Genomic DNA, 144,179 nt, shown 5'->3' with positions numbered 1-144,179 from the left:
ACCTGATAAAATGAACAAATCCTCAAGCACACCACCTGTAATCATGCACCATACATCCCTATAATACAAACATGGAAGAAGAAAAGGCCAAGAACACCTCCAAAAACCATAAACAAACAACAAAAGCAGTGGGAAGAAGAACACAACCTCAAGAACATATCATCAAAAGCTCTCTCATACAAGCAAAGCCTCAGAAGAACAAACACAACTAAATAACAGATATAGTAAAAAATCAAATATAAGAAACATCAAGAACAGATAGTACAAACACAACATAGAAACAGCAGAAACAAAAACATGGAAGAACACCACAATCTCAAGACAATATCATATATGCCCGGTATAAAGACAGCCTAGGCAAAAACATGAAGAACAACACAAGCTTGAGAAAAAGCAAGGGCTAATTTGACAGCAAGGATTTTGAATCCTGTGGAATCAAATGAATTTTGCAAATCAGCTTTCCCAAAAGGCTCTTTGGTGGCATTTTGATTCCTTTAAATCGAAATCCCTCAAAATCCTCGCTACCAAACCAACACCCCCTCACCACGAATCCCTTTGAATCCATGTAGCCAAATTAGCCATAAAGAAGACACAAAAATGGAAAGAACAGCACAAGCTAAAGAACATATCATAAAATAACCAGACACATCAAAAATAAAAAGCACAGAAGAACAGCTCAAGCTCAAAGAGGACATCACACAAAACCCATATACATTCAGCAAAAACAAAGGCAATGAATTAAAATGGAAGCTTGGAATAATACAAGCCCGATAACAGATCATGCAAAACTCATTGACAGCACCACAAAGCTCAGAAACAGAGTATGAAAACCGTATACAAGTAGGAAAAGCCCAAAGGCATTGAAGAAGAAGAAGAATGCAGATGAGTATAAAAAGAGTTAGGAGAGCAAATGCAGGGGATGGGAAAACAAGAACTGAAAATGCATAAGTAAATCATAATCATATTATAAACGAACAAGAAAGAACAAAGTATGATAAAAGAGACAACAATAACAACAGCTTCAAACCCTCTTCTGCTTATCGTCCTCCATGAATCTCATGCTATACATTACATTTTCCTGCACCTATTCTCTCTCAACCATTTTATTCACAACTCAAATATCCATAATTCAAATAAATATGGAGAGACTTTCTCCTTCTTTCTCCCCTCTTTTCTCTCTCTTCTTCTCCACCTCTCCTTGGTCCACAGAGACGCTCCTCGACACAGACCACCATGACCCAATTCTCGTTCTTGCTTCCTTCCTTCTCCGGCCGATCACTCAAGGAGAGAGAAAGAGAGGAGGAAGTGCCAGAGAAGTAGGAGGAGAAGAAGACGACGCAATTGCAGCCAAATGAAACATTTCTGTGTTCTCTAGAGGGCAGGAGGAGGGAAATTCTCAAAAGAATCAATAGAAGGGAGGTGGTGGGGGCGACGCATATGAAACTCCAACAATTGGTGGGAGCGGGCCTTCATAGATAGGCGAAGGAGGAGGCGGGCTCTTGTAAATTGGCATTGGAGGAGGAGAAGGTGGAGGTGGGGAGTGATAATGAATTGGAGGTGATGGCGGGGGTGGAGCATTGTAGACAATTGGGGTTGGTGGTGGTGGTGGTGGTGATGGTGAAGGTGGTGGTAGATAATGAACCGGTGGAGGTGGGGGAGGTTCTTCACATGGTGGCGGCGGTGGCGGCGGTTCTATACATGGTGGTGGTGGGGGAGGTGAATTGGGTGGTGGGGGTGGGAAGTACATTGGTGGAGGTGGGGAATGTAGAGGAGGTGGCGGTGGTGGCGAGGAGTAGTAATAGATAGGCGGTGGAGGGGAATGTGGGGGTGGCGGAGGGGAATGTGGGGGTGGTGGAGGCGAATGAGGCGGTGGGGGTGATGGTGGAGGGGGTGAATTGTAGTAGTACGGGGTTGGAGATGGCGGGGGTGGAGAGTATAGTGGCGGTGGGGGTGAATGTGGTGGTGGGGGCGAATGTGGTGGTGGGGGCGGTGAATTTGGCGGTGGAGGAGGAGATCTGACACAGTAGATTGGTGGCGGTGGGGGAGATGGTTGAGGGTATTGTGGGGAGGGTTGCTGAGCCGGCGGAGGCGGGGATGGCGGTGGTGGCGATGGTGGTGGAGGAGAGGGAGATGGTGGGGGAGGAGATGGTGGTGGGGGAGATGGCGGTGGTGGAGATGGAGATGGTGGTGGGGGAGAAGGCGGTGGGGGAGATGGAGATGGTGGTGGGGGAGACGGCGGTGGGGGAGATGGAGATGGTGGTGGGGGAGATGGTGGAGGAGGAGATGGAGATGGTGGTGGAGATGGGGGTGGTGGAGACGGCGGTGGTGGGGGAGGGGAGAAAACAGGCGGAGGAGGTGAAGTTGGGTAGAAAACCGGAGGCGGGGGTGGGGGTGAGAAAACCGGAGGCGGGGGTGAGAAAACCGGAGGTGGAGGAGAAGGCGGTGGTGGTGTTGGCAGAGGAACGAAAGGACTACATCTGAAAGCAGAACAATCCACAGGGCGAGATAAGAAGGACTTACATTGCGCGGCCGATCGCTGAGCGGGCCGCGCAGGCAGGCAGTTCCTCCGATCGTCGAATGAAGCCACCGACAAGCAGACAGGAGGCTCGCCCGTGAAGAAATTGTAAGAGAAGGTGAAGTTTTGGAGTTTAGGAAGCTCGCAGATTGTCTTCGGGATCGTACCAGAGAACCTGTTGTGGGCGACATTGAGCTGCTCCAAGCTCACCATCCCTCCGATTGCGTCCGGCAGCGATCCCACCAGCTCGTTGAAGCTCACATCCAGGACCGTCAGATTCTTCAGCAGCCCGACCTCAACCGGTAGGCAAGATCGGAAGCCGTTGTTCATGAGGATGATCTCGTTGAGGGTGTCCGCCATGTTGCCGAGGCTGGCCGGTACGCAGCCGTGGAACTTGTTGTTGGCGAGGACGATCACTGAGACCGGCGAATTGCCGAGATTGTCGGGCAGATCGGAAACGAACCGGTTGTGATTGATGAAGATAGCGTCGAGATCTTTATCGAACAGTTCGCGGGGGATCTTGCCTTCAAACTCATTGAAGCGCAGATCCAAGAACTTGAGCATCGGGAGCTTGAGCACCACCGCCGGGAAACTGCCGGCGAAGCGGTTGTTGCTGAGATCAAGCTCGTACAGCAGCTTCAGATTCTCGAATTTCCGCGGAATGGTGCCGCAGAATCTGTTGGAATTTATGTGAAACAATGCAAGATCGGTGAGTAACCCTAACTCTTCAGGCAGATACCCGGCGATGTCGCCGTGGTTGAGATCGATCCCAGCGACGACGCGGATCGATTTATTGCTAAGCGAAAAGGCACAGAAGACGTTAGTGTAATTACAGACGTTGGATCCGACCCAGTCGCCGGTGAGATTCATGGGGTCGGAGATGATGGCCTGTTTCCATGCTTGCAAGGCAATGTAGGCATTTTTTATATTAGGGTTTTCGAAAGAAAGAGAAGGATCAACGGTGACGTTCTCTCCCCTGTCGCCAAACTCATCTCTGTAATACAAGAGCTGGCGATGGCGAATGTAGAGAGCTTCAGCGTCGGAGAGGCCGACGCCATGGAAGGAGAGAACGGAAGGAAGGGAAGAGAGCAAGAATAATAAAAAGGGGAAAAGAAGAACTAGGGTTTTGGTCTTTTTCTTCATTTCATGGTCTGATTTTCCTGGTTTAGAGAGAGATGGAAGGAGCATTGCATGCAAGAGCATTGAACATTTGAATGGGATTTTTGAGGGTTTTTTTTTTTCTGAGATTTGGGAAGAAGAAGAGGAGAGAAAGAAAGAGAGAAGAAGAGATGGAAAGAGAAGGGAGAGAGAGATGGGGTTTTTTCTAGGGTTATTGGAGAGTGGTAACTAACATCAAAGACAGCTATAACACAGCTCAATGGGGTGTGAGATTCTCCTCCTCTTTCTCTATCCTCATTATCTTTTCTTTTCCTATTTCTTTTTATTTATTTATTTATTTTTAAGTTAGGTAGTCCGCGGATTATTGAAATTTTATTGTAGTGACTCACCCAGTCACACATGTGGCGGGCGGAGCGGGCGGGAATGGGGACGTGGATTTCCTGCTAAAACCTTTCCGGGCACTGTGATGCTAGGTGGGACCCACCGTGATGTTTTTGGGAAATCCAACCCGTCCATCCGTTCTTAGAGCTCATTTTAAGACATTCAACCGAAAATATTGCAGATCCAAAACTCAACTGGGCCGCACCAGAGGAAACAAACATTTTTATGGTCACAAAAGTTTCGTATGTGGTAAGTTTATCGTTTTTTTTTTTTTTCTTTTCACTTCATCCCAGTGCGAATGTTCTTACAAACGGTTTGGATGGGGCATAAACATCAACGTGGAGCTCAAGAAGGTCTCAACGGTAGTAAAAATTTTCCTCGGTTTTCCCTCTCGTATGGGCCACTTGAGTTTTGGATCCACCACATTTTCAGTGGCATGTCCTCATATGGGCTCTTAAAATGGATAGACGGGGTGGATTTCTCACAAACATCACGGTGGGGCCCACGTAAGCATCCCAACGAAGTAACTTCCTGTAAAGGGCTTTAGCAGGAAATCCGCGTCCGGGGAGTGGATACTAGCTCATCCAAGACCTAGCTAGAGCCGGATGGTTCTGTCATGTGCTTTGTGAGAACACCGTGTTGTATGCCTTTTATCTACACCGTTCGTCCGTTTTCCAAAAAACATTTTAGATGATCTAATGCTCACCAGGTGATCTAATGCAATAAGTGGACCACACTGTTGTAAACAGTGGAATTGAAAGTCTATTGCGGCCACTGAAGTTTGTCATCAAGATGATATCTCCCCTAGCCTCAAGTTTTGGATCAAGCTGATATTTACGTTCTTATTGCATCCAAATTGATGTGACTTCAAGGTGAATAAACATCGTGATGGGCCCAAGGAGGTTTTTTATTTATTTGTTTTTAATTTTTTTTTTTACGGTAGGGTCATTGTCTCTGCTACTCCCTGTATCGTAAGGTTTCTACCGTGGGGTCATTGTCTCTACTGCTACCTATGACTTATTAGGCCTAGTGGGGGTAGTTCCCGGTTTACCAACTTCTTGTGCATGTAATGTAATATGGTGCATCTTGTTATTGTTCAATCGTACACGAGATCACATGTATTGATTAAGAATAGTGTTAGGCTTTATAAAGTAATACTTAATTCAAATCGATTGACCAGTTGTGATCCTAGGCATTGAACCAGTCGGATTGGGATCGGACTTACCAAGGTTGCAACAATAATGTTATAACGATAAAGCGATTTAGAAGGGGAGAGTTAATCCTTCAATGTGATCTTTTTATCCTGTGTTAAGAATTTTTCTTTCAACACTGATTGCAGTTTCATGTTTCTAAGTAATGTGATGAAGGATGAATAAAATAAAAAAATTAAGGCTTATTTGATTTTCCATGATATAGGTAAATCCTAATAAATAAGTATTTGTTACTTTTTACTGGTTTGAAAAGGTGAGAGTAGTTCCACCTCAAAAATCGATACAGAAGTGTTGACTTAAATACGTGGACTCTACCGTAATGTATATGATAGATCCGCATCGTCTATCTATTTTATTAAAATATTTTGGGGCATGAGCAGAAAAATGAGACAAATCCAACAATCTAACGGCCCACACGAAAGGAAACAATGGCCTCAATCCGACCACCATTGAAAATTATTTCCTTTACTGGGCCCACATTGAGGTTTTTTTCATCATCTAACCCGTTCATAGGGTCACACAAACATGGATAAGAGGAAAACACAAATATTAGCTTGATTCTAAACTTTTAAGGGCCTCGAGAAATTTTTAATGGTAGGTGTTCAATTTTCGTTGTTTCATGTGTTGTGGTCCACTTGAGTTTTGGATCTGCCTCATTTTTTTGCTTATGCCCTAAATTCAGCTAACATAACAAATGAGCGGTGTGGATAAGTCACATACATCACAATGGGCCCCACATTAATTTTATAAAATTTTCGATTTAAGTGTTAAAAAATCCGCATTGTGAAAGAAGCAATAATTATCTAGGTAAATAATTATTACCCATTTACATGGTAATTACAGTTGAACCGAAAAATCAAACAGACCATTAAGGCTAATATAATGTTCCATAACTCGGCACACGAGTATGGAGGCTCAGATCCCAAATTCTAGGGTGCTAACATTATGAGAGTCATATGCATTGGCACCGACACCCACAATGCTCTGATTTTCATTGCTTAAGCACAATGGTCTTGCCGTGTAAACCCAAATGTAGCATAGGAATGCCGTACATGGAGAAAATCTCCGATGTGTATGCATAGTCAAATGAACATTCATTCTATATGCAAAATAAATCAGAGTAGCATATATCGAAATCAATGGATATTAAAGGAAATACAAAGATAACTAAGATATAATGTATCTAGGCAATATATCAAAAGTAGATAAATCCAAAGGTGTGCCCATGAGGACCAACATAAACCGTAAAAATTCCAATGTACAAGGCATATACAAGTAAAAAAAATGAACTAAAAGACTATCGGCTCGAGCTCCTAAGGCTCGGTCGAGCTAGCACTGCCACATTCCATCTCCTAACTCTCCACCGAACTCTACTCGGATCTCCTTAGCTCCACGACTCTGCCTACCTACGTCAACTGTTATTTTTTTAAATTCGAGTCATGAGTGGTCAACTCAGTGAGAAATTCTTTCAACATTATACAATGAAATATTAATCAAGTATAGTTTCATAAATGAAAACATGCAACACAATAACCATTACAATGCGATCTTATTTAAATGTATGGATGCATGAATGCACATCACACTAGGAATGATTATCCAGCTAGCTTTGGGGGTAGTCATCAACGAAAGTAAACAAATTTATATGCATCAACAATGACTACCCACCCACATTAACGACAATGGCTAAGAACTAGCAAAAGTAAACTGAGTACATGCATCAATAATATCTAGCCACCTAAAGGGACGTTCAAACAGTGGACTGAGAACCGATGAAAGTAAACAAGCGTACTTGTATCAACAGTATCTAGCCACTCAATAACACCCACATGCTATAGATGCATGATCAATTCAACCCTTATTGATCCAATTCACGAATAGTCTATTCACACAAAACCCTTGCAACTAATAGTCAATCCTGATCCAGTAAGTAAACTTTGCTATCACCAAATAATATATAATTCCAAATAAAGAATTCTCCCAACAAAGTCAATTGGGCATAAAATGAAGCTAACAAGGCATTAGCAAAGCCTACGTAGAGACACAACTAAAGGGATTCCACCCACAAAGCCAACATAGGGCACACTAAATTCATAGATTGTAAGTATATAACCAATTCCATTTAACGCAATACATAGGATGGCCATTAGTTCAAGGTATAAAATAAGCCAACAAAGCACAAATAAAGCCAATAAGTCACAAATGTGTGTGATATATCTATATAAGTTGTGTATAACCTCACCAAGGCATGTCATAATTCATATCCACATGAATCCCTCCAGGCAAGAATTATATCCACATGATTATACATTTAAAGAGAGAGAGAGAGAGAGAGAGAGAGAGAGAGAGAGAGAGAGAGTGTGTGTGTGTGTGTGTGTGAATCAACCTAAGCAATAGGTTACGCATTTATGTGCTCCTATACATAAATAATTTCAAAATTAACATATATAACATACATTGTACGAATTATCACATGATCCACAAGTTAATTAACATGATTATCAAATAATGAGTCTACCGCATGATAAAAAAATGTCATCGAAAAGCTTGAAGGGTATATCTCACTTTAGAATTAGAGTCTATTAGTTTTGATGCAATATATGCATAGAAAAATTGAGAAAAAGGGAAGCTCCAAACCCTAATTCATTAAAAAATCTATTATTAATAACTTAGAGTCTAACCCAATTAACCTTCGAACAAAGATTTAAGAGTTTACCCATCTAATTTCGAATGATTTCTAATTTGATTCGGTGGAAGGGCCCCAAGCTCAGCGTAAACTCAAAGCTCCTATGAAGTCGCACTCAATATGACTCCCGGATGAGATAATGTTGTCGCTAATTGCTTGTGGGAACCTTGGAACATAACAAATAACAAACTCTAACATAAAAATATGAAGATTCAGATGAACAAGAAGGGCTTCTTGCCCTAATAGTTACAAGCTACAAGAAATTAAAAAAAAATGATATACATGCATGACTAGAGGAACTCTTACCCAACTAGACTACGGTTATCTGGCCAAGGAAGATGCGAAATAGCTTGTACGGTGTGAGCTTGAAGAGGAACAACTCGGAATAGCAAACTGCACTCGATCTTCCCTGCCTACCTCTCACTCTCACACTCTCATTCTCTAGCTTCTCCCTCTCTCTCAAACTCTCTTTATCAATTTCAAACCCTAGAAATGAAAGAAAATGAAAAAATTGGCTTTTATAGTTTCATATGAAAGTTTGGTAGTTTGCAAGTTAGTGAAATTTGGGGGCTGTCAGTCGAACTGACGAAACATATGCTTCTAAGGTTTCTTGGCTAATACAAGTCAGTCAGGCCAACGATATTATTGGTCTAATTGACGGAATATATTCACCACTTATAAATGGGCATTTTCACCATTTTAAGGTCCTAGGGTTCTAACCTATGTTCATTATTGGTTATTTTCTTAACATTGAGCATTCTGATGCGTGCATATATGTACATATTTCATCTATTTATGCAACGAGGTCTAAGGGATTAGAGATTCGATGACCTAATCCCACTGGAATTATAATTTATTTCGATCTATTAAGGTATCGAGTTCAATTAAGTTATGGGTTTTTAGATTTAGGTTTCAACTTACAACTCCTAAGTCTTCAAGATAGGGGCATATAAGCATGTATGATCACCTATTTAGGTTTCAGCTCACACTTGAAGACATGGGCTGGGGTGTTACAACCAATCACCAACATTATTGATTTATATTTAAGGATAGTACAATCAATGATTAAAATAGAACTAAATAAAGGAAATAAATAAAATTACCTGCGACTACTTGTGTAGACAAAATAACCGAGGTGTGTAGTTTGTAGGACATGACTGGTGTGATCTATCAAGTAAAGACCTAATGATCGATGACATCCGATAATAGAGCACATAAATGTTTAATATACTCCTAAGGTGTACTACATCAATGCCGCTGGACAGTAGCAAATTTAAGTTAATCTAAGGATTTTGAACTTATTACAACATGATTGCATAAAAGTGAAATATCTTAGTTATGAAGCTTCAACTAGAATAAGCAGTGTTGCACTGCAAAGATTGTTTGATTGTGTGTTATGAGGCCTTATATAGGCTTTAAACCGTTAGTGGCCGGTCCTCGAAGGTGACTCGATTGTGGTCCAGTCGAATTTGGATTCTTTTATGTCATTGTGATCTGATCTCCTTCTAATTTTGAAAAAATCTATCTTCTAACCTTTTATAGTCTCCATGAAAGCATCGATCATTTTTGAAAAGTTTCAGCACAATTGTGTGAGATGGCCTTACTGCGTGCATCTTGGATTATGGTATCCAGCATTGGAGTGTATTTATGTAGCTTGTCACGTACACTGCTTAGTTACACGTACCACTTGTGCGATGGTCATGTGTCCTCCACACAGTCTTTCTTTTCTTGACCATAGACATGCGTACTACTCTGAGCTATGCTACTTTTGATAAGCTACATACCATTGAGAATATGGGTTAAAGATTTCTCGAGGCACGGATTCGATCTTGCCTTCTGTCATTTGTATGATAGTATCAACATGTGGAGAAATCCTATTAGGCAATGTGGACTATACTGGGCTAGGTGCAAAGGATTTTCCCCACGGCTAATGAAGGGCATTGTTTGATTCTGGTAGTGACAAAGTCTTTCATGAAATAGGTCGAACCCTTTGCCGGAAGGCTGATGCCAAAAGCAATATTCCGTTAGCCATTGCCTCTTACAATACACCCTATGTCACTTTACATTCAGAGAATATGAATGAGCGTTCTTTTGATGTTTTGGTTTTGGAGGTCATTTGACACTTGATGTGTGGCAGGCATAAGGTTCACAGTCGTTCGTCATGCATAATAATTCTGTATTGAAAATCGTCTGTCATTAATGGTTGGGTGAGAGCTTTGAAGGTTATGACCTTTTATAAATAAGCCCCCTTAGTGCAATTGAGCTTGCATCAATCATCCTTATTTCTTCATTCTGACCTTTCTCCAGCCCTCTGTCATGATGTCTATTACCCCTCTCACTCAGTGGATGGCAAGACTCTAGAAATATGATAATCTCTACGGACAACAGTTGAAGTTCAAGGACTTAGCCGCTATTCTGTAAAAATAATAATAAAGATTTCCCCTCGCGCTAGACAGTTAGCCAAAAATCAATTTTCCTTTTCGTTTTTCTCATTCCCTCTCTTTTTTTATTAAAGAAATATTACAATCTTTGTTGTAAAGAGAGAATTTTATAATTATCTCAATCTAAGGGCTAATTATATGAGAATGATATTTTTTTGGCATATTGTCTTCTTCTTTCCCCTTTCTATATTCTTCATTGTTGTTGGTCTATTATTCGGCCAATTCATCTTGTTTTCGCATAGATTCCCAGAAAGTAGGATAATACTTCTTCAAATAACAATCATTTATAGGATTATTGTTGTAACACCTTGAAAATTGGCACCCAAGTAAATAGACTCCGATCCCGAGTTCCCGGGTGTTAACCAAATGAAAATGCACGTGTGACCTCATTCAGATTCACATTTATTTCATACACGAGCAATCAGAGTAGCGTAATTTAAGTTAGTGGATTCAAAGCGAGGTAAAGATAACAAATATAAAAAATATAGGGCTAACAGTAAAAAATACAATTTCAATAGTGGTGATCGCCCAAAATGAAAATTATACAAGCCATAATAAATATACATTAAAATCAACATACAGTGCATATTGAGTTAGAACTCCAACATATACAAGCATAAGATTAAATAAGTGCATGATATTCCAGTTTTGGTCGATGCTCCTAAGTCATCACGGCAAAAGTGCAAGGTAATCCAAGCCTACCCGCTTGATATCTAGACAGTACCTGCATCAATAATATCGTCTGGTTGGTATTTTACAATATAGTCACAGGTAGAAATGAGTAGCTAACTCAATGGTTCCATTAGTTTTAAGTTACATATATTATCAACCCAATCAGCGCATGTAATGATAAAATAAGAAATCAAATAATTCTTAAATACTCTTATTAAATACGCATATGGAGATATGACATGATGCATGCTTTTTTCAAATAACACTCCCTCTCAAGTGATTTTAATGCCTACTTCGCATATGCCAATACTTCCTCATAGGCGACCTAACGCCAAATCGCGAGTCCTATCTAATGTAATGCGGTGAATGCGCATGTTAGTTGAGTAGTTATTAGGTTCAATTCATCCAGCATATTGGGAAAGCTAGTATATCCTTATTTTATCATGGTCTCAATTGAATCACTAGGCTCGGGGCGGCCGAAGCGGCTCCTTACCCGTGTTTCTTGATTCGTATTTGGGTTTACCACCTAGATGACAAGTCCCCAATTAATGCAAGGTTGACACTGACCCGATCGATCACTGAGGACTTAGATGACACAGCTTGGACACATAGGGTTAGGCAGCCTATCGATGGGTGAAGGGCGCCTATAAATGATATAAGAGTCTTCACCCAAACATAAATGTGGAGTGATCGTGGCATCATTACAGTTTGATGTACTGGGCTCATAGCCTTTTGATTGCTTATTGGTTACTACGGGGAGACTCATCACCCCATCGTAGGCCGACAGCTCGAATACAGTGTCCCATACCACCATGCCTGGCTCATGGGTCTAGTGGATCGTATTGCTAATGGTTATAAGTAGACTCATCCAATGGAAACATGGGTATCCTATATTCAATTCAGTGTTATTATACATCACAATTCCAAGCGGTCGATCAACTTTTAGATTGGTTCGGTTGACTTGGGACACTCCGACTCAATCGCATTTGGTGCGAGTGTCCCATGTAGTTCAGCTACTTTCGGTCATCCATGTTCAACCCGAGTCGACCGAACAAGTCAAGAGTGGCCGACCTAACTCGGGCCTCTCCTTAATTTGGGCGGTTAGTTGACCGACCCAACATCGCGGGGAATTCTAATATCACTATGAACCTAACAACTCATCATGCGATCATTGCGAGGTTTTATAAGAATAATGATTCAACAATACAAACACGTAGGCCTTCCATCAAACATGTGAGCCTCAATATAATAATACATTCACTAGAGCATTTTATAAAACATGTGAACATCAACAAATCAATACATTTAATTGAGCATTTAATCAAACATATGAGCATCATTAGATTAACACTTTTAATCACCTAGGCATTTTATCTAATATGTAGCCATCCATAAACAACACACTTAATCACCTAGACATTTTTTCAAACACGTGACCATCCACATCCAACCAGTAACATATATTATAGAAAAACTAAAATGTTAATATATTAGCATGTACAAATTTATTTACAAGCATCTAATCATTAACTAAGACCCTCAAGGGTCGATAAACGATAACATAAAGATAACGGTCTACACATTTATAATGATTCGTCCGACTCAAAGCGCTCTTAGGATTAGGGATTCGGGAAAAATGATTCATATACCAATTTTGAAGTAATTAGGTAAGATTTATGCAATTTAATCTAAAAAAACCTACGTTGGGCAGTATGATTCATTTCTTGCATCTCGATCGCGAGTGAGATGGATTTGGCATAGGAGAATAGTCAAGGTTAAGGCTTGATTAAAGGGAACTCATCAAGAAAACTCAAAGATATCCCTCCTCTTTCTCTTTTTCTCTCTTTATCTCTAGGGTAAATTCGTATGAGGAGACGGAGTGTAAAATAAAATGGTATTTATAGTGCCAGATGTTGCACAAATGTCCCCAATGGCCCTTCCTTCATTATATTAACCCTAGAGGGGGTTGTTTCCAATTAATGGGACCTGGTGGGAGGTGTACAGGTCAATCTAAACCATGGGATAAGTGCCCCAATAGGCGATCTATATTTGGACACAACCATCTAATGATCGGACGCATCGATTAACCGGGACGACCCTAACTTAGATCGATGGTCACCAATGATCAATCGAGGTTGTAGCTATAAGATATGTATAGAGAAATATCTTTAGTCAGTACCCTGAATTTGGCCATGAATTGACAGTCCGAAAGTTATAACTTCGCGAAAAAGCAATGGCCTAGTTTCACTTAAATTTCAGGTTTTCACCTAAGACATTCACACATCCCATGCACTTGGCTTGCAGTCCAAGTTGAGCAATTCGAGATGCGACCTTGGCTTGATGTCTCGCGATAGACGTCAAGCCCATTAAAACGAATGTATTTCTTTGGCCTCGAGTTTAGTGGCCTACTAACAAGCGGTCTAGAACTCATTCAGATAATCAGGGTATTTTTGGAATGAATTGGGTAGTGAAATTTCTTGTGCGTAATGATTACGGTTTGGATTAGATAAGTTTATAATGTGACCTATTTATAATTAACGAAAACAGCGATTCAATCATAATCACCATAAACTGTTGATTCTTAGGCTAAAAGGATAATTGGGTCAGTTTCGTTCGTTAATTAAGTTTGACCTTTAATTATCTCGACTTTTTGGTATGTCTTTATTTAGTTATACTTGTCTTAATTATTCAGTGATGGGTCAGCTAGATTTGGACCTTAGATGAACAAATCACGTGATTAAACTCGATATTTAAGTGATCAGGTGGATTCATTGGCTTCCTACGGTTGATTAATTGGATTTGTACGGTGCTTTACCGGTACCCCTAGTGTATAGGCTCACTTTAAGTGTTAATGGTCAGCAAGTGACAACATAAGTTAATTATAATGAAAATTTTCAAGGGTTTTAGAAATCCAAAATATCAAAAATCCGGGATGTTACAATTTTTCACTTGGTCATCCATATCTTATAACATATATCCTCCTCCTTTGAGCACCCTTTTAACTATTATTGGTCCTTCCCACATTGGGGACCACTTACCAAATTTATAGCTTTTGGTGTCGGTGGAGAGTATGGTCTTCTAGACCAATTCTCCTTTTGTGAAGGACTTGTTGTTCTTCACCTTCTTGTTGTAGACCTTGATGACTTTGAACTTGTGCACTTTTAGCGAATCGAGGGCCTGTAACAGGATGCTTTGAGCTCTTATAACTTCATTAATATTACCTCAGTGAACTCTTGAGGAGTTCTGTGACACCCCGTCACTGTTGCACATGTGGGTGGGCACACGTGGGCGGACGCTGATGTGGGCGGGGCTAAAGGGCCTGGGCGAGCTACTAGTAGTTGGCAGGCTACTGTGCTGGTAGGCTACTATGTACACAGTGGGAGGTTAAACTTCTCCCACATCAAAAGAGTCGTAGGAAGTTGTGGTGGTTATATGTGGGGTTCGCACCTTAAGGATACAACGCATTTTGGGGGCAACCCCGGGAATAAAGCCGTGAGCCCTCTGGGCAAAGCGGACAATATTGTGTCCTTTGGTGGGTTGTTTCAAGTTCACTGGTTTTAGAATATGACTGTGAGTGAAGAAATGCTTACCTCCATATGTTGTACAACATCATGACTGTAAGTTAGGGCAAACAACATAACTCCTATGCTCGTTCCTTGGGATATCCGATATGGCGAAAGTACTTCGAACAACATCATATACCATGATTGACGATGGTCTTCCGTCATTCGTTTAATCATATTCTTTAATATATTGTTGGTTAACTGGGCCTGTCCATGATCTTAAGCATAATACAAAGTAGCATAAACCAGTTTGAATTTATAAAGATTTGTAAATGCATGAATTTGGACTCCTTAGAACGTAACACCTCTGTCTAGTATGATAGTCTTGGGAATACCAAATCTGTATAAGATGTATTCCTTAATAAAATCAATGACTTCCACCTAGCTAACTCCTACAATCGGCTGTGCTTACACCTAGTTAGTGGAGTAATCGATGACAATAATGATAAATTGTGTTGTTTCGAGGAAGGCGGATATGTTTTTTTATGAGATCTATTGCCCACCCCCAAAATGGCCATGTTCTGACAATCGGGTAAAGCTCTAATAAAGGCACGTGCTGTAATGGCCCATGTTTCTGATAAGCTTGGCACCCATTTGTATTTTTCATGTAATCTCTTGATATAATTGGTTAGAAATAGTCGTGTATTCAGATCAACCATCTCATCTTTTATCCTGCTTGGTAAGCTCCATATATGCCTTCGTGTACTTCTGCCATGATGATTATGGCTTCATCTGATCCTTAACACATATGTAGTAACTCATCGACTGCTTTTTGATACAGATTCTCGTCCAGGAGTAAAAATGGGGTGAGATCCTTCTCATATATCGATCGGTCATGATACTCAATCTCATTAAATAATGAATAATTGGAGTTCTTCAATCATCTTCAATAATTTTGAAGAAGTAATGTTGACCATCATTACTCTTTGTTGGGCATCTGGAGGTAGTTGTTTTTGGATGATTAAGAGCCTTTTAATCAATCCGTCCAGTAGTCTGGGCCCTTCCTCGATTTATGTCATTTCATTTGTATCAGCATTTCAACTCTCTTGGAATGTACTTGAGAATGATATCATCAAAATCAGTTATCAGCAGCACAATCATTTCGTAATATGGAATTAATGCCTAGCTTGAATATTTATAAAGGTCGGTTAACTAGTTGATCACTAGCTAAGAATCTCTAATAATTTTTACATTCCTGGTTACAAGTTCCATTATGATTTCAAGCTCAATAATCAGAGCTTTGTATTTGCCTTCATTGTTAGTGCATTTAAGCTCGAGGTGAAACATGTAATCTTCTCTTTTCTCGTTTAGAGATATAATAATAATAATCCCAATGCCTGATGACTGTTATATCCTTGATCCATTAAAGATCAACTGTGGATGACATATATTCTCAATATATCTAACGAAATTTGGTCGTCAACTCGACGGGTGATCGGTCAAGAAATTGACAAAAGCCTGTTATCTGACAGTCTTTTGAGAGATGTACTTGAAGCTGAACTGTGATAAGGCGAGCACCCATTCCCTTATTCTACCTCTTAAGCTTGGTTGTGTAAGCATGTATCCGATGAGATCGATCGTCGATATGACATGTATTGTCCATGTTAATAGATAATGTCAAAGCTTAGTGGAAAAGATATATAACGACAAGCATAACTTCTTAATGGCAGAATAGCGATGTTCAGCCCCGTGCAAAGTTTGAGAAAAGGAATATGTCGCCTGCTCCTTTTGATTGTTATTATTTTACACTAACAATGCTCTAACTTATTCATCAATTGTTATAATATAAAGGCAAAATATTTAGCCTTTCTTTGGAGGTACGAGCATTGGTGGATTCATTAAGTATTCCTTAAACTAATCGAAAGTAGCTTGATGCTCTACTTCCCATGCAAACTCCTCTCCGGCCTTCAGTTTGATCGGTGGGGAAAACGTACTAATTTCACTGGTTAAATTTCAGATAAATTGGTGCAAGAGATTAATTTGGCTAACGAACCTCTACAAGTCATTGTTTTTAGGTGGTTGGGCTCCTAAGATGGCATGTACCTTTTTTTTTTGTTAGTTTGTTAGTACACCCCACTGTCAGTTCACACTTCACTGTTAGCCACCTCCACTAGGGAATCGATACCATGACCTCAGTGTTGAAATGAGGTATCTTTCACTCAGTCTACCACTTGAGCTATGGATCAAGGTGTAAGATGGCATGTACCTTATTTCAGTTGACTTTTACACTCGTTAATGAACCAAAAATCCTAGAAAATTCCTTGTAGAGACTCCAACGATGTATTTAAGCGGATTCATTTCTGATTTCTCATGTATTCGAATGAACATCTCAAATATGTGAAGTGGTCACCCAAGTCGATCGATTTCATTACTACATCGTCGATATATACCTTCATAAACTTTCCGATCATATTATGGAAGATGACATTTATAGCTCTCTAGTATGTAGCCCTAGCATTCTTCAACCCTGAATGACATTACTATCTAATAGTCCGTTACGATCACCTCTAGGCATTTGAAAGATATTTTGTGCACGTCTTCCTCGGTGATGTAGATCTGATTGTAACTTGAGTGACTGTCCATGAACGACAAAACCTTATGTCTAGTGCCCCTATTTATAAGATGATCTTTAATTGGCATTAGAAATTCATTATTTGGGGTTATCAGGTTGAGATTTTTGAAATCTATGCAGACTCACATCTTCCCATTTTTCTTAATGACAGGAACTATGTTTGAGATCCAATCGGTATATCAGATTAGCTAAATGAATCCGACCTTTAATAGTTGTTTGATTTCTTCTTTGACTTTAAGGGTAACCTCTGGGGTTATCCTCATTACTAGTTGTTTGAATGATTTAAACCCTTCTTTGATCGAAAGATAATGTTTTACAAGATCCCTATCCAACCCTGGCATTTCATGACAGTCCTAGGCAAAACAAACGGAATATTATTTGGGAAGTGTAATCATCTCCATCTGCGCTTGAGGGTCGAGTGTCACACTGATGTAAGATGTGGTTCGTCATTCGTACCGAGATTCACTTCAATAAGAGGATCCTAAACAATGGTCTTTTCATCATCTATTTTTGTATGTGTGGTTTCTAATTCATAGAATGTCATGCCATCCTCCATTATTTTGTCTTTGTCATATAAGAATCCCATGCTCTCAAGGCACAAGTCAAGCATGTAAAAGGTAGTCATGGTTTTGACTTCTCTATATGTCTCTGTTTCGTAATCACTCTAGACTCTTTTACCAGAGAGATAATTGACACACTTTAGCATTCCTCAATTGGCGTGGCAAATAGCTCGTTCAGTAAACCCTATATTAGTGTCGTGTCCTCGGTGATGAAGGCATTGAGGCCCATTTCTGATTTGATTGAATCTACTTGACTAATTAACACATTAAGGTCCAATCTGGGATCTATAGCTATAGTGACCCATGTTGGACGATTGTACTTGTCTCAGTCGATGAACCACAAAGGTCCAATCTGGCCATCATAAAATTAGCTTTGACCACATTGATTTTGGCTAAAAACGGTAAGTTATTGACATGTATTATCTTAATTTTGTTTTCATTATGGAGAATAAAAAATTAATGGAGGGACGAGGGAATACAACTATTAGAATGAATCTAATCTCATCCTAAGAGCGCATTATAACTGGTTGTCAGTTCGATCACACAAAATGCAACGACGACTTTTTGACTCCCGACTAATGACTCGACCAATAATACCCCCTTCGTATTGGTGGTGTCGCTTGCGAAGCTGGAGATCGTGACCTCAATTGATATTAGGTCTTTTCAGTACCATTTTGAGTTTTCGACCCATTGACATGAGTAGTATATTGACAGCTGCTCTGTCAATGACCATTACCCATGTGACTAGACAACTGTCCATATGTGTAGTTATACATAGGTGCTTCAAATGCTTTATTATAAGATATGAAGGCTTTATGATGATGACCTTCTCAGCTTCACCTCCTTTGATAGATATTGGTGGCTTAATAGTATTTTCCTAGACACTGACCGATGCATATATCTCAGCATTAGGAGTGCACACGGGTTGGTTCGGTCTGGTTCTAGGGAGAAATCGAAATCGAACCATTCCTAACGGTTTAAGGAGAATCGTAACCGGAATCGGATTGTTAAAAATGGTTTAGTTCCGGATCGGTTCCACAGTTTTGAGAGAGAGAGAGAGAGAGAGAGAGAGAGAACCAGAGAGTGAGAGTGAGTGAGAGAGAGAGAGGCGGTGGCCGGTGGGCAGAGGGTGGGCGGAAGGTGGTTGTTCGATGGGTGAGAGAGAGAGAGAGAGGACTGGATGGGGATTGGGGGCAGCCACAACAGGGGCAACATGAAGAGTGAAGGGAAGGTAATGAACTTATGCTTTTTTTTTTGAAATATATGGTTTGGTTCCAGGTTTGGTTCCACGGTTCGAATCCATGGTTTGGTTCTACAGATCAGTTCACGGTTCGGTTCGATTTTACATACCCCCAAATCGAGAACTGAACTGAACTAATCAGTTCTTTAATTTTTAGAACCGGAATCGAAACCGGTGCACTCTAGAGCCGGACCAAATCGTACGGTTTGGTCGGTTCCGGTCCGGTTTACCGGTTCCATGTGCACCCCTACTCAGCATGCACTGAGTTTACATGCTCTTCTCCCACATCGCTGGCTATGTAGTCTAGATGGTTAAGTTTTTCTTAAAAAACCTTAAGGAGAATGAACATTATGTTGCGGCTGAGAGTCAGTGGCAATAATGTCTCAAATTTTATGGTCATTTGATTTTTCCATTTTTCACCCTTAACGGCTTGAAGTGTTCCTGTCTGAATCCGAGTATCTTTAAAAGAATCCTTGGCATGAGGAGATCCTTGAAAGGACTACTTGGATTATGATATTCCTCGAAAGTAAGGTGATCATTTCTGAGGTCTTCCTCCATTGTTACCTTCTCAAGCGGTAACTCCATCTCCCAAAACGTTCTTCGATATAAGGTCTCAGTCGTTCACTGATCTGTTGTGGCCTCTTCTAGATTATGTGTTTGGCAATTACGAATGCCTTGGCCACATCCCTCTATCTATGGAACATTCTTTTCTGGGTCCTAGTTAAACCCTTTGGGACTTACAAGAACTTTTGATGAACCAAGAGGGTCCATCGATTTGTCTTAGCCTCAATCAGTTAGATCATCTTACATCTTTTAGTCGGTCGTATACCCTAATGATCGTAATTTACTTCCATGATCCATCTTCTTGAGGTCTGTGGAGGCTTTTCTTGAATCATTAGGTCATGATTATTAAGGACTTAAACCTAGGTGAACTGAGGTTGCCTCTTCCTAATACACATCATCTCTCAATTTTGACTTTACTCACTTCATTCATACGGTCCATGCGAACTATAGGTTCTTCAAACAAGTGTATCGATGGTTGTTTAGGGGTAGCGGGGGCTTGAAATCATTTAGAACAAGTTACATTGGCCCGACTAAGAGAGTATTTGCATGATCGGTTGTTTGGGATGCGTACATACGTGTTTTAAACTGTAACGCCCTGAAATTCGGGAGTCGAGCATAACTCAACTCCCGAGTTCCAAAACATCACTTATGCAACATATGTAATGATGGATGTATGTTGTTTGTATAAGTGCATAAAACATGGAATAGATTAAGCCAAACTGCAAACATAATCCAGGGATAAGTGAAAAATGCAAGTGGAAGACTTAAAGAAATATATGTGTACATGTGCAAGTCCCTGTGATATGTATGCTCTGTCAGGTCATAATTACAAGTGTTTATCTTCATAATATAAGTATCAAAATGAAATTCATCTATCCCAAAAGAAAATCCAGAATCCCCGTCGATCAGGACACGGCTCACATGAACTCGCCTGAGAACTACATAATAAAAAATACGGCCTCATCATCCTCGAACTCCTGCTTTACCTCAGGAGTCGCGTCATCATCTGCATCTAAGACAGATTCTGGTTGGTGTTGAAACACTGTCCCAGAATGTGGGAGTGAGTGATCAACTCAGTGAAACTATATAGTAAAAGTTAACATGATATCAAATCAATCAAGCAGTAATGATAAGGCAATACAATTAAACATGTCTAAAGTACTCTTGTTAATGCAAGGATGTATGTATAATGATGCATGCCCTCGCCTGCACTCTCTCAATGTCTTCATCTTACGTTACACATGACAAACTCCCCAGTGCCAACAACTCCTACGCACATGCAATGCGATGCATAAACATGATTACCAAGTTGTTATTAGTCATTTTCATACAGTATGATTGGGAAGCTAAAGTACCTTACTCATATCAATTTCCACACAGTGATCCATTATAAGGTCGTCAGTCCTAGACAATCTCATACGATCATAAGGTTCTAGGTCGCTGCAAAGGGCTCGTCACCAATCAATGCACGCCTATCATACCTTGGTTGCTACTTTAAGGCTCATCGCCTTAATGTAGTATCAAGGTATGCTCGAGGTCACTACAAAGGGCTCGTCACCAATCAATGTAGGTCGACAGCGTGAATATAGTGTCTCATACCACCATAATCGGCTCACGAGTCTGATGTGCTCACTGGTCACTATGGGGAGACTCGTCACCCCAGCGTAGGCCGACAACTCGACCACGGTGTCCCATACCACCATGTCCGGCTCATGAGTCTTAGTTGGTCAAGGTACAACGGTTAACGGGATTTCATCGGTAGGTTTGGTACCCTAGATTCAAGCATTAGCGTCCATACATGGTGAACATACATCAGGATAATCGGGTTACTTGACGAACTCGACTAGCACGAGCGCACGTTGAGTTGCACGACATAGAGTGCGCAAACACTCCATGTGGCCAAACCACTGTCGACAACCCTAATACGACTCGGATTCGTCAAACACATCCTACGTGGCGAAAGTAATCTCGGCCACGAACTCAAGGTCTGTTACCGATTTCCTAGACTATTTCATAGTCCCAAAACACATTCAATTATAACAGATATGCATATTAACAATTTAGAACAGTAATCGAATAACAATTCAAATCATACAGTATGTGAGCATTTAAAGAATATCAACTTAACATGGATTTACACATAAGTAGTACTTGAAGTTAAACAACAAAGAATGTAAATTGCATGTAGGAAATCATACACACTAATAGGAGAGTTGAGAATCTCTTCTCAACGCCCGAATATAGGATAATATATTACACATTAAATCATTCAGACATTTCTACAAACACTTAGACTACATATTCCAACACACATGCCGTATGTTGGTGATAACACACATTTGGACAATTCCTTTTGCCAAGGAGTTAACACACATACAACTAGCACAAATACACGACAGTTAATCATGGCAAACACAAGTTCGTATTTTATACGTATATGATACTTTCTACATACACAAGGAATACACAAATCTCAATATAATGCATATATATCAGGAACGCAATATAAACATCGCATTTGGCATGTGAAATTACACCCACAACAATAATAAACCATTATCTGACATTGAAAGCCTTGAAAACCATAACCTATACAAATATAATCCGCACCTTAAACTAGAAAGAACACACAGAACTGATTCAGACGATAAGTCTTCGTTAACGGCGACTAGATAACCTAAGGCAAGAATAGAAATGAGCTACATCAACACAGACTATTCTAAGCTCTAAAACAGGTTAGGGTTTGATTAACTTACCCAAGGATGAACTTAGAATCGCCGGAATAACGATTCAGAAGTGACGGTTTAAGGATGTAAAGCAACAAGAAAGAATCTCAAATGATTCACCAACTTCTCTCTCACTTTCTCTCTCTTAGTTAGGGTTTAGAAAATTCGTATAGAATAGAGAGTGAGGGTTTTAAGGTCTTTATATAGGCCTAACGTTGATTAAAATAGCCCCAGGGCCAAGGTATACTTAGGTTATAACCGAATCAAGCCTCTCTCGAGCCAACGGAGCATTTTCGGTGGTCCTTTTTTCACGTGCGGTCGGACTTAAGCTCATTGACCATGGATCTAGGTTAGACTAAGTTTTCGTACCGATCGGATTTACAGATCAACCGTGGCGGACCAATCTCAATTCAATGGTCACTGAAACTCGATCAGGTCCACAAGCACTATGACATGCTTGGGCCATCTTCCCGGATCCGAGGGTGAAATTGGATTAGAATCCAACAGTCAGATTGCTTAAAATCGTTGCGCATGCGACACGACTCAGATTTCATAAAATCATATTTAATTTCTCACCGTTCTCACACTATTCACTCCGGACTCAAATAAATCGACCCAGGACATCATCTGGACTTGATTTTCGAGGTGATAGTCAAGCCCAACAAGGTGACCATAACTGTCTAAGATCATCGCTATCGGACTTTCGACGCACGATCCAGGTCCGATCCAAAGATTCCAACCACTCCTGAGAGCAACTGGATATAGCGTTGAATCCCAGATTTCAGAGTAACATAGCGCTAACGATTCTACAAGTTTTGAGTCCTACAGATCAAATTTAAAGTGATTGATGCTAATTTCACAAGCAATCGAGTTTAGCGCTAAATAAACACAATTAACTTCTAAGAAATTTGAGGTAGTACTCGGGTCTTTGCATGAAATTTTTCGGGTCATTACAATCTACCCCCTTTAAAGAAAAATTTTGTCCTCGAAATTCGTACCTGCTCATACTCCTCAAAGATCTGAGGGTAGCTCTTTCTAACCTCAGCTTCAGTTTCCCAAGTAGCCTCTTCTTCACTATGATGCGTCTATAGTACTTTCACAAGAGGGATGACCTTGCTACGCAATACCTGCTCCTTCCTATCTAGGATACGGGTCGGTCGCAGTACATATGTGGCATCCTCGTTCAACTGCACCTGCTCTCAACTGATAATATGCGAAGGATCAGGAACGTACTTCTTCAGCATAGAAACATGAAATACGTTATGCACGCCCGCAAGTGGTGTGGGCAAAGCAAGGCGGTACGCTACCGCTCCCACTCGATCCAGTATTTGAAATGGACTAATAAATCTCGGCGTAAGCTTGCCCTTCTTACCAAACTGCAGAACTTCCTTTATAGGGAAAGCCTTAAGAAATACATGGTCTCCAACCTCAAATTCAAGCGGTCGCCTCCTTGTATCAGCGTAACTCTTCTGCCTGCTCTGGGCTGTCAGAAGTCGACGTCGAATAATGTCAACTTTCTCTGAAGTCGCCTGCACCAACTCTGGGCCAATCAAACTACGCTCACCAACTTCTGCCCAGCAATGCGGTGCTCTGCACAGGCGACCATACAATGCCTCGTAGGGAGCCATACCGATACTCGCCTGGAAACTGTTGTTATAAGCGAACTCTGCATAAGGGAGACAATCATCCTAACTGTCCTTGAAATCCAAAACACAAGCTCGCAACATGTCTTCCAAAACCTAATTCACACATTCCGTCTGCCCATCTGTCTGCGGATGAAACGCGGTGCTGAACTTCAATTTCACACCCATCACTTCCTAGACACGAGTCCAGAAGATAGATGTGAATCGCGTGTCTCTGTCAAACACAATATTCAAGGGAACTCCGTGCAGACGTACAATCTCCTTGATGTACAACCTATCCAACTCGTCTGCATGGTTTGTGACTCTGATCGGTAAGAAATGAGCTGACTTCGTCAATCGGTCGATGATCACCCAAATAGAGTCATGTCCCTTCTTCGTTCTCGGCAGCCCTGAAATAAAATCTATAGAGATGAATTCCCACTTCCATTCTGCTATGGGCATGGGCTGAAGCAGTCCAGGAGGTCGGCGATGCTCTGCCTTGACTTGCTGACACGTGAGACAACGAGATACAAATTCAGCAATGTGAACCTTCATGTTGTCCCCCCAATAGGATCTTTTCATATCTTGATACATCTTCGTGCTACCTGGATGCATCGCAAGCTTAGAATCATGGGCTAACTCGAGAACCTCCAATCTCAAGTCAGGAATGTCTGGGACACATAGCCGGCCACGATATCGTAGGCCCCCATCTGAACCAACACTCCACTCAGAGTCCTCATCTGTACCAATCCGCTCTCTCATCTTCGCTAATAGCTCATCGTTTGCCTGAGCTGCAACGATCCTCTCGTCAATGAGGGGTTGTATTCGAATGTGTGCGATAACCTCATACGGCTCTTCCATTGTAAGTTTCTGCTCAAAGTCTCACACAAACTCCATCATGTCCCACTCTGCTATCATTAGCGGAGCCGCAAACTCTATAGCCTTCTTGTGACTCAACGCGTCTGTCATAAGGTTCGCCTTGCCCGGATGGTAAGAGACATCAAACTTAAAGTCTTTCAATGTTTCCATCCATCGGCGTTACCTCATGTTCAAGTCACACTGCGTGAAAATATACTTAAGGCTCTTGTGGTCGCAAAAGAGCTCGAACTCTTCTCCATAGAGGTAATGTCTCCAGAGCTTTAGTGCGAAAATGACAGCTGCTAACTCCAAGTCGTGTGTAGAGTAATTCTCTTCATGTTTTCTCAACTGTCTCGAGGCATATGCAATCACCCTGTCCTTCTGCATAAGGACACAACCCAGACCAACAAGAGAGGCGTCAGTATATATCGTATACTTAACCCCTTGCTCTGACAATACTAGCACAGGGGCGGACGTCAACTTGTCCTTCAGCTCCTGAAAAGCTATCTCTGCCTTTTCATTCCAAGAAAACTTCAAGTCTTTCCGTATAAACTGAGACAATGGTCTGGCTATCTTCGAAAAGTTGGGTATGAAACGTCGATAATAGCCTGCTAGACCTAGAAAGCTTCTCACCTCAGTAACCGAACCAGGCTGCTTCCAGTCCTGAACTACAGCTACCTTAACGAGATCGACAGCTATCCCTTCCTTGGACACCACATGTCCTAGGAACTTGACTTCCTCTTTTCAGAAATTACACTTCTTGAACTGTGCAAACAGCTGATTCTTCCTGAGAGTATCCAAAACTGCTCTTAAGTACTCCTCGTACTCTTCCCGACTCGCAGAGTATAACAAAATGTCATCGATAAGACAATAACGAATCGGAACAAAAATGGCCTAAACACCCTGTTCATTAGATCCATGAACATGGCCGATGCGTTCGTAAGACCGAACGACATCACAAGGAACTCATAATGGCCGAAACTAGTCCTGAAAGCGGTCTTCTGCACGTCCTCATTCTTTGACGCGCAACTGATGATACCCTGACTGCAGATCAACCTTCGAAAAGTACCGTGCCCCCTTTAACTGATTAAATAGATCATTGATCCTGGGTAAAGGATACTTATTCTTCACAGTCACCTGATTCAACCTGCGATAATCTATACATAATCACAAGGAACCATCCTTCTTCTTCACAAACAGAACAGGTGTTCCCCAAGGAGACACACTAGGTCGAATAAAACCCAAATTCAACAAGCCATCTATCTGCTTCCTTAATTCCTCCATTTCACTCGGAGGCATGTGATAGGTGGGCAAAGAAATGGGTGTCGCACCAGCATGAGATCGATAGTAAAATTAATCTCGCGCTGAGGGGATAATCTAGGAATCGACTCAAACACATCTTCAAAATTTCAAACTACTGGCATGCTTTCAAATGCCGAACCGGCAATACTCTCTAACAGAGAAGTATAATAACCAAGAAGAAAAGGGTAACTGACCTGAACAGGGAAAATAAATGTCTCTCCCTCAGGTCCATGGACTGTCACCAACCTAGCCTCACAATCAATCTTTGCTCGCACTTCGTGAGCCAATCCATACCCAAAATAACATCGTAATGGTATAGAGGTGCGACAAAAAGGTCAACTAGAATCGATCTACTCCCAAGATCAATCAAACAACACATACAACGCCTGGTCATATTAGAGGAGATCCCTGTAGCGGTAGTGAGTGTCACTCTCTTCATATAAAAATGCCCAAACTCAGGCGCTTAACTGCCGCATACGATATAAAAGAGGTAGTGGACGCTGTATCCACCAACAAAGAAACGGGAATACCTTAGATGTGAGCTGTAACCTCAAAAGATCTCGGTACCAAGTCAGCCATAGGCGCTTCAGCTGTAAGCGCATGAACTTGAGCTTACTGTGGATGTTTCGGCGGAGGAACCATGGGCGGCTGAGGTGGCCTGAAGCGAGGCATAAAAGGTCTGAAGGATGGGTGAGCTGGCGCTGACCGAAGGGGTGGGGGTGATATAACCTGAGGCATCGGACGGCTGATCCTCTACGGTGGAGTAAATCTACTATCCCACATTCATGAAAAGCAATTACGATCCGAATGCCCCATCTTCTCACAGTACGAACAGCGAAAGTCAGAACGCACCTGCTGAGCGGGCGGCGCTGGACGCCTCGGAGGAGAATCTGCCCGCGGCCTCTTGCCGAGAAATGGTGCAATCTAAAAGTCAGGTCGCGGTCTGGGAACCATAAGTGCTCGCATACGGGACGACCTGTCCCCGTCCTGCTCAGCTGCAGGGACATGCTCACTAACTCCACATAAGAAGATATGCTAGCACAGCACATCTTCGATCAGATCTCAGGCCTCAACCTCCCAGAAAAATGTCACATCCGCATCGGCTGATCACCCAGAAGCAAAGAAGCATACCGACTCAACTCAGTAAACCGGTTCTCATACTCAGTCACCGACATCCCTCCTTGACGGAGGTGAAGGAACTCACTCTCCTTCTCGTGTCGGTAAGTGACTGAAAAATACTTCTCGTAGAAGTGTGCCTCAAACACCTGCCACATCTATTCAAACCCCTTCACAACAGTGCAGAGAAAACTGTCCCACCATAAATTAGCCTCCTTCTCAAACATGAAGGAGGCAAGCTCTACTTGCTCAGCCTAAGAAAGTGAAGCGGCCTCAGCATCTTAGAGATATGGTCAATCCAGTACTCGGCCTCCTCGGGTCTATGAGAATCCACAAATGTGGGAGGTCGTAAGCGTTGGAATCGCTCGAATGTGCCACTAGCACTAGCGGTCCCAGATGGGTACATAGGTGAAGCAGGTGGAGTCTCCCCCATCGACTGAGCAAATATGCCAGCCATGGAAGACAGAAACTGTTGTTGCTGTTGCTGCTGCTGGTGCTGCTACTGCTGAATCTGCTGCTGCTGCATCAACAGCATCATCTGCTCAAACCTATCAGGAGGCGGAGCAGACGAAGATGCATATGGCGTCGACGCAAATGCACGGTTCAGCTCAGGAACCGAAGGCGTGACTGGAGGAGCCATAGGTGGAATCACATGGTCGGCCCAGCAGTGGGCCCAGTAGCTGGCTGAGAGTCTGGCCCAACACCAAAATGAGACGGACCCGACTGTGGATCCGTCTGGCTATCACCTAGGGGAGAAACCCCGGCAAGCGACTCGCCCAGAGAGAGATGGGCTGAAGTCTTCGAACCCTTAGGAGGCATACCCTACATTCAACAGAGGATGCAACCTGTGAGATTTAACATCCACATAATCCACCCACACAGCATTTACATCACTACTCAAAGATAAACAACATGCATTTCATTTAACAAAATTGTCGCAATACAAGAAGTACAGCATTACATGAATCGCGACAGAGAAAGCATGTGAGCTAAAATATCTAAAACTTCAAACAACAAACAACTTCCAAACTACTACGCCAACAACGGCTACACACAAAAGCAAACAACAAAACAGAGCAAAGGATAACTACAACTGCAACTACTCGTCAGAATCAGGAGATGGAAACGGGGTACCCTTATCCTACAGACAACACAGAATAGACTTCAGAGTTCGAGACATCTTCTTGAACTTATGCTTCACGAGGCCTCGAAGATCCATAATATCCTGGCGTAGGACAGCCTGACCCTCCTCAAGCCGAACTATACGAGCATCCCTAGCAGCCTGATCTTCGCCCTGCTCTGGTGCCACAGGAGGAGAACTCTCACTCGTGTCCTGGGCCTCCGCTTCTTCCTCGTCCTGCTCTTCTTCTTCTTCTATCTCTGCTCTACCCTCGCCATAACTCTCTTCCTCATCGCTCTCGGTCTCATCCTCACTTTCTGAGGCTTGTCGTCGACGAGGCCCAATGTCCATCTGATTAAGGGTCGTCTCATTAATGTAGCGAACAGGTACTAGCTTTTCCGCCCCAAGCCTGAAGCCAAACTCATGTGCAAGCTTACAAATGAGTCGGCCAAATGGGAGCGATTCGGTCCTCCTATTCGAACGAGCGATAAGGACAATCTGACGCAAGATGTACGTAGGCACACATAGCTTCTCTTCTTGCCCCACCTGATATAGAAAATCTACTATTAGGCACGTACACTCGCTGTGGTTGCTCCACCTTGGATAAACATTGAATGTGCACATGTGGTGAAGTAAGCGAAAGTCGTCCGTCATGTTGGTAGCTAAAAGGCTTCTGTTAGGCCGCCATTCGACCAGACAACCACACAGGAACCGCGTGCGGCAATCCCTCTCGCTCGCACTACTCAGATTCTTCTCGTTAGCATGAACCTCGCCAAGCGGCACATTCAGAAGTCAGGATATCAAGGCGACGTTGATCGTGGCCTCCTGATCTCTTCCGTAAGGAATCTTGAACTGCAAAGGCTCCAGTGAAGGATCTCGAATGAGGGCATAAAAAGCTCGAACAGTACTCACATTGGCGCCGTATTCGCTCTCAAACAAGGGACACCAACCGGCCCCTTTCAGGAACTCCAACAAGAGAAATTCACCAAATAGCCGCGGATCTACATGAGCTTCAAAAAGGACCCTACACCCTTCAAAAACTCCATGGGATAGCTCCGCCAACAAAGTTCTTCCAACGGGAGCTTGAGGATGAAGGTCCCGCTTGGTCTGAAACTCTCGCGTGGCGACCGTACTTGCAGCGGCATCTCTCGGCTTCCGTGCACGGGTTGGGCGGCTAGGCCCGGCTTCATCAACAGGCGTTCTCTTCTTCCCCATCAAAGAGAGAATGGAGGAGATGGAAAATATGACCATAACAAACTCAAATACGGCCATGAAAAATGAGAGAAAAGAGAGAAATGGGAAGAATGGTGAGGCTTCCACATACTTGAGACTCAAAGGAAGGATTTGAGTGCTCAAATGAAAAGAAAAAGGAGTGAAAACAGCAATGAAGATAGGGTTTTGAGATGGTAGGATGGAGATGCATGAAAATGGAAGAGGGAAAGGTTTGGGGAGGGATTTTTGTGGAGTTTTGAGAGAGATTCCAAGAAAAGAAAAGCTTGAAGGGTGAGTTTGAGAAGGAATGAAGGTTTAGGAAGGGTTAAAAATGAGCAACCCTGGATAAGTGGGCCACACAAGACCCCATGAGCGTCGGCCCGAGCTGACCCGCTGAGCCGCGAGGGCTCGCCGAACCGGCGAGGTCATCGCCGATATCTGGACAATCTAGCGATGACTCACCATTTGGGCGAGGTCCTCCTGGTCCCCAAGGTCCAAAATGATGTGGGCCCCCCTGGGTCCCCCTGAAATTGCCCCGATTGGGCCCTTAGTCCGATTCGAAGCATATCGGGTCACTGGGAGAAGAAACTGATATAGATTCAGGTTTACAGACATTTTAAGGGTTGGGATGGGATGATACACTATTTAAACTCGTCAATGGACGGTCTAGAAGAGATTTAAGGTCGCTGTGTGTGATCAGGAGTGTGCACAGACTAGATCTCGGCGATCGTTTTCAGTAAACTTTCGCCGATAGAAGCAACGGAAAAACTATACAAATTCTAGATAAATCTCACACCCTCCTACACTAAGGTGGCTACAGCGTGCGGTGTGTGACCATAACCCAGGTCCGATTTAATCCAAATCATGCTCTGATACCAACTTGTAACGCCCTGAAATTCGGGGGTCGAGCATAACTCAACTCCCGAGTTCCAAAACATCACTTATGCAACATATGTAATGATGGATGTATGTTGTTTGTATGAGTGCATAAAACATGAAATAGATTAAGCCAAACTGCAAACATAATCCAGGGATAAGTGAAAAACGCAAGCGGAAGACTTAAAGAAATATATGTGTACATGTGCAAGTCCCTATGATATGTAGGCTCTGTCAGGTCATAATTACAAGTGTTTATCTTTATAATACAAGTATCAAAATGAAATTCATCTATCCCAAAAGAAAACCCAGAATTCCCGTCGATCAGGATACGGCTCACATGAACCCGCCTGAGAACTGCATAATAGAAAATGCAGCCTCATCATCCTCGAACTCCTGCTCTACCTCAGGGGTCGCGTCATCATCTGCATCTAAGACAGAGTCTGGTTGGTGTTGGAACACCGTCCCAGAATGTGGGAGTGAGTGATTAACTCAGTGGAACTATACAGTAAAAGTTAACATAATATTAAATCAATCAAGTAGTAATGATAAGGCAATACAATTAAACACGTCTAAAGTACTCTTGTTAATGCAAGGATGTATGTATAATGATGCATGCCCTTGCCTGCACTCCCTCAGCGTCTTCATCTTACGTTACGCATAACAAACTCCCGCAGTGCCAACAACTCCTATGCACATGCAATGCGGTGCATAAACATGATTACTAAGTTGTTATTAGTCCTTTTCATACAGCAGGATTAGGAAGCTAAAGTACCTTACTCATATCAATTTCCACACAGTGATCCATTCTAGGGTCGTCAGTCCTAGACAATCTCATACGATCATATGGTTCTAGGTCGCTGCAAAGGGCTCATCACCAATCAATGTACGCCTATCATACCTTAGTTGCTACTTTAATGCTCGTCGCCTTAATGCAGTATCAAGGTATGCTCGAGGTCACTACAAAGGACTCGTCACCAATCAATATAGGCCGACAGCGCGAATATAGTGTCCCATACCACCATAATCGACTCACGAGTCTGATGTGCTCACTGGTCACTACGAGGAGGCTCGTCACCCCAGCGTAGGCTGACAGCTCGACCACGGTGTCCCATACCACCATGTTCGGCTCATGAGTCTTAGTGGATCAAGGTACAATGGTTAACGGGATTTCATCGGTAAGTTTGGTACCTTAGATTTAAGCATTAGTGTCCATACAAGGTGAAAATACATCGGGATAATCGGATTACTTGACGAACTCGACTAGCACGAGTGCACGTTGAGTTGCACGACATAGAGTGCGCAAACACTCCGTGTGGCCAAACCACTGCCGACAACCCTAATACGACTCGGGTTCGTCAAACACGTCCAACGTGGCGAAAGCAATCTTGGCCATGAACTCAAGATCTGTTACTGATTTCCTGGACTATTCCATAGTCCCAAAACACATTCAATTATAACAAATATGCATATTAACAATTTAGAACAGTAATGGAATAACAATTCAAATCATACAGTATGTGAGCATTTGAAGAATATCAACTTAACATGGATTTACACATAAGTAGTACTTGAAGTTAAACAACAAAGAATGTAAATTGCATGTAGGAAATCATACACACCAATAGGAGAGTTGAGAATCTCTTCTCAACGCCCGAATATAGGATAATATATTACACATTAAATCATTCAGACATTTCTACAAACACTTAGACTACATATTCCAACACACATGCCGTATGTTGGTGATAACACACATTTGGACAATTTCTTTTGTCAAGGAGTTGACACACATACAACTAGCACAAATACACGATAGTTAATCATGGCAAACACAAGTTCATATTTTATACATATATGATACTTTCTACATACACAAGGAATACAGAAATCTCAACATAATACATATATATCAAGAACGCAATATAAACATCGCATTTGGCATGTGAAATTACACCCACAACAATAATAAACCATTATCTGACATTGAAAGCCTTGAAAACCATAACCTATACGAATATAATCCACACCTTAAACCAGAAAGAACGCACAGAACTGATTCAGACGATAAGTCTTCGTCAACGGCGACTAGATAACCTAAGGTAAGAATAGAAATGAGCTAAATCAACATATAGACTATTCTAAGCTCTAAAACAGGTTAGAGTTTGATTAACTTACCCAAGGATGAACTTAGAATCGCCGGAATAACGATTCAGAAGTGACAGTTTAAGGATGCAAAGCAACAAGAAAGAATCTCAAATGATTCACCAACTTCTCTCTCACTTTCTCTCTCTTTTCTTCTTTCTCTCTTAGCTAGGGTTTAGGAAATTCGTATGGAATAGAGAGTGAGGGTTTTAAGGTCTTTATATAGGCCTAACATTGATGAAAATAGCCCCAGGGCTAAGGTATACTTAGGTTATAACCAAATCAAGCCTCTCTCGATCCAACGGAGCGCTTCTGGTGGTCCTTTTTTCACGTGCGGTCGGACTTAAGCTCATTGACAATGGATCTAGGTCAGACTGATTTTTCATACCGATCGAATTTACAGATCAGCTGTGGTGGACCAATCTCAATTCAACGGTCACCGAAACTCGATCAGGTCCACAAGCACTATGACATGCCTGGGCCATCTTCCCTGATCCGAGGGTGAAATTGGGTCAGAATCCAATGGTCAGATTACTTAAAATCGTCGCACAAGCGACACGACTCAGATTTCATAAAATCATATTTAATTTCTCACCGTTTTCACACTCTTCACTTCGGACTCAAATAAATCGACCCAGGACATCATTTGGACTTGATTTCCGAGGTGATGGTCAAGCCCAACAAGGTGACCATAACTGTCTAAGATCATCACTATCGGACTTTCGATGCCCGGTCCACGTCCGATCCAAAGATTCCAACCACTCCCGAGAGCAACTGGATATAGCATTGAATCCCACATTTTAGAGTAATATAGCACTAATGATTCTACAGGTTTTGAGTCATGCAGATCAAATTTAAAGTGATTGATGCTAATTTCACAAGCAATCGAGTTTAGCGCTAAATAACCACAATTAACTTCTAAGAAATTTGAGGTAGTACTCGGGTCTTTGCACGAAATTTTCCAGGTCATTACATAAACAATGCTCACATATCATCTATTGTTGTGGCAGCTTAACTACAAAAGTCTTCCCTTTGTCTTTTCGATAGGGCATGTTCTTCCTCTATGGTCTCTTGAGTTGGTGTTGGAGGAAGAACGACCATTCACTGTTTAGGTGGTGGTGTCAAGGTTCTGACTATTTGAGGTGTCACTACTGCCTGTTTTTCTATAGAATGACCGACCATCTTGATTTCAGCATGAATGGCTCTAACGCTGACCATTTTAAGAAAGGAGCCTTAGTCGATCCCCATCACCTCCTTATCGGGGAGCTTTAAAAGGCATTTTGTCAATGTTTTCCTGAATATGACACATATTTTTTCATGAAATGAGTTTTGGAATAGTGTCATTTACAATATTTCCTCATTTTCAACTCCTCAGCTGATGAGATCTTCTAATAGTTTAGAAGCTTAATAAATTAGACTTTTAAGAGGAGGTCAAAGATCTCATCAGCTTTGAAAATGTCAAAAGAATATTGCTTCAAAAACTTAAAAGTATTCTTTTGAGGGTTCATTTCGGCGGAGGTTTAAACATCTTGATACAGGATAATTAACCACTTGCTTTAAAAGCTTGAATTGATAGAGCATGGTGAATCAATCCCTTTATCCTATAACCTAAGCCCCACAACTCAAGGGTTAAGACCTCGGTTAAACCCCGTGCATCCCACAGGCTACCCTACTTGAGCCCATTGTAAAAATTATCTTGCATTAATCACCCCCGGTGAGAAGTCTCGAACATGAGACCTCCCGCTTTGATACCACTTTGATGTAGGATAATTAATCACTTGCTTTAAAAGCTCGAATTGATAGAGCAAGGCGAATCAATCTCTCTATCTCATAGCCTAGGCCCCACATCTCATGGTTTAGGACCTCAGCTGAACCCCCCTCGTGGGCGCCACTTTACATGGGTTCTGCTTCACACGAGCTACCACCTCACATGGGCCGCCCACCCCGATTGTGCACCTGTATCCCATAGGCCACTCCACTCAAGCTTGGTGTGAAAATGCCCCTGCATACCTTTATTCGTTTCAAGGCCAGACATTACTATGGCCATTTGGCTACCACTTCGACTATGACAAACTTATAGTTAGGGCTATAGTAATACGTGCCCTAAGACGAATTCATCCTCTGACTCTTCTCTCGTAAAGTCCACTCATTGTGAGTGGCCTTGGCCGATAACTCAAATAGGTCCTCGAAGTGCATGCCTTCGAACTTCCTATAAAGCTTAAAGTTAATGCCATCAAATTTGAGTTTGATGAATTCAACCTCGAGTAAAATCACATAGCATTGGTTATTCGCTCTTTTGAACTGGGTGATAAATGGCTCGGTCGATTCTCCAGGCAGCTAGTGGAGTTTAGACAAATCAGTCATGGAGACTTCATTCTCGGTTCGGTGAAATTGCATATGGAAATTTTCCTCCATCTTAAACTAAGTTTGGATCAAGTTCTAGGGAAAATATATATACCAAGTGAAGGTCACTTTTGTCAAGGAGTTATCGAACAACTTGAGCTTTAAAAAATCGTGGTTCGGTACTTGTAATGTCTTGGATTTTCGCTATTTTAGACTTTAAAAAAATCCTTAAAAATTTTCGATATGAATAGCGTACGTTATCACTTACTGACCTTTGACACTCGAAGTGAGCCTATATGCGGGTAGTATCGGTAAAGAACCATGCAAATTTGATTAATAAACCATAGTAAGCTAACGAATTCACCCGATCATATAAACCTCAAGTTTAGCCTCGCGATTTGTTCATCTAGGGCCCAAATCTAACTGACCTATTAGTGACTAATCGAGACAACCATAACTAAATAAGGACCTACTTAAAGCCGAGACAACTATAGGTCGGATCTTAATTAATAAACCAAGTCAATGTAGTTACTCATTTAGCCTAAGAACCAACAATTTAGAGTGATTGTAACTGAATCACTATTTTTGCTAATTTCGAATAGGCCACGCCATCAACATAGTTAATCCAGACCCTAATCATTACGCACAAGAAATCTCCCTACTCAACTCATTCTAGAAATGCTCTGATTATCCAAACAAGCTTTAGATAGCTTATTAGTGAGCTACTAAACCCGATGCTATAGAAAGATGTTCGTTTTAGTGGGCTTGACGTCCATCGTGGGTGGTGAACCAAGAAAGTTTTCAGAATTGGTTAACTTGGGTTAAGGGCTAAGCGTTTGAAACGCGCGAATCCCCTAGGCAGAAATTTGAAACTTAAGTGAAATAGGTTACCCGCTTTGTAACGACCCACCCCACCATTGTGATATTGTCCGCTTTGTTGAAGCTCACGGATTTAAAATGCGTCACACCGGTTAAGGGAGAGCCTCTACATATAACCACCATAACTCTAGACGACGCTTCCGATGTGGGACAAGGTTATATGTGGAGGCTCTCCCTTAATCGGTGTGACGCGTTTTAAATCCGTGAGTTTCGATAAAGCGGACAATATCACAATGGTGGGGCGGATTATTACAAATGATATCAGAGCCGAGAACGGCTTTGTCCTTGGTGGGAGATATTGTAACATAATACTATGGCACATGTGGGTGAACGCTGAGTGGGCGGGGTCTGAAAAAGGACCAGGGTGAGCTACCAGTGGTTGGCAGGCTACTGTCCTAGCAGTGAGGTGGAACCTTGTCCTACATCGGAAGCGCCATCTAGAGTTGTGGTGGTTATATATGGAGGCTCTCCCTTAACCAGTGTGATGCGTTTTAAATCCGTGAGCTTCGGCAAAGAGGCCAATATCACAATGGTGGGGCGAGTCGTTACACGCTCGAAGTTGTGACTTTCCGACCGTCGGATTATGACCAAACTCGAGGTACGAGTTAAGGATATTACCCTGCTCGCATCCATATAGCCGCGTCCCCAATCGATCACTGATGACCATCCATCGTGAATGGGGTCACCACCGTTGATCAAAACATCTGATCTTCGCCCAATTGTGATTAATTATAGATCCTATGGTGGGACACTTGCCCCTTGGTACAGATGGGCCAACAGGCCCACAAAAGGGCCTCGTAAGTCAAAGACAGCCCCCCTAGGGACAAGTTCAATAAAAAGGGGGACCTTAAGCCCATTTATGCACAAATCTGGGGCTATAAGAAGCCCAAAATTTCACTCTCTCACTCTCATATAAAAATTAAATTGCAATAGGGAGAGGGAGTGAGGAGAAGAGAAGAAAAGGGGTATTGGGGGAGCTAATTTGGGAGAATTCCCTGCCACCACTAGTCACAACCTAGCTCACGACCGCACTGCGCGATAAGAAAATAGACCGGCGACAAGAAGAGGTAACTATTGAACCCTTGTGATTTGGGCCTTAAGGGCTGATTGTATGCGCCCTTACAAGCTAACCTCGCTGGCGTAGGACACCGGCACGCTGATCTATAGGACCCTAACCCTAGGAGCGGGCCTGAAAATCAAAGAACCGCTTCAAGGTGCGGACTATTACCCTTAGGTTGTCAATTATCAAACCCATGTTGCAATTAATGATTTGTGTAGTGAAAATGCGATCACATGCTAACCAGTGTGTACCCTTTCAATTGATTGCCCTTTATGAATTGTAGTGTAGCTTGAACATCTGATTTAATGCTAGAATAGGTTGAATTTACTAAAATTTTTGCTCGTGCCCTACGTTATCTTCTGGCACATGCACTCTTATTTTAACGCTTACAAATTGCGATGATTTAAGTAGTGCACCCGCATGTTTAATAGAATGCTGAAATTAAGTGGAAACGTCCTGATTTACTATATGGATTCCTTCATGTTCTTGAAATAAGTAATGTATGAGGCATACTGTTTAATTGTAGGTAATTGGTTAATCGGGTTGGTCGGAGAACCGTAAGACTCACGAGGGCAGCCCTATTGGGTCGATTGCCCTGGGCCAGTTCAACTGATCCAGGCCAAATGCAGACAACTGACAGTAGTCGGACTACACGGGATGCTCCCACCCAATGCTAGTTGCATCATTGTTCGCCTGAGTCAGTCGAACTAGTCCACTAGCTGACCAACCATTTGTGTCTACCATGTATGATCATGCACGCTTAAATCTGGGGCACCCCGCACCCTAGGAAGGCTCACTTACAATTGTTAGTGAAACGATCCTCAAGTCTTGAGAGCCAGGCATGGTGGTATGGGACACTATGTTTGTGTTGTTGGCCTACGTTAGGTTGACGAGCCTCCCTGTAGTGACCGTGAGCAAGCTTTATTCACAAACCTTACCTATCGTATGAATTCAACTGGTAGTGACGAATCTAGACGGATCAATTATCACAAGTATGGGACCGCTACGTCCACCTTGGGCCTAGTGATCGGGTTAGGGTTATTGATTTAATGGAGGTGTTTCAGTTTCCCCAATCTTACTAGATGAATAGACTTAACTAAATACTCGGCTAACATGTAACGCCCCGAAAATCGGGGATCGAGCAGAAGCTCAACTCCCGAGTTCCAACGCATCACTTATACAACATAAATAATGATGATTAAATGTTGTCCATATTAGTGCATTAAACATAAATGAGAATACACTAAATCAGCATATCATACTCCAAAGATGATTAAATTAAGCAAGTGGAAGACTGTGATAGATATATAAAGTATATAAGTGGTTATAAACTCCCAGATTATGATCATATTACCAGGCTGAGTATATACATGTTTGTTCCAAAATATACAAAATAACAAAGTGTAATGTCTAACTAGGTCGTATCCCTGTAATCCCGTCAATCCATACATGGTCTACATAGACCCACCTGATTAGCTACATATAGGAGAACTCCTCCTCATCGTCGTAGAAGTCAAGCTCCGCTTCGTAAGCCTTACCATCATCTGCAGCTAAAACAGAGTCTGGTTAGTTTTTTAAAACACCGTCCCAGAGTGGGAGTGAGTGATCAACTCAGTGGAGCTATAAGACAAAGGTTAACATGTTATCAATTCAATCAAGCAGTAATGAGAAAGCAGTATAACAATCATATCCTAAGTACTCTTGTTAATGCAGGAATGATATGCTATAATGATGCATGCCCTCACCTGCACTCCCTCAGCGACATCATCTCACGATCGCACATGATAAACTCCCTAAACATGCGCTTCCTCGCCAAAGCACATGCAATGCGGTGCATGATCATGTTAGCCAAGTAATTATTTAGACTTATTCATACAGTGGATTCGGGAAGCTAAGGTACCTCCCTTTATATCATTTACCCAAACGATGATCCATTTAGGGTCGTCAATCCTAGTTAATCACATACGATAGGCAAGTTATAGGGCAACATCACCCCTGATTGAAAAGCAGTGAATAGGCAACTTCAGGTCGCTACGGGAGGCTCGTCACCTTAACGTAGGCCTAGTTTATACTCGAGGTCACTATGTAAAGGCTCGTCACCTCAACGTAGGCCGACAGCTTGACCACGACATCCCATACACCACCATGCTTGGCTCATGAGTCTTAGCGGATCGTGGTACCATGATTGAAATGAGTTTGCATTGGTAAGTGGTACCTTAGATTCAAGCAGTAGCGTCCATACATGGTAAACACACATTAGGCCAATCAGGTTATTTGACAAGTTTGATTGGTACGAGCGTACGCTGAATTAATCGATATGGAGCGCATAAGCACTTCTCGTGGCCTAACCACTGTCGACAATCATTGTACGGCACGGATTCACCGAACGTATCCCTTGTGGCGAGACTAGTTTGGTCACTCGATCGGAAACCGTTACCGATTGCCTGGACTACGTAATAGTCTCAATCACACTTAAATGCAACAGGTAATCACATGTGATAGTCGTAACAGCGTTTAACAATTCATATATGATTCTCATTTGAGCATTTTAACAAACATATTGAACATGTTATCATACATATGCCTTTTATATATAAATCACGTATTTGAAATTTAGGTTACTTGAAGGAATTTATACATATAGGTAAGGTAGTTGAGAATCCTATCTCAACACTCTTAATAACTACAATCCATCAAACATTTTCTCATTCATACATTTTATCAAACACTTAGCCTACACATTAATACATACATGACCTAACTTAGTTATAGCATATATTATAGCAAATCCTTTCGTAAAGGAGTTGTTCTATGTACAACAAACATATAACCAAGATTTATAGTCATGGTAAGCACAAATCATAATAGCACTTTTATTTAAACATTTCAACAAACACATGGAATGTATTATATATTCAACATATTTCATACATGTGTGATACATGAAAAACGTCGTATCTAAGTACATGTGGTAGCAATCAAGTCAGTCATAAATCATTAACTGACATTGAAAGCCTTGAAAACCATAACCTAAACGTTTATGGTCTGCACCTTTTGTCGGTATACTCGTTACGAACTCGGTTCATACACCACGTCTTTGTCTACGGCATAACGGTTACCTAAATCATGAAATAGGTTAGCTATTTCACTGATTCCTCTATTTGGATTTCTAAAACGAGATTAGGGTTAGGATTTCTTACCCAAATCGAAGTTAGAATTGATGGTGTAGCGACGATGGGTGGTGATTCAACACGAGGAGCAGTGGGAATGAATCCCAGTAACGATCTCCTGAACTCTCTCTCTTCTCCTCACTCTTTTCTCCTCTTTTCTCTTTTTTCTCTCCTTGGGTTAGAAAAATTCGTATGAAATGAGAGAGGGGTGGGTTAAGGTCCTTATATAGGCCCAGAACTGGTCCAAATGGCCCATGGCCATGGTATACTTAGGTTATAACCAAAAGGCGTCTGTTTCGGGCCAAAGGAGCTCATCTGGAGGTCCATTGCTCGCATACGGTCCGAAAAAAGTTTTCTAAAAATGGATCTATACCAGGTTAAGATTTCGGTTTGATCGGATTAGTGGAACGATCATGGAGGATCCGTTTCAGTTCAACGGTCATCGTCACACGATCAGGGCCATAAGTATACCAATGGGTGTAGAAAAATTTTTCTGGTCCAAGGGTGTAGTTGGGTCAGAATTTAACGGTTTGAAACCTTAAATTTGGCCTGCAAGCGAACGGCCCAATTCACTTAAGTTTGAGTTCATTTTCTAAAGATATTCGCGTTTCTCATACACTTCGCTCCAAGCTCAAGTTGTGTGTTTCTGGATACTATTTGAACTCAATTCCCACGATGGTTGTCAAGTCCAGTAAGGTGGTCATAACTTTATAGTTTCGCGGTTATCAGACTTTCGACGCGCGGTCCAGGTCCGATATAGATTTTCAATGCGCTCCTGAGAGCAACTGGGTTTTGAGACCGATCCTAGGTTTTTAGGAAATGTTAAGTTAGTGATTCGAATAGTTTTAGGTCTTGTAGTTCGTATAGAAAGTGGTTCAAGCTAATTCGTCGATTAATTCAGTTTAGTACTTAATTAATTTTTGTCTAATTTCTAAAGGAATCGGTCCTTAGTGATTTCTGCCTGAGGTGGTACTGGGGTCTTTGTACGGATTTTTTCGAGACGTTACATAACATGATCACTTATAGCATTGCATTAATATAGGTTGTGGCGACTTGGGCCTTGTGGTCGCATGATGAGGGAGTGTTGACATTTATGAATGAGGTGTCGGAGTTGCTATGAGGGGGTGTTGGATCGCGAGGACATGTATTATCTCATAACAACATGCATGTGTATTAATAAGAATATCTAGGATCTGAATGTTTAAGTTCCTTTATCATTAACTGTGCTTATAGAATTGATAACATGTGTAACTTGATATTAATGGAACCACTCAGTTGATCACTCACTCTCAATATGGGACGGTGTTTTAAAACAACAACCAGACCCTATCATATATGCAGGTATCATGGAGTCCGACGCACTGGAGGAGGTGTCTAAGGACTTAGAGGAGGAGCTCTCGTATTTTTCATCTCCTGGGCAGGCCATTATAGGTTACCTTAGGGCTAGCGATAAGACTTTAGGGTCGAGACATTGTATTTTGGAACAGTATGTATTTTGTTAAGATACAATCCCATACATTGGACATGAATATATATATATATATCTATATATATATATATATATATATATATATATATATATATATATATATATATATATATTCTTGTTAGTTGTATTTTGAGTTTAAGTTACATTCATTTCAGTGTACATTGCATGATCCATTTTAATTCGTCAAATACTCACATGTCAAGTAAAATGAACCATAGAACTTGCTTCCGCAAAACATAAGTGACACCTGGGATATTAGGAGTCGAGTATCTACTTGGCCCCCGAAATTCGGAGCGTTGCAATACTTCACCACATTGCATGGTGAACTGATTGATATGCTCGTTCGTGGTCGATTCATCTTCCTTGAATAAGATGGTGAACTTAGTGACTCTAAACCCTCTAAGTACTTCAAAATATTGATTAACCTAGTCGGGACAAGATTTCTGATAAATCGATCGAGCAACCTGTCGATTGTTGGGTTGGACAGCATATTCCTATATAAGTCCTATGATGTCATCCTAACTGAGCGGGTGATGTGTGTGAGATATTACCTTTACGCCACTTGGTTTTCGGCCATCGGAGGTGGAGGGATAGGAGGTTTCCCCCCAAGTATTGCAGCCCTCTAGTAGCCTTGTTGGGTCGTCGATATCATGGGAGGCTACTCCCTAGGTATTCAACTTTAGGATAGTAATTTTGGGGCACCGATGGTTGCCCCCAAACTGATTGGTCCCTGGTTGGAATTGGCCCCTAGGGATATTAACATTCTGAGGATCCGTAAAATCCATTAGCCATTTTATTGGTCGTTTCAACAGTTCCTCCTTATCACCGTTAGAGGTGGTATAAGCTGGTCTTGGGGTTCAGTTCGGTTTACCCATGTGGGGGATTCAGTTTGCCATTTTGTTTCTATCTCTACAGGGATCTGTTAGTAGTTTGAAGGTTCATCGATGCCAAAAGTCTCTTCAAGAAACCTTCAATTAGTTTGGTAAGGCTCTCTGCATGGGTCTCGTTACCCTTTGTGATATGTCGTAAGTCTCTTCGCATCTTGAGGATGTGATTCACGACTTCTCTTAAAGTAGCACTTGGTTGAGAAGAGGATTTTGCATCCACATCGACAAGTTTGACTTGTTTATTGTCTTATAGCTCTTCCATAGCCTCAGGGGGATTATTAGTCTTTTTTAATATAGCAACCATCCTGCTTTACTACGATATGCTAAAATAACACACTATTTTCCCACTAGGCATGCTAAAAATAATGTTGCTTTTCAATCATTCATGAGGCCACATGTGTTAACAAATGACTCGTGTTCGGTTAAAAGTGTGTGATTAGGAATATTGTCAGGTATGCCATAGTCGTACTCGACTCGAATCAATTGAACGCTTGTAACCACAAGCGTCGAACTAATCAAATTAGGATTAGACCAATGAAGGTTAATTTGACTGTTCAACCACCAATGTTATAATGATCAAGTGATTTATAAGGGGATAGTTAGTCCTTCAATGGGATCATTTTGCTTTGCACTAAGGACTTTTCTTTCAATAGTGATCATAGTTTCAAATTTCTTAGTAATGTGGTGATGGACGAATAAGATAAAAAAATTAATGTTAATTGTCGATTTTATTGATTTGCATGTAAGGATGATACAATTAGCAAATAAAATAAAAGTAAGAGAAAATAAAGAAATTTATCCATGATTGCTTATGTGGACAAAACAATCGAGATGTGTATTCTGCAAGATGTGACTGGTGTGATCTACCAAGTAAGGACTCAATGATCGGTGAGATCTAACGACAGGAGTTTTGGATATTTAATATACTTTTAAGGCATACTGCAATGATGATGCTGGACAATAGCATATCTAACCTAATATAAGGATTTCAGACTTGCTACAAAATGGTTAGATAAAAGTGAGATATCTAATATAAGAAGATAGAATTAGGATTGACAGCATTATGCTGTAAAGATTGATTGATTGTGTATGGCGAGAGCCTGGAGCTCTTCATCAAGTGATGCTTATATAGGCTTAGAAGGACGGTTGGTGAGTCGAGGTTTCCTTACCGATCATCTAGGTGAATTAGTTGTGTCTCAGTCGGATTTAAATTATTATTATTATTTTTTTAATGTAAACTTGATATGATTTCCTTATTATTCTAGAAGAATTTGTCTTTTAGCCTTTTAGAGTCTTCGTGAAAGAATCGGTTGCATCCGGGAAGTTTTCCTTTTCGGCATGATTGTGTAAGACGGCCTTACTGTGCATATCCTGTATTGTAAGATATCTTGCATTAACGGGTATTTATGTAGCTTGCCGTGTATACTGGTTAGTTACATGTGCCACTCGTGTGACAGTCATATATCCTCTTCGCAATGCCTCTTTTTTTCTCAGTCACATATGTGTGTATGGTTCTAACCCATGCTACTTTTGATAGGCTACATGTCATTGAGGATATAGATGGAAGATTTCTCAAGACGTAAGTTTAATTCTACCGCATATCATTTACACACGATGGTGTCGACACATGGTGACATCCCATTATGCAACATGGACTATGCAAAGCTAAGTATAAACACATCCACATTGTTGGCCTGATTTGACATTCACGGAGGTTAGTTATGTGACATGCATGGAGGTTAGTTATCCTCCTCACATATGCCTCCAATGCATCGACCATCTAAATTGTTGGGTCCTATTATGGATGGAGCATACATCTAAATTACTCGCTAAGTAATTCCAATTATTTAATTAATGGCAATCAAATAAATTGTTAAGTATATGGTAACATCTCATTTGAACAGCCAGGAATTAAAATTTATAACTTTTATTTTAAGTTTTATTTACTAAAAATTTTAAATTTTAAACCCAACTTTTTAAAAGGCTCATTTTAAAATTCAAGAGAAAAATTAAGGTTTCAATTTTCTCTATAGTATTATAACTACTCCTTTTATTTCTTTTTACTATTTTTTAAAAAATGAATGTTACAATGCTCAGTGTAATATCTGCATAATGGAGTTAAATTCAGAGTGCAGAGTAGAACTAAAATGATTTTGGGCTATTGGATTTTGACTTAAAATTCAAATGGATAGTACCAAACAAGGCCTAAAGCTATATAAGGCATCTCCTTGTGGGTGCCGCGTGGCATTAAAGGGTAGTGACTCATCCTCCTCGCATGTGACACCAACATGGACCATGTAATCGTTGGTCCATCGCGTACGGAGCATATATTTAAAACATGCTATTAAAGCAATCATAACCATCTAATATAATGGCTATCAAATGAATTATTAAAAGTAAAAAAGCAATTAGTCAAAGTGAAAAGTCCATTCATTGGCATTATCTTCCCAATATTCTCAGTTGACTTAGAGATTTAAACGGTCCAGATTAATGTAAAACTATCCCATGTATAACATTTAAGACTAACCACCAGATTTTAAATAGTGTAAAACTAACATTTGATTCTGGCCCATGACCGAATTTAAACTTTCGAAACAAAAGCTATGTTGTTTTTAAAGCATGAACTGAGCCATTTAAGGATGACCTTACATTGGTTTTATCTATCCATGGAGAATGGCTAGGATTGTTTTTGGGAAAGTCATTCATGTAATATCGCTTATTCATGGTGGGACCTACCTCTTGAATGGTTCAGATCATCCATACGTGTGGTCCAACAAACGGACTACAAATTCATTTTAGGACTGCGGACTACAGAACGAGACTTTTGTTTTTCTTTTATTCTCGAGTCTAAAGAGAGACTTTTATTCTTTATTTGAATTGCATTCCCACCCAAACCAACTCAACCCAACGAGCGAAGGCTAGGACAAAAATACTAATATATTATTTCAAAATTATAAAATAGTCCACCAAAACAAGGGCATGCACTGGCATGCATTTATCTCAATCTGAGCCGTCCAATCATGGGGCCCGCTGGAGGTTGGGTGTAACAAAAAAAATCGAGTTGGTTGCGTGATCCTAAAACCATATGATTGAAGCTCATTTCATTGATGAGTTTGAGCCGTTGAATATTTCTCATCTAGCCTTTCTTTTGAAGGTGAAGATGGTATTGGTTTGTTCTTGGGGCCCACAATTTGGACGGTTTAGATTGAGGTATCGTACGATTCTTCGTAACAAAACAGGCAACCGGACGACGCCGAAATCCGGGAGGTATGACCAAAACCGCTCTTCGGAACGGATGCCTGTTTTCTCCCTTATCGGGTGGCGATATCTCGCACAGATATTCGCGAGATTCCTTCGTTGGTATTTTAGTGGAGCCGTTTCTGCACGAGAAAAACTTTGTTACTCTGACAGAGTGTTATAGATGATACGCAGGCACTTTGAAATAACATAAAAATTGCACTCTCTGTAGTCAAATTAAGCATTCCAAATTACCAATCCCAAGTTCAGATGTGTCATACACGATTAAAAAATTTAATTGATCATCTAAATTTTGGATTATTTTACATTTATTGGACGGTTGAGAATGAAAGATGTCCAACGGCAATGTTTCCACGAATCAGAGGCTGAGATTGTTCAACTAATATAATCTTGGGATTTTTATTTGGAGACAGTTGGATGCACAATCTAGTCGGTTTTATTTGAGGTACTATATGCCACGTGTACAATTTCAGAGTGCCTGTGTATCAAGCTTCATATGCAGCCGGAGTATCATATAACTCCTCTTCCTACATCTCGAGGGATTCGTTGGTTAGGGTTTGAGGTAACTTTTGGGTTTCAGAAAGCCTGGAATTATTATCAGACGAAAATACCCTCAACTTTTCTCATCTACCTCAAAATGTTTGAAATGAGAAAGGGGTGTTTTGGTAATTTTTCATTAGGAAATGGACCGCCTAACCGCGGTTAACGGCCTAACTCGTTGATAAGCTGCTTCAAAACGCCATCCATGCCATGCATGAGCTGATGGATGCATGAGATGGGACATGAGGGATGATGTGATGTTGCTGTTTTTATCTTTATGTAGGTGGGGCCCACCCTTCAACTCCCTCTTGCATGAAAGCGACATCATTCAAGCATGTGAGTGGGCCCACGTGTCGCGTCCTGCACGGCTGGATCGTCGGCGCCACTGTATTACACCGCGTCCCCGTGACGACCTCTTTTCTCATAGCCGTTAATCACAATTCACAGGTTTGGAGGGAGCAGTAAATAAAATAAATATACCATGGATGAGCTAGATATACACGGAAGTTTGGTGTATATCCCATCTATACTTTGTTATTCTTGCATAAATTTCACTGATCTAGACCGTCCATTTGACTGATCTTATCATATGTGGGCAACTGAAGAGCCCATTCGAGTGATCTCAACCACATGATGATTTTATTGGGGAATAATGACTAACGGTTTCAACGCCTGATATTACGTGAGGTTCGAGCGGCGTGTGAATGCCATCCAACCTGTATTACAGCCTGCCCATGCCAGAACGGACTGGGTTTTGGCAGGGCCTCTGTGGGGCCCACTGTAATGTATGCGTTTTATCCACGCCGTCCGTTCATTTTCACGTATCATTTTAGGGCATGGTTCCAAAAATAAAAAGTAGTGAGATCCAAGGGACAACAGCACATGAAGCCGTGGTGATAATGACGCCCACCGTTGAATCCGTCCTAGGGCCCACCATGGTGTTTATTTGCCATCCAACCCGTTCATAAGGTCACATGGAACTGGATGTAGAGAAAACACAAATAACGTCCTGATCAAAACTTCCGAGGCTCCAAAGATGTTTTAACGGTGGGCATTCAATCTCCACTGTGTGGGCCCCACATAGCCCCTGTCAGGACCGAGTCCGTCCTGGCTGGGGTGGATCCCAAAATACATCCCATCCGGAAGCGGATTGGCTGGTGTACCACACACCAGCTATAAAGCTGCTGTAGTACGTGTCGTGCGAAGACGAGCACTGACGCTCCTCGAGCTCCGAGTTGTACGAACGGTTCAAAGGAGATCAAAGTTACATTGGCCCGAGAGTGATGTATTTATTATATCTACACCGTTCATCTATTTTTAGAGATCATTTTAGAGCATTATCTAAAAAATGGATCATATCCAAAGATCATCTGGACCACACCACAAATAGCAGTGGAGATAATGATTTTCACCATTAAACAATTCGTAGGGCCCACCATAACGTTTATTTTCCATCCAATCTGTTTATAAGGTCACAAAGACCTGAATTAAGAGTAAAAACAAATTTCATATTGATCCAAAACTTCTGTAACCCCAAAAAGAATTTCAAAGGTAGACGTCCAATCCCCCCCTCCTTTTTGTAGTGTGGTCCCTTTGATAGTTAGATCTGTCTTATTTTTCGTCTCACGCCTTAAGACGACCTCACAAAATGTATGGACGGTTTGGATATAACACATAACTCATGATCAGACCTACAGAGAACTTGCTTACGTCAATACAGCAGATATATAGCTGGTGTGAGGTACACTAGCCAATCCGCTTCCCATCCATAACTCAGTTGGCCCGGGAAAAATGGGCCCACCATAGAAACTTGTGGGGTCCACCGAGTTGGACATACGTCACCCATTCAGTCATGGGGCACCCACTAGGATTATCAAGAGCTTCAAACTTTTATGTGGACCACAGCAATTGAATGTACAGGCTTTAGGTGTTATTATACATTGCTCCCTGTGGTGTGTCCCACCTTAGTTTCTGAGAAGTAAATTCTTGGAATTACAGTTCTTATGAGGAATGACACTAGATGCACGGTTTGGATCGTGCTTAAAATTAAAGGGTGGCCCCAAGCAGCTCAAACGTACGGTGACTATCGTGCGTTTCAACGCAAACTGCCATACCGCGTGACTTCTTAAATGGTAGAAAGTCCTGAACGGAGAGATGCGATAGCGTAGAGCAGAAGAACGCGCTTGACTTTTCTTCGGCCATGGCCAAACCATATGCGGCGTAAAAACGTCGGCTGTTTCCAATCAGAGGCCATCTGTTCGTATAGAGTAGTATACACTGAAATCTGATGTATTTCATTACTTTTTCACCATCCGCGTATCATAGGCCGCGTTTAGGATAATAACTAATTAAACACGCGCTTACCTCCACTCTTCTCTACCGACACGTGGTACCAAAGTTTTGTGGGCCCCACTAATGAATGCGTTTTATCCACGCCGTCCATCCAATTTACCAGCATATTTTAGGGCATGAGCGAGGCGGATCTAAATTCTCCGGTGGACCACGCCATAGGATACGGTGGCGATTGAATGTCCACCGTTGAAAGCTTCGTGGGTCCACAAAAGTTCTGGATCTAGCTGACATTTGTGTTTTTTATTTTGTTTTTTCATCCCGGCAGTTAGGTGTGATCTAATTAATAAATTGTATGGCATATAAAAATCACATTAATTACGTGTCGTTGGATTACAAGAGATTAACACATGTCAAGTTAGAGTAGAGCTGGGCCAAGCTTGGCTCAGGTTAACCCCACCGTGATCCAACTTCGAGCTCACTCCTCTAACCTGTCTCGGCTCGTTGGTTAGCTCATCCCTCTAGCTTACCTCGGCTTGCTGGTTTGAGCTGAGTTGAGTTGGAATCGAGTCAGGTCCAGTGAGTTATTCGAGCCACATATAGTCAAGTGATATGATTTTTTTTTTTTAAATAATGTTTTAAAAATCATAATAAAATTATTAAAATGATAAAATTAAGATTATTAAAACTGATTTAAGTGCAGTGGCAATGACAATGCATAATACATTATTACAAAGTTAATAAGTAACAATATAAGAATATTTGTTACTACAAAACTTTAAACTCACTCACCGTTTATCAATAACTTGTTAATATGGTCCATATGGAGAGTGTCTTCTTGGCTGGCATATAAAAAAGTTATCACTTTAGTGTAACCGGATCCATCATCATCACTTTCGTCGTCCCATGGACTTAATGCATTTTTGGTTTCATCGACGACCAGAGATGTTTGCGGTTTCGGAGGTACTATATTCTCTGAGATAATTGTTTACTCCTTTTGAATCATAAGTTAGTAAAACTTTATTATCATGCTTTTGTATAAATTTAGTAATAACGTTTAAATATTAAATATTTATCCTCTCAACTATATTAACTTTCGTAGTATTTAAGCGTGAATTCGATATAAATATATATGTTTTCTTCATGCAATAAGATTTTGGACTAAAAGATGAATGTGCGCTTAAAAGATAGATTTAAATTTCAAAAAGTTATCAAGCTTGAAGATGATGAAGAATTGAAGATTTGAAAGTCATTAATGAAGATTTCACATGTCAAAGAATTTTTTATTTTTTATTAAATAAGTGCAAAGGAGAGAGAAAAACTGGTTAAATCACAAAATACATTAACAGAAAAAATAGATTGTTTGGTCCCACGTAAGGTTGATTCGATCCGACCGGATGTGCATAGAACAGTCCAACAACAAAATGTAATTTTCAGACTTAATTTGACTCAATACTTAGGTGCGATTGAAGCTAGGTTTGGTGCCACTGAAGGGATATTCGGTGCGACCCAAGGGAGATAAAGACTTAAGAGAAAATTAAAGAATTTCAACTGTAACCAAGCACCAAATTCGGTGCGACCAAAGGCCATAGTCAGCTGCAGTTGAAGTGTAACAAACATGCAAAAATTGAAGACGGTTTCAAACCGGTGCAAACTTTTTCTATTTAAAAGGGTGTTCTAAACTTTCCTAGGTACAAATTAGAGTTTGGGAGAAAGACCCAAGGACGGTAGAGCCTCCACGGAACCATTCTTCTTCTTCCTCTCAATTCTAGTTTATCTTTTTTATTTTTCTTTCTTAGATGTTAGCCATGTGTTAGCCTAGTCTCTTAGTTAAGACAAATGAATGAAGATTGTAATTCAATTATACTATTTAGTTTATTTGATTCAATAATATTGGTTTGAATGATAATAGTAAATTGATATGATTTGGATTTACTTTAAAGTCTTTGAGTTGTTTATTTTTTGATTTATTGTGCACTCCGAGTATAATGAATGCTTTGATTTAACAATTGTTTAGTAATGAATTAGAGATTGATTCAATATGTATAAATTGATTAATTTATTGACACCCGATGGTGCTTTTGGCATTTTTGATTCACTGTTATTAGATTCGAGTGCTTCATGAGAGAATCGATCAATTGAAAATCATATTCTTCTTAGTATTTATGAATGATTTAATATAATTATCTTTCGATTGGATATGATAGGACTTCGATTCCATTTGATATGTACATTAAATCAGTAAATCGAATGTGTATTTCTATGAGTGGATTATTGGATTCTTAGCCTATTATTTTTATTGTTTTAAAACTTTTTTCTTAATCACTTGATTAAAAATTCAGCTAAATCCTTAGACTTAGATTAGTTTTAGGCTGTATTCCCCATTCCTCGTGGATTTGACCTCGGTCTCATCGAGTTATCAGTATATCGCAACCTTGCACTTGGGGTTGTCAACCCTTAAGTTCGATCATTTAGCTAATTTTTTCAAGCATTCTTTATGAGCCGATATATAAAGAGTTCTCGATATCTTATAAAATAAGGAGAGCCTGGAGAGAAACATTGATGTTTTATGGCTACTCTTACTTCTCTTGCTCAGCTCTACCTCGACATCATGTTGTTTTGGAGGACATCAATATCTATATGCCTCCACCTTTTTCGTACTTATCTTGAAGGCAAACAAGTTTCAATTGTTCTTCTTACAGACATTTTAATTTGGCATTTTTCATATTCTTCTTCCTTACTAATTTGTTGCACTCTCTTTATTTCTGAATATTTATATATTATAATAGACTTGTAATTATATTTTTGTGACTAGTTAAATTTAGTGTGGAAGGGGTGGACTTTTTCTTGTTTGAGTCCAAGAGAGCCTAGAATAAAATTCGTATTTCCCATGAGGCATTGAAACATGGTTTTGCGTCTTCTCCCTGACCAGATAAGTGTTGTCTAAATCGGTTTGTTTTGTTAATGATTTTGTCTTCACACAAACGAAATTTAATCTTCATTCTTTTAGATGTTAAGGAGTAGACTTGGGTACCATAATCCCAAATATCGGTGAATTGGTCATTAGACGACAATTATGCATAAGATATTTTATTAATAGTGAATTAATTTTTTAGGCAAAGTCATGAGACCAACATAATTTACAAGAAATAAATTATAATACATTCAAAATTTAAATGTCAATATCAAGTCACTAAAAATATAACATAAGTTAAAGTCTTACATAACAAAATATAAATTATAACAACTAACAAGATCAAAATGTGCTAAAAATTGAAAACCACCTTTAAACAAATGAATGTGTAGTCTCGTCTGGACTTTCTGTCTCGTCATCTTCATCAAATAAACTACCACCTCAAACTGGATGCAACCAATCTTGTGTACAAACGAGCGCTTCAATTATTTTATGTGCAAGAGTTTCTATACTTGTTCACCACCCTATTACCGATATTAAATGCAGCTGTTGTAATCAGAATTAATAGAATATCTCGGGCCATCAACAATAGTGTATGATATTTTTCTTCACGAGCTCCAGTCTTCCAACAATCTAAGATGTCGAAATCTTGGCTGGAGACCTTCACAAGTAGCTTCTTGAGATATACATCTAATTTTGACTCATTTGTTTGCTGACTTGCTTCATCTTGTTCTAAGGCTGAGAAGTACTTATCGAGAAAATTTTCACCACCTATAGATGAATTATAACTATGTTCATACATAAATTGTGTGTCCTGTGTTGTGATAGAATTAATCTTATAAGAAGAGTGTAATTCTTCAATCGCCACATGGACATTGAATTTTTCAATTATTGCCTTGTCAAATAAATAAATTTTCTTATAAACATAACTAACAAACTCTGTTTTACAATGAGGATTAAGGACAACATCCAAAGACATTAACATGTGACATTCGTTTCAATACTTTTTAAATTTCACTTGCATGCTTAGTGTCATATTATGAATATAATATGAACTTGTTGTGATACTTTTTTGAAGAGCATTTTTAATCTTCCAAAGCTTTGGAAGAAACAAATTTACCATTGAATATTTATTTCTGAAAAATATCTTCGTGTAGAGATAGTAAATTCGAAAAAAAAATATGAACATATTCAGCTCTTCTCCAATCATCTTCATTAGATAACCAAGTATATGCATGCTTAGTCACGTACCACGAATTCCGAAAATGTAAGTTTCAACTCGACGGCCGCATTCAATCCAACATTTCATATGTTGAATTTCAACGGGCGCACACATCTAACTTATATATATATATATATATATATATATAAATTATTATAGATACCAAGTCTTGATGGTGACCCCCTTATATACTTCACGCTTTTTCTTATGTTCTCAATCATTTTATAGATTATTTTCAGCCCATCTTTCATAATTAAATTTAGAATGTCAGCACAATATCTGACTTGGAAAACCTTTTCTGTAAAATAAAAATTTCTGATTGTTTTGAATTGGCTTCAATAATTATAAAAAAAAATCACACCATCATTTGCAAATGCATTATCTAATGTGATTGAAGATATCATACTTTCAATATCTTATTCCTGAAGACAAGTATATATACAATCTGAAATAACCAAACTTGTATGAGGGGGATGAAAGTGACGAAAGTTTAAAATTGTTTGATATAAATTCCAATATACATTCATATATTGTGCAGTTAGTGACATATACCCATTCATTTGGTTGGATGACGTCCATAAGTCTGAAGTAAGGCTTATACGCGAGATTGACAAGATGACAAAATGTCTTTCATTTTTGTCTTATCACTTAAATACATCTTCATGCATTCTTTTCTCATATTGACTCGTGAGCACTTTTCAAATTTGGGATTCAAGTGTCCATTGTATTCACTAAAAAACTATGCTATCTATAAACCCAAATTGTTTTTCCTCAAAAATAATTATTCTTGCAAACCAGTCTTTCTGTTTATCTTTTTCAAACTTATAAGTGATAAGAGTAGCTTGCGAGTCGCTTCCTCCAGATGAGGTAAATGAGAGCAATTGTTAGTATGAATGTAGAATTTTTTGGGTTCTTAGCACAATTAATATTGTGTCTATGATAATGTAAAGTTAATCCCCTAGAATATTTTGCGAGGGTTGACTTGCAATGCATATATCTAACATTAGTAATGTGATTCACACTCTTTTACCTAAACCTCTTCAAAATTATCCCAAATTACTGATTTTTTTCTTCTTTTTATTAAACATAGCTGAATTTAAATTTTCCTCATTTTCTCGGACATCAATAATTAGAGGGAATGTGGCAGATGCACCAACACCAAGGGTAGTATGTAAACTATATGGTTTGTAGTTGAATATTTAAATTAAGCATAAATTAAATTCAAGTAGTCAGCTATAAGTCTACACAAGTATAGAATTTCATAATTCAAGTAATCAACTAAATAGACAATTATTTAAGTAATCAATTAACGTATCTAGAATTTCTCAATTCAAGTAGTTCAAGTAATCAAATTCAAGTAATTCTAGAATTTCCTAATTCAAGTAATTCAAATAATTTAAGTAATTAGCCTAACCTAACCCTGACCCAACCCGACATAACCCAAGCAACCCCCTGACTATCCCAGTTAAACCCTCACTCAACTTAATGCGACCCAACCTGAGATAACCTAAGCAGCCACTTAACCATCTGAACCCAACCCGACGTAACCCAACCGGCAACCTTGACCCAACCCAACCTTAACCTAACCTGACACAACCCAACCAAGCCTCTAACCATTATAGTGTTAGTGCTAAGTTGAAATTCTAGCACCCTGAGTTGTCTAATTTTGTTATGCCAAAACACTTCAGTATGGTTGACTTGTTTTGATAGATGGATAGTCCACCTTCAAGTTCAAATTGATGGAAAGTTCACCTTCATTCGAAGATGAGCGTGGTGTTATCTACATCAACGTTATATGTGCTACAAATACACGTGTTCAACTACAACAAGTTGAAGTTCATTAAGTCTCTAATTCAAGCTCAAGTACACTACTTTAAGCTCAAGTCACAAGAACAAGCCCAAGTACTTTTGCTCTAATCTCAAGACACAAGTTCGAGACAAATTCAAGAATTCAAGGTCAAGCTTCATGTGCTTCAAAGTGTCTTATCTACCGAAGCGACTAATGGTTCAATTTCAATACTCACATTTAAGATATATATGACCTTAGAAAGATATTAAGATTAGGTCATTAACATTGCTATTTAATTTGGGTCATTGTATTTAATTTAGGCTTTACTTCGACTAGTCCTAGTCTTGGTTCGTCTACTCCAAGCACTGGCTCGACCAATCAAGGGTTTTTCTCGACCAGTGCAGATTTAAATTCAAAATTTTAAAATTTTCTGTTAGGTCCTCGACCAGTTGAGTACCCTGCTTGACCGGTCGTGGAGATCGGTTCGACCAGTCGAGTGTGACTCGACTCGAACTTTAGCAATGTAATTTTTATTCACTTGATCAGTCAAGCGCTTTGCTCGACTAATCGAGCTGGCCACTCGACCAGTCGAGGGTCTGTTTTATCTTATCGCGCCAGAAAAATTTGAAATGTCGTTCGGCTAGGACAAGTCGAGTAACTGATTTGCAGCCTATAAATTGAGGACATTTCTCAGAGATTTCAATTCATTCCATTCTAAATCAAGTCATCACTCTGAGAGATAAGTTCCCACTATTGTGAAGCTATTGGTTAGTAATTTTAGATTCTTTTATAGCTTTTCTATTTGATATTAATGATCTCCTTATTCAAATCTATTCTATTAAAAGGGAACTCTGCTTTACCCTTTGAGATCTAAAATCAAATTCAAGCTAGCCCTAGGTTGATTTAATTTAAAATTCATCTACACCTAGAATCCTTCCACTTGTGAGATTGAACATTGAACATCTACATATATGAGGAATCGGTTCTACGGGGCCGCATTAAAGAAGAATCTTCAAATAAGTATTATTTCAATTTTCTGTATTTTTAGTTTGTGAGATTCAGTCAGGAAAATCTCATCTTTTGGTTTTGTTTGAGATCAGTTAGGAAAATCTCAGAGTGGGGTTTTTATAATTGTGTAAGCTCATTTGAATAACACAATTGTCAAGGTTTTAAGGTGAGCCTTGGAAAACCTTATTTCATAGTGAATGTCAGTTTCCCGTGGGTGTGGATATTGGGAGTGGAGTTGTTGTGTGGCTATTTTCGAATAATTGGTGTACACACACGAACCACTATAATTCTTGGAGTTGTAGTGGATGATTGTATTTGTTTATGTGTGTGAATGTTGTAATTTACTTTATGCACTTGTGGTGAATGTTGTAATAACTTAGTTTATTTCATTTTTTCTATTTATTGGTTTGGATTTTTTATACTTACCAACGTTCTAGTAAGGTTGTCCTACCATAAGCCTTTGGTTTTTGGTGTTAGGTTGTCCTTAGAACCAAGTTTGTATTAACCTCTCATGACTAGTGCATTTGAGATTGCTATTTACTTGTGTTATCTTATTATTTATTTGTACTATTTGTCTTTACTTTCCGCATTTATTTTTTATTTATCATGGTCCTATTCACCTCCCTATAGGACTTAGAGCTAGCCCTTTTCACATAGCCCAACCCTGACCCAATGTGACGTAACCTAAACACAACCAAATATATAGATGTGCTAATGGATTCAAGCATACATATTTGATTATTGAAGAGAATGATTGAAGGAGAAAGAAATCAAAGTTTTGGACAAGGGTAAAAGTTAGGCCCTAGGGGTTTCATAGGGTGCTGCATCATGTAGACCGTTCAGATTTTTGGCTCGTATAATGTGAGATTAGTTTTGAAAAAGTTCTCACAAGTTCCCATGAGAACTAGTGCGCAAGTGAGCACTCCTCTCTCTCTATATATAAAATTCGAGTGAGTCGAGTTGATTTTAGCTTAACCCAATTCGAACTCGGTTCTATTTTTTTTCGAGCTACAAGTTTAGGTACTCAAATTGACCCAAATTAGTCTACAAGTCAGGTTGAATTGAGCTCGGTTCAAGTAAGTTTTTCAAGACAACCTGACTCATGTTTAGCTATATAAATTAACTGTTTCTTATGATGTCGCCAGCCTGAGATTTGGATATGTGTCCCTAATGTCCTAAAATGATCAAAAAAGTGTCCTAAAATGATCAAACAAGTGTCGATAAAACACATATCTTGGTGGGCCCAAAGCGCTTTTCCATAACAGACATCGGTAATTGAAGGGTCACTACAGAATTCGTGAAGAGACTTCACGTCCTAAAATTTCTACAGCCCTACCGTGTGAGCCACGGTTGCAACTAGGACCGGTTGGGTCGGGAGGGTCCAACTCCCGGCCAATCATAATCAAATTTCACCATCCGTGGCTTAACATGGACTAGTCAAATCCAACCCAAGCCAACTTATTTAGGCATGAACCAAAAAAATGAGAGACCTGACCCAACTCATTTGGCAAGTTAGATGGACGACGTGGATATAAAACACATATATCAAGATGGGCCCCACACCGGCAACCCATCATTGCACCACTGTTGGAGTGGCGTGAGAAACACCACCTAATCCGTGTCCGTTTCGAACCAACGCCTTGTTTTCCAATAAAGTAGTATACACTGAGATTTGGTGTATCGCATTTCTTTTTCACCATTTGCCATTTATAGCATAAGAAATAATTAAATAGACTCTTACCTCAACCCTTCTGCCGTACACGTGGCAGGCAAATAGTGGCAATGACAGTCTGCCATGTGACAACGAGCAGTAGACTTCCCATCGTGAATTCCCTATGGAACCATAGATGGTGGGACTATGGCTCTGGGGGCCACCTCAATGTATGAACAAGATAAGCTCACCCTGCCAATGCTCCACGGCCTCCATCCGTTTATCAAGCTTATTTTAGAACACGGTTCAATGAAGCATATAAAAATCATAGGTGGACCACATCACAGGAAACAATATACATTCATCATTAAAAACCTTCCGTGGACCATAACAAGTTTTGGATCAAGTTAAGGGGTTGTTCAGCACCGGGGATTCGAGGGGATTTCAATTCGCAGGTTTTTTGGCACTACAAAGTAACTATGGGTTTCAAATGCATGTGGTTTGACATCTACAATAAAAACTTGGATTACATCTAAAATACTTTCATGAGTTGCATATGTAACATGTGTGTCACTAGACTATTAATCTATTAGATACATGACTCACTAATGATACCCCATAATAATTAGATTATCAATTGCATCACTATAATTACTTTAATACGTGATCAATGCCGTCCAAACATTGTCCATGTAAATCGATGGTTAGAAATCGTTGGTTACAAGATCTTGTGCTTGTGGCCCATTCGAAACTTGAAAATTCAAAATTTTTAAGGCAAAATATATATTTCAGCGGGCTTATTATAACCGTTGTGTCAAACATTACAAATGTTCATTAATTAGATATATTAAAGTTTGTTTAGTAATTAAATTCAAACTCCTGTATATATATCATGCATAGCTACTTATGGATTAAAGTTGCTTCTGACTATCACGACGTGGATATAAAACACATACATCAAGGTGAGCCCCACACCACCAAAACACATACATCAAGGTGGGCCCCACAACACCACCCTATCATTGCACCATCGTTGGAGTGGCGTGAGAAACACCACCTAATCCATGCCCGTTTTGAGCCGACGCCATGTTTTCTGACAAAGTAGTATATACTAAGATTTGGTGTATCACATTTCTTTTTCACCATTGGCCATCCATAGCATAAGAAATAATTAAACATACTCTTGCCTCAACCCTTTAACCATCCACGTGGCAGGCAAATAGTGGCAATGACAGTCTGCTAGGTGACAGCGAGCAACAAACTTCCAGTCGTGAATTCCCTGCGGAGCCATGGATGGTGGGACAATGACTGTGGGGGCCACCTCAATGTATGAACAAGCTAAGCTCACCCTACCAATGCTCCACGACCTCCATCCGTTTATCAAGCTTATTTTAGAACATGTTTGAATGAAGCATATGTAAATTATAAGTGGACCACACCACAAGAAACAATATACATTCACCGTTAAAAACCTTTCATAGACCATAAAAAGTTTTGGATCAAGCTAAGTAGTTGTTTGGCAATGTGGATTCGAGGGGATTTCAGATGCCCGGTTGTTTGTTACTACAAAGTAACTAGGGGTTTCAAATGCAGATAGTTTGAAATCTACAGTGAAAGCTTGGATTACATCTAAAATATTTTCAAGAGTTGCATGTGTAACATGTGTATCACTAGACTATTAATTTATTAGACACATGGCCCACTAATGATACCCCATAATAATTAGATTATCAATTGTATCACTATAATTACTTTAATATGATGATCAGTGCCATCCAAATATTGTTCATGTAAATCGACAGTTAAAAATCGTTGGTTATGTGATCTTGTGCTTGTGGCCATTCGAGACTTGAAAATTCAATTTTTTTGTGCAAAGTATATATTTCAGCGGGCTTATTATAACTATTGTGTCAAACATTACATACATTCATTAATTAAATATATTAAAGGTGGTTTAGTAATTAAAATCAAACCCATATAAATATATTATGCATATCTACTTATGGATTAAAGTTGATTTTGAATAAGGGGGCGCGAAATATTATATAGGAGGATTTCAAATCCACGGGTTCCGAATACAGGGGTTCTAAATCCACGCTCCCAAACAGGCCCTACTATTTATATTGTCCATTCATCCGTATGACCTTATCAACATGTTCCATTGGAAACTAAACATTACAATTATGAACTCCATAAAGTTTTTAATGGTGAACATCCAATAACCATTATTTCCTGTGGTGTGGTCCACCTGATATAAATATATATATGCTTCATTTTTAGGAAAATGCTGGAAAATCATACATCAAGGTGATCCCCATGGTCAGGGTCGCACTCACGTTACTGGTTCCAATGGGTCGGGTTAGGTTGGGCGGAGGGTTAGCTTGACTCCAATCGAAATCAAGAGGACCTAACCTGCAACTGAATCCGAGTCGGTGGTCAACCCAAGCCCAATTTACCTGCCTTAACATAGACCAGCTAAACCCAACTGGACTCAAATATATGTGATTTTTCCTGAGTTGACTCAACCTAATCCAAATTTCGTTAATTCGAGCCCTACAGAGAGCCCATGTAGCCAAATCCAATCCATCCGTCAGTTTTAAAAACTTAGGGTAGTAAGTGGGTCCGTCCAAAACAAAGAAAAATCTAATACTTTTAAGTGGGTCACATCAGAAAAAAGTGGCAAATGCCATTTTAATTTTGGATCTCCTTCATTTCTAGCCTTACATTCGACATAGCCGATGAAAGGAGTGTACGTCACGAGGGCGACTTGGCTGCGAACCTGGATCCCTAGCTGTAGGGGCCCCCCTCGATTTATTCATTGTATATCCACGCCGTTCATCTGTTTTTGCAGATTATTTTAAGGATATGGTCCAAAAATGAAGCTGATACAAATTTCAGGTGGACCACACCACAGGAAACAGTTGTCATTGTACGCGCTCTATTACGGTTGGTCCCACAGGCTCCACGTAAGCAGAAGTGTCCCTTACGAAATTCGCATTCTCCTTACCTATTTTCCCGCCACGTCACCACACGCATTCTCCGGGCCCCACGTGCCACGCGGGTTCGAAACCCTGACAAAAGACAGCCGGCAAGCCAGCTGTAACCTACTCAGCCGCCACGTTTCGCGAATCCGACGCGTCGATCCCATCCGCGTATGAGCTTCCTTCAACAGGCGGTACCCTCTCCCTCGCTACGAGACAAAAAAACAAAGGGGGGGTGTGGGGCCCACCAGGCCCAGCGACTCGTCCGCGGCGCGCTCTTCCGGTTGACCACAGAACGTGCGGTGCGGTTCGGCGGTTACAGTGACCGACACGTGTCGGTATCAACCTTTAGGAGCTGGCTCGGACCATGTGATCCTGCCCGTATCAAAAGAACCACCAAACGCTTCAAAAAAGCTGGAGTTGGAAAAATTAAAGCAATTCGCATTAATTCAAACTCGACAACCCAAGAGTATTTAGTTGCAAGCGACGTTACCTTTCTTCTACTTTTCTTCAAATTATCCTCACCGTTCGTTTTTTTACTCTGGCAGAGTATCATGATCCGTACTCCTTATGTAAACGTAGGCATATTTATCAACTGATCGGAGCCCACCACTCCGTCCATCAGCTGAGAATTATTTTTTGAACCGTACAGACAAAAGATCGTGTGCTCTGATGGTCCACATCGATCGGAATAATGTAAAACAGATTTTTTTTTTTGTATTTTCACTTTTATCTTTGCGAGTTAGATCTGATCAGCGGGTTTGATGAAAGGCACGCATCATATTGGCCCAAAGAGGGGTTTTTGGCATAAATGCCACGTGTACGGTGGATGAGAAATCTCTATTTAAGAAATGGGCACATTTTGTCGGATACACCATCCAAGGGCATTCTCGTCTTTTTCGCAGAGGTGGAAAATGGACCCACGGAAAAGAAAGGAAGTTTATGTATATTTCATTATTTCCCCTGTATCTCTGATCATGTACATTAGCGTACCGTACATTTCATGTGTATCACCAACATACGACTTGTGGAGGAAATCAATACCGTAGAAAAGGTAGGCCCCACTACAAATGAGCGTCCACATCTAAAAACAGGCTGATCTGCTCAATAGGTGGGCCATACCTGTACATTGAGTCAGACCATTGACAGTCGATTGACTCCAAAAGTGTGGCCCGGCTATGAGTTAAACAAACTGATTTTTGTTACAGATGATGCTCATTGTAGGGCCCACCGTTTTCATGGTATTGATCTTCTACCCAACCGCATTTTAGCGGGAAAGATGATACAGTACTTCAAGTCAGCGTACGTTTGCCAGCATCTGATCATTTCTCTTTTGCCGTAGTATTGAAACGGACGTGAATTGGCTGAAAGTGAGGCTGATACATTACTCATGTGGACCGCACATCACGTGAAACATGAGTGATGGAAATGCCAATAATTGAAAACTTCCTCCAACCATGAATTGATATGCCATCCAAACCGTTCATAAGGTTATTCACGCCGAGATGAACTTATAATACAAAAAATAGCCTGATACAAAAGTCCATTGGCCTCAATGGTGTACGTTTCCATCCCAACTGTTTTGTGTCGGGTGGACTACTCGAGTTATAGATTTGCTTCATTTTTGGATGAATGCCCTTAAGTAAGCTGAAGAAACTTATGAACGGTGTGGATTTCACACGGAATCGTGACGTGTCCCCTCATAGCTTCCGCCGCAGGAGCTTTATGGTGGCGCGGGGCACAGGCAATTAGCGCGTCCGAACCACGTGACGTTGGGTTGGGAACGCGTAGGCATACACGGGAGCCTACTATCAAGTCAGTAGCACGTGGGGAATAATGTCCATGAGATCCACACCGTCCATCAGGTGCCTTGCCTTAAATTCACGCTGGAACCAGAGAATCATGCCCGTCCAAAACTCAAGTAGGCCACATTTCCATGTAAGAGTTGGGATAGAACAGTCACTGGGTCCTACAGTGGTTTATGTATGATATCGAATCCGTTCATCCAACGAAGAGAATGACGGGGATGAAGAAATGTTCCACATATCCAGTTTTTCTAAAACTCGAGAGGGCCGCACAATGTTTTAGACATGATTTGACACTTTGCTACGGTGAGGCCCACCGGATTGATGTAAGGTTCAATTGTCTTGATGGACGGTGTGGATCCCATGCACGTGAAGCCGCTTAAACCGATAGAACCGGTAGGGGGCTCTACGAAGAGTCGATGGGCATTTCCGTCATTTACTGGCAGGAGCCAGGAGGTAAAAGAACAGCGTTTTTTCAGAGGACTCATGAGATAGAGAAACGCGTAGAGGATGAGAAAAAGCGACGGCACGCCTTTTTCAATAAAGAGCGACTCGCCACGGAAATCGCGGGTAAATACCGGAATTTAAGAGCATTGAGAAATCCGTCGGCAGCCTGTTTCTCTCTCTCTCAAGATTCTGGGCCCACCGGTTCGTGTCGGTCGCCCTCCCTCCCCCTTCCGCCACTGGCACCGGATGACCGCGTCCCAACGAGAATTTCATCTAGGTGGGCCCCACATCCCTATCTGGCCCTTTTTCTTTTTTTTTTTTCGACTTTCGGCCTTTCTTATCCAATGCCATGCTATCGTGGACCTTCCATCCATCGTCATCGCCTCCATTGCATACAAAGAAAAAGAAGGAATGTCCCATCATGTTCGAATCCGACGGTTAAAATTCGATGCCGATACCCGCAGGAGATGCCGTTGGTGGAAAACGATGGGGGCCGCCTCGGTTCTATGGCAGTATCTGGAATGCGTGGCCCTATCTGGGCTGTTCATTCATTAGTGGCACTAAAACCGTGCCAATCTAGTAATCACGTGGGCCACACCTTTTAATATTTCTATAATGGACGCGGGTTGGCTGCTGACCCGAAGACCAGCCAGCTAGCTGATGTCAAAGCTCTGTGTGCCCCACCATTATGTATGTGTTTTATCCAGGCCGTCCATCCATTTTGCCAGCTCATTTTAGGGCATGAGCTCATAAATGACGAAGATCCAAACCTCAAATGAACGACACCAGTGGAGATTTAATGCCTACCGTTGAAAACTTCTTTAGGGACACATAAGTTTTTTATCAAGCTTATGTTTGTGTTTTCCATTCATCCAAAGTTACAAGACTTTATGAACAGGTTGGATGGAAAATAAGTATTTCGGTGGGTCGTAGGAAGTTTTCAACGGTGAACATTCAATCCCCACTGTATCCTGTGCTGTGGTCCACTTGAGATCCGGATCTGCCTCATATTTGGGCTCACGCCCTAAAATGAGCTAGCAAAACGGATGGACAGCGTGGATAAAACAAATACATCATGGTGGTGGGGCCCACACGTTTGACACCCGTCTTTAGACGATCTTGCCTCATCCAGTTGTCCAACGATCCAGGCGAGATAACAAAAGCCTCAAGACCCAAAGGATCAACGACCCAGATTGTTCACACATTGGAGGTTGGTACGCGTGGGAAGAGAGAGAGAGGAGTATCCATCACATCAGGCAGATGTGGTAGTGCACGAGGCTACGACCCACATCAATGTACTGTGTACTGTGGTATTCAATTCTACCAGATGGACCCATGTTGGGTTGAAACGGATTGGCTACTCCCCCTGACACCAGCCAATGGCTGGTGGTCGGTGCTCCGTAGGCCCCACTATGATGTATGTTTTTCATCCATGCTGTCCATCTATTTTTACAGATCATTTTACGGTACGAGACCAAAAATGAGGTATATCCCAATCTTAAGTGGACCACATTACAGGAAACAGTGTTGAATGAGCGTCGACCATTAAGAAACATTTTGGGGCCATAAAAGTTTTGGATCAAGCTGATTTTTGTTTTTTCCCTTCATCTGGGACTGTATGACCTGATCAACCTATTGGATGTCAAATAAACAGTATAGTGGGCCTTAGGAGGATTTTAATGATGGATATACAATCACTATTGTTTTCATGTGGTGTGGTCCACCTGAGATTTATATACCTCTCATTTTTGGGATCAAGCCATAAACTGATCTGTAAAAATGGATGAACGGAAAGGATGAAACACATACATCATGGTGGGGCCCACAGAGCACCGACCACCAGCCATGGGGAGTAGCCAATCCGTTTCCTGTTGGGTTGGCCTACCTTGATCGGCTGTCTAAAAATATCCTTCATAGGACAACCTTAAGATATCCACATGTGGCCTGCATATAGACACTTTAGTTACCAGAATTTAAAACGGCCGTGATATTGGGAGAAGGGATCTTTCAAATCTCCTCTAGATTTTTGGGAAATTCTCCGTCCCATATGGGATTCGACGGATTAATGGTCTAGATTTTCGAATCATGGGGGCACCCATTGTCAGAGACCGTCCAAAGATGACACGTATCGTACAATTGGACACTGTTTCCCCCCTACACTGTGTCCTCCAGGCTTCGGCCCACATTGTGAACGGCTCAGATATACCCGATTGAAGTTATGATGTGGGCTGAGGTTAGGCGAGCCCGCTTGTTTCCTCATAGGTCTGTTAATAACATCAGAGCCGTCCATCAAGTGGGCCCAAACGTGCAAATCATGTAGATGGAAGATCAAGAAACTCATCTGGCAAAACAAACAAATGCTAAAACCCATAAACCATATTTTCTGCTGTTCCCTTTTTTTTTTTTGCGGTCATATTCTGCCGAGGTGAGTGGATTGGCTTGCTTTTGGGCCAACGAGTCAACATGATGCGGTCCACTACATGGACAGGTCAGATGTTCAACCATGTGACATTTAATACATCTGGACCCGATGGTCCCATATCTACCTAACGGCTATTCCCAGGCTACGCATCGAGAGGGCCCATCAGATCTTAATCTTGAGGACCTTGATTCCCAAAATTATGGGGGCCTCACGGAGAAAATTTTTTAAATCCTTGGAGCCACTAACCTTATTCCTGATAAAATAAAAGAGGGAGAGAATGATCTGGTTGGCCAAGTGTATGTAAACGTTTCCATAGACATAGTTGCATTTAAACTCACTGGCATTTGCATCACCAATCTCAACCATCCATTAGGTCCAGTCTACTCTTTATAAGCTGCTCCGAAAGGATCATGTTGATCAGATGTGATCCAAACCACCTTTTATCAGAAAAAAAAGATAGACGAGATAGTTCTTAGAAGACCAGGCCAGCGTCCCATTGGCTTGCTGTCTTCTCTGTAGTCGCTAAAGACGATTGAACTGGGTGTAACAGACGATCGAGATCACAGACTGCGTATGACAAGTCCAAATGAAAATATAACAAGTTACAGTCCACACGGATGATAACCTCAACCTTTCATACGTGAGACATCTAACCCGACCAATAGGTTAACCCCATCATGAGGATCCGGTCTTGAAAAAATAGGCTGAAAAAACTCATGAAATGGGCCCACAGTTGTATTTTACCATTTATCAATGACTATACATTATTACATGGTGTGGCCCACCTGATGAGTAAATAGGTCTGATGATTTTGCATGCGCTTAACAGGCTGGAAATTAACCACTCAGGAGGACCGTAACTGGTGGTTCGTGGTCCACCAAGTTGGACTTGAGACCACTCCCTGTCTATATATATAAAAAAAAGGTTATGTTAAAAAATAAAAAATAAAAAAATTTATAACTTTAGCACGTGGGAGAAGCAGCAATGATTGGGGAAGGGATTAGATGCTTGGAGGCGTGACGAGGTTCGTTGGTTAGATATACCCGGTAGCGTTCTTTCCAACCAAACCCACTACCGGGGCGTATGCCAGCTATAACCCACCCAACCCCCACTCGCAAAGCCAACAGCTGCTACCGATTTTTCTCTTTCTTTCTTAATTGATTAAAATAATATAAAATTCGATATAATGCTGAATTATTTTTATTATATGGATAGAACAGATAAAAATATAATATGTATTCTCCCACCCTTCCTTTTGATTGCCTATTCATCTGCCGGAAATCTTGCTGACATAGTCACCAATGATTGAACAAACACGTCCCTTTCCTGCCTCTCCTCTCTATCTAACAATCCCAACTAAAATATAGCAGAACGGCAGCCCAAAAATTATGGAATAAGATATTTAAAAAGAAAAGAAAAGAAAAGAAAAGAAAAGAAAAGAAGAGAGATATAGCCAACGGATCGGTGTGTTCCCTAGCCAAATCAAATTGTTCTAATGGTGTACACAGAAAGAATAAGCTTCCAAGCATATACGCCAAAATCAAGGAAAGGGATCGTTCATGTTGGAGTAGAGCTATCACTCCTCCCTCATCAACCTGATCAAAAACCCCCACCTGCAAAGATCCATGGGTAACCAGGGTTTCTCACCGCCTTTCAGTCCTCCCTCATCAACCTGATTAAAAAACAAAAACCAAAAAAAAGAGAAGAAGATAAAATAACCAGTAGGCAAGATTAGGTGGATAAAGCATGTGCGCTGGCCAAACATCCCCCTTCCATTCACCATGTCATAAGAAGGCATGGACTAGCAGAACTCCATTTTGGACTCCATATTAAAAAGAAAAATAGTATAATTGGTAAAATATTTGAGACTCTGTATATTTCAAAGTCGGGCCTAATTTGTTTGCGCAAAACGAATTAACCACATTTTCTTCAGTAAAAAACACGTTTTATTAAAAAAAAATTAGGGAGAATCTTGAAAATACAGATTATTGGTTACCACCAATTGATAAACTTGAGTGCATGTGAAATTTGTTGGCAGAGACAGACAGATGTATATGAGGATAACTTGAAAAGGATTTGAGAAAGGCAAAGAACAGCATTCAACTTGAGGATACATTATTGTTCATGCATAAAAGAAATGGATTTTTACAGCAAAATTCCTCCAGGATTTGGATTTTACCAAAAAATGCCTCAAGGAAACCCGGGCAGTGCTTTTCCAGAGGAGAAATTACATTACTGCCCTCTATTTTTCTTTACAATAAAGTGAAGATTCGAGAATTGTGGGGCCTACATGGTAAGTGTCACACTTCCAACCCATCCAACAGAAGTATGCCAGTATTATTATCAGATGAAAAAAAATATGGCCGATCCATTCATAAGGTGGGCCAATCCATACAAAAAATAATATACACCATTCAGAATATCCTTATTCAAGTGTAGCCCCTTTGATGATCTTACCGGCCAGATGTTTGTCCATGATATCACCATGGTGGGGTGCATACGTTGGATGGTTTGGATGTAATACACATGTCACATGAGCCCCACAAGTCGACTTTCACTACTTTTTAACGAAAAAAAAAAGTGAGGGCACTTTTGTAATTTCATCACTCAAAAAGCACATATATGTAACTTCTAATTGTCCAGGCATTATTTGGTAGAATATAAATCCCTTAGGATTTTTTTGGTAAAAACCTCACAGAAATTCTAACAACTAGAATTGAAGTTTTCTATGTGTATTCCGTATCGGTAACGGTGGCTATAACAGTCACCACTATTACTGATATGGGTATCTGGCATAATGGCCAATAAGGGGGTGTAACGATTGTTATAACCCTCGTAACGGTTGGAAAAAAAATATTTGCCTGAAAAATTCTGAAAAAAAAAATATAGAAAATCCAGAATAATGTAAATATTCAAAATATGTATTCATTTTTTGTTTTTGATATGTTTATGGTAGTGTAATGGTCCACTTATTGGTGAGAGTGTTGTCTCAAGCTGTCTAGTAAATTTGTGAACATGATTATATGTTTCTAATGTTTATACATCACAATCAAGCATTAGAACTAGAAATCATAAATACTACTTTTCAAAAAAAAAAAGAGGCCCTTAGAGTTTCTATTCACTCAAATCACTTCAATTTACAGTTTTAATCTTAAAAACAATAGTATGAGTAGTCGAAATCTATTATAAAATGATCTACGAGAGTTTTGGAATGAGAAAAGTAAAAAAAATGAGAAAAATAAATTTAAATATAAATAAAAAAGTGGTTGGTTTTTGAGCGTCACAGGAGTAACGGTCGTTATACCTCGTAACGGCCTTTACGGCTACTGTAATGGTCGTTATACCCCATAATAGCCTTTACGGCTACTGTAACAGCCGATATGGTCCCGAAAAACAAACCGCCCAATTTCACCCTCGTATCGCATAACGGTCATGGCCGTTACATAAACGTATCGGCCTTTACGGGCGCATTGTAACGGATACGGAACACCATGATATAGAGACATCCACACAGATAGCCGGTTTATATATATATATATATATATATATATATATATATAAATATAATTATTTTTATTTTTATTTATTTACTACTTCATACTACTTTAGAATCCAAACTAAATTAACCCAAATTTTTCGCATGTGTTTTTTCACCAAAATTTTTATCATGTTTTTAATAATCGAGACCAAGGTGTTCTGTATCTGCTATGATACATGGTTCTAAAGGCTGATATGTATAGGTATCGATCGTGATTGTTACGCGATACGGGGTGAAACGGGGCAGTTGGTTTTTTGGGACCATATCAACTGTTACGTACCCATCGAAAAACAACCACTTTCTTTTTTTCTATTTGAATCCATTTTTCATTTTTTCTCATTCCAAAAACTCTCCTATATCATTCTACAGCAGATTTTGACCACTCTTACTACAATAGTTTTTAGGATCAAAACCGTAGATTGAAGCGATTTGAGCGAATAGGAGCTCGGGACCCTATTTTTTCCAATTTCTAGCTCTAATGCTTGATTGTAATACGTAAACATTAGAGACAACTATGTTCATAAATTCACCAGACAGCCTAGTACAATGCTCTCACCAAAGAGTGGAACATTCACATTATTTTGAATTTTTAAGATATTTTTTTCAGAAATTTTTGGGCAAATAAAATAAAATTTCAACCGTTATGCCCCCATATTGTCCGTTATGACGGTGACTGTTACAGCGTTTTACTACAGGCATGCATGGAAGTACACAAGATCAAATTAAACACAAACATTTCCCATACAGTTTTTTCTCGCCGTACGCTGTTTTGCTAACTATGGGCATGGAAGTGTGGCTATTTAATTTTTAAGTGGTAATATACAAGCACGCCAATTCAATCATTCGTCCTTGTCATTCTCAAATGTGACACCGCGTCTCATTGGGTGAGACCCGTTGTGGATTGAAAGGTCTCCCTGATTGGCTGTTAACAGTCCAATAGCATCACCGACCAATGTAAGCCATGGAAATGAATATTCACAAGGGTCAACAATACCTAAAGTGGGAAAGCATGCAATTCAGTGGGAAGATTCTTCTAATCCCATCCCCCTGCAGAATGGTCGGCATCAAAGAAGATTGTTTTGTGTGTCCACCTCTGAGTACAGTTCAGGGCTGCCAATGGGCTGGGACCTGGCTAGGCAAAATCACAATTTTGAACTGGGCCAGCTCGATAGGCATAAACCAACCAGTACAAAATTCAGGCCTAAACCAAGTCTAGGCCTCGTTACAGCCCCAAGTACAGTGCGCCAGATGATTAAATAAGTGCACTGCACTCTGTAAGGTTTTTCCTCAATCAGAAGAAAATCAGTTCTTTGGTAGAGGTTTGCTTGCTCCACATGTACTGCAACTGGGGAGACGAGGGGCTATGACCAGGCCACAGCCCAAGCCCGTCCAGTAATGTCATTAACAAATCTGTTAGCCTAGGGCCTTGTAGAAGTTTTCCAAAACCTAAGGTTGTCCTGTTTGGCAGACGCCTGAAAATGAGTTCATCTCATTTTCGTTAACTATAGTCATGTATTAGAGATCATTATTGTTGGTTATCAAGATTATTTTTAGTCCATTCCAAAAAGTAATATAATCTCTAATACATAACTGCAATTACCTATAGTGAGATGGACTCATATTTAAGCTTTCTACCAAACAGGCCCTTAAGCCTCGGGTCAGCACATTTGTTAACTGGGCTTCATATGAATGTCTGTACAGACCCAAAGGCCTCAGTTACAGGTGCAATACTGACCTGTATTGGGCTGTCTCCTGAAACCTGTGGGCCTGCCCAAGGCGTTTCCACCCCTACACCTCCACGTGCACCTTCACACAGCACCTGTGCCAACCTGGCAAGCATGTGGGCGATGAATGACCATGCAAGTTACATGGCAGGTCCACTTATTAGCTAGGTAGGAAAAAGAATGGATCGTTCCATAATTATGCCAACGGACCACTCTGGACAAACACATTGTGCACCGGTTGATTGGACTAAGCTGAACTTTTCACATGGTCATCTTCATGGTGGGGACCACCTAATCACTCAGATGTTCCAGACACTTGCCAGGTTGGCATGTCTGCTTCTGTAAGGGTGCCTGCGGGGATAGAAAACCCCTTTATTTTCTCAATGGGTTATTGCTTCATCCAATCAGTAATAGGAGGGGCTCACCTGTATGACTGCTGGAATTGGCTATCTTGGTGACACCTAATGTCGTGGCGCAAGCACTGCCAGCTCAGCAAAAAAAAAAGGAAAAAAAAGATGTGATTAGACTCAAATGGATGGGTATATTAGATACTATGCCTCAAGAAAAACCACCCATGCAAGGAGGAAATAATCCACTAGATCGCAAGTCCCATACAACCAACCTTCCGCTGTACATGTGATAAAGGGGATCGTGAACATCACTGCATCTAATGCGACCCAACTGTATTCTGTCAATGGACCATGGTTAAAAGAAATAACTTTGAACCAGTGCCCTTAGAATGACAGTTCAAAAAAACCGTGGTTAAAAGTCAACATCCAATTGAGAGAAGTGGGTAATAGTGAGGACTAAAGTCATCTAATCAAAGCGGTTTTGGAAAGCAGACCATACAAAGCAAGGCCCTGCTGACGGACAATCACGATCCACCATCTGCTGCCACTTGTACTGTGCAAGGTAGGTTGTCAGGCAGTTCCCATAGAGATGTCTCTAATGACTTATTTGATCGTTTCCATGCAAAAGAAATGCAAGCTCGAGTCACCATGAAAAACACTGCCTGTACTGAACCAAAGAAACAGACCTAAATTTAAAGGAAAAGAATTGAACAACATAACCCCAAATGGGACCTTTAAAAATAACCCCATATCACAAGTCATAAATACAGAAAGACGAAATATTATCCAACCAAAAAATCTCAATGATTTTCATAGCAATTAGGTTTGACTGCAATTCATACCCCAGAAATCATGTGCATGATGCATCTTGAATTCAGCACCCTAAAGAACCCAAATTTGCCCCATGATCTGGTAAATATAACCAAATTTTATTAATTTATTGATTAATTTATGTTTGGGGGGGGGGGGGGGGGAGCTATTGAAGAACATAAAAACAAGCAATTAATGAAAATTTTAAAATTGATTTGAATCGTATTATATCCAATGAGCTCTACATTGCAGCACTAGGGTGCCAAGCAAGGGCTGCCAATGACGGAAACAAAGGGACCCACCTCTGAAGGTTGGGGGCTTGATCAACAAGGCCTCATTGATCCCACCAATAAGAGACTGATCTCTCTATTAGTATCTAATAGAGAAGTTTTTTTTTTTTTTTTTTTGAAGTTGATAATTTTATTGAAAAAGCAACAACAACGAGAATAAAAAACAGACAAAGAAACACAAACGAAAAACAAAAGCAACAAGAAAACAGGGAAATAAAAAATACAAAGGCTGCCCCATAGCAGCGAGACCCAACCCCCCCCCCGCCCCCCCCAAAAAAAAAAAAATCTTGGAAGAGAACCAAAACTCTAGAGAATCCCCTGCAGCTAAAACTGAAAAGTTCCTAAAGCATCAATTATTACATTCAGCCCAGATGGACCAGATCACATATGGGAGCCCATGGTTGTTTTATCTATGCAAGTGATCCAATTTCCATCATGGACAGATCATGCCCTACAAATCTCCAACAGACCAGACTTTTCAGTTGAATGTGGATTGTGGGTGCTGTTCTCCTTAATCATGCATTTGAATGCTGAGAATTGAAATGTTAGAGTTGTCCGATTGAGAAGATTCTTTGAATATGGTCCATTGATGAAGTGTGCCACAAGCTCAATGGTCTGGATTGCCGAACCATGGGGTCTCAGATATAGAAACTCAGTGCATAATAGGGAACTTGCCTACTAGCCACTAATAGAGAACTTGACCTCATAGATATAGTACAAAAACATCACCACCAACAATAATAAGAAAATAATAGTAGTAGTAGTAGTAGTAATAGCAATACCAGTGGTAGCAACAACAGCAATAGCGATAATAGTAGTAACAACAATGACGACGACGACGACGACACTAACAATAACAATATAAGCAGCAGCAGCAACAATAAGAATAATAATAATAATAATAATAATAATAGGGGATAGGTTGATAGATAATCGATAATAGTAGGTAAAAATGGTAGTTGCAAAAGGGACATTTTAGAGAAAATCAACTAATCACCAGAGACAAAATTTGGAATTTTACACTTGCCCAACCAATTGCTTTTAGGCTGATGGGGTTCCTTCGTTATTCGTACCCCACTCTTCATCAGCCTCATTGCCATTAACAAGGACAGCGCCATCAGCAGAATCTTCAGCATCCAACTTGACAGCCTCTTCTTCACCCTCTTCGCCATTTGCTTCTACCACCTGTAATATTTATATATCTTTCATTATATAATTCATAAAGGAAAGAAAATCATGATAAAACAACAATGCAAGAAATATTGACATCAAAACAAGTCTACAAAAACAAGTTTTACAATTGTATCAACATTAGGAATATTATCCATTTCAATAACATTAGCAATATTATCCATTTGCTTCTACCCCCTGTAATATTTATATATTTTTTCATTATATACTTCACAAAGGAAAGAAACTCATGATCAAACAACAATGCAAGAAATATTGACATCAAAACAAGTCTATGAAAACAAGTTTCAAAATTGTATCAAACATTAGGAATATTATTCATTCCAATAACGTCAGCAAATTTTCTCTATTTGCAAGAAAAATGTTTGAAAACATAATTGCAAATTTGGATCACTGATACAAAAGTGCATGAGAATTGAGAAAATTTTGGCAATGCAAAAGACAGGGGACAAGCATATAGAAGAAATAGGGAAAAAATGGTAGGGATCAATGTAGCAGATTCCAATTTTTACTCAAACTTGAAGCCAGAAAACTGATTTCTGAGAGTCCCAATTAATGAACATTGCTAACATAAATTTTAAAATATAAGTGTTTGTTGTCACGAGGTTTTCCCATGCCTTCTATTATTTATGCCAATGTCTAGAAAAGCACCAGTTTATGACCTCATTTCTGTATGGAGAAGATATCCCTGCCACCCTTCTAAATGGAGGCAGATCCCATAAATGATCTAATAGATGGATTGTAGCATTTCTGTTTGTTTCTAGAACGGCAAGAAGAAAAACTACGGCTCTAGATCACATCAGGAGCATAGAAAACCTGAGTGCTAAGAATTCCAAATTTTAAGGACAAGCAAAGATGCCACAAAAAATTAAGAATAAACTAGCGAAAGGCGTGTGCCATGCACATGAGAAGAAGAGACAGAAACACAAACAAGACTCATATGAGCGGCTTAATTTGTGGGCCACACTATGCCCACCACCAATCCCACAGGGGTCCTACAGTGCACAAACATTTTGTATAGGAAGTGGAAGAGGATGATTTGTAGATATGAGTCATATGACTGATAAATGCACCATGATAGTGAACTTTGCCAACATTCACCATAAGACAATTCATCTGTGGATAAGACTCAGTCCAAAAATCACACCTATCAAATGCCTCAAGACTTCATTAATGGACTTCTTGTAGACCCTCATTGAGCGTGCAAAAGGTAGGTTATTGATTGAAGAGTCAGGGTAATCTGATGTGTGGTTTTTAGGGCTGTGAACCATTCTGGATGGTTTAATCAATTGGATGGTACAGATTTAATATCCATGTACCATGTGAGGAAAAATAGCATGATGTCTTGCACCACATAAATGTATAGTGTACCCATCTCTACCCCATGATCCGTACTTGCGATCCTCCCAGACCAGTAAACCGATATCTTATGTAATGGATCATATTCCAAAAATGACGTCAACATGATGATCCTAATTCCCAAGGCTATTGAATTCTTTTATGGGCAGCTACCAACAACTAGAAAGTAGGCAATTAATCGGGTGGTAGGATGCACCTCTTAGTGAGATTTTTGGGCTCCAGCCAATCAAATATGTATCACATGTACTGAATGGTCTAAATAGACAAGCATGTGTCAACTATCTGGTGAACATTAGCATGGTTCACCAATGATGTTAGGTAAATAAACGAGCTTTTTTTTTTCTTTTCCTTCTGACAGGGAGCAAATATAGAGCCCTAGGCCTCGAAACTGTACAGTTTGCTGATGCTTTCAGTGATGTACATGTGGGTCCCACGGTTAAGCGATTTATACAGGAGACCGAATTGTCCTCCCAGTGGATAGGGGAATTCCCTGAAAATCACCAGGAGTGAAAGATCCTAAACCTTCAATAGGTCCTTACAGAGAGTTTTTGTGTGTGTGTGTGTGTGTGGGGGGGGGGGGGGGTGGGCCGTGAATGTGCTGGTACTTAAAAAACCTTCCAATTGGTGGCCTACACCTAGATTTCAAAGAAATTTATAAAGCAACAGTCCACATTTAATTGAAAAAAAAAAAAAAAAGAAGAGAGAGGAGAGATTGAACGATTAGGATCTTCCAATTTGGGAGATATTTGGGGCATTTCCCCATTCAATGTAGAGCCCCACAGATAAATGGTTGTGTAAAATTCCCCAAACTGAACGATCCTAACCCTTTGATTGGTGGTTTACTAACAAGGGCCGACAAAAAATATAGAATATATACAGAAATTGTCTACATCTAAAAGAAGAAGGCTAAAGATTGAAATGTCAGGAACAGAGGAACTATCAAAGTAGGAGATTTCTTGGGGAGCATTCCCCATCTGCATTGAGCCATCTGATCAACAGTCAAGATCACCATACATGGGCCACACATCACGTCTATGTAATTTAAAGGATACACCCGTAGTATTCATAAACCAAAGAGAATGCAAAGTGTGCTCAACCTGTTACTAAACTTGCTACAACACATACCAAAGCATGAGAACCAAGCCACTCCCCACCACTTAGATTCCATTGTTAAAAATAGGCACATGAGCTCATCTGGTGGAATACACAAGTAGGATAAAATGTAGACCATTGGCCAATATTTTTTTAAGCCACCTGTTTTTGCATGTGGTGCACAGGATGAAAGGATCAGCGCGTCAATGAATCAGCATGATGGACCCTGCCTGATGACTGATTTGGATTTCGTGCACCAGGACATGTGTGGTAGCAAGGACACTACTAACACTTAGGAGCAGGCTCTGAAACAAATGATTCCAGGAGGGAGGGAGTAGCAGCAGGCACTGAAACAAATGATCCCAGGAGAGAGGGAGGGAGCCCTTTATTGCATGTGGTGCACAGGATGAAAGGATCAGTGTGTCCAGGAATCAGCATGGTGGACACCACCTGATGAGTGACTTGGATTTCATGAACCTGGACATGTGGTAGCAAGGACACTAGTAAGACTTAGCAGCAGGCTCTGAAACAAATGATCCCAGAAGGGAGGGAGGGACATGCGTGGTAGCAAGGACACTAGTAAGACTTAGCAGCAGGCTCTGAAACAAATGATCCCAGAAGGGAGGGAGGGACATGCGTGGTAGCAAGGACACTAGCAAAAATGATTGTGTTTTCAAAGAATCAGTGATATCTTTTTCTTTTTTGAAAGATGAAATTATTATTATTAAAGCCAAAAAGGAAACACAACAAAAATAGAGAACGAACAGAAGGAAAAAAAAAAACTGAAAAAAACTATACGAACCCAGCCGCCCGATCCTCAGAACACTATTCAATGGAAAGAAACTAAACACCCCACCCCTAGCAGATCTCACAGGAAAACCAAAAGAACCGGCAAGGCACCCCCCAAAACCCAAAAGAACGTGAGGCTACACATTAGAATGGTAGGACCACTCATTGGTACACCATAAACCCACCTCCAAACCCTCAGCTTCCTTGCAGAGATTGTTGAAAGACCGATTATTTCTCTCTAGCGAAAGAATCAGTGATATCCATCACATACTGGAACTAAAACCGACTTTAGAAGTACACTTTTATTATCTGATGAAAGATATGGAAGTTGACCACACAAAATTTAACATGATTATCATTTTAAAGGGACATTCACTTGCTGGTATCAGGGAAATAAATAAACAGAGACATAGTTAGAGATATACTGGTTCTTCTCCCTACTTTAAAGAATCCAATTTCAAACAATTCCATATTTGTACTAATGTGTAACAGTGGAAAAACAGTAGTATGGTGTACCTCATGATGGGCTTCTCCGTTTTCAAGGGGTGTTTCATCCTCATCAACTTGCATGCTTTTGAATGCTTCTACAAGATTGATGTTGGCTTTCTCAGCATAGCTTAAATATTCCTCAGCAGGAGGATAGGAACCCCTATTCCAGCAGTAAACAAATCATAAGTTCATAACTAATCGATCCATAAATTCCTCAAGAGAGATCTACGAACGTAACTACAACACATCCACATATTATTAACAGAAAATAGAATGCATGATGCTAAAGACAGGTGGATAACCAAAATCTTTTAGAAAAGTTCAAAACAAATCTAACTTTATCCTGATTGACTGACACACTACAATTTAAGTGTCCACAATGACATCAGTTGATCCATGATTGATGGAAATGGAATATAGTTTGTCGAGGCCACTGACATCAACTTTGTCACTAGCATAGCTATTTAGGGTGCTTTTAAGTGACTATTTTGGTTGAAAAACTCTATAGCTACAAATTATGTCGGATTGTTATACTGTAGAAGATAAAAGCTAACACTCCTGGACAATTTGTTTGGGATATTGAATTTAGGTGTTTGACTTTATAGGTAGAACCTCAGATTGTTTAAGATAGTCCTGTGTCACTTGCGCAGTTTAAATAAAGGATCCAACGACTATCATTCAACCTGGTCATATTCTGGTCATTGTCAGCTCCAGGCAACTTCGCGATATGAATGAACCAGCTAACTCTTGTATAAATTTTTTTAATGGTTTCCCGTGCATTTGACTCTCAATCTGTGAGTTTTGCAAGCAATTCGTTTAAGTTCCCAAACAATGAGAAAGTTGACAAGATTGTGTAGTGCTTGGGGACTGCAGTCATTCAGGCAAAATCATGCCCAAGTATACTAGTAAGGTAAATCCAAAAGCAAGAGAGAGAACTGTGACGAAAGATGGAACCACATGAGAAGTACCTTTTCTGTGAAAGATTAGACTCAACGGCAAGAGCAATTTGCCAGTCCTCAAACAAATTAGGGTACTCTTCAGGATCCGCCAAAGACTCAGCAGCTTTTTGGTTAACCTAATAACAAAGACAAATGGCATTCTCAAGTCAAGAAGAAAACAGTCTCTTTTTCAATTCCCAGCTGCAGGTCAGGAGGAACCAAGGGATGAAATTGAAGAAAATGATAAAATAGTATTCATAAAGAGGATAGCAATGTAGTAAAGGCAACCCAGGCGCACACCTAGGTACAAAAAATCACCTTATATCTATAAATACTTAAATATTAAATCTATATGAATTAAAAAATTGTGCCTGAAATCTCCAAGTGTGTGCCTGGGCATTTTGGGCAATACAGGGGCAGGTGCATCTTGAGTGTGCCTAGCGCCTTAACTACACTGTAAGAGAAAAAACAAACTGCATGAAGCAAGAAACCGTTTTATTATTTCCGCAATTTTTTTATGGGCCCTCTACTGTTTCTGCAACTCCAAAGCCCAAACTGGTTCAATGAAAGGAACACAAAAACAAGGAACCTTATTGAGGTTGTTTCTCCAAATTGCTACAATCTCAGAAACCTTGCTTGGAAGGTAAGATCGTGCCATCAAAGCAGCCTCTGGTATCCGATTGCTGTGAAAGAATGCAACAGTGGTATAATAAGAACAATCATATCGATGTTTAAGGAAAATAACAAAAAATTCATGACTTATGGTAGATAGAAGGATCCAAATATTTACCTCTCTACCAATAGTTGGAGACACTCCTCCAATTTACCTAGCATGAATAGGCAAAGGAAGGCAACGTTATTCTTCCCTTGCTCTTTAGCAAGAGATGCAAGTTTTGATATTCCTTCAGAATCACCAAGAGCAGAATACAGAAGCAACAGGCCACTCAAGTCCATGGCATGCATTAAGCATTCCTCGGCCATTTCTAACTGCAGCAAGAAATGCATTCTAGGTCAAAAGCTCTTAAATATCCTGTGAAACATGGAGTTTGGTGAGTATGAATATTCAAAATGATTAACAGAATAGGCAACAAAGTTACCATACAAGCAACTGACTCCATGGTTAGAATCTGGGAGTAGATCCAAGACCCCACAGGAAAATAGACCACGATTAAAATGCATGAAGCCAACAAACTGGCATGTTTGGGCAAATGCCAATTGGATTGTGTAGATAGACCTACCAATGCAACATTTCTCATCTCAGCAGGTCAGTTTAGCCAAGAGAGTTTCAGTACAACTAAATTGGCTTAACTCATCAACCCAAGGACCTCTCTCCCTCTCTGAAGCGTTGAGAACTCAATAAAAATAGTCTATTTCTTAATTTTCAGACACCCCTCTCTGCCCTCCCTCACTCTGAAAGGCATCAAGGCAAGGACATTTAACAACTCATTAATAAAAATAGTCTATTTCTTAATTTTCTGACAGAAGCACTCTGCATTTCTGTACCCCAGGTAAAATCAGAATTATGAGCACCAAAACTCAAAACAACACTTCCGCATGTAGCAGACTTGGACACACACCATCCACTGATCTACCGGTATGCAAGAAGACACCAGGAACATCAAAAGTAAAAAAGAAATACCTTTCCAGTAGACATAGCCAACTCTCCTAACTGCTTCCATTTTGATTCACTTTGTACTTCAACAGCGATTGCCTGTGGGGAGTTAAGTTCAGTGTCCATAAACAGGAACAAAATGACTAAAAGAGCAGGTGCGTTTGAGTGGAACTGAGTGAAGCTCAAGCAACACTGCTCAAATGAATCCCTCTGTATGAACTTGAAGAACAGAAATATACCTTCGCAACCTCTAGTTTCCCAAGCTGTACGGCTAGATCAAATCTATAGTTGGGATCTGTAGCTACTTCCAGTGCGTCCTCCAGCATACCTCGAGATTCCAAGAAGCGGGCGACACTGGCAAGTAAAACAGAAATTCCCAGGTGCATCAGAACTCGTAACAATGTTCAGAAAAGGGTGAATTCATGGTAAATCTTAACTTCGGTGCAACAAACAAAAAAAAGTACACTTCAAAAAGAAAAAAAAATGCCACTGTCACCAAATACCATAAAATATAAAACTATCATGCCTCATAATATTTTTTTATTATTATTATTGGATGTCAGGATTCATGAGAAACAGGATTTGTGTGAGAATCCCTTGATAGAGTGGAATGGGGTTAGATGATGGTTGTTATTACTATTACCACTATTATTATTGTTGTTGTTGTTATTACTGCTATTGTAGCTGAACGGGTTCATGCAGCCAACCCCAATTAATTGGAATAGGCTTAGATGATGGTTGTTATTACCATTAACCCTATTATTACTGCTATTGGATGTACAAGATGGATATCATTAAAGACTCAGATCACATAGAGTCTACTCCAACAACTGTGGTGGAGTTGAGCAAAAGTGGAGCTTATGTGTGTGTCGCACAAGATGGATATCATTTAAGAAAGCTTTTGAATACATCCGGTGGGACTTCCTGCTATCAGCTTTGGAATCCTTCAAATTCCATACACAATTGATTGGGTGAGTTGCTGTTTGTATCATGGACCCTTCTCTATTTGCATAAATGGTACTCCATGTGGGTATTTCCCAGATGCAGGGGTTGTGTCATGGTGATCCTTTTTCTTCTCCTCTTTTTAACATAATCCTGGAGATGTTCTCTGCCATCATAAAGAAGTTCAACAGCAACAGCCTGATCAGGACTCTCTTCTCTAAGATGATGCTTCTGCATGTTATTTGTTTTTCACGGATGACATGCTGTTTTCATATGCTGAACCTATGACAGCATTCCACTTTAAAAAAACTTTTCAAGATATAAGCATGTAGTCCATGTTGGAGATCAATCTAACTATGATTTTGATCATTTTCTCCGTGTCTTGCTGGTGCAAAGAGATCAATTGCTCTGTTCTCTTTACAAAAGCGAGGGTGACTTCCAATCAAATACAAGTCTTCCGTTTTACTCCTCATTACAGCTGCGTGACTGACTTATCTTAGGGCCTGTTTGATTTGCTATGATTAATTGTGATTTGACCGAAATTAGCATTTATTACTTACAATGGTAAAATTGGTGGGAAGTCACATGTAAGATCGACATCTCTGGTAGGTCCTGACTCAAAAAACGAAGTTCACCGTGTGTATGTGGTAAAACACTGTGGCCCCCACCAAGATGTATGTGTTTTATCTGGGCCGTCCATCCATTTTGCCGGATCATTTTAGGCAGGAGCCCAAAAATGAGGCAGATCCAAAGCTCAAGTGGACCACACCACAGTAAGCAGTGGAAATAATGACACCCACCGTTGAAACCTACATAGGGCCTACTATGATGTTTATTTGATATCCAACCTATTCATAAGGTCACACAGACATGGATGAAGGGCAAACACATCAGCTTGATCCAAAACTTATGTAGGCCCCAAGAAGTTTTCAATGGTGGGCCACACAGTCAAGGTGCAACAACATCTCTGGATCCTGATACGACTTGGTTGCAACCTTGGAACCAGCGATGTGGGTGACACCCTGACCATAGGAGTGTATGCATTGTAATCCATGCCGTCCATCTATTTTGCTAGGTTATTACAGGGCATGATCCAAAAATGAAGCATATGCAAATTTCAAGTGGACCACCACAGGAAATAATGGTCATTGAATGCCCACCATCAAAAACATCCTAGGGTCCACTATTATGTTTATTGACCATCCAACCTGTTGATAAAGACACACAAATCTAGATAAAAGGAAAAAAAAATGTCAGATTGATCCAAAACTTGTGGCCTACAAAAGTTTTTAATGGTCAATAATCAATGGTGTGGTCCACTTGAAATTTGTATCTGCTTTATTTTTTAGACCATGCAGATGGATGATGTGGATATACAATGCATTCATCAAGGTGGGCCCTACGGTCAAGGTCACATCAACATCATTGTTTCCGGGGTTGCAGCCAGGTTGTGCTTAACACAAAAGACACGGATTACCTGACTTTAAGAAGCTAGGTGGGGCCCACCGTCATGCTTGTGAGAAATCCACCCCGTACATCTGTTTTTCTAGATCATTTTAGGACATGGGCCCAAAAATGAGGTAGATCCAAAACTCAAGTGAGCTACATGATAGGAAACAGAGAGAATTGAACATCCACCATTGAAACATTTGTGAGGCCATAAAAATTTTCTGATCTGGGCCATTAGGCTAATATTTTTTATTTTCAGTTCATCGCAATAGGAATGACCTTATAAACGGTATTAATGGCATATAAATATCACAATAGAGCCTAGGGAGGCATCAATAGAAGGCATTTCCCTACCCATTTTTTTCCTATCGTGCAGCCCCCTTGAGTTTTGGATCTACTTCATTTTTGGGCCCATGTCCTAACATGATCCGGCAAAATAGATAGATGGGGTGGATTTCTGACAAACATCACAATGGGCCCCACAACCCCTTCGCAGGAAGTTCCTCCGAAAGACTTTTGGGCTTTCTTCCGTGTTTCCAGCAATGTAGGTGGGACGGAACCTGGCCATGTGGCCCACCTTAATGTGTGTTGTATATATGCCACCAATTCATTTTGTCAGGTCGTTTTAGGTCATGGGCCCAAAAATTAAGCAAATCCAACTCTTTGGTGGACCATTGACTACACCACAAGAAATAGTGGTCAATGACCGTTAACAACTTTTAGTGGGCTGCAAGTTTTGGATCAAGTTGATATTTTTGTTTTCCCTTCATCTGGGTCTGCATGACCTCATGAACAACTTGGATGGGAAATAAACATTATAGTGGACCTAGGAAGTTCTTAATGGTGGGTGTTTAATGATTACTATTTCTTATGGTGTGGTCCACCTAAGATCTGGATATGCTTCGATTTTCGTCCTATGCCCTAAAATGACATGGAAAAACAAATGGATGGCGTAGATATACGAAGCATGCATTGAGGTGGGCACCATAGAGTTGTCGCATCTCGCAACTTAAGTTGTGTCTGTATTACAAAAATAAATAAATAAATAAATAAAAAGAAAGAAACAAAGATAACCTAGTTGCTTTAAAACCCTGAAGCATCGGTAAACAAAAGAAAACAGAAACCCTTTTCCTTTTTAACCCGAAGACCCCCTTCAAAACCATCTTCAACACCGATTCATTCCGGGATCGGAGGAATTTTTGTTGGAAAATCTCAGCAAGATGATGAAAAGCTCGCTGAAATCCTTGAAATTCATTACCATACTTGAAGACTTTTGAGTTTATTTCAGACCTTGTAAAGACCAGAATTGTCAATCCACAATCCAACCATCGAGGATCTTCCGAAACTCCTTGGAAGGTGCCGAAATTTATTCTCTCAAACATATACAAAAGAAAAAAGGTATTTTGTTTTTTCTTTTTTTGGATTTTCCAGTATTTATGCAGGATATCTACACACGATTGTCCCCGATAATCACTGAAAATGTCAACAATTTCACCAATTTATCGGAAAATCGAAAAAAATTCAACGAAATCTTGCCATTATCCGGTAGAGACTCGAAAATTTGGGGGTTTTTGGTTTCACTGAACCAGTGATAGCGAAATTACCGGCAATGATTCGATATTTTCGCCGACAACTAAAACACTGAACCTGACCATATTAGATGTTCCTGTTGAGATAGATTAGACTACTGAATGTCATGATTTATTCTCTATAAAGTTTGCCATGCTTTATTTCAAGATCATCAGCTGGACCCCCCTGATTTGGTTTGTAGGACACATTCCAGGAATTCCATTACTTCTTAGTTCATTATGCATGGAAGACTAAAGACTAGAATTATCTAATGAAGAGGAACATCATCAACTCTGCTGACTATAATCTTTGTGACACTGACTTGGAGATGCACAATCATCTGCTCATTAACTGCTGCTTCATCAGCTGTAGTTGAAAGGAAATTCTGGAGGAATTCAATATCCCAAGGGTTTATAGATGAAAATGTTCCTGCAGAGATCCAAGGCTTATTGCTGACAATCAGTGAACTTATGGGAATGTTATGCCTCCAAATGATGGCATGGCAATGTTTTGAGAAAAAGAAATTTCAGGGTTTTCAGGGGTAAATACCAAACTAAGGAGGTTCTATTGGGATTAATCATGGAGATATCAGATCTTGGGATATCTACACTTCCAGCTCTAATGACTTGTCTCTTGCACCTAGTGCTCATGTTGCTTCCTGGAATCTTCCTGCTGACATCCCCCACTCTGATAGGAGTAACTCCGTTCATGGCTCTTCTTTTCCTCACTTCCTGATGAAGGCATTCTTTCTCACACTGAGACAAAGCAGGAATTCTCTGTTGGGATCCTAATGCTCATACTAGTGTCACATTCCTCAAAAAAAAAAGTATCAAGTACAATACAAGTGTCACATTCTTCAAAAAAAAAATAAAAAATGCTCATACTAGTTGGGGAACCAGCTTCCCCACTGTCCTTCATGATCATTCTAACTCTGAAATTCAACAGGCTTCCCATGGTTTTTCGACTGCTTTTTCTTATGGCATTCACTGCATCCAAATCAACATGCCAAGCGAAGAAGACTGCATGGCCATCTCCAATCCTGCTGTGCCTAATTGGAGGGTTCAGTTAAATGCTAGATGCCCCACAGAAATTCTGTGGTTTCCCAGTTAGATGCTGAAACGTAATCTAGTCACCATAGAAATCAGAAAGCTTGGCCAGGTACCTGGGCCCTTACTATCCACACGGCTACGCACTTTTCATCATCTTCTATCATATCTAGCTTAGCTTTGGCCTGTTGTTACTTGGGCCTCTCTGGCCTTTGAAGTTAGCTTCTTGATCATTTGTAGCTCTTCAGCTGATTGTTAATTCTTACACCTTTTTAACTCGCTTGATAGGTAGTAAAGCATCTATCTTACTTTCTTTTGTTTTTTGAAATACCAGAACTGAAGCATATTTTGATTGGATTCTGACTTGCATTACACAACTGGTCCCATTACATACATTATACATAGCATTAGATCAGCTTTGAAACAACCTAAATAGTCAATTCAGCATTTTATGCTGAAACCATGAATAATTATTGATTGATTTATTTTTTATATAGGCCTTAACAATTTTGCAATATCAGAAGGAATGGTTCCATACAAAAAACTATGGATGTATAAGCTTTTGTATAAAAAATAATAATAATAAATAATTCAAATGCCCTATTAGGTTACTCTGGACTGACAACCAATATTGTGATTTTGGCTTTATTCCACTGACTTACACAAACTTGTTAATAATGATGCAAAACTTGGGCCTCTAATATTTTACTTCCAGTAATTATGTCAAGAATAAACAGGCCATGTCTAAGCGTTCCAATCCTTACCAGATGCTACAATGTTTTGTTGCAAGTAGTGATATATAGAAAGTACCTATTATGATGCTCCTTCGGAATCAAAGGCAACACTTCATTTGCCCGGTCCAGATCTCCACGCATCACAAGAGTCTTATACTCGATCAAGCTGAGAAGTAAGGTATAACCCATAACACTGCATGGAAAAACATTATTAGCAGCAGAAGTCAATGGTGTAAATGACAGTGCTTTCCAAAAGAATGACCACATTCCACTCACTTGAACTCCTTGTCTATTAGATACACCCGGCTTTGACTGGCAAGATAACCCAACAAATACATAGGACGGTCCAAGTGAAACATCGTAGTCACCTACAATTAGCAGAATGGGTATACAAGTGACTGAAGGTAATTCCCAAAAATGTAATGCTAAGTTTGGAAAAAAGAAGAAAAAAAAAAAGTTAAATAGAATTTATCCAGTACCTCACCACCAACGCAGTAATTAAGTCGCCAAGAAGAGTTATTATAAATGAAACAGTCCCCAACCCATATTCCAGTTCGGACCCGCTCATTCGTTTCATGCAGAAGCTCAAATGCATCCTCAACACCCTGCTCATCCACTGGCTTTCCACTTTCCAAAGAAGACGACACGATGTCTCTCTGCAAGATAAGTAATTGTGCTCACTATGCCAAGTACCCCAACCTACTATAGTTCCAAAATAATTTCTCCAGAATATGTACATATTCAATAGAGTTAAATTTCAAGGGGAATGAGATACAAAAGAATGCATGACATGAGTCATAATCTTACATTGTACTTAAGGATGTAGAATGATGTATCGCTGGCAATTGCGACCAGATCACCACTATCAGCCCAATAAAGATTCTGTTATTAGAGAGAGAGAGAGAGAGAGAGAGAGAGAGAGAGAGAGAGAGAGAGAGATCAATTGCAAGTAGCCAAAATGATAACAAAATAATCAAACAAAAAAATTAGTTGTAAATATTGGAAGCAAATAGCTACAAATGATAACCAAGCAAGCTATTTGAGCAGAATGTATACTCACTTTGACATTAACATCAATTCGGCGAATCAACCTGCATTCAGCCCAATCATAAAAACAAATAAAGTCGTTTGAGCACATTGCCAACAAAGTTCCCCCGAAAATACGCTCAGCAGAAAATGTTGGCCGTATACTTTTCTTTTCCTGAAAACGCCACACACAACAAACTTCATCCAACTACCAGTTGCAATCCATGACATCAAATATTGTCATGAGATGAAAGAACATGAGAGAGAGAGAGAGAGAGAGAGAGAGAGAGAGAGAGAGAGAGTTTGATCACATGTATGGAGAGAGAAAGAGAGTTTGATCACATGTATGGCATCAAGGTATTTGGAGAAATATACGCAGAGTGGAAGTAGAGTAGCATTTGAAAGAAAGAAAGGAAAATAAAAATAAAAATGCCTCACCATGAGAATTGTAACGGAGAGAGCATTTTACAGTGACAGCACGACATATCATGCCAACATATAGATATGAGCAAGGCATATGGCCTTAACTATAACTTGCCATTTTCAAAAGCCCCTGGGGCTGTTTCAAGCACATGATTTCGATACAACTGTTTTTCAGGAATTTCTACTGAATTTTGATTGCTAGAAAACAACTTCTAACTGTTGAAAACAGTTTCCGGTTGCTAGAAAACAACTTCTACTAGATAGAGAAGTGTTATAGCTACTGGAATTTAGTTCCTAGCAGCTGAAAACTAATTGCTGCAGCCAGTATTGTGTTTTTGCAATGCTTACTACTTCAATAAAACCTTACTATCACCAAGGTGTCCCGTTACTCCCGTATCGGTATCGGTTGGCGTAACGGTGCCCTCCGAAACCAATACGGATACGGGGGCGTAACGGCGATACGGGGGCGTAACGGCGATACGGGGGCGTAACGGCTCATAACGGCGCAATTTATTTTTTTTGCCAAAAAAATATGGATTAAATCCAGAATATTTTAAGCATTCCAAATATGCATTCATTTATAAATTGGAACATGTTTATGGTGGTGTAACGGTCCACTCTTTGGTGAGAAGTTGTATCGGACTGTCTAATTAATTTTTTAACCAGGTAACTTGAATTTAACTATAAAATTCATATATTTAATTTTTTAAATATGTAATTTATATACTTAACAACTTGATATCATTTCTCCCAATAGTTCTTTAAAAAAATGAAATTAAATTCAGGTAGATGGCGTTGCCAATTTGGAGCTGACTTGGAGGACCAATCTATTCTCCAAATCAGCCTCAAATTCATGCCATTTATTGTCGTTATCCCACTTATAAATTGGTGGACATTTATTGGATAGTGAATCATAAAAAAAAAAAAAAAAAATCAAAAGGCCCTATTTTAAAAAATAAAAGTTCACAAATTAACAATTAAAACTATTCAAATAATTTGATTTTGGCATTGTGAGTTAGCAATTGCAGTCCATAATTTAATTGTCAAATTTTAAATTAATATATGTCTCGTGTACAATTTTTTAAGGCTTGAATTAAGAGAGACTCGGATGTAAAGTGCAGCACACGTGTCAAAGTTTTTTGGGCCTCACCCGTGATGAATGTGTTATATCCATACCGTCCATCCATTTTGCCAAATAATTGTAGGGCATGAGCCCAAAAATGAGGCACATCCAAAGCTCAGATGGATTGCACCATAAAAAACAACAATAATTAAATGTTCACCGTTAAAAATTTATTGGGAGCTAGAAAAGTTTTAGATCAAGCTGACATGTGTGTTTTCCCTTCATCCACGTCAATGTGACCCAATTAACAAGTTAGATTGAAAATAAACATTACAGTGGACTTTAAGAAATTTTCAATGGTGAGCATTCTATAACCACTATTTCCTATGGTGTGGTCCACCTGAGATTTGGATATTACTATTTTTTTGAATCCTGACCTAAAATGACGTGGCAAAATGGATGGACGATATGGATAAAATATATACATCATAGTGGGGCCCACTCGGGTCTGATCAGATTGGATGGGAAATAAACGTTACCGCGCGCACTACGAATATTTAACCGTGAAAATCATTATCTCTGCTGCTATTTTTGGTGTGTCGCTATTTTTGGTGTGGTCCAGATGATCTCTGGATATAATTCATTTTTTAGGTGGTGATCTAAAATGATCTTTGAAAATAGATGAACGGTGTAGATGTAATAAATACATCACTGTGGGGCCATATAACTTTGATCTCCTTTGAACCGTTCGTACAACTCAGAGCTCGAGGAGTGTCAGCGCTCGCCTTTGCGTGACACGTACCTACAGCAGGCAGTAGCTAGCTACTGCAAACTAAAAAAAAAAAAAATGGAGAGAGAGGGAAACGAAACGAAAAGAAAAAAAGAGGGAAAGAAGAGAGAAAAGAAAAAAAGAGGGAAAGGGGGAAAGAAGAGATCGAGAGAGAGAGAGAGAGAGGAAGAAGAAGAAGAAGAATAGGAAGAAGCGGCGCAGGGCGCAGCCACAGCCACAACCGCAGCAGGGCGCAGCCACAGCCGCAGCTGCTCGAGAAGAAGAAGAAGAAGAAGAAGAAGAAGAAAAGAAAGGAAAAAAAGGTAGGTTCCTGTAACGGCCGTTACGGTCACAGAATTCCGTAACGGCTGTTTCGACCCCGTATCGCGTAACGGGTCCCACCGATACGTAACCGATTTGGGATACCTTGGCTATCACCTATATTAATGGTTAAACTTTATCATGGGCCAGTTTAATATTGTTGAGATTGAAGAATGGAATCAAAAGAGCTATTTATCCTTACATCGCTCTACATCAGCGACAGTGATAGTACAAGCATGGGTCACCTATCTTGCACAAGGACATCTAAATAAAACATGCTAGAGGCTATGAGGATAATTGATTTGTCATAGCAAAAGTATATGGTAAGGCCAAAGCAGCATGACTATATTCAACATGTGCATCAGCACCCACCACGCTTGCATGCATAATTCAACCTAATATATGTGAAGTAACCAAATGGCACATAAAGAGATCCTCCTACAAAGAAATGTAAGAATGACTGAGTGCATTGTTGTAGCAAAACAGCCATCCCAAGAGAATTGAGCTGCGTACAAATTAAACTAGTATAAGTACTGTAGACCTAACACCTAATATCCTATGAGTAATATCTTTCAAATTTTGAAAACAAAGGTGAAGATCACTTCATTCAAAAAAGAAAAAGAAATAGATTACAACAGTATGAATGAATCTCGGAAAGATACAGCCTTATAAACCTCATCTCTGGCTATAGAATCTGCAACAGAAATTCCTTTCCCAGGAATATGAGAAAAGGAAATCACAAATTAACCACATTCCCTTAATCTCTTCAATTTAGTTTGTAAACCTCCATGGATAGCTTATTTAAGCAAGCACACAACCAAGGGCATTGACAGAATTACCTTCTAAAATGAAGGACAAATGCATTCGAGAAAAAAACTAAACTAAACTTCTGAAGAAATTCATATCTCTAACATCATTAAACATAATTTATTAATGCATTCCACAGTTTTACTTGCTTGCTTACATGTCTTTTCATAACAGTTCAACTACTAGTTATTGTTAATATTATCTTCCAGAAGTTGAGCATATAAAAATAGTCTTTTGCAGTCAAGAAAAGAGTTAGCAGCAGTCAACTTTGTCACAATTACAAAAGTGGGGGAATTGCAAACTGTGGGTTCCATCTCTTCCAGAAATGCATTGTGTGATCTCATATTTCTTTATGAATTGTTTCCCAAGAAAAATAAAACAGATGGCTAATTGCTAGAAAATTTTCACTTGAAGAATAAAAGGAATTAAGGCTAGGTATACCTGGAATGTCTTGCTGAAAATCTTAATCCTTGATGTACTTTCCCTAACTGCATATTCTCCATCTGATGACCAAACAAATTCCAATGCTGAACCAAAGGATCTATTTCTCCAGGCCAAAGCTGTATATATGATGTATTCTCCATCCCCACAAACCACAACAAACCTCCCATTTGGGTTGTGTTTTAAGCTCTGGATAAGAAATATATAATCAGAACAACAACACCCAATCAATATATGTTGTCCAGAAACCATAGATGTACTGCAATTGAAAAAGTATCAACAAGCATTTAGATCAGTTACAAAACCAGAAAGCAAAGATAAGTTGGCATGTAGCCTTTCTGGTGGCTAGAGTATTTCTGTTCTACCAACTAGGAGTAATTCCAACAGCTTTTGTCCTGATGATGGAACAAAAAGACCCCATGCTATGGTTTTAGTTATCTAGGGGTAAGGCTAGTAGCTTGTGTGAGTGCTAACTCTTTCATTGACAACAAATATGATAAAAACATATATTAAAAACAGTCTAAGTAAATGGCACTTTACAAAAATTGTATGTCAAAGTCAAATCAATGGACCAGGATCTAGTGTTTCCTACAGACCATCAATGGCATACAAGTCATCAGTCACTCAACAGAAGTATGTTTACAGATTGGAAATGCCACACTTTCATTCCTTGTTAACTTCAGCTATGTCAAACAAAGAAGAAAAAAAAAATCCCGGCAATTAATTTGATTCCTAAGTTCTCATCTGAATCCAAATGCACTTTGGTGCATGCTGTGATAATTCAGCCACTATGATCAACCAGATCTCAGCCCATGCAATTTAAATGTTAGGTGGGATTGTAAGATGATGGTTAAAAAGATGAGAAAGGCATCAAACAAGACTAGGCAAACATCTTGAAAATCACTCTCAAGAGAAAAATGAAGTTCCCTTTCTCATCAACAGCATTCATAAGTTACAGTTGACATAGACCCAAAACACATCACCATCTTCTATGGTTCTAACGCAATTTTTCCAAACCATCTAATCTAATCTCAACTCTTTTTTTATTAAGGATATCTAATCTAAACTCTTGAAAGGACTGTTAAAACAATCTCTCTCTTCTTTCTTACAATAAACCAAGATCAAACTGATTTTCACAGTTAAAAGGACTCCTGAGTCCTAACTGATACCTTGGGTTTCCAATAATTTCAGATACCAAGACTAGTTAAACTTATGACTTAAGCTTCCCAATTAAATTCAGAAACAAAAAGTGATAAATCCTCTAAAAGACCCACTGAAATGTCTTAATAAACCTTTAAAAAGGCCTAAAATTGCATAAAGAAATAGGAAAGAAGTACCAAAATATGACTAAACCGCACAAGGCCCTTTTCCGGAAAACAAAGTATTAATTGGAAACACTAATTCTATGGCTGATTGGCTTGGGACCAACAGCAAAATACTTTTAAAAAATATTTTCACCTGCATATCTTCCAGCTGTTTTGCTGCAATATCTTGCGTGAATCATAAACTATTCCCTGGTCCAGTGCCCATCAAGAAGTCAATTTTTGCACCTTTTAGCCTTGATCCTTCACATAGCAACCTCTGTAGTCTGGACTAAATCTGCCTCCTCAGGCTGGGAAAAAACTTGTTACCAAATTACCTCCAGCCTTTCTGCAATAGGTCTTTCTTGGATCAGTTTCTTGTGGGAATTCATCCTTTACACCGCATTCTTCAATGATCTTTCAACTTGTACATGAAGATGTCAATGTGGGCCCAAGGCAATATGTGGTGAATTTTGGGCTGTTTGATACTAGTTTTGGGGTCTGATTTCAGATGCTACCTTACAATTTTTGGAAGATACCGTTGTTGATTTGCCGAATTTCAAGATTCTTTGGGGATGATTTGTTGGATCAACTTTTACCATCATCAAGCCATTAAAATATGGCCAAAACTTCGCAAATAGAGTCGTTGCTATTTAGGGGGTTTTTGGTTGCTGTTTTTTATATTTCTCAGCTCAGTACTTCCCTGATTAATATATATATATATATATATATATAGAGAGAGAGAGAGAGAGAGAGAGAGAGAGGAATGCTCACCTGCGCACCAGTTCTCTTGAGAACTCGTGAGAATTCATCTCCTGTGATATGAGCCCAAGATCTGAACCGTCCATGTGATGCAGCACCCCATGAAACCCCCAAGGTCCAACTTTTACCCTGGTTCAAAACTTTGGTGGGTCATGGCAAAATGAAACAATTTCCTCCCTTGATTTGCCTCCCTCTTTTGCCATGGCCCACCAAAGTTTTGGATCGGGGTAAAAGTTGGGCCTTGGGGGTTTCATGGGATGTTGCATCACGTGGACGGTTCAGATCTTGGGCTCATATCACGGGAGATGAGTTCTCAAAAAGTTCTCATGAGTTCTCATGAGAACTGGTGCGCAGGTGAGCATTACACACACACAAACTTTGGTTCGCACTTTTTGGTTGATATTCCCTAGGATATCCATTCCCAGCTTTTTCCCAAATAAAAACAGAAAGTAAGACTTTTCCCAAGTTTCCCAAGTAAGCACAATGTATCAACCAAACAAGATTTAGTAATTCCTCAAGACATGCTAGCCCAACTCTTATAGGAAACATAAAAACAGGGGAATGACGTCCCCAACAACCAAACAGACCCTTAGTATCTTATTGGATTGACTTGTAATCAGTTAAGAGTTGCAAATATCCTAATTAAAGATTCATATGAATTCTAGGTCGTGTCTTTTAGGGCCTATCAAAAGGGATGTTCTAGGAGGTAGAAGGCCCTGCATATTTTCCCGAGTTTTGTGAGTATTACTAGGTAGTAAAAAATTTCAGTTTTAATAAGTTGTTTACCCCTCTCTATTCAAGTATTCTTGTGCGGGATATGATCTTCATCATTATAGCCATTTGGGTCTCGGAATATCATTCATTCAATAACTAACTAGCTTGCATCACTTGGCACTAGAGAAGGTGATTGTTGGCAATTTTCTAGTATCTCCTGATGGCTTCAGCAAGGGTGACACAAGAAATGCTTGCACAAGTAACCCAACTGATCCTTGAACCCACGAAGCGGGTAGATTGACTTGTGCATATGGTATGCGATCTTGCTAATCAAGTGAAAGAGATCCGGCATAAAGGGAGCCCGAGATCAAGTTGGAGTACAAGGACACAGGAAAATCCCTACCAAAGTCAGAGCCAACAATGGGTGGCCCCATCTGGTGAAAACACCAAGGATTGAATTTTCCGATTGTTGGAACGTGATAGAGAGCACCCAGATTTGATGCATATGGATAACTTCAATTGGCTAAGCAAGGTGAGGAAGATACTCAAGTACAAGAAAATCGCCAACAATCAGAAGGCTAAATTAGTAGCCATGAAGTTGTATAACCACACGAGCATGGTGGGACAATCTCCAAGCCAAATGGATGCTTTTGGATAAGGTGAGAGTAAGTTTTTGAGAAACGATGAAGAAGAAATTAAAAATAGGTCCTTTTCCCCAACCGATGCCAATGAGTCCAGCCAAGCATGCCAATCTCCACCAGCAGATCAAGTAGTTTCTACAAAAGGGATTAACCCAACAAAGCACGCCACATTCCTGCATTGTTAACTCCTAACAAAGATGGATCTTGGAGAATCAATATGGATAGTCGTGTGACCAACTGAATTACTATCAACAACTGGTTTGTTATTCCATTCTTGGGTAATATATGCTATAAATGTTGCACGGAGCAAATAGCTTTTCAAAGATCAACCTGAACAACAAATATCATTGAACCGGAGACAAGCGAAAAACTGTGTTATGAAGTGAGATGGGTTGTGCAAGTAATTTGGAATGCCATCCGGCCTTTTGAACACAATGAGTTCTTCCAGGAGGATGATGATAAAAGCACCCCATCCCATCATTGGAAAATTATTAATTGTTTACTTTGATGATATTCTTATTTTAGGCTAGATTCATCTTTCATTTTCTGTTTATTATTCTGCAGAGGTTTGGATTTGTTGTTGGAGAAAGCTGCCAATCTTGGCCTTAAAAGGTTTCGACATTGATTCTCCTGACCTCTCAATCACTCTCATATTCAGTTCACATACAACACAATTACTTGGCGCTTTTTTGGATCAAGTCAAGAATTTGAAAAGGCCTCTTAGGTGCTTCGATGTATAGTTTCACGTCTTCCAGTTTGTTATAATAAGTACCATGCCTGGGTGGCTATGAGGAATCAGTTCTGGAATTGGCAAATTAGAGGGGGGGTGCACGCAAGTTACTCTCCTGCTCAAATATCCCAAGTTTCCACTTGGTGGCATGTCAACGATATCATCATTCTGTCAAGAGGACGGAAAAAAAATTGGCAGGTCTCAAGAAAATATAGACAGTTAAATCACTAGGCAAACTCCCGGAGTAACTATCTCGCACTCTTACAGATGCTAGCAAGTGTGGCCAAGGAAATTGGAAAGTTGTAGCATGAGTTTTGGTTCGAGCCCGTGGCTCAATGGTGGACAAGGTGAATTTCAAAATCAAGTTTGGGTCCAGCTTAACTATTATAAAATAAATAAATTTGTAGCATGAGTTTCTTTTGGAAGGGACTGACGAGGAGCTAAATTCCATCTTCAGAAGTAGGAAGTGAAAAAAATAAAATCTGAGAGAAATGGTGCGTGCGTGCGTGCGTGTGTGTGTGTGTGGGTGGGGGGGGGGGGGGGGGTGGGGTGCGGGGAGACCAGGCCCTCCTACGTGAGCAGTGATGGAGATATGATGAAGAACCAAATACATTATGGAAATCGGTTACCAAATTAAACATGGACAGTCAGTTGGGGGATGGTTTGGAGGCATCATCAGAAATGTGACCTCCAAATGTTCAGAAAGCAATAGGTCTATTTGGAAGAAGGCTCCCATTGATTGTTGGAATATTTCTAAAATGGTAACCAGCTTGTTTAGCAAAGGCATTCAGTTCATTGTCAGGCATGCTGATAATGTGAGGTTTTTGTGTGATCAGTGGCTTGATGAAACCCCATTATCAGAATCTTGTCCTTCCCTATTCCTTATATCATTAAATAATGATATTAAAGTTGCGGAACGTTGTGATATGGGGGGAGGGGTAAGTATATTTGACAGAATCTCAATAAGGAAATTATTGAATTTTAAAGGTATGGAAAAATTATACAAGGTGAGCACGGATAGCACAGATGAGGATATAAAAATATGAAATGGTCAAAGAATGGGCAATTCCTTTTCTTTTAGAGATAAAAATAAATTTTATTTGAGAAAGGGCAATTCTCTTAAGTCTTTTTTGAAATCAATTACTACACTTTGTGAAGATCCTTCTCCACTTACTATCAATGACGACACTTTGTGAAGATCCTTCTCCACTTACTATCAATGACTACACTTTGTGAAGATCCTTCTCCGCTCACTAAGCTTGGAATTCTACTGTGCCTCCTAGGGTGCAAGCTTTTCTTTGGACTGTTATGGAATTTGGCAAACAAAATCTTCACAGTAGATAATTTCAAAAAAGAGGAATCTTGCAGTTCCTAACATGCGTTTCGTGTAAAGAGGCCAAAGAGTTGGTCAACCATATTTTTTTCTTCAAATATTGCTAAAGCTGCTTGGGGAAGTTTCTTAAACCTCTTCGGAGTTTTTGGGTCCTCAATTTTTCTGTTATGGAAATGATAGTGGGGGTGAGAGGAGAGAGGCTTCTTATTGCAGTGTGATAATCATGGTGTGCCGTAAAGGCCGTTATGGGCCCATAAGGCCGTTACGTAAAGTTAACGGTGACAACCATTATACGTTACGGGGTCGTAAAGGCCATAACGGTCCATTATGGGGCCGATATAGATTTTTCAGATTTTTTTTTCAAAAAAAAAAAGAAGAGAGAGAGAGAGAGTAATGGCCGTTAAGGCCCCCGTAACGGCCGTTACACCCCATATCATAAAGGTAACGGTGGTAGCCGTAATGGCCACTGTTAGTCCGTTACCGTTACGGAATACCTTGGTGATAATATGGGAGATGACACCATCTGCTGTATTATAGAATTTTGTAAGGAAAGGAACTCCCCAATCTTTTTAGGGAAAGCAGAAGAGGAACCAATTATTAGAATGATTTCCTAGATGGTCGTGGGATGAGCTATGCATCTTCCAGATTTTAAAGGGATTTTGGCCTGAGATTTTTTTTTTTGGCTATTGAGGTTCTTATTGTCAGAATGTTTCATAGGAAATTAATTTCTTTTTGTTTTCCTCCAGTGTGTATTTGTTCCCTTCGTGGAATGATTACTCGTCATCTCGCTAAGCTTTGGAGTCACTCCTTTTTGTTGCATTTTAATAAAATTTTAGTTGCCCATAAGCAAAAAATCAAAACTTTAAAATGTTCATGCAGTAAAATTATGTTTCGGAATTAGAATACAAAGCAAAACCAGAAACATGACAAAGCAAGATCTTTCTAGAAGGGAATCGAAGCTTACTTAGAGGGCCCAAAAAGAGAAACCAGATAACATACACTCAGCACAGTAAACATCTATATCAGGCAGTAAGTCTAAAGCTTGGAAAGGGTGCAACACTTGAAGTATACCATCTCACATTGAAAGGACTGAAACCATAGTATTAATGTAAAATAATAATTGTTTAAAATAGAAGGCACTTGGATGAAAATTTTGAGGCAGTTGCCCCATTAACTTCCTAAAAGGTATTGATCTTTCTTTAACGCGTCCTTCAAAATTAGAATTCACCAAGTGAACATAGATAAAAACAGTATGCACATGGCGAGCTGATGAATATGCCCAGTGAGAAATTAGTAAATGATCTGTAAGGAACTAACTTGAGGGTAAAGATCACAGCTCCCTAACTCCTTCACAGCCAAAGGCAGTCTTTCTCCATCTGTAACCTGTGAAGTACAGTGCACGGCAGATCAACCTTATCAACTTCAGCTCGAAGCAACTACTACTCATGTTGGCATTTCCTACAACTAATAATGGTCAATTATGAAGGTAAGATGGCCTAACCTCAAAATCTGCTCCTACAGACTTGATGTTTACAGTTTGAATCTCATTATGCTTAGCCCATATGATTTTCCCACTGCTGTCCATACTGGCTACTGGCTCTTCTCGGCCAATTTTTATCATAATTGTTCCTTCATCATATCCAATTACAACCCTGATGAAAATAAAGCAACAGATACATTTTCAAGAAAGCACATGCTTGATCCAGCTTTCCTAGATCTTTCTATAACCATCAGCCTAGTAAGCAGAAAAGCAAAAAGCATGCTTGATCCAGTCTTTCCTAGATCTTTCTATAACTATCAACCTAGTTAGCAGAAAAGCAAAAAGGAAGAGTGACATTACAAATTGTGAGTTGTTATATTGCATGATGGCAGGGACAAAAAAAAAGCATCCTAAAGTATCATCCAACTGATTATTCCATGCCACCTTCACAAATGCATGATCCTTAAAGAAGTAAGATAACTCCTAGGAACTTAGATTCATGTGCATAAAAACATAAAGAAAAGATTACCAACAAGCTTACCGGCGAGAACCTTTCATATATCCTAAAGCCCATACTCGTTCCAGACCATAATTCAATGTGTTCTCAAGCCTGTAGGGATCACAGCAAGAAACCATCTTAAACTAGAGGCATCATATTTCATACTCCTTAAACATCAGCTAACAAGGTGATCATGAAAAAAGTACAAAGCAACATTTTGCGAGGTTCTCTCCCAAACGAAAAGATGAAACTGGAAAATATCAGGCAGCAATCTTACAATAATTAGCAGTTTGTAATTCAAAATCACTTAATTCTACTAGTATCGCAGAAAGAGGTGATTGGTCAAGAGGAAATGCTTGAATACTTGGAAGAATCTCCAAATCATGATAGAAAAAGAACATAAGAGGAAACAGCAGATGATGTATCTTTAAACTTCATTTTAGTTGGAGATATATAACTCCATATCAAGAATACAATAATCACAACCTATAGAGAACCAATTCATAAAAGGAATTTGCCTACATTGCAGAGCATATATGTGAATATGGAAACAAAGTGAAAAAGTAAACCACGACTAAAAACATATTTTGTTACATTCATCATCATCATCACCATAGTCTTGTTCCAGCTAATTGGATCTAGCCAATTGGCTTTGTGAATCATGCTTCACCAATTGTTCCTATGTAAGGCACTATCTTTATAAGTGCACAAGCCTTCATATCCCTTATCACCAAGGAATTCCATAATGGTAGTGGTAACCATAATGGCCACCGTCATTACCATTACAATACAGGCTGTTACAGCCGCGTAACTGGCATTATGGTCCTTTAAAAGAAGCATGTTTCAGCCCCATAACAGGCTTTTATGGGCCATTTTTACCGTTATGGCCATTATAGCCCCACAATACGTAACGGTTACCACTGTTACTGTTACATTACAACTGTTATGTAACCGTTTTGGAATACCTTGCTTATCACCACCTAAATCCAAATCCTTTTAGGACTTTTTCTCATCCTCTATTCGAGCCCTTCAACCCATACCGAGGAGGGGCAGGGATTAAAAAAAATTTGAGAGCAGATGAACCTCGCATTGCTAGGAAAATATGATGTCCAAGTAGGCAGTTGGTGGGTGAAGGAGTCCTTGTATGGAGCCTCTGGGGTGTGGAAGGCACTTCGCAAAGTGGCAAAAATGTTTGAGGATTGAGTTAGGTATTCTTGCGGCGATGAGCAGAGGGTCTGATTTTGGCAAGATTGATGAGTTGGTGAGAGACCACTTCAGGAGTTTCCGTTGATTGCATTGTTGGCTCAGGATTGGGACGTTTTTGTTGTGCATTGCTTTTCCACATCCGAAGGCACAATTGTTTGGTCTCCTCCTAACATGACAGATGAGGAAGCAAAGATGTTCGCCCAGTTATTGAAGTGGCTTCACCAAGTCAAATTGGCATTGAGCAAGAAGGATTTGATAGTGGTCCACAGTCAAATCCGGCAGGTCCTCCATGCGATCCTTCTATAGGTCGTTGACCAATAACCCTTCAGGGCGATGTGCGATCATACTTCTCATGTGTGGTTCTATGAGGCCCCTCCCAAGGTGGGCAGCCTTTGCTTGGTTAACAGGGAGGAATATGGTGTTTACCGTTGACAATTTACAAAAGAGGTCGATGGCAATTCCAAATTGTTGTATTATGTATATGATGGATGCGGAATCAGTGAACCACTTGTTCATCCACCATGCGTTTTCTCAGGTGATGCAATGGTTTATTGACGAGCTTTTCCTTGGGTAGCATGGAGGAGACATGAGTAAAGGGTCGTGTGGAGGTTAGTTTTGTTGGCTATTCTTTAGGAATTGTGGAGGAAGGAACAATCAATCCTTCCACCTTAAAGATTGATAAGAGCGGATTGGAAGCGATAGTGTTTGGGAGGGCTCAGTTAGATGTTGTTTCCTAGGTCAATCGTATTGAAGCCTCCCACCTTAAAGATTGGTCTGTGACGGCTGGGTTGTATTTGTAGTTTTTCACCTTTTTGGCATTTCATCATTCAAAGTTCTTTACCTTATAAAAAAGGGAAACAATGATTGTTGGGCACATGTTCTCTGACCTGCTGCCACTTGATGTCAACCCTAATATTTTACCCAGGCTTGGGATTGGCTGACATTTCTTCTAGTTGAAGTTTCCACTATGCACCCAATGCTAAATACAAGAATTGTACAATAAAATCAATACTGAAAAGCATGCAATCAGCATAGAAAGATTGCAATTTGCAAAAGGAAACAGGTCAGAATTGTAGTCAAGGGTTAATCTGGCCATGCTCATTAAGCTAGTCTGGTATTCCATGCAAATTTCCCTCTTTAAGATTGTTTGGTGAAAAGGACTGTTTGGAGGCCTTAATTGTTTGTGAATTTCCCTTTCCAGATAATGCACAATAGTTAGGCTAAAGTGCAGCGGTGGGCATGATTATGTCCGCATTTGAGCGATGTTTGGTAAACATGTATTGATGGCTCCCCTGCAGCCAACTACTTGAGCGTGTCCTTTTCACTTTTAGTTCACTGTTGGCACATTTGTGTGCCTTAGTGCCTATTTGGCTGCTTGTGTTTATTACCTGACATGCGGGAACTCATGTATGCTGTTCTTAGCAGGCTCATCCAGCACTGCACGCTGAAATGAATGGTCCACCATTCCACTTTTTGTGCGGCACAAAATAGTTGTAATGCGGTGGGGCGTGATTGTGTTGGCATTGGACCAGTGTTGGCAGATTGTGTTACAATTGAAGTTGTGCTAGCAATCATGTATCAGTGGGTTAACCAATATCTTTTGCAGCCAACCATTCAAGCATGACCCTCCATGTGTGTAGGTGCTTTGTGCTTCATGTTTGCCTAGCGACTGCCCCTCTATTACCCCACTTTGTTTGCTCACCCTTTGGAGCCTTTGTAACAGTTGGCTTGGGTCAATATTGGGAGGACCGTGCAGGAATGTGAGTGGTGCCAATGTGAGTCTTCTCCATCGCCAGTTTCAAGAGCCAACATAAAAGACAGTTGTTGTCCAGTAGCCATGGGTAGCCAATTTGAAACTTTTCTGTCAATCAAAATTTAAAATCTAACCCCAAATTGCTGGGAGAAAGTTTAAGATGACAACAATGATGATCAGTGAATGCATGCCATATGCAAGCAGCCAAATCTCAATTAGAGTATGGAAGAAGATTTAACAGTCCATAACATCATGATGATGATGAATCAACGCAATCATTACAGCAATTCAACAAGAATATTATATATATATATATATATAGAGAGAGAGAGAGAGAGAGAGAGAGAGGCAGCACTGACCTATACGTTGTTGCATGCCATATACGAACAGTCCCATCCTCTGAACCTGTTATTATAATGGGAAGTTCAGGATGGAAACAAACAGCAGAAACATTATGTGTATGGCCTTCTAGTGTCTGAACACAACTTTTAGTTTGGTAGTCCCACACCTGTTCCACAAATTAATCAGCAAAAATATGCCAAAATAAGCACATCCAACCCAGAATTGTTCGGAAGGACGAGGAAGCAGACCTTAGCAGTATGATCATCAGAACCAGTGATTAAATATGGTCTGTCACCACCAGTAAAGTAATCAACACAGTTCACCCCTTTCAAATGGGCATCCAATGTAAAATTTGGATCTGGGGAACCAAGATTCCATATCTGAAACGAAGAACAATAGAGATATATCACCAAGCAAAAACATTAAAATGAAACATGCTGTGTGTGATGAAACAAAGCCGCAGCTCACAACAAACTATTCTCAAACATTTTCAGCCTCACCTTTATGGTGCGATCGAGGGAGGCACTTGCAAATGTGTTGGTGTCTTTTGGATTAAATGTGACTTGCATCACATAGTGTGAGTGTCCCTCGAAAATCTGAGTACACATCCAGCCCTTCTCCCAATCCCAGAGCTTTATAAGCATGTCATCTGACGATGACAACACGTATGGAAGGGTTGGATGGACAGCCACACACCTGATGTAATCTGTGTGTGCTTCAAACACTTTGACCTTATCCATTGTATTATAATTGTAAACACGAATAAACATGTCATCTGCTCCGGCCACAACCCACTGTTTGCGTGCGATAAATTTTGCTGATCGCACTGCAAAATTAAGATGTAAAGTAACCATATATGTGAGTTATAGATTTTAGCAAGGACAGAAAATAATCCTGTGTAATTGAGTAAAATACCTGGTAATTCAGTGACCTCGAAAGACTTCGCCATAGTCTGTAGAAGTATCAACAAATTTTTAATCAGTTCTAAGAAGATATCATATCAATAAGTCAGTAAAATGTTAGACCACAAAGAAGATGAACTTCTAAAATCTCTGGAGGTGACATTACATTATAGATTTGGAAACAGGATTCTACATTCTGTTCATTTAGGACATTTACATACTTAGAAGCATGGCCATAATTAATTCAGTTGGTTAACTGCAATGTTGAGTACTGAGAACAGTGAATGCATAAATGTGTGCATGGCTTCCTTTATTTGTTAATTGAAGATTACCAATAAATTGAAGTTGAAGTATGAACTTTTGGAATTATACCGTGCTGTATAATGCTGTGTGCCTGCTGCCCTGTATATGCTGTTTCTTTCTTCATACTTGCACCGGTACATGTGCAACTCTACCCAATTGTGATGGAACATACGAACAAAAGTGGCATGCAAATCCAGACCATCAAAATAGTGGGGGCCAATGCCAACGGCCCATATAGTGTTTCCGATCTTTGGACATCTGAAGCATGAACTACTTGTCCTCACAACTTTTGATTAGATGCACATCAGTCGATTTTGGTCTTCAATTTATTCCAACTTTTGGATTACAACCCATCCAATGAGACACTCAATTTGCCTACCTCATATTAAGGCTGATACATGCCACTTGGACAGTTCCTGTTAGCATGCATATGGACATGGATAGACATACTGCATCATTTCAAATAGCTCCATCTTTTAGGTCTCCGGAATTATTTCATCCAATGGCAAGTTGCGATGGTTCTTTTTTCTTTTAAGAATGTGATGGTTCTTGTTCATGCTCTCAGAAACTGTAGACATGGCATATGTAATTGTAAGCAGAGTTAAACTGTACATATCATGGGCCCATTGTAGATTGGTCGGAACCCTAAAATCGGATTGATTGGACATTCATAACCTCTGATATGCAGACTTCTTTTTTTGTTAAATACAGGTTATTGATCGCTTTTCATTTTAACTGTCCATAAGATCACCAATCGCCCAGTCACAGCATCATTTCAGTATAAATGTTGGTTTGTAAACCAGCTAAAGTGGCACCAATTACGTATATTATTTATCTTGAGCTTAACTGTATGCCACATGTACCACTTCTTATCAATAAATATGAACCAGCACACTACCAGAGCATTGAAGTTTTTCTCTCTAGGTTTTAGCTTACATTTACTGTTTCCCTAGGATGTATATATGTATATGTATATGTAATAATGTAACAAGAGTTATTTGATAACTCCACAACTGTGTAATGCTCCATAAACATGCACACCATTTAGCTCATCTTAAACAGCTGGATTAGTTGGAAACAGTGTTCATGGGGCATATACTCAAAATCAAATTGACTGGACAATGTTGAACTCTGATTAGTGAACATTTGTTTCTCAAATTCAGACCTTCAGCCATTTTCTGTTTTTCTCATTTGTAAGAGGTTCACCAACCAGCCAATTACAACAATATTTCAGTGTAATATTTGGGTTATAAACCATGGAAAGTGGGGGGCACATAGTTTGGACGGTTTAATCCGTCATGCTATGTGTACAGTCTCTCAGTGCACATGTTCGATTGGAATGGAGGGTTTCTCACAAACCCTAAAAACAACGTGTACCCTTCTACAATTCGATAGGAATGGAGGGTTTCTCACAAACCCTAAAAACAATGAGAAAATTTCACCCTTTCAACACAAGAAAGTCTTTTTTTTTCTTTTCTCAAGCTCCAATAGGGTTTGACGTTTTGCTTTTATAGTAAAACTTTGAAAAAATTACAAATATGCCACTCACTTAAGTGACATGACCCACCATCCAAAATAAGCAAACAAAAAGACTGAATATCAATTTTAACCGTCAAATAAATCCTAAAAATAACAAAAAACATAAATGAAACAAGATCAGGGTCCAAGGGGCTTAGATATGGAAGATTTGGTGGCTCGATGGCCTAATCGACAAGATTCAATGATCTGATGGACACGAAATAAAAATCCTATGACTAAAAAATGTCTCCTAAGCAGCCCATATGCATCATCCCTAAGTGGGGTCTTCCTGATGCATGTCCAATGCATGTGGGGTCTTCAAAATGGCCCAGCAGGCCCCATCTGGAACTCGTCTCCCATTCACAAAGAGAGTTATGCTGATGTGGGTGGTCGCCTCTGTCTCTGGTACACCCGAGTAGCTCTTCCGATGTCCCCATCAACTCTCCCCGACTACTTAGAATTCGCCACTGGCGAAATAAAGTTGTGGTAATGCTCGAGGAGGTCGGGATCAATGCGCTAGAACTCTACCTCTGTAATCCAGGTGTTGTCTGACTCCGACCTATTCTTCCACTTCACGAGGTATTTCTGATATTCTCCATGGCGGGTAGAGACTGCTTGGTGGCCCAAAACATGATTGATCTCTTTTTTCCGTCCAGGTAGTGATGGAAGAAAAGGCAATGCGTGGGAAGTAGGGTCTGGTAAAGGCCATGGGCAAGGGACAAGGTTAGAGATACCATCATCTGGGGTAGGAGAAAGGTTTGCAGGAGGGCTAGAAGATAGAGGTGTGGGTCCGTCACAAGGCACAAGGTCCTCCACGTTGAATGTTGCGCAAATGTCCGTGTCAAATGGAAGATCCACCACATACGCATTGGTGCCCACTCTTGTCAAAATTTTATATGGACTTACATTGCGAGCATGCAATTTCCTCACGGTTCCCTGTGGGAATTGTTCGGGTACGTCACCCACCTGAAACTTCTTAAACTTACGATGTGAATCTGCAAAGATTTTATAATATTGATTACTAGCTTCAGTGCACCTCTTGATCTCGCTATGCAAGTCATGAATATGCCGTGCAAATGCTTCTGCGGACTGAGATGGCCTATTTGAGACGGGCATGGGTATGAGATCTATAGGCGTTCTAAGCTTGTACCCAAATACTATCTTGAATGGATTCATTCCTATAGACCTATTGATGGAATTGTTGTATGCAAACTCAGCTACGGGCAAAATCGCATCCGAGGTCCTAATATGGTCTCCCACTAGACATCCTAACATATTCCCTAAGCTCCGATTGACAACTTCTGTCTGACCATTAGTCTGAGGATGGTATGGCGAAGATAATTGCAACTTAGTTCCCATCATGTGCCATAGAGTTTTCCAAAAATAACTCATAAACCACACATCTCGATCTAACACAATGGTCTTCGGCAAACCATGCAGACGAACAAGAATATCTTAGCCACATTAGTGGCATTAGACGTTTTAGAACATGGGAGGAAGTGAAACATTTTCGAAAAATGATCCACAACTACAAAAATGGAATCGTGCTTTTTAATTATCTTGGGAAGCCCAAGCATGAAATCCATGCTAATATTAACCCATGGTGCATGAGGGGTTGGCAAAAGTGTATATAAACCAATGTTGTACTTCCTCTGCTTTGCTAGCTGACAAGTCCTATATTGCCCTATAATGTTAGCCAATCTTGCTTGAGACCAGTGTTCGAAATATCGGTATCGCACAATGTATCGCACCCTTGAGATACAGATATGTATCGGTTATCGCACGGGATATATCGTTTGTATTGCATAGTTTATCGCACTTTTTGGGAAACATTGGGAAAATGGTTGAATTTTTTAATGGAACTTTGGGGATTGTTAAAAAGGCCCTTAATACACACTTTTAAATCATAACATCTCAAAAAAAAGATGCACATAATAAATTTCCTTTGTATAGGGTCCTAAGTTATGCGGTGTTTAACTGAACTAATGCAACTATATTTAAATTGAATGAATGATATTTATAAATATATCATAGTCATGTATGAAAACACAACCAATTCATTGAAAAGCAAAATAAGAACTGAAGAAGTAAAATTTGATAAATATACATATCAATGATGGGGACTAGTTGTGGTCTAGACCCACATAGAGTTGCGTGGTGGCTCGTAATCATCTGCTCCACAATTTGACAATATTGTGCCCAAGTCATAGTAGAGTGGTACTAGTTAAGATACTCCCTTACATAACGCTGGTACTCATCCTCTCCAAACTGAATCAATACGCCCATTCGTGGGTACTGTGTAATCGTCACAGTCTGTAACTGATATGGATCTGGGAAGGGCACATATGAAGCTCCTTGGTATCCATATTGTTGGTCATATCCATACTGCTGCTCATATCCTTGCTCATATGTAGAAGTGAACTCCTGACCAGGGTTGAAAAATGATGTGCCGTAACTGCTGGAGTCACTCGTCGCATATCCACTAGGTCCATATCCATGCCCATACTGTGGCACAGAACTCGAGCTACTCTCCAATGTTTGTGATCCAGATTCATGTTGTGGCCTGTAACTCGAGCTCCCCTCCCTCGTCCGTGATCCAAATCTAGAGCCACCTCGCTTGCCACGAACGCTTGTGTCCCTCATGCATTTTGCTAGCAGTTCCTCCTCAAAATCTGAAAGTTTATGAGTCTTCTTTTTCTGCAGTAGCTTTTGACGCGTGTATGTTTTATTGTAAACAAGACGAGGTCGTGGTTCTCCTGGACGAGAACCATGGTCAGGGTCCTGCGTGGAATGATCAAAATTCTCCTCCCCGGTAAAAGGGCTAAGAGGCCTCTTATCCTGACTCCCACCTGTGTCGCCACCATCTCCGTTGCCACCACCATCATCATCATCATCATCCTTACTGTCATCAGAGTCATCATCACCCTTATCGCCGCCATCATCATCACCGGACTCATTTCCTGCATCACTCTCTGACTCAGTCTCGGTGTCAGATAATGTTTCCCCGCCACGTGTCCCGCGTGATAGTGACTGCCGCGGGCTGCCCTCCGGACTCCTCGTTAATGGGTCGAATGCTTCATCAGGAGACCTCTGCTGCTCCACATGTTTGTCAACATTAATCCCTTGTGTCTCTGCTTCTGCCGCAATATGTGGCTCTGGTCGCCCATCCGAGGTATCTAAGTCATCCGACCTAACCCACTGGTAAACTAGGTCATCCTCCGCATCCTCAGCATATGCATGCTGTCCGACTGTCATCAGGTCCAGTGGGTCTTCCTGTGCTTTTCTTCTTCTTTCCGAGCGGAGCAACCTCTCTCGTAACTTCATATTGTAGTGACAATACACTAGCTTCTGAAGCCTCTCATACCCTATTTTATTACGTTTATTTGTATGTATGAGGGAGAATGTACTCCAATTCCTTTCACAGGGTGACGAGGACACCGTCTGTGCAAGCACACGGACAGCCAGTCGTTGTAAAACCTCACAGTCAGTCTCATACATGGACCACCATTCGCATGCATATCATAAGATTCTTTCATTATCCTAGATTTTTCAAAATAATATAAAAGTTAAGTTTACTACAGTGACTCACATGGCATCATGGTGTTCCTTGACTTCACTGCAGGGTGACACCCAAACATCCCAACTGCATCGCGGAATTTAACAATCTGTTGATGGTGTATAGCAACTAGAATAAGTGTTTAATGATTGAGATGAAGATAAGGATAATGTAAGTGCGGAACATATTTACCTCACTACCAAAGGTGCCTTTCCCTGGACAGTCGGGGAATAAGTGATCGTACACCTCATGTACAGCCCTTTTTAAAGAATTATCATCGAAGAGGTTCCGGCTGTAGTGGTATTTGGGATTTAGGAAATATGCTGAAAACCAACATATACACATCAATACAAACCTCATTTATTATTGCATATGGGAAAAAAAATCCATATAGGTACTTACCGGCCTGATGTAGTGGGTGAGAAAGCGTCTTTTCCCAACGATCGTCTATTATTGCATGCACCCACTTATATGCATTGGGAGCTTTAACCATGATAGCCTCTTTCATCAGCTGTATAGACGGATACAACGACCCCATCGACGGATTTGTCTCATTATCCACCATCCTCAACACCACATAAATAGGCTCTATAATACCCACAACACCACGCACTTTATCCCAAAATGAATTTCCCAGCACTAGCTCCTCGATTCTATAGGTTACTTTCGTCAACCTCTTTTTCCATTCTACGTAATCATAAGAGGCGAAAAGCTCTCACAACCCCTGTTTGTGTTTGAGAAGGCTACTTAAGGCGATATAATTTGTGGCGAACCACGTCGCTCTGGGGCGCACTATATCCCCACTACACCTCTCACGCATTGCGGCTAATAACCATGTGTGGTTGTATACAAAGTTTGTGATGAGCCGTGCATCAGTAATTACAGTTTTCACCGGCGGCCTATCCTCGATCCCCTCCAGCATGAGATCGATGCAATGGGTTGCGCAGGGGGTCCAATACATATGATACTTACTCTGAATATCCTTTCCCGCATTAACAAATGCATTCCCATTATCCGTAACAAACTGCACAATATTTTTTCTCCCAACATCTTGCATGACGTTGTGCATTAGTTTGTAAATGTAGTTAAAATCCTCGATCTTACTACTCGCATCTATACTCTTTAGGAACACCGCCCGTCCCCTGGAATAGACCATAAAATTTATAATCGACATCTTCGTCGGTCCGGTCCAACCGTCACATATGACGGTGCAGCTATACATCTCCCATGACTGCCGATACGAATCAACGTATGTCTTCATTTCTGTATGTTCATCATCCAAGTATTTCCCCATGATCTGGGCGGGTGTGGGAGGCTGCACACCCTCACCCCCACGCTGCACTTCACTTATCATATTTTTAAAGTGCGGGCTTGCTGCGGCATTTGCGGGGATTTGATCGTATATAAAAAATTTTGCTATAAATTTTCCAACTTTTTTCCTCACATCCCCTCCATTAAACATCTCTTTTATTTTCTTTTGTGTCCCTCCTGCCTCTTTGTACATCCTCGGATCTGAAGGTAGATCCGGTACCCGCATGCTGCTACTCCTGCCCATGCCCCATATTCCTCCCCGCCTACTACCCTCCCCTGATCCACCCTTAACACTCTCCGTTGCTCCACTCCCCCCTGCTCCACTCCCCCCACCACGCTCATGGATAGACCCTCAAATCTAGGCCTACTTGTGTCCCATCTCCTATCCTGATCCCTCTCCCACTGATCCCGTATGGACTCTTGAATTGCACGTCTGTATTCGGGATCATCATCATTATCGAGATCCACTACATCATCCTCACCTGCATATGGTGGCCGCCCCAACTCCTCCCTAATCTCCCTCTCCCGTGCATGTCGTTCATCTTTTGTCTTCACATTTTTTTTCAATATGGTTCTCATCTGTTCTCGCACATCTTGTGGGCACTTCGGGCAATCCACAACATTGCGATACCCTCCCGCTAAATGCTCCTTTAAGCGGGTTACCCCACCACTCCTCGATACATGACCACACAAATTACATATACTCCCGAATCGATTATCGAGAATGGGCCGACCGTACGTCCACCCTATATCAGGTTGCCTACCTCCTCTTCCTCCCGACATATTTTATCTGTAAAATAATATTATATTAGTACTTGTTAGGGCCCACCTTGGGGCATGTGCTGTATATCCATGACACTCATCCATTTTGTTAGATTATTTTAAGGAATAGTCCATAGAGCACCATCCACATGTACATGGCATTGGACGCTTAGATTTGCCCGATTGGTGTGATTTTTACATGGTATTCAATGACATGTATTGTGCATCTACTGGACGGTACAGATCAATAGATTGGACTATTCAAGTATCATGGTGCAACTAGAAGTACTATAACATGGAGAGAGTCAAATCCAAGGCTCAAATGGACCCCACCATAGAACACAGTGGAGAGAGTGACGTCCACCATTAAAATTTCCTAAAGCCCAGAAAACAGTGGATCAAACTCATTCTTTGTCTCATGCCTTAAAATGATATATGTAAGTGTATGGACGGTGTTGATACAACACATACATCTTGGTGGGCCCCACAGAACTTGGTGCGTCACTTGAGCAGTCTGGCTACGCGACCCATCAGTGCGCGAGGAGACGGATTGGCTACGAAATCGGATTGCGTACTGAGTTACTCAGTACGCTTTTATCGTACTGAGTAAACTCATTTGGGCCCACTATGAATTTATGTGGTTTATCCACACCGTCCATCCATTTTTACTGCTAATTACTGCTAATTTTAGGGGCCGTGCCACCTGCACTCTCCTTTCACTCAATAGCTAATATCGGTTCGATCAAGATAAAGCCACCCTGTTACAAACTTATAATAGGTAGGCTACCTACGTAACAGATGATCCATTTACCTCTCGGCAAGAAATGATCACCCACCAATTTTTCTCGACAGCATGTAGGACATCTATACCATTGAAGGTGTAGGCCCCTTCATAAAGATCGGCTGCTACAATTGTAAGGTTCATTCGCTGATCAGGTGGGCCGCATGTTAGAATCAACAGACAACTGACGGTGTAATTCGGTATGCAGGCTTGGCTAACTTAGAGAAAGGATCAGCCTGATTTTAGACGAAGGTGCTCTTCATGGTGGGCCTATCGTTTTCTACGGCACTGATTTTCTAAAAAGATGGTGTTTTGGGGGAAAATATGACATTGTACCGTAAGCTTTGATACAGCTGCCTGTAAGTGAGCAGTTCTCCCGTTTGGCATCCAAACTACTGCCTCTGATGACTCGTGGAAAAGGATGGTACTTTGCACTTGTACGGCAATGGAATACACGGCCTGGATCCCATTGGCAAAACTGGTGGGACCCATCTATTTCATTGCACATGTCATCACTTTCATGTAGAGCCATCGTTTTATATATTCTCTGTGTAACCATTGATTCTAAGTGAAGGTAAGCATGCTCTTCTTTTGAAGAGTTGAAACTCAATAAAGTGTAAATTCTCTAAAGCTAATTTAGTACAACCTGCGATCTCTGCCTTCCTTGATCACAGATGATCCAGACCGTTGTTCTGAGTCAGGATCCACTTGAGATTTTAATTTGCCCTAAAATTTAAGTAAATCCAAAGCTCAAGTGGACCATTAAACATGAAACAGTGTGGAATAATGATTTCCACCGTTGAAACCTTCCTAGGGTCCAAAGCAATTTTTATTTATCATCCAGCCTGTTCATAAGATCACAAAGACATGGATGAAGAGAAACCACAAACATCAGCTTGATCCAAAACTTCTTTGGCCTCCAAAAAGGTTTCAATGGTAGATGTTCAATCAAACTGTTTCCTGTGGTGTGGTCCACTTGAGATTTTAATTTGCTTCGTTTTTGGGATCAAGCCCTAAAATTATCTGTTAACATGGATTAACGGAGTGGATAAAATAAATAAATAACAGTGGACCCCACACAGTTTACTCAGTACGCTAAGGGTACTGAGTTACTCAGTACGCAATCCATTTCCATTGGCTACTCCCCCTGACACCGGCCTCATGGCTGGTGGACGGTGCTTTGTGGGCCCCACCATAATGTATTTGTTTCATCCATTCCGTTCATCCATTTCTATGGATCATTTTAGGGATTGATACAATAAATCATAAGATGTAAATTGAAGGTGGACCACACAAAAGGAAAACAATAATGATTGGATATCCACCATTAAAATCCTCCTAAGGCCCACTGCATTGCGTTTATTTGACATCCAATTGTTGATTAGGTCCTAAAGACCCAGATGAAGGGAAAAAATAAATATCAGGTTGTTCCAAAGCTTTTATGGCTCCCACAATGTTTTTAATGGTCAACGTTCATTCAACACTGTTTCCTGTAATGTGGCCCACTTGAGTCGTGGATATGGTTTAATTTAGGGCTCAACGCCTAAAATGATCAGTAAAAACGGATGGACGGCGTGGATAAAACACGTGTAATCACGGTGGGCCCAACAGAGTTTACTCAGTAAGATAATAGCGTACTGAGTACGCAATCCAGGAATGCCGCCCGTCAGTGACGGGGCATGATAGCCAAGTTACGTGGGTCCCACCATGATGTATTTTTTAGATCTGCACCGTCTATACATTTGAAGAGATCATTTTATACCATGAGCTAAAAATGAGGTGGATCCCGAGCTCGAGTGGACCCCACCATAGAAATCGGTGGAGAAATGTTTCAACGGTGGAAAGCATTTACCCCATCGACGGGAAGCGGATTGCGTCTTGAGTAACTCGGTATGCTAAGCGTACGAGTAAACTCTGTGGGATCCACGTGATTTATCTATTTGATCCACACCGTTCATCCATTTTAAAAGTTAATTTCGTTCATATACCAAAAAAAAAAAATTTATATCTAAATATCAATAGACCACACCACAGAAAGAGTGTGAAATGAGTGTCTACCATTGAAAATTTCTAGGGAGGCCAGAAGTTTTGGATCAAGCTGATATTTTTTATTTCACTTCATCCAAGTCTTTTTTATCTTATGAACATGGTGGATGAGAAATAAATATCACTTTGGGCACTAGAAAGATTTCAACGGTCGAAATCACTATTCCCACTGTTTCCAGTGGTATGGTTCACATAAGCTTTGTATATGCCTCAATTTTAGGCTCAACGGATAAAATTATGTGAAAAAACGTATGGACGGATTGGATAAACCGCACACATTCAAGGTGGACCACAACTGAGTTTACTCAGTACAATAAAAGCGTACTGAGTAACTAGTATGCAATCCTATTTCCATCCGCCGAAGCGGATTGGGCACTGTGTATGGAGTAAACTCTGTGGGGTCCACTGTCATTCATACATTTTATCAAATCCGTCCATCCATTTTATCATATAATTTCATGTCTTTTGAAAGAAAAATTAATCATATCCAAAGCTCAAGTGGACCACACCACCTGAAACAGTTTGAATTGAAGTCTACCGTTGAAAAGTTCTTGGGGGCCCACAGAAGTTTTAGATCAAGATGATATTTGTTTTTTCCATTCATCCATGTCTTTGTGATATTATGAACAGTTTGGATGACAAATAAACATCATTGGGGGCCTTATAAATATTTCAACGGTGGAAATCAATACTTCCACTGTTTCCTTTGGTATGGTCTACTTGAGATTTTGATATACTTTATTTTTGGGCCCCACCCATAAAATGATCTGGAAAAACGGATGGACGGCATGGATGAACTAAATGCTTAACAGCGGGGCCTACAGAGTTTAGTCAGTACGATAAGAGAGTACGTTACTCAGTACGCAACCCGATTTCCCCATCCGCCCTCTTTTCATCTTCCCTCTTCATTTTCACCTCCATGCCGCCATCAACGCAGTCCGATCCAATTCGTCCCCTCAAATCTCGGCCCGGAAGGAACGGTGAGTCGATCCGACCTGATTCCTCGCCGGAATCTCCAAGAAAAAGGGAAGATGAAGAAAATGGGAAGAAAAGGCACTTACCTGTCGAATGACTCACCTCCGATCACCGCTACAACAGGTACCCTTCGATTTCTTTCTCTTTTTTTTCTAATTCAATTTTTTTTTTTGATTCTCCATTGCTCGGATCCGATTTTTATGGTGTGTGTGGGTGGTTAGCTACAGTGGGACTCGTGAGTCCCCTGCAATCTACCCGTGACTGTCCGTGCGTTGATGTCCGACAATAATGGAGAGGAAATGGCGCGATATTGTCGATATATCGTGCGATATCGCCGATAATATCGGCCGATATCTGGATTTGGGATTTTTTGGTATCTTCCGGAGGTTATCGCGAGTATATCATCTCGCAGTGGTGCGATACCGATAATATCGGCCGATAGTATCGATATTTCGAACACTGCTTGAGACTTGGCCAATAAAAACGCTCTTGTACAAGGGCAATAGTCTTGTCACGCCCAAAATGACCAGCTATCCCTCTAGCATGAAGCTCTCAGACAAGGAAGTCACAGAGGGACGTACGAAGTAGACACAATTTATCGCCTCTAAACAAAAACTCACTAACCATGACAAACTCACTACTACTCCTACATTGACCATCTAACAACGATGCGTACACCTCTCCAAAATCTGGGCAACTAGGATGATCTTCATTTAATCGTTCAAACCCAGTGACTTCGACGTTCATGGATTGGAGTAACGCAACCCTATGACTTAACACGTCGGTAGGTTTATTCTCAACCCCGACCTTGTGCTTCAATACAAGAGTGTACTCCTGAAGAAATTGGACCCTCTTGGCATGCCTCAGGTTCAACTTCTTTTGCGAGTTGAGGCGCAAAGCCTCATGGTCAGAGAATAAGACAAACATCCTGCGGTAATAAATAATGTCACCAATGACGCAAAGATTGCACTACCGCATAGAATTCATTGTCATAAGTATAATACTTTTGTTTCACTTCATTCAGCTTCTTGCTAAAGAAAACGACAGGGTGCCCTTTCTGACTAATCGTTCCACATATACCCACACCAAACACATCACAAGCAACCTCAAAAGCCTTGGAAAAATTGGAAAGTCGTATGACAGGAGCTTCAGTCATCTTGACTTTGACCTCCTTAAACGCCCTAGAGGCTGCTTTAGTCCATTGGAACTCCCATTTTTTTATGCAATCGATAATGGAAGCCGTGATGGAACTAAACCCTCTAATGAACCGCCTATAAAAGATGACTAAGCCGTGAAAGCTACTCACCTCATGAATATTACATGGCTTAGGCCAACTATGGCCTTGACTTTCTCGGGATCCACAGACATGCCCTTAGATGACAGAATAAAACCTAAGAAGATGACAATACTAGACAAAATGAACAGTTCTTGAGGTTGGCATGCAACTTCTCTGCCCTAAGGATCCCAAACACTTGCTCAGATGGTGGAGGTGTTGTTCCTTAGTCATGCTATAAATAATGATGTTATCAAAGTACACGACTAGGAACTTTCCCATGAAAGGTCTCAACACCTGGGTCATCACCCGCATAAATGTACTTAGGGCATTGGTCAGCCCAAAAAGCATAACTAGCCACTTGTACACCCCATCCTTCGTCTTAAAGGATGATTTCCATTCATCACCTGGGCGGATACAAATTTGGATACCCACTCTTGAGGTCTATTTTGGAGAAAATTGTGGCATTGGCCATCACTAGCACCAATATCAAGTTCATGTTCCTCTACATCACAATTGCCCTCGGCATCCTCATCTGCCTCATCAATCATAAGAGCTTTACCTATTTCTTTGTTCAGGCATTCCTTTGCGAGGTGACAATAACCATTGCAACGGAAACACTGCATGTGCTCACTTCCCTTCGAACTAGTGCTGACTAGACCCTTACCTCGAACATCTCTGTCATAGGTGGGAGCACCTGACGCTTTAGTCTGGCTCCCAAGGCTAGGTTTGGCTCCCTAAGGAGCAACCCCGCCATTGAAATCTCAAGACCCAAACTGCTTCCTGGTCGGTTGCACTAGGTATCGTTCAAGCACCTTTACCCTAAGGTAGGCCTCCTCAGTGTACCAACATCATGAGGGATATGCTCATGCCTAATCTTAGGGCACAGGCTTGTCCTAAAACCAGATAGGGTCACAGCAGGGGACTTGTCGACATCACGTCGCATCATGTACTCCTCGAATCTCTCGATGTAATCCAATACAGGCATTGAGCATTGCCTTGAGGACTGCCACTAATCCAAAATGCGATCACGGTTGGAGAGTGGGACTTATTTTTCTCTAAGTTCTTTCATCTCAATCCATAATGTAATGGGTTCATCTCCACGCCGCTCTGCCACTGCTTTGTATTAACCCAAAATAGCTTGGCTTGACCCATCAAATCCATCTTAGTGAACCTCGCTCAACGGCAATCTGACATGTCATGCCACTCGAATAAGTGATCCGTGTCAGCTAGCCAATCAAGGAAATGCTCCGGGTTCAAGTGGCCATTAAAATTGGGAGCATTGACTTTGACACTCTTCATAACCCATTCCTCAGGGTCGCAACAATCCCGCGAATCTATACAGAGAGTGTGGGCGCACGGTCTTACATGACCTACTCTCTAACCAAGTGGGTTCTGCTGGCACTGGACCCTGTTAAACTAGGTCCTCATCCGCTGGCTCTCCTGCCTAAGACTGGTGGTCTTCCCCGATGATGAGGGTACCGTGAGAGGTAGCCTCTAGTTGCGTGATACGTTGGTTGCTGGTAGTCAATTGTGCAGTAGTGGTCCTATTGTGCGTCTCAATGGTCGTCAGACGGCGGTTAATCTTTTTGAAAGCCTTGACTATTTGATCCGGGTTCATGGTAGGAAATAGACCAAAACCATGCCTTGTTCGTGTTTGCATACACTAAACGACACTAATGAAAGGCAACCTAATTGTACGTGTACTATATGATGAACGTGATGCAAAATTCAGATTCGATGATGCTCAATGTGATACAACATGATGCACCTGTACTTTATGTATGATGACCCTAAGTACCTAAACCCTATGGACAGTCCCAAAATGATTCCAATAAGGCCAAAACTGAAAATTCAGCAACTAGATGTCTTAAAATCACTAAGTCTAAAAATTTCAACAATATAGGACTTGTAAAATACCCATGTAGAAAATTCAACAAGTTATATGCGATCTATATGCTCTACAATTGGTTTAAAAAATTTGTCGAACACATACACTACACCAGACCTAGGCTTTGATACCAAATTTGATGCAAGACGAGTGAAACTAACCTAGGATACAAGATGTGAGATCAATTACATATTAATTTCAGCATTCAACATGTAAAACCAAACACACCCACATAATACATTCAGAAAATTCAGATTTGGAACGCCAAGGGCTTAGGCTATCACACGCGGTGCATGAAAATATAAAGTATTACGAGAGTGGCCAATTTGAAAGTAGGGACTTCCAATCTAGCATGGGTAATGCAACAACCACGTAAAAAGACAATGACACCAATAAAATCAGGTTTGGAAAAGGGATTTTTTTTAAAAAAAAAAGAAAAAAAAATCAGATTTTAGTTAGGGTTTTGGGATTTAGGGATTGAGATTTGGGATTTTTCTGGGAATTAGGAATTTAGGGATTAAGATATCTAGGAATTAGGTAGGGTTTAGAGGGGAATCAAGGAGGGAAGGCGTAGCGTACTCCACCACATGTCTGCTATGAAAGGGCAATGGATGAAAAGATGATCTACAATCTCTTCATTTTTTAAGCAGAAAAGGCAGATATTGGGAAGGACCATTTCCCTTTTACGCAAATTATCTATTGTCAAAATTTTGTTTCTCCCCGCAAGCCACCCGTGGCCGCCACTTTTGGAGGGGTTCCATAGGTCCACATTGCTCCCGTATGACAGCAAACAGAAGAGTTGACGAAGAACGAGAGAAGATTGTAGAAGGATTTGACCGAAAATGCTCCCGAGCTTGAACGCTTCCAAACAATAGTATCTTCTAAGAGGGGATTTGGACAGATTCCTACAAAAGGGAAAGTAATGACGCAAATTCTACAATCTCTTCTTCATTGAAATTCCTTTTAAAAGAAGGGATCCAAACACCTCCCTGCCCGTTATGAAAGAAAAAATCCTTTACTGGAATGTTCTGGTTAGAGCTTAAATAGAACAAGGAGGGAAAAGCCTTTGCAGAGTGGACGACCCACACCAGACATCTAGCCAGAAACTAATTTTGTTACTGTCGCCAAGAGAGTAGCAGATGTTTTCCTTAAAGGACTTGGAAAGCTTAGCTATGTTCTTCCTAGGAGGCTTTGTAGATTGACGACTCTAAAGGCTTCCTTAAGGGACCTGGATAGCTTAGTTATGTTCTTCCAAAGGTAGGAGGCTTCGTAGATCGATGACTCTGAAGGTCACCAATGCAGCCTAGAAGTGTCATATTTAGCGGCAACCACTTGTCTCCAAAGGCGGCTATTGCCCTCTACCCCAAAACGCCACACCCATTTAATCAAAAGGGCTTTGTTCATGATATCCAAGTTTTTTACATTCACTCCCCCTTCTCCGTGGGGGGTGCACACGTCTTTCCATTTCAACAATGGATACTTAAAAGGAATCTCCACTCCCTTGCCAGAGAAACTTCCTACAAATTCTATCCATTCTGCTAATAATAAATTTTCGGCACTGAAACAACGATAAGCATATGGGCATACTAGAGAGGGAAGCATTGATCATGGTAATTCTACCCCCTAAAGACAGAACATTACCCATCCAGGTAGCCATTTTTTCTCCAATAATGTTGTCACACAAGCAAGTGGGGAGCTTACCTATACAAAGAGGGAGGCTCGGGTATAGCATTAGGAGGGAGTCTACCTTGCAACCAAAAGAGTCAGCAAAGGAATCACAAACCTTGCCAGACAGGTTTATCCCTATCATAGCAATCTTGGCCATGTCGACTTTTAGACCCGACACAACCTGGAACCAACAAATAGTCCTGCTCAGAAAAGTCACCATTAATTCATCCGCATTATAGAAGAGTAAAATGTCATCAGCAAATTGCAAATGGTTAATTCAGAAAGAGAGATTTCTAATAGAGAAACCTCTAAACAACCCCATATCCTTACCTCTATATAACATTCCACTTAGGGCTTTTATGACAAGCACAAACAGAAAAGGGGAAAGAGGATCCCCCTGACGGATTCCTCTAGAGGGCCTAAAGTGGCCAAAAGGTGATTCATTAATCAAAACAAAGAATTTAGGGGTTGAAACACAAATTCTCATCCAAGCTCTCCAATTGAAACCGAACTCCATTCTTTCAAGCATGTAGTCTAGAAAGGACCAATCAACATGGTCATAAGCCTTCTGAAGGTCAAGCTTACAAAGGATACCACTCTTTTTCTCCCTAACGCATGAATCAAGACATTCGTTAGCAATCAACACCGAGTCTAGGAACTGTCTTCCTTTGACGAAAGCAAACTGAAAGGGGGAAACCACCTTGGTAATTACTTGCCTAAGGCGGTTTGCCAGAATCATGGACAGAAATTTGCAAGGACCCCCCACTAGACTAATGGGACAAAAATCTTTGATGAGCTGCGCTCCTTCCAATTTTGGGATCAACGCAACCCATCTTAGAAGAAAGTCTCCTATCCACAAACAGCTCTAAGGACAAAGGCATAAAGGTCATCCCTGATAAGTTCCCAAAAGGCTTTAAAGAAAGCTATGGGGAAGCCATCTGGGCCAAGGGCTTTGTCACTACCCAGCTCCCAAACTGATGATTTCAGTTCTTCCATATCTACTGATCTTTCGAGGTTCTCTACCTCTTCTTCTGAGATTTGATGGAACGGGAGGTTATCAATTTTGGGCCTATTCGCATTTTCAACAGTCAGTAAGGAAGAATAAAATTGCACAATATGATCGCAAATAACTGCTTTATTTGTGACAATCTCATTATCAATCTGGAGGAAAGAGACAATGTTACAACCAGAACAAGCAAAGGCAAAACCATGAAAGAATTTAGTGTTCCTATCACTTTCCTTCAACCACAACACTCCCGAGCATTATCTCCACTTGATCTCCTCTTCTTCCAGTCTAGAGCAGTAATCAAAAGAGAGGTTGTCTCTTAGCGATCTTTCTTCTTCCGAGAGGGGGCTTATCTCCTCCTTCACATCTAGCTCTTGAATATCAAACAACAAGCAGGAGATCTCACCTTCCCTCATACCAAAATTTTCTTTATGCCACTCTTTCAATTTGGCTTTCAGCATCTCAAGTCTTTTTAAAAGAATAAATCCAGGCCTCCTAACAATCACAAAAGCCTTCCACTAGTTAGACAACAATTCCTGAAAGCCTTCATAATGAAGCCACGCTAATTCAAATCTGAACGGCCTTGGGCATAGGTTTAGTTTGTTGGTTTCCAAAAGAATAGGGCAATGGTCGAAATTTGTTTTACGCATCCCTCTTTAACAAGCAAAGGAGAAATGCCTAATCGAATCATGGGATAGAATGAATTTGTCGAGAAGGGACATCGCGGGCGGATTCCTACCACTAGACCATGTGAACTTCACTCCCCCCATCGGCAAATCAACCATCCCATGATCAGTAATCCAATCAGAAAACGCCCTCATAGAAGAAGAAATTCTCGCCCCATTAGATCTTTCAAAAGAGAAGCGAATGACATTAAGGTCCCCACCTATCAGCCGGGAAGGTTCCATCTTAGGAAAATAGCTTAAAGTTCCAGCCAGAAAGTGGGGGCGAAGCAAGGCTCTGGAGGGGCCATAGATAATGGAAAAAACTCAGCGAAAGCCCGAGCTGTTCTACCTAAACAACACATTGATTGAGGTCTCCACCCAACTATCTTCGATGGTTCGAATGGTGTTCTCCCACATCAAGAATATTCCACCTCCTAAGCCAGTCGAATCCAAAGCCAGCCACTCCCTACGCCACAAAGAATTAACAAGATACATGTTCATCGATTGAAGCTTTGTTTCATGCAAGACTATCAACTTAGCTTTCGAACAAATACACATCTCTCACTTGGGATCGTTTCTAGGGGCATCCAAACCCCTTCGCATTCCAAGAAAAGACCTTCAGCGGGACACTATGGACACCCTTCTCCCTTTTCTCTTCTAGCGGGGAATGGCTTTCAAAAGCCGTCCTTGGGTCACTCCCAAACTATGCAGCTCCCTATTGGGCTAATTAGGGATCGAACGCAGCCCTTCCACCATGATCCTCAGACCTCTTTCAGCCACCAACTTGAACAAAGCAATGTAATCTTTGGCAAGCTTTGTAGAAGGAAAAAGGGAAGGCAAGTCTTTGATTGAGGATTTGGTATTGTTCATGATTTTAAGTATCAGTATTAGCCATGGTATTCCAAATCGGTTACGTAACGGTAACGGTCATAACCGTTACGCACTATAGGGTCGAAACGGCCGTAATGGCCGTTACAGAAAAACATGTCATAACGGTCCCGTAACGGCCTATAACGGTCCAGGAAGTACATTTTTCAAAAATAAAAAATGGCCGTAACGGCCGATACGGGGGCTGTAACGGCCGTTACGAAACACCTTGGTATTAGCCCGCATATCAACACCCCAATCACTGATACTATATGGGCCAATACAACCCCATATATGCCCATATCAGCCAATACAGGCCCATATTGGCACACATTGGACCCCATATCACATATCAGGGTGGGCCACTATGGCCATGTTGTAACAAATGTATAAAACCATATGTTTTTGCCAGCTGCTTGTTAATATAACTTGGGTATGACCCATACCTTGATTCCTTGTTTTAGAATTGAAATCTCTCTTTGTTTGAGGCTTCTTGGTCTTGGTAACGCTTCTCTATTTGAGTTAATTCATTGTTTCTTTGTTTTGGGCTACTATTACATCACCGACGATTAGAGTCACGGTTTCGTTATCATCGTCCAACCATCCTACCTACTTTAATTTATCAATACCATCCTACAAAAATCATGCATCCAATAATGAGTCCGAGCTATAGACAACCCTTTATCGTAAATGCATTCAAAATCTAGATTCTTGGATAAACATTTTGTTTGCCAACTCCTTTGCCAAAGAAGGTGTGGTAAGATTCTCTCCACTTATCAACGAACTCATCCCCCTTAGCTTCAATATAGTTTCTCTTCAGTCAATGAAGTTTGTTTCCACAAAATTGGAATAGTCATAGATCCTAAGGAAATAGCATGATTAATCTTTTTTTGTTCTTGGAGAAATAATGAAATTTTATTAAGACAGAATGCCAAAGCAATCACTAGGCGATAAAAGAAAAATGATCCAAATTACAGCCCGAAGAAAGGTGAAAAGATTACAAGCATCCACCCCTTTCATATTAGAGGCCCAACCCACGATTTCAACCTTGATTTTCCTAACCACCTCCGGCAGCAGCACATCTACTCTGAAAGCATCTCCAGATTCTCTCACCCCAGATAACCCATAGCATGCCATAATGGAAAGCCACCAAATCGCTTTTCCTTCCTTCCCAACTCCATCATGCCACGCCCACAAAAGATAGCCTGCCGACTTGGACATCACCCGGGAAGTACTAAAGTTGCCCAAGATTCTCTCCCGCACCTTCCGAACAAAAGGGCAGCGGATGAAAAAGTGATCTATTGACTCCGCGTCACTCATACATATAAGACAAGTTGGGGAGGACCAAAGATCTCGTTCACAATTAATCATAACTTCAAAGTTATGGGAAAAGGGTGACAACATTGAGGAAGAATAACAAAGTCATGAGCCTCAGGATGTGTATGGTGTCCTGAGGCACCCAGTCTATGCAAGTGGAGGTATGTTTCGATGATCCAGATTGCCTGGGGCTGCTAATCATTTTAGCCCAACACGGATGGACCATGCCACATACACCTTGTCGCTTTTACCATTTAATGTGGATTGTGGACCCTTTATCTGATTCTCACATATCTCATACATGATAGAGATTTATGTGTGCGTGTGAAGATACTATTCCATTTTATTCACAAATAGAGTAAGAATCAATTTTCAAGAGAACACAAAATACTAGATCAGAAGCATCATGAATCACAATAGGCCAATTAAATTCGCATCCTCGTAAATCCATGTGAAGTACAAAAGCTATCTTGGCTAGCTGAACAAGTTCCACACACTAACAGTAAATCTTCTATCCTTTTAGAAAAATTGGGATTTTACCATCAGATGAGTTTGGCTAAAATAATAGAAACCATAGCAACTACATACTAAAACAAAATTGTGAAAAAAGCATGCAAGACAGTAACAATACAAAGAAAACAGAACCAATAACATTCCCTTACCTGAGACTGGTAGTTCCAGATACAGACACTTCCTGAATATAGACTTGCAAGGATCCTGCATGAACACGTTAATTGCATATTATAATTTTGAATAAGAAATATTTTCCACGATAATAGACGCATTCTTTTTCTTTTTTGTCTTGCTGAGTCAATAACATCCACTGTGTCTTGTTCCTTCTATGTTTTCTGCTGTCTTTTTCCTTATTTCTTCTTCTTCTTCTTTTTTTCTTTTTCACTTGCTGTTTTTTTTTTTTTCCTTCTCGATGGAACAACTAAAATGAAAAACCATCCAGATCTATTACTGTTATACTCCTAAACATGCAAATCTCATTAATAATAAATATAATATATTAGCAACTATGCATAATAGATTGCAGTAATCTGAACTGAAAATGACAATAATTACCATGGTTCTGTCGGATGCAGATCCACAGATTTCACTCTTTCTGATCTTTGAGCGAGTTTTCTCTGATCCAGAAATTGTCATTAGCAGATATATATAGAAATGTGGAGCATTACTAAAAAACTATCAAACTAGAGAAATGATATCAACATGCATCTGAAATTTCAGAGGACAGACGAACAGTACCTTGATTTCGAGTCTGAGAGGCTGCCACCATTACCGCAAACACGCGTAATTTCAATTAAAACGAACAAAAATCGGTCAGTCGTCATTTAAAAACCAGATCTACATAGAATTGAAAACCCTAAAAGATCCAAATGCAATAATCCAAACTGAGAACTGAAAATTCGCGATCTACATCCAAATCGCAGCGAATTCGCGCAAATAAAGCATCACTCCTAGCTGTTATCGCAAATCAAAGCGAATTTACACCAGATCTAAGCTATTCTCAAGTTGAGAAACGTATGTGAGTGAGATGATTCGATAAACCCTACCATTTTTGCCGCTGAAGCCGCGAGAAGGCTATTATATGACGAATCTGTGGAGGAAAATGGAGTATCGGGGACTGAAAACCCTAGAAAAATAGGGATTGATAGATCGGAAATGGAAATAATGGAGAGGGAGAAGAGGAGGAGAGGTTGGAGGATTTGCGCTGGAAATACTCGCAGCGACGTTGAGAGGAGAGGTTTTGTTCGAGCAAAGAGGCCTGGATTTGTAAATGTCGTAGGAAATTACGAAAACGCCACGGGCTTTTTTGAGATTCTCCGGCGATTCGCGCGAGGAGAAATTGAAGAGGAGATCGCGTAACACATTCCACGGATCCGAGACGTTCTCCTGGTGAGGCCCACTTTGAATAGGAAGCGGATTGCGTACTGAGTAAACTCTGTGGAATTCACCATGATCTATGTATTTTATCCACTCCGTCCATCTATTTTATTAGATAATTTTATAATATGGGTCCAAAATTGAAGGATATCCAAATCTCAAATGCACCACACCACATGAAACTGTGTGAATTGAACTTATACCGTTGCATAATTCTTGAGTGTCACAGAATTTTTGTATTAATCTTATATTTGTTTTTTTCCCTTCATCCATGTCTTTGTGATATTATTAACAGCTTGGATGACAAATAGACATCACTGTAGGGCCTAGGAAGGTTTCAACGGTGGAAATCATTATTCCCACTGTTTCCTGTGGTATGATCCACTTGAGAGTTGGATATGCTTTAACTTTGGGCTCAACGCCTTAAATGAGCTGAAAAAAGCGTATGGACGGTGTGGATAAACCACTAATTTTCACGGTGGGCCCAACAGAGTTTACTCAGTACGATAAGAGCGTACGGAGTAACTCAGTACGCAATCCGATTCCCTCTATATATACCTTGAAGGAGGAGATGAATTGGCTACTCCCCCTGACACCAACCCCGTGACTGGTGTTCAATGCTCTGTGAGCCCCACCATGATGTATGAGTTTCATTCATTTTTAGAGATCATTTTATGTTTTGACATAAAAAATTATAAGGATACAAATCTTAGATGGATCACACCATAAGAAAACAATAATTATTGCATATCCACCATTAAAATCCTCCTAAGGCCCACTGTATTGTTTATTTGACATCCAATCTGTTGATTAGGTCATAAAGACCCAGATGTAGGGAAAAAATAAATATCAGCTTGGTCCAAAACTTTTATAGCCCCAAAACGTTTTTAATAGTCAACGTTCATTCAATACTGTTTCCAGTAATGTGGTCCACTTGAGATTTTGATATACCTCATTTTTTCTGTTGTACATAAAATGATCTATGTAAATAGATGGACGAAGCGGATGAAACACATACATCATGGTGAGGTCCACATAGCACTGACCACCAACCATTGGCTGACAGCAGGGGGAGTAGCCAATCCGTTTCCCTTGAAGAATAGCCTGGTGGGCCAAGGTTGTCCGTTTTCTTATCTAACCGACCATTTCTCACATACAACTGGGACCTATGATGACTTTCAAGAACCGGAACGCTCACTTTTGTAAACGTATAACGAGTGGTGAAGATCCACCAAACGTCGAGAAATTTACGACTGTGGACCCCACCTTTTATCTAGTGGTTTTTTTGAAGCAATACAAACTTAGAATACGCAGTTGGACCTCCTCGTACGGAGTCGGAATATCAGGACGAAAATACCCCTCCTCCTGACGGAAACGGCTCTTCCTCTCCATTTCCTCTCTCTGCTTTTCCTCTCCCTTTCTACTGCCACTTTCCCTGCCGTTGCTTTCACCCCCCATTTCCTCACTGCATTTCCGGTAGAAAGACCAAAAAAACACCCTTTTTGTCAGCCCCATATCAGCATTTTGTCTTTTCTTCTTGAAATGGTGGGTCCAGCGAAGAAAGCACACAAGACAGGTATATATATATATATATATAATTTAATTATTATTACACACAGACACACACCGCACACACTCACGCTGCACACACACCCCCACACACTCACGCTGGTGGAATTTCACCACCTATGGCACTCGAACTCTTGACCGGGAGTTGAAACTCATGAGAGTTTACCACCCGAGCAAGAGTAAGGACCCCACCTTTTATATTTTAAACTCAGTTGGGCTCACATTGAATTTACTATCCACGCCGTCCATCCGTTTTTCCATCTATTTTAAGGGGTTGAGCCCCAAATTGAAGCATATCAAAAGATCAAATGGATCATACCACGGGAAACAGTGGGCATAATGATTTCCACCGCCGAAACCATAGTCGGCCCAACAGTGATGTTTGTTTGTTATCAAAATTATTCATAAGATCATACATATATGGATTAATAGAAAACACAATTATAAGCTTGATCCAAAACTTCTGTGGCCCCTAAGAAATGATCAACATTAGAAGTTCAATTCAAAATTTCATGTGGTGTAGTCCATTTCAACATTGGATATGTTTAGATTTTTCAGCTCAAGCCACGAAATTATTTGTTAAGTTTGCCACGCTGATTTTCATGTTTGCCCCGCTGATTTTCTAATTTTTTCCACTGATTTTTCAGTTTGCCCCGCTGATTTTCTAGTTTTCCCCGTTGATTTTCTAGTTTGCCCCACTGATTTTCCAGTTTGCCCCGCTGATTTCCTAGTTTACCCCACTGATCTTCTAGTTTCCCCCGCTGATTTTCCAGTTTGCCCCGCTGAATTTAATGATTTGCCCTGTTGAATCTCATGTTTCCCTCGCTGAATATCAAGTTTGCCCCGATCAATTTCATGTTTTCCCCACTGAATTTCATATTTTCCCTGCTGACTTTAATGTCTCCCCCGCTGAGTTTACTTATTTGTTAAGTTTGCCCTACTGATTTTCATGTTTGCCCCACTGATTTTTCAGTTTGCCCAGCTGATTTTCTAGTTTGCCCCGCTGATCTTCTAGTTTGCCCCGCTAATTTTCCAGTTTCTCCCGCTGATTTTCTAGTTTGCCCCGCTGATTTCCTAGTTTGCCCCGCTGATCTTCTAGTTTGCCCCGCTGATTTTTTTGCCCCCTTGATTTTCTAGTTTGCCTACTTGATTTCTAGTTGCCCGTGATCTTCTACTTTCCCCTTGATTTTTCGTTTGCCCGTGATTTTAATGATTTGTCCATTGAATCAGTGGTTGCCCTGATTATCTAGTTTGCCCTCCTCGATTTCATGTTTTCCCCATTGAGTTTCATGTTTTCCCATGTAATTAGTTTCTCCCATTGAATTTCATGTTTGTTCCATTCAATTTCATGTTTGTCCCGCTGAATGTCTAAGTTTCCTCCCTCAATGTCTAGGTTCCCTTCCACATATGGGGTTTTGGTATATACATATTGCGATGAAAACGGATGAGTATTTCATAATCCGATGAACATGATGTATTACAAATAAAACACCATTATGGGGCGTAGCAAGCGTAATCGGATTGCGTACTGAGTTAGTCAGTACGTTCCCATTGTACTATGTAAACTCAGTTGGGCCCACAATGAATGTATGTAATATATCCACACCGTCCATCCGTTTTTTCATTTATTTTAAGGGGTTTAGCCCCCAAATTGAAGCATATCAAAAGATCAAGTGGATCATACCACGGGAAATAGTGGGCATAATGATTTCTACCGCCGAAACCATAGTCGGCCCAACAGTGATGTTTGTTTGTTATCAAACCTATTCATAAGATCATACAGATATGGATTAATAGAAAACACAATTATAAGCTTGAACCAAAACTTCTGTGGCCCCTAAGAAATGATCAACATTAGAAGTTCAATTCAAAATTTTATGTGGTGTGGTCCATTTCAACATTGGATATGTTTAGATTTTTCGGCTCAAGCTACGAAATTATTTGTTAAGTTTGCCCCGCTGATTTTTCAGTTTGCCCCGTTGATTTTCTAGTTTGCCCCGCTGATCTTCTAGTTTGCCCCGCTAATTTCCAGTTTCCCCCGCTGATTTTCCAGTTTGCCTCGCTGATTTCCTAGTTTGCCCCGTTGATTTTAATGATTTGTCCTGCTGAATCTGTAGTTTGCCCCGTTGATTATCTAGTTTGCCCTCCTCAATTTCATGTTTTCCCCACTGAATTTCATGTTTTCCCCGCTGACTATTATATTTTCATAACAGGGTTTAGGCGTGCTTCTTTAAATATGACAACTCTCTTGAAAAAGAAAATATGACCAATTCACCAACTATAAAACTGGTTGCAAATAACATCTTCTTGTTGATACTACCACTATAAATGTTCACTAATCTGGCCAACGTTGAACTTGGTAAAATGTCCAGCTTGCCCTGTTTAATTTACAATTTCTTGTTAGCTCCGATCAATGTATAGCTTATGTTGATGGTTTGTCTCTGTACAATTTTTGGTATTTCCTTGCTCATTTTCTATTTATATTTCATATGAAGCTTGTTCAAATTAATGAAATGCTACATTGTTTTCAGAAATGATTCCAATTTTGTACACTATGTTTATCTTGTGAATTTTATGTTTGATATGTTTTTCAATTCATTTCTGCAGGTGACGAATATTCTGCCGTAATCTCCAACCCAACATTTAGGTGTACACTGACATGGTGGTTTGATAAGGTGAAGGGTGGAGTGGAAAAGCATAATAGTCCCTTAAATCTGTTTAGGCAATCCCCCTTCTCGTTTTTATTGCATGTTACATCCTTTAGATTTATAGGGGCTATATTTCACGTTCTTTTATTAAGATACAGAGGTGATTCAGTATTTGAGATCAGGGGGAGGCGATTGCAGTTTTCAGAGATGGACTTCGCCCTCATTACCGGTCTTAAGATTGGAGATCTTACTGTACCGAAGAATCGTTGCACTACCAGTACACTAAGAGATAAATACTTCAAAGAATATCCAGTAGTAAAGAAGCACCTAATGGATATGTTTGAGAGATTAGTTGACACCAATAAGCATGAGGACGTCGTGAAGGTTGCCCTACTTCTAGTTGTAGAGTGCTTTCTTAGGGGAACCGAACCGAAAACCATGTGCAACTTGGATTATATTCACTTGGTGGACTCGTTAGATGATTTTTATATGTATCCCTGGGGTAGTCTGGGATACTATACAATGTTGCAAGGAATCGAATCTGCTGTTGCCGCATCAAGGTCCCCTCGGTACACTATATGTTGTTGCGTCCTTCCCCTACAAGTAAGAACACCTTTTATTTCCTATATGTTTTCCTTCTATATTCAATTATGGATTTTTAACCATATACAATTTCATTCTAACAGGTATGGGCAGTAGAGACATTTTCGGCCCTACAAGTGTGTATTGTTTCATATGTTCCCCATCAAATTCCACGGTTCATTCAATACCGAGGTTGGAAATGTTGGAGGTACAAAAGAATAAAAGCTATTTTCGAGAGTAAAACTGTAAGTTTATATATCTCCGGCATTTACTTTACTTAAGTTGACGTATACGCTTAATTATTTAACATTACTCTTTGTTCTTTTCTAGACATTAGTAGTAATGAAATTAGAACCAACTCTACGAGAATGGGAAATGGATGCCGTTCGCTCGGTGCGTGACAGTTTCCAGGTGAGACGTCATGAAAAATGAACTATAATTTTCTATCATTGTAAAGTTATCTTTACTCTTACATATCCATCTATACATCTTGTAGCTTACCGAGACCCATGAAGATAATGATGATGAGGGTAATGAGACTGATCATGAGAATGATGAGTCAGATGATAACGATGAGAAAGGCGTGGAGGGAGAGGGACCGAGGGGGGTATTATGAAGAATGTTGTTTTTATGGAGGAATTTTGAATTGAGAGGGAAGAGTTGAAGAAGGAGAGAGAGGAATTGAAGAAGGAGAGGGAAGAGATGAGAAGGAAAGAAGCAATGTTTGCTGAGAGGGAGAGGTTGCTGAATGAGAAAGAACAATTGAAGAGGGAGAAGGATTTGTTTTTTGAGGACAAGGAAAAGTTAGTGAATGAGAGGGAGGAGTTTATTAAGGAGAAGGAATGTAGTCGTACACGGAGGTGATGTTTTGTGATGGAGGAGGGTGAGGAGTTGAGGAAGAGAGGGGAAGTAAATGATATTGAAGATAAAGAACTTGGACATGAGGACCTAGATGTGCTATCGTATAGTAATGTCAAAGCTAATGTATTGAATGTATCTACTTCTCATCCTGTTTATGAAAGGAGAACCAAAAGGATACCGAAGCCGTCATATTACAAGATTTCTCCGTACTTGTCCCTATCTGCATTCGATACAACCCCTGCGACAGTTCCCGAACCCGAGCAAGTAACAGCTTTTGCAACTTCTTTGATACCATTTCCTCTACAGATGGATCCTTTCAGGATACTATCCGCACATGAGGTAGAAGAGGCAGAGGACTGGTACGAAGCAAATAAGGCCATGACAGCGGGAAAATGGTTCAGTACAATATGGCTGAAGGATGCGTGGGTTGATAACGTGGTAAGCATTACTAATTTATTCTCGATATGCATTGATTGACATATAATTATGTGTTATATTAATCTATGACTAAATCGTACTATCCTATTGATTAGGCTATCGACACATACATCAAGTTTCTTGAGAAAAAGGCATAACGACCTTTCAATAGCATATCCTCAAGATTGCAAGTTCTCTCCTACGTATTTTACGGCAACTGTTTATTGCGCTAATCTGTAATCTGTTTGAAAATTTGATTTTCTTACATGACGTGAACTTTCATCATGTTTGTAACAGCAAAGCCTTGAGGGGTGTTTGCCTGTTTTAATTGCATACCATGCCTCCAAATCGGCGTCAGAACAGGCTGAGCTATTAGGTCAGATGGGTATGGCCTACGCAATTGCCAAGCGGTGAGATAAACCATACGCCAAAGCAATTTGGTGTTATGAACGGGTAATGCACTTGTCACAAAACATCATCTCTTACTGTTATGTCTTCTATCATGTTTGACTAATATAATATTTTGTGAATCATGAACAGGTCTATGCACCCATAAATCATGAAAAATCACATTGATTTTTGCTAGTCATTTATCCTAGAGCAAGAGAAATTATTGTTGTGGATAGCTTGTGCACCAATTTATTGCCGAAGTACAAGCAAAAGATGAAGAAGATGACTGATGCACTCCCTATCCTCTTCCATGCCACTGGAGACAGCACTGCGCTTGAAGGGAAGAAGTGGACCGTCAGAGTCGATGAATATGTGCCGAAGCAGGACAATGGTTATGACTGTGGCATATTCGTAATGAAATACATCGATATTTTGTGTAGCGGTCTCACCTTGGCAGGAATAGACATGCAAAAATTCACCGCCGATTAGAGAAAGTCAATAACATATGATTGCTTGTCTCTAGTTTGTAGATGATATTTGTCCAGGGCATGGGATGAATTTTGAAAATATGTTGTATACATTGTATTATATACATCGTTGAATGTACATTGTAAGTTATGATGTATAGCATACTTTGTAAGTTTTGATGTATAGCATACTTTGTAATTTTGGTGGATAGCATACTTTGAAAAAATTTTGCATATTCGCCGGAATTGTAAGTTATGATGTATAGCATACTTTGTAATTTTGGTGGATGATGAAATGAACTTTATACTTTGTTCCACTATATTTTTCGTTTGCCTCGCTATGCTTATCGATCAAGTTCAATGTTGTTGTGACTCAGTGCTTGAGATTGGCCCGTTCATTCTCATGCTTGATCCACTCATTTTCATGCTTGCCCTGCTCATTTTCATGTTTGCCTCGCTAATTTTCTAGTTTGCCCTACTGATTTTCATGTTTTCCCCGCTAATTTTCTAGTTTGCCCCACTGATTTTCATGTTTCCCCCGCTGATTTTCATATTTGCCCCACTGATTTTCTAGTTTGCCTTGCTGATTTTCATGTTTCCCCCGCTGATTTTCATGTTTGCCCCGCTGATTTTCTAGTTTGCCCCGCTGATTTTCATGTTTCCCCCGCTCATTATCATGTTTGCCCCACTGATTTTTCAGTTTGCCCCGCTGATTTTCTAGTTTGCCCCGCTGATCTTCTAGTTTGCCCCTCTGATTTTCTAGTATCCCCCGCTGATTTTCTACTTTGCCCCGCTCATTTCATAGTTTCCTCTGATGATATTTGAAAGTGATGATGGATGAATGGGATGGAAGGATTGGGGCTAAAGCATAAACGTAGGTAAGAGCCATGATGATTGGTTGAGTTTATTAGAGATTAGGCAATGGAGAGACACTGGAGTTGACTCAACTCTGTTAGTTCCATTAAACCAAAACCAAACACATTCCACCAGCCAACCCTATGACCGAAGTAAATAACATCCATTTGATCACTTGATTAGTACTCTATGGAGTATGGAGGTCCAATTGGGTAATGTTGGACAATGAAGTTTCCGTGAGTGTCAGGCTAGCACATCACGAGATTGCTGCTTCAAATGATAAAGAAGGATTTCTGACTTCTGAGCAAGGTTTTAAATAATGCTGTGACTGTATCAGCCAGGCCCTAAAATGATACGATACTGGGCGTATCAGATTATAGGATCCATATCGGCTGAAATTGTCTCTTTACACACACACACATCAAGAAAACAGGAAATTAAAATAATAGAACATGCACAACAGAAAATAGGAAAAGTTAGTGAATGAGAGAGAGGAGTTTATTAAGGAGAAGGAATGTAGTCGTACACGGAGAGGACGTTTTGTGATGGAGGAGGAGGGTGAGGAGTTGAGGAAGCGAGGGGAAGTAAATGATATTGAAGATAAAGAACTTGGACATGGGCACTTAGATGTGTAATCGTATAGTAATGTCAAAGGTAATGTATTGAATGCATCCACTTCGAATCCTATTTATGAAAGGAGAACCAAAAGGATACCGAAGCCATCATATTACAAGATTTCTCCGTACTTGTCTCTGTCTGCATTCGATATAACCCCTGTTACGGTTCCCAAACCCGAGCAAGTAATAGCTTTTGCAACTTCTCCGATACCATTTCCTCTACAGATGGATCCTTTCAGGATACTATCTGCACATGAGGTAAAAGAGGCAGAAGACTGGTATGAAGCAAACAAGGCCATGGCAGTGGGGAAATGGTTTAGTACGATATGGCTGAAAGATGCGTGGGTTAATAGCGAGGTAAGCATTACTGATTTATTCTTGATATGCATTGATTGACATATAATTATGTGTTATATTAATCTATGACTAAATCGTACTATCCTATTGATTAGGCTATCGACACATACATCGAGTTCCTTAAGAAAAGGCACAGCGACCTTTCAATAGCATATCCTCAGGATTGCAAGTTCTGTCCTACGTATTTTACGGTAACTGTTTATTGCGCTAATCCGTAATCTGTTTGAAAATTTGATTTTCTTACATGTATTGAACTTTCATTATGTTTGTAACAGCAAAGCCTTGAGGGGTGTTTGCCTGATTTGATTGCATACCAGGCCTCCAAATCGACGTCAGAACGGGCCGAGCTATTAGGTCAGATGAGTACGGCCTACGCAATTGCCAAGCAGCGAGATAAACCATACGCCAAAGCAATTTGGTGTTATGAACGGGTAATGCACTTGTCACAGAATATCATCTCTTACTGTTATGTCTTCTATCATGTTTGACTAATATATTATTTTGTGAATCATGAACAGGTCTATGCGCCCATAAATCATGAAAATTCACATTGGTTTCTGCTAGTCATCTATCCTAGAGCAAGAGAAATTGTTGTTGTAGATAGCTTGTGCACCAATTTATTGCCGAAGTACAAGCAAAAGATGAAGAAGATGATTGATGTACTCCCCATTCTCTTCCATGCCACTGGAGATATCACTGCGCTTGAAGGGAAGAAGTGGACCGTCAGAGTTGATGAATCTGCGCCGAAGCAAGACAATGGTTATGACTATGGTATATTCGTAATGAAATACATCGACATTTTGTCTAGCGGTCTCACCTTGGCGGGAATAGACATGCAAAAATTCACCGCCGATTGGAGGAAGTCAATAGTATATGATTGCTTGTCTCTAGTTTGTAGATGATATTTGTCTAAGGCATGAGATGGATTTTGGAAATATTTTGTATACATTGTATTATATACATCGTTGAATATACATTGTAAATTATGATGTATAGCATACTTTGTAAGTTTTTATGTAGAGCATACTTTGTAATTTTGGTGGATAGCATATTTTGAAAAAATTTTGCATATTCGCCGGAAATGTAAGTTATGATTCATACCTAGTTACATGTCCCCATCAAAATCACTGTTTGTCTCGCTGATTTTGTAGTTTGCCCCGCTGATTTTACAGTTTGCCCCGATCAATTTCATATCTCGCTAAATTTGTAGTTTGCCCGCTAATTTTATAGTTTACCCCACTGATTTTCCTTCGCTGATTTTGTAGTTTGCCGCGCTCAATTTCTAGTTTGCTTTTTTTAGTTTCCCCCGTTGATTTTGTAGTTTGCCCCGCTGATTTTCTAGTATCCCCCGCTGATTTTGTAGTTTGCCCCGCTGATTTTATAGTTTACCCCACTGATTTTCCAGTTTCCCCCGCTGATTTTGTAGTTTGCCCCGCTGATTTTCTAGTATCCCCCGTTGATAGTCTAGTTTGCCCCGGTGATTTTCATGCTTGCCCCGCTGATTTGAATGATATGATTGTTGAAAAGATAATATGAATAGTACTCTGGGGTCTTCAGTTTATTCAACTGTGACGCATGGTTTAGTGATTCAGTTGAAGCTACAACATCTAATAAGTCTTATTTTGGGACACATACCTATCAATGCAATGTGCTTATTGGAATGAACTTTTCGAGCATGATCCAAAGCATTCCTTAGAAGATCCATAAAGTATTCTTTTAAGACACCTCCATAGTTTAATAGTGAAATTAAAGTCTTATTTAGGTACGTTTTCCTTGGCTGGTTGCTAAAAAAGGAAGACAACAGGCCATCTATACATCTTCGAAGATAAAGGATAGCACGCATTTAACTGTCATGCGCAAAGACAATAGGCCATTTATACATCTATACATCTTTGAAAATAAACATAAAAATTAAAGACCCGCTGATTTTCCGGTTTCCCCCGCTGATTTTCTAGTTTGCCCTGCTCATTTATATGTTTCCCCCGCTGATTTTCCAGTTTCCCCCACTGATTTTCTAGTTTGCCCCGCTAATTTTCCTAGTTTACCTCGCTGATTTTCTAGTTTGCCCCGCTATTTTTCTAGTTTGCCCCGCTCAATTTCATACTTGCCCCGTCCAACTTTCATTTTGCCCCGTTAAACACGGGCCGTAGAGCGCATCGCCCAATGAAGGGCAAAAAAATCTAACTGAATGGGAGGTCATTGGGCTCACTGGGCTTGTGGTACATCACGTACGATAGATCCGGACTGCACCTGCAAATAAACGAATCGCATCGACCAGTGGGCACTTGTAAAGTGCAAATCGCTATAGCCCTGAAATAAAATGTTGTGTTTTTTAAACAAATGGCCCTGCCAATTGGGACAGTGAACTGAGGCATTTCGGCCTTCAGATTTCACCTAAATTTACACTTTGAATATTAAAGATATGTCCTTGCAGCGGGGCAGTCAAATCTGACCCTTGATTGAGAAATGGTGACCGAAATTGGGTCCAACAAGGCCATTTGGATGAATTAGCGAAAGCCGGGGCCAACTGACCTAAAACCAGGGTATAAAACTCTTTAACCCCTCTCTCTTTCACTCACTCCTACAACAATTCCAGCAACATGGACGGAGTGTGTGTGGGTGTATTCACCGGAGACCTCGGTCCTACCATAGTAGATGCGAAGTGTGGCTGATAAAAGGTAACAAATTCGAGCTCTCTTCCAATTTTCGTAGCTATGGCCGCATGCATGTGTCCTGACACAACTAACACAAAGAGAATCGGAAGACAAACCGTTCGAGGAATTTCAGCACTAAAGTCTTAGGTTATGATTCATGCATGTGCCTCGCTAGAATCATAGGCTAAGAACTCCTTTGTTGTTTGCTAGAATCAACCAAGAGGTGAGATCCGACCCTTGACCCAAATCCTAGGTTAATTGGATTTTCTCTTTCCAACTATCCTTATAAACTTCGTGTGTTGGATAGGTTCTGACGACCCTTGACCCAAACCCTAGGTTGAAGCATTTAATCGGGTTTTCTTTTTCCAAATATCCGTAAAAATGCTATACATATGTTATATTTGAGGATTATATAAATATGCAAACCCATTGATGTGTATTGTGTTCGACGAAATGCCTGTGTGAGCCTGATAATAACATTACTTACTAAGTATGGTTGACAAAATGAGTTCAAACTTGATTTTGCTAAGTGAGGTTGACAAAAAAGAAAAATGTTATCAGGATTATTGTGAAGGAAAAAAACTAAAAACACATTCTCGCTGTGTGGGCCATTGACCCAGTCGACCCCAACTCACTGGTGTGACCTGACCCGGTCGACCCCATCTGGCTATAATGGCCGTTGACCCAGTCGACCCCATCTCGCTGTGTAATGGGTGACCCGGTCGACCCCAACTTGTTGTCCTGTGTGTGTAGCCGGTCGACGGTTTCGAGCATTCCTTCACCTTACAATAGGCCCGAAGCCCGAAGCCCGGTCGAAACCCACATTATATCATCCAAACCCATTGCTTAAAACCCACTTCCTCTTCTTCCACACACCTTCTCATCTTCTAGACACGTTCCCTTCTTCCACAATCCTAAACCCATCATCATTTTCATTCCATTCTCTAAAATCTTTCCTTCTATTTTCTAAACCCTTTCTCAAATCCTTCTTTTCTTCATTTTTCTACAAATCCTCCACAAATCCAACAATCCTTCCCTATTTTCTAAACCTTTTCTCAAATCCTTCTTTACTCCCATACAAATCCCAAAACCCACTTTCATTTCCTTCATTTTCTTCATTTTTCTATCTTATTCCACCGAAATCTACAAAATTCTAAACAAAACCCATTGATAATTTCCAATGGGGCTTTCCTTCTTCTCATTTCTTCATGGCTATTACTCCCATTAATGGTGAGCCTTATGGCTAAGAAGCGTGGTGCACAGGAAACGGAAGAACAACAATACAATCGTCGCTCCAAGCGAAGGGAGGACATTGGAGCGCCAACCTCAACGGTCGCAACTACCCGGGAGAAGAGAGTTATCTCGGGACCTCAAAAGGGTCCATCCACGTCTCGGGCGGGTCTGTCAACGTCTCGCGGCCGGGAGTCGCGGCAGAACAAGCAGTGAATTTTGCAAGATTCGCCAAACGCAAGATATGCTTTGAGCGGTACGTGCATAAGGACTTGTTCGCCGATACCCAAGAGCGCAAGTGGCTTGCCTCACTTGGGTGGAATCCCATCTTCACACCCTACAACAATGCCGACGCCGATACTGTGCGACATTTCTACGCTTCAATTAAAAATCCAAGTCTACAGTCAATGACCTTCGACGTGTTAATCGGTAATTCCTTGAAAACTTTTAGTGTTGCTGACATTGAGAGGATTTCTGGGTGCCATGTGGGACAGTGGTTGTTCCATATAAGGATTCGCAGAGGTCCAGGTACAAGGAGGAGAGGACTGTTCTTGTTTGTGGCAAAAATAAGCCTTGGATACAAGATGATAATTGTTTGAAGGTAACAAAGATGCTTCCAGTTTACAGGTTCCTCCACCTTATCTTCACGTATAATGTGTATCCTAGATCGGGTAATCATACACAACTAACACAGTATATGTTGGAGGTTCTGTATTCAGTAGGTACCCGCAAGAAGGTTTGCTACCCATCTATTGTAATGCGGCATATATTGATGGCTGCCACCACCAATTCCAATCTGTCCTTACCCTTCGGACGGTTGGTCTGTAAGATGGCGAAGGACTGTGGGTTTAGTTTCATCTGCAATGCGAGGCTTGAGCCGCAGAATTTTATTGACGCTAATTCTATTAAAAGGATGAAATTGAACAAGGAACAAGAGGTTGAAAGAGGAGAAGGATATGAGGAAGAAGAAGGAGAGGAGGAGGAAGAAGAAGAGGAGGAAGAGGAAGACGATGACGAAGACATTGACAAAGATTTTGTGGCCCCCCCACTTATACATGAGCGCTTCAATTTGGTGGAAGAGGAGTTGACATCGGTTCGGTCTGAATTAACTGATTTCAGGACTGAAATGAAGACCAAAGTGACCGAACAAGAGCAATGGAACAAAAAGATCTTACGCACCTTGAAGGAAGTGTTATGTTGCGTCTAAAAGGATGGAGCAGCGCCACATCCGACTAATTCACAGGACCATTAGGTCTCAGGTGAAGCCATGGTTGTGGTTATGTGTTTTGTGTTTTGTGGGTTGTAAGAAATTGAAAATTTTCACCTAATAGTTTAATAGTTAGTAGTTGGGTTCTTTATGTTTTTTTTTACTGGTTAGGTATGTAGGGGAACAATGTATGGATGTAGTTATGTTTCGGGTGATATTTGCTTGGAATTCTTGAATCTATGGTTTGTTTGTAATGTTCTCTGCTAATATGTATGTTAGCAAGATCTGAAAATCCCCCCAACAAAAGGTTTGCTCACAATTCGTAGCCACCCTTCCTAGGCAAAGCACCCTAACATTTTGATGGGCTAGATTTTGATGTGAAATTGTCATTGTGGCAACTCATCCATGTTACCTGTTTGGCAACTCATCCATGTTACCCTTCATAGCTCCATCCATGTTTGTGAAGGAAAAATGCCATCAGTTATTTACATCAGTTATGCAAGAAAAATGAATAAAGCTATCAGTGCCTTGGTGGCTCAGAAGGGGGTTTGCTCAGAAGGGTGTTTATGCATCAAATGCCCCTTTTGAGGGTGCGTCCAAATGGGCCCAGGAAAACTATTGTATTCTACCAGTGCCTTATCATGTTCTAAAATGCAAGGGGCACATCTTCAGGATAATTAATCTGCATTGCTCTAGTAGTGCCTTGGCTATATATTTTTCATGAAAAATTTGAATGCTTCGGTAGATGTTTTCAAAATTTGCATACACCTATTTTCAGAAATTGCATACACCTGTTTTCAACTAATGCATAGTTCTCCTAAAGGGCTGTGAGAGTGGGGAAGTACTTATTTCAAAATATAAACAAGTATAAATAGTTAGGAAGGGGGAGAGAGAGTCCTGCAACTATGCCTTGATGTCAAAATCCTCATTTCAGCTACACTCATTCCATGAACACGTAGTTCCACTGTGCTTTCTATGACGTGCAAATGGTCATCTGATTCTCTACACTGCTACTTCCATGGAGAAAGGATTTATAAACATTGCATTTCAAAGCAGATATGACACATGCTGCCGCAGTATCATCAATTAGCCAAACTACTAAAGATAGAATGGAAATCCTTGAAATATCACTAATAGACAACCCCACACCTGTGGACTTTGATCTACTCTTCAGTTGAATGTATGATATATCATGGACATAGTACTCAGTTTCTAGTATCATCCAGATTAGTTCTCTATGGATGGCTTGGAAACAACCTCAACATGCTTCTTCTTTTTTCCTACTTCATTCTACATGTAATATGCATAAAAATACCATGTAGCAGACATCCAAAAACAACAAGCTTGTACATTGAAGAAAACAAGATTTCCAAATCAACCTTGAGACCATTATCACTCTTTCATCGAAAACATGTGTAATTACAATGGCACAATTCCACCTTCACACCTTTACCATGATTCCATCTCCGATTTGTTGCATGATAGAGAAAATGATCTCTACAACAGGAAGAGTTTAGGCAAGTTTTCACATGTCAGTGTATTCCTCGACTGGACTGGCATCCCACTCCAACAACATTCATCCAAACTTTATTTAAGTGCCCAAGAAGGCAAAATGAAGCATTGTATTGAGCAATCACGCAAGCATACTTGTCTTCTAAAACTGTTGAATCAAATCTGGCTAAGCTGGTCACTAGATTCTCTGATTATTTACCAATGTTGTTCTCTAGCAAACCTGGAAAACTTCCCAACCCCGATAGTTTGCCCCGCCCATTTTTCAAGCTGCAAATAGTACTCGGGATGATGCTTGTTAAGATTGGAGCAGTCATGACAAATCAAGAAGAATTAGTGTTAGCACCATATACAACCTGAGGAGAAGAATGGAAAGATAACGTTTAAATTGTGAAAAACAGGTGACATTGGTGGCTTGAATATCACGTGATGTATCCACCGTTCATTTCAACAAATCCAAACATGCCCTTTAGGATAACTATGCATTGGTTGATCCTTTGATATTTCTCTTGCGAGGCTTTTTTGTGGTCCAATACATTGAACAAGACTTTTACAATTGATATCATTCGAAAGCGTCATCGGTTAACAGGTGTTTGATGTGTAAAAAGGAATCACAATATGCAACCATCTTTTCATTCAGTGTAAGGCAGTGTGGTACATTTAGTCATTTTTCTCAGCTTCTTTGAGGTTGATTGGGTTATTCCAGAATTCATGTGGGGCTTGTGGATGGACGGCACAGTGGTCCCTTTAAAACCAGTTGGTGGAATTCACTACAAATTCCAGGTAGGTACTGTCTTAAAAGTTCAAAGCCTCTAGTTCTGCAATTGAAGTCTTGAGGTCCAGTTGTGTATGCAGCCTCTAATGACAGGGTTCCAGCAAAAGCCCAATGAGTGGAACATTGTGAATGTTAAGGTTTGTCTCCTATAATGGATTTTAGGCATGGATGCAAAGTGTTTTGAGAAGGGTGTCGAATGCAGCAACGCAATTCATTATTGAATGCTTAGAAAATCTGGTGACAGAATAATTGGTTCATTACTCTTTCACCCTTGGGGCGTGTTTGGATATATGGTTTCTGTTTGGAGTCCATGGTTAACGTAATGTTTACCCATTGATAATTTCCATAGTCACAGTAGAAAATAGGATTCGAAAAATGGGGTGCCTGTTTGGATAGCAAGTCAAATTCTCAAATTCATTAGACAACAGTTACCTTGTTTTTCGCACCAGATAATTTTGGTAGCATGATGTGCTTACAGCCCCCATAACGGCCTGTTATGCCCCCTGCAAAGGCCGTAACGGGCCCGTAACAGGCCGTTACAGGGCCGATATAGGATTTCGAGTTTTTTTTTTCAATGGAAAAAAAGGGACCCGTAACAGCCGTTACGGGGACCATAACGGCCGCTACAGCACGTATCGTAAAGGTAACAATGGTGGCTGTTACGACCACCGTTACCGTTATGGAATACCTTGAATGATAGTTGAATGATGATAAGGGTATGGTTACACAGATTTTTCTACTTGGAGAACTACTCCCACTTTGGAATTTCCTGATTTCTCGAAACTTTCAACACATTGAGGCCTGTTTTTTTGCGACTTCTGTTGACTTTGTTGCTTCCACAACAACTCCCACTTGCGCTTTTGGTAGAAATATGAAAATGTGGGTGGCATTTTTATGACATGCTATACTCATGTGTGTTCTCCCATCGTCTATTAAATGTTTGCAACTCATCCACCGTGCATGTAATTTAAGTCAATTTAGGCAATTGCAGTCATGTGGCCCATTTTGGATGGAGCATCAAAAGTCACACCTCATTGGATTATCTTAACCATCTAGTTGGTGGCCACTAGAGGCTGGTTTGCAGTCCAAATTCTGTAGCAGATCTCAGGTGATTCACCTTATTGGTGTGACTTTTTGCATGTGCTCCAATCCTTAGTTGCATAATCCTTCTATTCTCGGTGCCACTTCCACCTCCGATCATGCTTTGGAACTGTGGTCCAGCCCTGCTTTATAGCCATTTAAAGTTAAGCGGGCCAAACTAGAAACGCAGTGGGGGAAACATGAAATTGAGCGGGGCAAACTAGGAATTCAGTGAATTTCTCATGAAAATGAGCGGGCCAAAAGTTCTTGTCTATCAGCCATCAGTTTTCGGTTTTGCTCATTCTAGTATCTTGGCAATTGCCTTGCATTGAGTTCCATGTGCATTTTCCTTTTCGACAAGCTTAACAGGACAAATTAAAAATACAGTGGGACAAAGTAGAAAGTTCATTCATCATCCACCAAGATTACAAAGTATGCTATACATCAAAACACTAAAGAATTTACAAAGTATGCTATTTTTCAGATATGGGAAACTTGCACTTCCGGCGATTATGCCCAGTTTGTTTGCATCGCCCACACTTTGTTGTTTTCGATTCTTCTCCACGCGATGGAATTCTAAGCTTTTTGGGTCTTCCAGCTGACCTCCTTTGTCTTGGGAGTTTAATTTGCGCACAATACTCCTTGAAGCCCACTAAAATTTTTTCCCACTCACTCTTGTCACGTACTGGGTACACCGATTCGCTATACGTGGCTATGTAATTTTGCACCGTGTAGAATGGGGAACAGTATGAGTAATGAGGGGAGATTGTAGTTTATACATGCTGACAAGACGTGCATACAAGGATACCCCTTTACGCTAAACTCGCGACATGTACACGAAAACTTACTGAGCTTAACTGTATCATTATAATCTCCCACAACATAGTACTCGTCTCGAGAAATAGGATGACAGCGAGCATCTCGCGCCTTCTGCACAAGATCCTTTAACTGCTGCTCCGCCCATGGTGTCAATGGCCCTATAAACGATGCCTCAGATTCTCTTCCCTTATAAAACAATTCCTGTATCTTCAATCTAACCCCTTCTATCAATTTCGTAATATGATATTCGCGTGCTTCTTTGAAGAGGGCATTAACACATTCGGAAATGTTTGTAGTAACCAAGTTGAATCTTTTTCCTGGAAAGTGTGAAGATGCCCATCTCTCGTATCCGATTTCTATCAGCCATGCATGTACTGCGGGGTTGGCCATTTCGATATCATGCATTAATTTTTTGAATTCAGCCACCCTACATGTCTTCACTGCCCGCCAGAAGTACATCTCCAATGACTTGTCTTTAAAGGTGTCCACCAAGTTTCTGTAGATATGATATGCGCAGTAGCCATGAATTGCACGTGGAAAGACATGGGGTACCTCTTTCAGTAAGCCTTTATGTCTATTAGATATAATCACAAGATCCTCCAGAGACCCTATCGCATCGCTAAGGTAAGTAAGGAACCAATTCCAACTGCTACCGTTCTCCGATTCCCCGATGCCAAACGCAACTGAAATATATGATTATCCCCATCTAAGGCCGTGGCGATGAATAGAACACCCTTGTATTTTCCATTTAAGTGTGTCCCGTCAATGGCTAATACCCTCCGCAATGATTTTTGAAAACTTCTAACGCATTGTCCGAGCGCAACAAAGCATCTTTCGAACTTGAAAGTCTCTTTGTTAACATGCAGGGCAGTCACTGTTCCTGGTTGACCGTCCTCAATTCATGTAAATACAAGGGGAGTTGATTGTAGGAGTCTTCATAAGACCCCATCACCTGATTGATTGCAAGCTCCTTGGCTGCCCATGCCTTCCTATAACTGATAACAATATTATACTTCTCTTGCATGACGAAGATAATATCACGTGGCCTCAACCCTAGGTGTTGCTCTATGCGACTAACAACCAAATCACATACTAACTTACTGCTTGCTTGCCGGTGATCACTCCTCATCCATGACATGCCACATGTATGATTTGGCGTATAAGTCCGTATCTTGAAAATTCCTGAATCACCCACGCGTGATGCATGAACCCTCCATTCACATCTTTCTTCGAAGCATACAACCGTAAATCTCCTAGAATTTGAGTACAGTACCCTGTACTGAAATTTATTTTGAAGGGCAAATTGGCTCAAAACATGCTGACACCAACTCTTGTCCTTAAATGTTTGCTCAACGGCTATCTCGATCGATTCACTCAACGAATTCGTATATTCCAGCATTGCTTCATTAGTGAATGTAGCATCATCAAATGGCACAGGAACTTGACGGGTGTTGAAGTTTGATGTTTCGGGAATGTCTAGATGCGGGATGTTGCTTTCAGGATTGATGTATCTTCGGGCTGTGGATGATGACGGCAGATCTGCTGTTGTTGCTAGAGGCGGTGCCATGTAATCACAAATGAGGTCAAGGTCACATGCACCGCAGACTTGGGTACTCACAAATTTTGATGTTTGGGGCGGCTCGGACAGTTGATCATTTGTTCCTACTACTTGTAATGGATTTGGCTTATATTCAAATTCCACGCCATGCTCTTCTGCCACACTGTCAACGTGTGTTGTCATATTAATGTGTTGGATTGTCTCGATGACTAAAGGGATAAAATTTTTCGAATGCTCCAACTTTGTTGCCAGGAACACTTTGACATCATCGTCGTCCTCAAGTACGGTTGGAGGGATTGATTTATTGGAGCAGGGATACAAAACTTTCGTCTGAATATCACAATCTGTTGGTGTTCTCTTAATAATCCTGTACATTCTGGATAGAAGTTCCTCGTACGTAGTATCAACATCTAGCGAAATAGTTTTCGTACTTCCACTCGTGTACGTCCATTGCTTGTTTTCACATTCTAACTCCCCGCCATAGCAACAGATGATTCTCCTAGCCATTATCTTGAAAATTCAATACAATGACAAATTATCAATAAATCGTTAAACAACGGAAGCTTCCCATAAGACAACTCAATTAAATAATAGAAGACTGAAAACTCGCTTTCCCTTATAGATGAGACTGATACAAAGCTTAAGGAAATAAAGAGTAAGCAACGCGTTAAATTTTCATGTAAACAACCAGAGCTTATATGGATTAGGCTTTCTACGAATGATTTCGTATCGTATTTTATTAAATTGAGTAAGGCAATCTAACATGACATTGAGCGGGGCAAACAGGAAAAATGAGCGAGACAACGTACAAATTGAGCAGGGCAAATATGAAGGGGGGTAAGCATGAGATTCAACAGGGTAAACATGAAATTAAGCGAAATGGAATTCAACGAGCATAGCATGGAATTAAGTGGGGCAAACTATTAATTAAGCTATGCAAGCAAACATTAAATCGAGTGTATGTAATCCCCATCAACGCATAAAATTCAATAAGCCTAACGCACAAAATTGATTAAGCTTAACACATGCGCATCAACTTGCATTAAATTGACCGTAGCTAGCATCAAATAAGTCCATCGATAAATTCATTGAGCTAGCATCAAATAAACAACCAGAGCTCATACATTGAAAATATGAGTAGGGCAAACTAGAAATTGAGCTGGGGAAACATGGAATTGAGCGGGGCAAACATGAAACTCAGCGGGATAAACTAGAAAATCAGCGGGGCAAACTAAAATCGAGTGGAGCAAACATGAAAATTGAGCGGGACAAACTAGAAATGGAGTGGGGCAAACTACAAAATTCAACAGGAAAATTCAAAAAATCAGCCGGGCAAACTAGAAATTGAACAGGGCAAACGAAAAATTGAACAGGACAAACTATAAATTCAGCTATGCAAGCAAACATTAAATCGAGCGAGCGTCGCATGATATTGAGCTGGGCAAATGATATTTCGAGCAAGCATAGCATGATATTGAGCTGGGCAAACATTAAATCGAGTAAGCATAGTATGATATTTAGTGGGGCAAACATTAAATCGAGCAAGCATAACATCATATTCAGCGGGGCAAACATTAAATCGAGCTGGCATAGCATGATATTGAGCGGGGCAAAAATTAAATCAAGAGAGCATAGCATGATATTGTAACTCCATGAAATTCGGGG

General features: G+C 40.5%; 2 protein-coding genes across 16 annotated transcripts; both read right to left on the bottom strand.

Annotated features, from left to right (window-relative positions):
• Nucleotides 1-941: 941 nt before the first annotated feature.
• On the bottom strand, nt 942-3,918 carry LOC131254685 (leucine-rich repeat extensin-like protein 4). 3 transcript variants are annotated; one of them, XM_058255393.1, is made up of 2 exons: nt 2,434-3,918; nt 942-2,385 (listed from the first exon to the last, which is right to left on the bottom strand). In XM_058255393.1, exons 1-2 carry the CDS (start codon nt 3,716-3,718, stop codon nt 1,406-1,408), a joined length of 2,265 nt encoding a protein of 754 aa, XP_058111376.1. In that variant the 5' UTR covers nt 3,719-3,918; the 3' UTR covers nt 942-1,405. The 3 variants fall into 3 exon arrangements, with proteins under 3 accessions (XP_058111376.1, XP_058111384.1, XP_058111375.1); XM_058255401.1 differs by having other exon boundaries at nt 942-2,148; nt 2,290-3,917; XM_058255392.1 differs by having other exon boundaries at nt 942-3,918.
• A 62,166-nt stretch (nt 3,919-66,084) lies between these two features.
• LOC131254511 (coatomer subunit beta'-1-like) lies at nt 66,085-122,799 on the bottom strand. Of its 13 annotated transcripts, none has more exons than XR_009175701.1 (27): nt 122,589-122,799; nt 122,281-122,301; nt 122,098-122,159; nt 121,692-121,746; nt 101,104-101,140; nt 100,689-101,014; nt 100,437-100,568; nt 100,206-100,354; nt 96,930-96,998; nt 96,410-96,560; nt 96,226-96,291; nt 89,428-89,616; nt 85,638-85,778; nt 85,385-85,459; nt 85,057-85,233; nt 84,854-84,945; nt 84,654-84,770; nt 79,077-79,191; nt 78,865-78,936; nt 78,016-78,212; nt 77,815-77,908; nt 77,256-77,362; nt 76,315-76,447; nt 72,441-72,552; nt 70,343-70,398; nt 69,188-69,321; nt 66,085-66,327 (listed from the first exon to the last, which is right to left on the bottom strand). XR_009175701.1 is itself a non-coding variant. In XM_058255386.1 (26 exons), the coding sequence occupies exons 1-25, from the start codon at nt 122,589-122,591 to the stop codon at nt 70,379-70,381; spliced, it is 2,712 nt and encodes a 903-aa protein (XP_058111369.1). In that variant the 5' UTR covers nt 122,592-122,798; the 3' UTR covers nt 66,085-66,327; nt 70,343-70,378. The 13 variants fall into 13 exon arrangements, 2 of the variants coding, with proteins under 2 accessions (XP_058111369.1, XP_058111368.1); XR_009175707.1 differs by having other exon boundaries at nt 69,188-69,240; XR_009175646.1 differs by having other exon boundaries at nt 72,365-72,552; nt 122,589-122,798.
• Nucleotides 122,800-144,179: the final 21,380 nt, after the last annotated feature.

The sequence above is a fragment of the Magnolia sinica genome, chromosome 1 (assembly GCF_029962835.1).
Source record: "Magnolia sinica isolate HGM2019 chromosome 1, MsV1, whole genome shotgun sequence".
Classification (NCBI taxonomy): domain Eukaryota; kingdom Viridiplantae; phylum Streptophyta; class Magnoliopsida; order Magnoliales; family Magnoliaceae; genus Magnolia; species Magnolia sinica.
Note: the sequence above shows the minus strand (reverse complement) of the source record. Positions and strands in the feature narration are given on the sequence as shown.

What these genes read in the sequence shown, in the direction of transcription:
- LOC131254685 (XM_058255392.1), bottom strand. Translation starts at nt 3,718, where the DNA reads ATGCTCTTGCATGCAATGCTCCTTCCATCTCTCTCTAAACCAGGAAAA.
- LOC131254511 (XM_058255385.1), bottom strand. An exon ending in CTAATAGACAAGGAGTTCAA is followed by an intron (nt 84,771 to 84,853) that starts GTGAGTGGAATG and finishes TTTTCCATGCAG; the next exon opens with TGTTATGGGTTATACCTTAC. An exon ending in GGAAACTAGAGGTTGCGAAG is followed by an intron (nt 78,937 to 79,076) that starts GTATATTTCTGT and finishes AACTCCCCACAG; the next exon opens with GCAATCGCTGTTGAAGTACA.